The sequence below is a fragment of the Mustela erminea genome, chromosome 3 (genome assembly GCF_009829155.1).
Source record: "Mustela erminea isolate mMusErm1 chromosome 3, mMusErm1.Pri, whole genome shotgun sequence".
In the NCBI taxonomy this organism is placed as follows: Eukaryota; Metazoa; Chordata; class Mammalia; order Carnivora; family Mustelidae; genus Mustela; species Mustela erminea.
Window position 1 is genome coordinate 44,537,603 of NC_045616.1, and position 129,933 is coordinate 44,667,535.

The following is a 129,933-nucleotide window of genomic DNA, read 5'->3' on the forward strand; positions in this document are numbered from 1 at the left end:
TGCATCCTCAAAGCAGAGAAATTTTTATTTCTTTTTTTGGATGTCAAGGAAGAGGAAAGGATGGGTACATAGCACCACTCCCACAGGGCCAGGTGGAAATTATACCGCTGTCTCATCTCACACACAAGAGCTAGAAGTACTTGGCTTTGCCACAGAACCCAGGTTCTGGGAACAGCCAGGCTAGGTATCAACTGGTCCTTACAGGTCCTTAGAGCAAGAGGCCATGAAGGGATCAGGTGAGTTGGTAAGTGCCCCACACACCATGGACTGTGCTGTGAATGACAAAGCAGAATAATTTTAAGTGTACAGTTCAGTACCTTTTAGCATATTTTCAAAGTTGTACAATGGTCACCTCTAATTCTACAACATTTTCACCATCCCAAAAAGAAATGTGAGTCTTCTGATACTTCTTTTTTTTTTTTTTTTAAGATTTTATTTATTTGACAGAGAGAGATACAAGTAGGCAGAGAGGCAGGGAGAGAGGAGGAAACAGGCCCCCCGCTAAGCAAAGAGCCTGAAGTGGGGGTCCATCCCAGCACACTGGGATCATGAACTGAGCTGAAGGCAGAGACTTAACCTACTGAGCCACCCAGGCGCCCCTCTTCTGACACTTCTGCCTAGCCAACTACAAATTCAGAAGTTCCCACACCTATCAAGTTCAAGAATTCACTAAAGAATTCATAGAACTCAAAAAACCACTTTACTTATATTTTCTGATTTATTATAAGGGATACAACTCAGTCCAGCCAAATGGAATACATAGAACAGGGTATGGGGAAGAGGACTGGCACAAAGCTTCCATGCACTCTCAGGGACGCCACATTCCCAGCACATCGATGTGTTTACCAGCCCAGAAACTCTCTCAGAACTCTTATCTATTTAGCAATTTTTAATGGAGATTTCATATTGTAGGCAGTGCTGATTGACTGACTGGCCATTGTTGACTGAATTCAGTCTCTAGCCCCCCTCCTTTCCCTGGAAAGTCAGTGGGTGTGGCTGAAAGTTCTAACCCTTTGGCAACCAAATCCCATCCTAAAGCCATCTAGGATTCCTCTAGGTATTATTTTATTACCATACAAAAGACAGTGTCAAAATAAAATAAAATGGAGACCAGGTTTGAAGAATCCCTCAGGCAGCACATAAAACCATGCAAGCAAAACTTAAACTAGCTTACTTCATGAATGTAAGCACAACTTAATTTAGATTATTTCTTATAAATGCCTCAAATAATCATAAATAAAACTTAAGCCATCTTCCTGAAAGAGTATAAGATAATCACTTTTAACCAATCCCTGCCATCTGGAAATCTCCTTTGTAATAAGCAATGATTGTAAAGTTTACAACATCCTCATTTTCACTTTATAAGCCACCCTGTAATGTCCTGCCTCTCAGCTTCATACCACTTTTAAGTTTGACGTCTCCCTGTTTATAGAGTTTGTTTCTCACCCAATATAATATTCATATCAAGTAAAGCTCTGAATTTTCTTTCAATAAGAGTACATTCCAAGTCCTTTAGGAGCCCTGTGCTAGGAACACAGGACAAACACCAAATACTTATTTTTTATTATACCACAAAACCCCATTTCAATTAGAAGTCATTCCATATTCCCCCTCCTCTGGCAACCACTAATCTATATTTTGTTTTCATGGACTTACATATTTTGGACATCTCTGACAAAAGGATTCATGTAGTATGTTCTCTATTATGTCTTTTTCGTTAATTTATTACAATGTTTTCAAGTAGGCAGAGAACTTCATTCCTTTTTTGGCAAAATATTATTCCATAGGATGGATATAAGACATTTTTTTAATCCAATCATCAGTTGATGAACATTTGAATGGTGTCCACCTTTTGGCTACTATACACACACACACACACACATATGTATATAAAATAATGTCCCATTTTTCACTATGTGTATATAGATATATATATACATTTAAAAAAATGAATATATAAACTTTTATGTATATATATATGGAATCACCAAACACCTATTAATAAAATTAAATTCACTAAATTTAGTATACTTAAATCACATATAAGATTATATATAAATCTAGAAATATTGCTTTGTTCCACTTAGAGCTTGATTAAACAATTTTATTCAAACTCATCACATATATCTTCAACATTTGGTTCTTCACCATTAGCACAGCCATTCATACCATAAGGACATTTCAAAATAGGTGGCTAAGAAATGGATAGACAATTCACCTTTACCAAGTCTATAAAGCCTTGACCTCTAGAGTCTTCTTTGAAACTCCAAGTCATCAGAAAAATATTTACTTAAAATCTTGTTTGTATTATTAGGTTAAGAACAAATCTTTTGTAACAAAAGACCCCCAAATACAGTAGCTCAAAGAAAGTAGAAGTATGATGCTCTTCCATGTAACATTCAGAGCCACGTAAGTGGAGTAGAATCGGAAGGCAGACTGCTCCTTGATGTCACCCAAGGATCAGGGCACTTCCACATTATTTTTTAGATATCCCCTCAGAGTATTGCCTTTATCAGCATGGTTGAAGATAACTCACTACCATAAAAGTTAAGGTCCAGTCTATAGAAAAATGGAATAAAATATGGATCTACACGGGTGCCTGCGTGGCTCAGTGAGTTAAAGCCTCTGCCTTCGGCTCAGGTCATGATCCCAGGGTCCTGGGATCGAGCCTCGAATTGGGCTCTCTGCTTGGCAGGTGGGCCTGCTTCCTCCTCTTTCTCTCCCTGCCTGCCTCTCTGCCTACTTGTGATCTCTGTCTGTCAAATAAATAAATAAAATCTTAAAAAAAAAAAAAAGACAGATCTATGTAGATCTATCTATAGATGGATGCTATATACTCAGTTTTTTAAAGGCAAGACTTAAAAGGTGCATTTATAATTTCTACTGACACACCATAGATAAAAATTAAGACATGTAACCACATCTAGTTCTAACAAGGCTGGGAAATATCATCTCCAGCTTAGGGCCCATGTGCCCAACTGGAAATCAGAAGCTTCTCTTGCTAAAACAAAAAAGGGAAGAATGGGCATTGGGGATAATTACCAGACTCTGTTAACAAGCCTTATAAGTAAATTCAAAATTAAAAATTAATATTGAAAAAGAAATTACTGAGGAAGTTTAACATGAAATGCTATATTCAGAATATAGTTTTAAAAATAAAAATGTGTTTCTTTAAAAATTTAGTCCTAAAATACCTCAAACATGCATAAATTATAATCTATCTTGACATTTAAGAAACTAATGTTGAGATCTTTGGGATCTACTTTCAGTGACCTAGAGAAATAGTGGAAAATAGTGGGGGAAAAAATCCTTAGATAAGCCAGGACCCTCAAAGTAATCCCGTCAAACTCTCAAATATTTTATCTGAGCTAATAAAATAAAAACAACAATAAAAATAGCATAGTTTTTGTTTCATCTACTTTTATCCACCTATCCTGAGTTAAACAGGTAAGAAAATGCCTAGAGCAGGAACTAAAAGAAAAAAAACAAGAGAGGAGTACAAACTAAATAATTCCTCCATGACTGTAAAGAGGCCACATATTACATACTAGAAGACATCACTTCTTTTATAGAAATAGTGAAAGTTCTAAAAATTACCAGCCAATGGGTTATTTTTGGCTAAACTACACTGTGTGAGCTTTATTCCATGCAGGCTTAATATATGTTAGGTATGTTCAAAAAATAAATCAGTTCAGCATGAACTAATAATCAGGTGGCAACCAGATCAGTTAAAGCCAAGTTCTGACTTCCTTGATGAAAACTCCCTAGTAGGTTAATAAATGAGTTTGGAGTATCAGAGTATTAGGGACTATGATAACTCCAGTCACTTTTTAAAACCTAATTCCAACATTTCCAGATGTCCTCTGACTATAGGTGGCAGCTTAACGAAGATGAGAATTCTAAAAGAACTAAACAATCTTATCCTTAGAAGTCCTGTTTGAAAGAGGACACCTGCAGTAATAAAGGTAGAACCATCTGAACATGTCTTAAGAACAATGATTTCCCAAAATGAGAATGAAAGAGCCCATATATGAACTGCTCTGTTCAGGGTGGACTTTCAGCAAGTATTTATATAAATTTACCTATGGAAAAGAATTTGCAGCATTTGGGGGTCTGGCATGAGTACTACCTTTCATTAAGCCTAACTAGAACCATTTTCACAATTTGGATCTTAGAGAATGTGTATTTTTGGAATATCACATATATTTTATATAGAAATAAAAGTGTTTTCATTGATTATTATTTAAAATAAAGTTTCAACTGATAAACAGAAGTGACTAAATAACTACATTTTCATACATTTATTAATGTCAACAGACTTTTTAAGTATTCTTCAGCTAATTAAACCACCATTCCACTTTTGAACCTCATTTTTAATATTTTCTATTTATTTGGTCATTTCCTACTATAAGTTTAATACCACATTTTATATAAAGTCTACTTTAATGAGAATTCCTTGTGAGCAAATAATGTTTTCACATTGAAGCATAGCATATTAAACTATGTTAAAAGGGGCATAGTAAGAATGTTTAACAAAGTTTGGAATTCAAGCAGTAGCTTAGCCTAAAAAAGGCTATTCTGACAGAAGTGCTCCACTGTCAGAAAAATGTTTTTAAAACCCAAACTCACAATTCAAAGAAAAAAATGATAAAACTAAGTAAAATTTAGTGTGTGGAAACTTAAAATTTGGAAGAGTAACTTGGAATAATAGGTCAAGTGCTTAACTTGTATTCAAAACAATTACACTATTTTTAGGGAACCCAAGAGCCCTTATTTATTAAAAGTATGTAACAGAATAATGAGATGACTTTTGATTCTTGTAAACAATAAAATAACAAGAACAACAACGGACTAAAATTGATACATCCATTAACTCAAGTAAAGCAATAAAGTAGAAGAACAAAAATCTGAAACAAGTTACTTATTCTCTAAATCAAGGTACATAAAAAGAAAACACACCAAAAAAAGACAAACTATAAAAATCTCACTTGATAATTACTCAGTGCAGGTCTATAAGGCAGACAAGTAGAATATTAAATCTCAAAAATCTTTTAGAGATTGTGCCAGTTATTAAGCTATTGTCTCTAAGTTTCAAAACCCAGACCTCTAACCCTATTTTCTGGTACAAGAGCTGGAACCTTGTAAGCCTCATTTCTGCTTTGCCAGCTAGCTCCACACTGCACTCTTCCGAAAAGCAATCCTAAAGGAGGAAGAATTAATTTGTTCCTCTCTCTGCTTCCTGTTTGCTTCCTCCAGGCTTCCTAGGTATTTCATTTTTGTTAGCATTGTCCCAACACTTATTCAACCCAGCAGCATCGCTTTCCATCTAGTTTGCAGTTGTTCCAAACTTGCCAAACTAGTCTTATCAAGTCTTCCTGCTCCTGAACTATTATCATCAACCTGGCAATGCCCCTCCTCAGAGGTCTGGGTCTCAGGTCGATGGTGCCTTTCCCCTAAGCTTCCAAGTCATTTCAGTTTTATTTTAGTTGCTCTAGCCTTAGTAGTGGCAGCTATGGTGCCTCAGTATTCTCCTTTCCCATTATTCAGTTTTCTATTTAGCTTTATGACAAATTCATGAGTCTTAATATTAACATCTATGTTTAAATAACAAATATGGTTTCTGTCCTGACTGAACTCAAAGTGATTGTTCAGTAGTTCCTTAGGTGCTATCAAAATCATTAAGGCTTGGGAGATACAAGGCATATCTATTTTCACGTTACATAATTTTCTATTTGCAAAATAAAAGAATCTTATTTTCATAAAATAAATCGTAACCAAATATTCTTGGTTCCTAGGGATATACAGAAGAGAGTGATTCTCAACTTGAGTGGAATGGAGATTATGGAGCTTGAGATGGAGACTTAAATTAACAAAAGGTTTAGAAACACAATTCAAGTTGAGTCCTTTCATAATATAAATAAACAACCTAAGCATTATTAGACCTATAAGCTCCTTGAGGAAAGGAACTGAGTTTTGTTTACCAAAATATGTTGTATAATAAACATTCAAAATAAAAACTTGTATGAATAAGAAAAGTTAAAGAGAGTACCTAAGATCAAAAAGCTAGTTAGTGGCAGAATTAAGCCTCAGTTGGCTGGTCTTATTCTGCCTGTACCATTTTTGTAACAGTGCCCTATTAACACTGCACTGAGGGCCCAAGAAAGCAATGGTAAAGGCTGAGTTCCTCAGGAACCAGACCTGTACTGTATTAGGGGTATTAATTATGATCAACCCCTGGAGGAGAACGGGGAAAGACAAGGCATAAACAAAGGAAGAGGTTGGACTACAGTGCAGTACCAAGAGAGGTTGCAGTTGACTCTACAAGAAATTTGAAAGATCCCATGATCCTTTGGATTATACTGAGTTATGCTGAGCTGGCAAAGAATTTGAGCCTTTAGACGTCTGTGTCAATCAGCCATTGGATCCAGGCAAACCCAGAAAGGAGTATGACTTTCAGTGAGGTAGTTCCATCAACCTAGGCAATCCCAGTGGAGGCTGACTACTCAGCATTTTCTGCTGGCAGTACTTCCAGGAGCTGGGGGTCGGGGGAGTAAGTCCTTCATTCCTGGAGGGGGACAGCTGGGTGGTATATCACAGTGTCCACTACAGTCCAATCCTTGTGCTACTAAATGCAAAGACATGCATTTTTATAAGACAGAAAAAGAGAGAGACACACATAGAAATGGAGAAGGCAATGTGACTCCAGAGGCAGAGATGGAGGGATACAACCACAAGCCAAGAAATGTCAGTAGTCATCAAATGCTGATAGAAGCTGAAAGAGGAAAGAAACTAATTGTCTCTTGGAGCCTCCGGAGGAAGCATGGGCCAGAACTGTAAAAGACTAAATTTCTATGGTTTTAAACCACCAAATTTGTGGTTATTCATTACAGCAACCCTAGGAAAATAACATAAGGATAATAAAGAAAAATGTTATGGGATGCATAGTGTTTTATGAACAGTAGGTAAGACTTAGATATGTGGTGACTAGAAAGAAGGAAAAAAATGGTGGGAAGGTAAGCATTACAGATGAAGGGAAATGGCAGTAAGACAGGAAATCAAGGGAACAGTACTTGACTGAACTGTTAAAAAAAAAAAAAGGAGCTGTTCAATTAGGCAAGAGCATATGTTATTTGAAAGTAAGCAGTGATACAGATTATTGGAGATCCTGAATGTCAGCCTAAGAAGTTTAATTTAATCTCAGAAAAGAAGTTTGAACTTCCATCTACGGATGGTCAAGATCCTCTTCCAACTTGTGAGAACAAACTGTGTGTGTGTGTGTGTGTGTGTGAGAGAGAGAGAGAGAGAGAGAGAGAGAGAGAGATGGGAGTCTGGGAGTGGGTAATAATAATATGCTAAATCCTTTGCACACCTCTATCTTATTATTCTCCTATTTTCTATTCATCTTCTTCTACCTCAAGACTTAAGGGTTAGGTTTCTTTCCCCAGGACCAAGCAAAAAATCTGGCATGTATTTTTGATAAATAGTAAATAAGTGAATAAAAATACTGTGTAATTTTTTATTGTCATTACTAAGCACGATAGGACAAAGTAAATCAGGATACTAAATAATACCTGAATCACTTTTACTCTTCATGGGTCTGATTAAGATAACTATTAAAAATAAATATAAATATTGAAAGTAGAAGAGATTTGGGCTCAGTGTGATTCTCGATTCTGGAATGCTCCAGAAACAGGACAACAACTGGAGCCAAATCCCATCAATAAGCGGTGGTTGTCTGGAGCACAGTTTAGAAGTAACATAAGGTTTGTGCCTTAATAGATGAGCGATGTCTGCTAGAATGTTGGATTAGTAATTGACAGCCAAACTACTTATGTTTCCCATTTCACTCTCGCTCCATAAAAAACCTTTCATTTTTATGTCTTACGTGAAGTACAGAAAGAAAAAGTCCATTTCAGTGTAGGTTTCCAATAGTTAAGCATGGTTAATCAAAGGCTTACTGCATTCAGGAGTGAAAAAGAAGCCAAAGGTGGTAGTGTAAAGGGGATAGAAGATGGTTCTGCTGCTTGTATTCTACGGTTTCAGAGTATTAACTATTCTGACTTGGAAAGAAAGGGCATGTTCAGTTGCTTGCCTTGGAACTGCAGTCAGGTTTTATGATAAAGCTAACTGTTTTGGACAAAGCAAGATACTCAGTGGGGCCTTTGGAGTGTTGGAATATGGGAACCACCGGTCAGTAGAAGCCCAGCAGGAAAAAATTGACTGTGTAAATAATGAACTCCAAAGTTTACACTTAAAGTTTTGAGACTCAACCCAGAGAGAGGCTAAACAGCAGTCGCTGGAAGTGAAGTCAAGGCTGAAGTAGGCCACCATCTTCCGTGAGCGTATATAGCACCCACACCCAACGTGTGAGGGGTGTACCAAAACAGGTAACTGTCTTTTAAAGGTTTAAAACGTAGTTCACGAAACAAGACAAAAACACAAACATTATCACACAAGTTTTGTTACCCTTGTTGCTTTTGTAGGGAAGGTAGAGTATCCACCCTCTGAGGAGCAAGTTGTTGAAGGGTTGCCCCAGTTATCATTTTTTTGACGTGGAGAGGAGTTCAGGTTCAGTGTGGGTAGCTCTCATCACGGCTTGGTCTTTGATAAACAGCCCTCGCACATCCTTTCCAACTCGTCAAACTCGCCGGCTTTTCTCTGGAAATGCGCGGGAGAAGCAACCACGCCAGCACTCTTTCCACGCTGGCTCTGTGGAACCTCACACCGCTGCCCACGCCCCCCTCCCGCCGCCACGCCCCCACACCCCCACCGCCACGCCCCCTCCTGCCGCCTGGCGCAAGCGCATTCCGAGTCTGGAGAACTAAAGCCGGTACTGAAGCCAGGAGAGCTCTCTTTAGCCACGCCTTCCTCTTTTCTAAACTGGCGTGGTTAGGGAAGGGACTAGCTATATGATTAGCTTTTATTTATTTATTTTAAAGATTTTATTTATTTAGTTGACAGAGATCACAAGTAGGCAGAAAGGCAAGCAAAGAGAGAGGGGGAAGCAGGGTCCCTGCTGAGCAGAGAGCCCGATGGGGGGGGCTCCATCCCGGGACCCTGAGATCATGAGTTGAGCCAAAGGCAGAGGCTTAACCCACTGAGCCACCGAGGCGCCCCTTTATTTTTTAATCGCCTTGTGTATCTGGACGCTCTTGGGTTCATTTTACCCCCGACTCTTGTTGGAACTCACTTTGCCTAAAGTAGGAGTTGCTGGTTGGGGATGAAATTTGCTCCTCCCATTTGTTACGGTTCTGCTCTCCCAGGCGGAATGCGTCCTTTACGCAGCCAGTCCTGACAGATATGAAAAACTAAATAACTTATCATAGACACTCAAAATCCGCTCACTTACATGACAAAAATCCCCTTACAAAAAAAATTTTTGCGTTGTTCCATTCTACATACATCATAAACCCAGACTTTCATTTTCCCCAGCCAGACAAAAAAGTTCTTCTGTTTATTAACAAGGACCTGCCGGGAGGAGCGGCGCACGCGCAAGCCACCAGCCGGCAGTGAGGCACCGGAGAGGCCAGTGTACACGCTTACCTTGTGGGCTCCAGCTGTAGTGAAGGAGTTTCCTGGCTTGGTCTCGGGCCGCCATGGGGAAAGTGAATGTGGCCAAGTTACGTTATATGAGCCGGGATGACTTCAGGGTCCTGACCGCGGTAAGAAGTTCGCTGTTTTTCCCTGCCCCCAGTCCTTTCCCACCGCGCGTTTTTCTTTTCTGCGACTCGGCTGAGAGCTGAGCGCGCTGTAGGCCCTCTGAGGAGACTCCGGCTGGGAATGAGGAAGCGAGGACCCCGACGGTCAGATTTCTCAGAGCCGTTGTTCGGAAGCTTTTGTCTTCCCCCAAACTGAGCAAAGTCCTCTCTTATCATTTCCATCCTTTTCTGCTCCCCGACTTGTGCTCCAGAACTTCACTGGCATCTCAGTGGCCTGGAACGCTTCTCTTGACCCTGGGCCTCCGACACCCACCCCCGCCGCCCCCGCCCCGGGAAGAGTGGAAGAAGGCTCCTGAGAATTGATAGCACTGAGTTCCTCCCTCACAGATTCCCTCACATAACTTTTATTCAATTTCATTCTGTCAACACTTACTTGTCCGGATTTTAGTAACAATTTTGGGATACAAGACGTGGGTAATAGATCATCGAGTGAAGGAGTCCATAAATGAGGAAGACAGTATCTGATAATAAGTGTTGTGAAGGTGATAAAGAGGAGAATACAACAGAAACTCTTTGCACCTTTGGGCTGGGGAGCATGAATGCCATCTTTAAATTGTGTAGTCAGAGAAGATTGCCAGAGTGAAAGAATCTTGTCTGTTAAGTGTTGTAGCTAAAGTGTTAAGGCCTTTTGTAAAAGTTCCTGTCGTTTGGTAGGTACTGAATAAATATTTGCCAAATGAAAGAAAGACGGCAGGGGAGAGGGGGAAATAATAGGAGCTGAATGAGAAGGAGGTAATCCAGTGGGCTTGGAAACAGCTGTAGTAAGTGAACAGCTGAGCTAGAAACCGTTTTTGAAGAATGGAAAGGCCAGTGTGGCTGGAGCATAGTGAGCAAGAAGTTGACTGGTTGGAGATGAAATTGGACAAGGTGAGACAGATCATGTGCTGTAGAGCCTCACAGGCTTGGTAAAGAATTTGGAATATATTCTAAATACAGGGGAGCCACTGAAGGTTTTAAGCGGGGAAGTGACAAAAACTGATTTTTTTTTTTTTTTTTGACAGAGAGAAATCACAAGTAGGCAGAGAGACAGGCAGAGAGAGACCAGAGGAAGCAGGCTCCCTGCGGAGCAGAGCACCCAACGTGGGGCTTGATCCCAGGACCCTGGGATCACGACCTGAGCCAAAGTCAGAGGCTTTAACCCACTGAGCCACCCAGGCGTCCCGACAAAAACTGATTTTAATAGTGGTAGTCTTATGGCACAAAGATCAACAACATGTAGATTAGTCATCTCAAGAATAAAACAATGAGGGGCACCTGGGTGGCTCAGTGGGTTAAAGCCTCTGCCTTCAGCTCAGGTCATGATCCCAGCGTCCTGGGATCGAGCCCCTCATCGGGCTCTCTGCTCAGCAGGGCGCCTGCTTCCTCCTCTCTCTCTGCCTGCCTCTCTGCCTACTTGTGATCTCTCTCTGTCAAATAAACAAAATCTTAAAAAAAGAAAACAATGAATTTTTTAGAAGCTGATATCTTTTGCGTAAATAGGCAATACTTAAAATATTAAATTCAAATTCAGTATGAAATTTAGAAGGCACTCAATTCATCTGCACGTTCTCTAAACACCTACTGTCACTTCTGAAAGATACCTTCCTTCTCTGCTTCCTCACCACATTTATTTATTCCTAATGTGGGACAGAAACAGGGGAGTCAAGAAAGAGTATTAGAGGCTAACAAGGGAATGAGTTAAGGTGTGAGATTTTGGTTGGGACATCATAACAGTTCCAGTTTTATCTTTCAAACCTTTATCTCTGCAATATTTAACTTTTTTATTCGAAGCTCACCAATAAATGACCTACTTGTTAAATATATTTCGGTCTCTGTTGAATCTTAACCATCCTTGTTATCAGCAGTCATCTTTCCTTGACTCTCTCTTTACTTCTCAGGCACTCCTATATCAATAATCATACTTTGACTGGCTGCCCTTACCTTTTAATGTGAACTTCCCCCAAAATTCTGTCCCTCAGCCCTCCTTTGTCTTCCATTTATCTCTTGTTTGATGATCACATCCACTTTACAGCTTTATCTGTCACCTCTATCAAATAATTGACAACTTTACCCTTTAATTATGACTTCATTACTGAGTATAGATACATCTTTCCAAATTACCTTAAACATCCTCGTTTGAAAGACCTTCCAGAACTTTGAGTTGTGATTAATGTCCTTAGAATATCTCTGTTCATGTATCTCCCTTGTGTAAACACCTTCAGGGGTTTTCAGTTTTCCTCAACAAGAAATCTAAAACTCCTTGATCTACATTTCAAGGCCTTCCATACCTTTCTCAAAAGCATTTTCAAGCACCTTTTCACGAATTCTGTTTGCCATCGCATCTGAGGTAGCACTATCCTAGCTGTTGCTGTGCTTTATATTTTCTTGCCTGTGTGTCATGTCCGAATCTTTTGTCTTTCTCTGATATTCTCTGATGTTGTGTGTTTTTTTGGTTTTCCTGCATCTAAAAGTCAATCTCAAGTGCCGCTTCTTTGAAACTGATCCCTCAGCTAGAATTATTTTTGTTAAGCCCTGAGTCACTTCTTTTTTAGCTCTTTCCATTTCTTGTCTTCTAATAAAGTTAGATGTCTAGGTTCTTATTTCCACAATCAGATAATAAATTCTCCAGGGGTAGGGATTATTTTTATATATTTTTAAATCTTCCATCATGGCTGCATATGATACTTTCATAGTAAATAACTTCTTAATAAATATCTGAAATATGTATAGTTTTTAAAGATAAGTATTTAGATGTCAACAAATATCTTAGTATTTACCACATCAGTAACTGTTAAGTACTTGCAATTTTTACTCTTAGAGTTTAGTAGAGAGGCAGAATATGAATATCTGTGATTATATAATCAGATTGTGATTAGAAATATGTCTAGAATTACATCTCAGAGTTGGCTGGGTAAGTGCATGGTTAGAGAAATTTGAAGAAGTTAATTACTTAGCAAAGTTTTGGTAGACAACAGCTCTATGTTGATTATGATTACATATGATTCTTTTAATTTCAGGTTGAAATGGGCATGAAGAACCATGAAATAGTTCCATGCAGTTTAGTTGCTTCTATAGCCAGCCTTAAACATGGTGGCTGTAATAAAGTTTTAAGAGAATTAGTGAAACATAAACTCATAGCTTGGGAGCGTACCAAAAGTAAGTATTTATGGCACCATTTGTGATTTTTCGTGTATCTGGGTTCCCCCAGAGCAGGCATTTCAAAAGGTGGAAAGTGAAAGTTGCCAAACCAGCAAAGTACTCTTTGTAGACCTGAAAGTGGCATACATTTACCATATTCTATTAGAGCATTGACAGGGCCCACCCAGATCAAAGAGAGTAGAGAAATAGCCTCCATCTCCTGTTGGGAGATTAACAAGTTCTAATTGGCAGAAGAGCAAGTAGGAGAGAATTAATGCCACCATCTTAGGCAAATACATTGTACTGTACTACTCTAAAGCATTAATTCTCAAACCGTCTGCAATGAGGGTTGTTTCTTTTTTTCAACCCATCAGGCATCCATACTTCAGTAAAATAACAATAAAAAAATAATTACTAGAAAAGTGAAATTTAAAAACTGATAAAATATAGGCACAAATTCCTTACTAGAGTTGAAGACAAAATAACTTGGTCTAAGTGATATAAAAATTTCTTAAAGGTAACCATTTCATTCCAGTTTCTGTGTCTTATCACAGACTGGTAACAAATATTTAGAGACTGGTCTCAGTCTGGGAGTTACACTTTGAGTAACACTGCTCTAGAGAAAAAAATACAAATCATAGGAAGAAATGCCACACTCTAAAGACTGGGTAAGCTAATCATTCCAACTAAGATATCTTGTGTTTAAATTCTTCTCTTGACTTGAACTAATGTGACTTTATTGTACAATGTAAGTAATACACAGTCTTTTTTGTTTTATTTTGTCTAGCTGTCCAGGGCTACCGATTGACAAATGCAGGCTATGATTACCTAGCTTTGAAAACACTTTCTTCTAGACAGGTAGTTGAGTCTGTTGGAAACCAGATGGGTGTTGGCAAAGAATCTGGTAAGTGCTAACAGTACTACTGAACTCATTTTCTTCGCTCTAGTTTCTATTTATATTTCCCCCTGAGAAAGCATTATTTTTTAAGTTTTCCATCTTTTCCAACTGAGCAGTGAATTGAAAAGTTGGTTGGAAACAATATAGATGATGAAATTACCCTTAGGTTAGGTTATTGTTTTTCATAAGTTTGTCACTGAAAATTCAGTTGTAGCAGGAATTAATTTTCTTCTAATGACTGACATCTTTGGCAAATTTTTTTTTTGCTTTTGTTTTATATATGGTAAATGGATATTTGTAATAGTTAAAATGTGTAACACAAAGGAGTATTAGAAGACAGTGAATATTTAAAAGCCACAAGCACATTTTTCATCATAGAAATATGGTAAACTTAGATATTTGTAAAACACAGAGAAAAGCATTCTAAAGTAGCATTGAGCAAATAAGTATTGCAGGAGTGCTATTTAGCACTGTTATATTTATAACACTGTGTGCGTGTGTGTGAGAAATTTATTATGTGAAATGTATAAAATGAGGTAATGAACACCTTTTCTTAGATATGCTGCCTCTTTTTTATGTCCAATTTTTTTATTTTTAAAAAATGGCTTTTTTTTTTTTTTAAGAACTTCACTACATGGGAATGATAAATAGTACAAAAGAAAGTACAATAAAAAGTAAATCTTACTCTTAACCCAGGTCTCAATCTGCTGTTATTTCTTCCCAAAGTTGTTACTGTTGAATAATATCTTATATGTCCTTCTAGATATATTTTGTTAATACTAGTACATAAGGTACTGACGATATATGTATATGCTTTCACATATTTTTTAATCACAGGTGAAACCAAATATTACTTAACTATTTTACACCTAGATTTTTTCCACTTGATGCCATATATATATATGTATATATGTATATATATATATTATTTTTGAGTAATCTCTACACCCAACCTGGGGCTCTAACTTACAACCCCAAGGTCAGGAGTCCTGTGCTGTACTGACTGAGCCAGCCAGATGCTTCTTGATGCACTTCTGATACCATTTCATGTTAACAGATGGGTCTTTTTCATAGTTGCAGAGTTTTACCTAGTAAATCAGTAATTGATTTACCAGTCCCAGTTGTTAGGGCATTTATGTTACTTCATCTTGTGCTTTGTAAGTAATGATGTGGTATACATCCTTTTGCACATATCTCTATCCAAATGTGCAAATAAATTCATAAATACAGTCTTAGAAATTTAATTATTAGAGCAAAAGTTATGTACATTTGCAACTTGTAGTACCAAATTTCCCTTCAAAAGTTTACACTAATTTATAATCCTGCCAATGTGAAAGACAGTTTCTTGATGTGTGATAATTAAAATTTCTCATGAATAATTAGGACGTGTTTTAAATATCAGGATTTCAAATAGCAACTATTTTTTGATAATTGCAATACTTATGGGAAGATCTCCATTCTGATTACTATAGGATTATATATATTTTTTTATTTTTAAGATTTTTATTTATTTATTTAACGGAGAGCACAAGCAGGGGGAGCAGCAAAGGGAGAGAGAGAAGCAGGCTTTCCACCAAGTAGAGAGTCCAATGCAGGGCTCAATCCCAGGACCCTAGGGATCATGACCCAAGCTAAAGGCTGACACCTAACTGACTGAGCCATCTAGGCCCCCTACGGGATTATCTTCTAACAATTGAATATTATTCACTGAAGCAGTAGAAAGATTGAGCTTCATATTGTTGAAAAAAGGTATTAAATCACTTCTCATATATGTAGGACACTAAGGGACAATGAGATTTTTGCCACTAAATTGAACTGAGTATTGAGCACCTTTGGGAGCAGTAACCTTTGACACACCACATCTCTGTTTTCTTTTGTATCAGATATTAATATATGTCATCTTATTTTGCATTGTATTTAAGAGAAAGAATTTTGCTGAGTAGTAAATGTTCCTGGTTATTAGGAAAGAAAATTTGATAAAAATAAAATCAAAGTTTGGAAATTACAAATGAACTTTTTGGAATGATATTATAATAATGTTCTTTTCTAAATCTTGGTTCTAGATATTTACATTGTTGCAAATGAAGAGGGGCAGCAATTTGCATTAAAGCTTCACAGATTGGGAAGAACCTCCTTTCGAAATCTGAAAAACAAACGTGATTATCATAAACACAGACATAACATGTCTTGGCTTTATTTATCTCGACTCTCTGCCATGAAAGAATTTGCCTATATGAAGGTATTTGGTCAATAAATTTATATTTCTTAACCAAATAATACATGTAGTTGAAAAGATGTAATGACAGTTATCAGTCTGCTGCCCCTACATCTCTCTACCCCCAGTCCCAATTCTTTCACTTACTTTTAATTATTGCTTTTTTCTGTTATTTGTGCTTCTGGTGACTTTTTTTCTGATGTGAAGGCATTTTTCATTGTTACTAATGCAAATCAAGGCAAAATGTGTTCTACAATATTAATAAAGTATTATCTTGTAATATGAGATAATATTCTACAATATTAACAATATTTAATAATTAATATTTAATTATTAAATATTTAATAATAAACTTAATAATGATGTAATTGCCTCACAGATGTTTGTGTGAATGTATATCTATTCAGTATATATAAATACGCATACGTTTGTCTCTAATTGAAAATCCCAGGGAATTACCTATAGTAGTTATCTGTAGAAACCTTAGTGTCTCGGGTAAGTTGACTAGTGTTTTTCCTTCATGTAATAGAAAAGAAATGTTGATTTACAAATATGCAAGCATATTAGGAATGGTAAAAATCTTTAGCCTTTAACCTTTCACCTTCAAAATTAAGTTCAGGAAAGATTTGTTAAATATCTCTTTTTATTTTATTTTATTTTATTTTTAATTTTATTGATTTGAGAGAGAGAGAGTGAGAGAGCACAAGCAGGGGGACTGGCAAAGGGAGAGGGAGAGGGAGAAGTAGGCTCTCACTGAGCAGAGCCTGACCTGCGGCTCCATCCCAGGACCCAGGGATGATGACCTGATCTGAAGGCAGATGCTTAACCGACTGAGTCACCCAAATGCCCCAAGATTTGTTAAATATCTTTAATAACTAAATTAAATATCTTCAATAACATTTAATTAAACAGAAAATAGTATCATATTGCTATTATTCTCCAAAATAATAGTGTTTATTTATTACTACTTATCTTCACTTTTTAAAATTTTGATTTACTAAAAGTCACTCTAGGGGCACCAGGCTAGCTAAGTTGAAAGAGCATGCAACTCTTGATCTCAGGGTTGTGAGTTTGAGTCCCATGTTAGATAAAGAGATTACTAAGAATACATACATATATACATACATACATTAAAAAAAAAAAAAGGGGGGAGTCACTCTAGTATATGACCAGTATATGAAACTCTTAGCAGTGTTCTTTGAGTAGGTTATTTTAATTCATGTGCTTAAATTTTTAGTAATCATGGGAGAATTCTCAAGACAATATAAGTGATGCTGATACCGTACGTACATGATAGATGTTTCTTGTCTTATACTAATGGTTTGTAACAAATGATAAACAATCAGTAAGTAGGCAGTTTGGTAGGGATTGTTACACATTTTCCCAAAACTGCACTAGGTGTTTTCTCAGATGTTTATTTGAAGGTACTAGAATAGAACGAGGTTGTGCATAAATGTGCTTCTTAAATTTATTCTCTTTTTTTCCTAGAGTGTAAAATAAGATTAGGTGATACCTTAAACGATTAAGCCATAGTGCAAGGGTTAGACCACTATGACAATAGTTAAGATTAATTATATGCTATTGAGCTGCCAAGGCATGTTCAAAAGAATTTGCATCGGGACAAAAAAAAATTGTTTAAAGCCAAACAAACAAAAACCTTTGGGGAATGAGAAGTAATTCAGTTCCTCTCACAAAAAAGATAGGAAGTAAACAGCTTTCTAAAACTAACCCTGTTAATAGATAATATATTAAATACCAGTTGTATGCCTACCACTGTATTAAGTAGTTGGCATGCAGTGGGGTGAAGGTGTGTATACCGAAGAAATAAGTAATGCAGTCAGTGTCTTAAAATTAGGAACACAACACAAATATGTTATATATATATATATAGAGAGAGAGAGAGAATAGTTTAAAAATTAAATTACATCTTATATTTAGAGAAACTTCTGTAGACTAGAATAGTTGATAATGAGGTTTCATAAAGTGAGTAGAAGTTGAGTAGAGTCATGAAGCATGCATATAATTTGTATCTAAGGAGAAGATAGTAAGACTGTACTTTGCAGAGGAGTCACTATGGGCAAAGACATGAATGTACTCCATTCTGTGTGTACTCCAGAGTGCTTATTAAAAAGAGTACTGGAAAAACTAGGACTGGATAAGTAGATTAAAGAGAGTTTTGACAACCAGGAAAAGTTTTCCAGACTGAAATCAATACTTACAACATTGTAGGTTTTCTTCAATGGACCATTGACATAACTATTTAAGTTTGGTATTGGTACACAGAGTAAAGGTTAGATATCGTGGCAAAAGCTAGAACCACTGTTGGAGCAAATAGGTGTAAGTAACAAAGGCCTACATTGAAATAGTAGCATTCCAAATTGTAGAGGGCATAAATTTCCCAGTTACAACTTATTTCCATGTAAATTTTTAAAGATTATATGTTTATTTGAGAGAGAGTACAAAGGGAGAATGAAAGGGAGAAACAGACTCCCCACCAAGCAGAGGCAAGCCCGATATGGGACTTGACCCCAGGACCCTGAGATCACAAACTGAGCCAAAGGCAGACACCTAACCAATTGAGGCACCCAGGCACCCTCCACGTGAATTTTTAAGTACACTCCCAATTAGTGACAAAAATTTAACAAAATAAGAAGATATATCCTAAGAGACTGTAGGCTTCTTGGGGACAGACTTTTTAACACTGAATTTTGTAACCCTAACACCATGTATAATATTCAGTAAATGTTAAGTAAATTAATGCTTGGTGAAAAAGTGAATTAAGTAAACTGGTTTAAAATTTTGTTTTATGTATAGTTCATTTTTGCTGTGAATAAGCCATACATAAATAAGCGTGTGTTAACTGTAATTTTGTAAAGACTTGTGTGTTTTTTCTGTTTGTGAGCCAGTATTTTTGCTTCTATTTTTCCCTAAAAATTAATGACGTCTTCATTAGTTTATACTTGTTTTGGTATGTTTCAGGCATTGTATGAGAGGAAATTCCCAGTCCCAAAACCAATTGACTATAATCGCCATGCTGTGGTCATGGAACTCATAAATGGCTATCCTCTGTAAGTACTTATTATTCTGGAAACTATGGATCCTAATAAATAAATGTAAGGTTTAGTTTTCAAAATGTCTATTAATTAAATGGAATATTTAATAGAGATAAATTAATAGAAAGCTGTAGTCTCATGCAAATTAAAAACTCAGTTTCATTCTAACAGTATGGATTTTGTAATCTCTGTGATTCATTCAACAAGTATTTAGTAACAATCTAGTATATACCAAGCACTATTCTAGGATATACCAAGGCTCAGCAGGGAACAAAACAAAATCTCTGCCTTCATAGAGCTTATATTCTGTTGGAAGGAGACATGCAATAAATAGCTAATTAAGGAAATGTATGATTATCAGATGGTAGAAAATGCAGTGGATAAAAATAAAGCAGGTAAGGAGGACAGAAAGTACTGATGTAGGTGGAGGAAGCTGCTATTTTCACATAAATGGGCAGGAAGAGTCTCATTGATGAGGTGTTTTTTGAGCACAGTCCTAAAGAAAGGAGAGAGAAAACCATACAGCTATCTAAGAGATAGCTTAGAGAGGGGACAGCAACTACATAAATCCTGAGATGGGAGCATGACTAAATGTTGAGGGACCAGTTGAGAGGCTGGTGTGGCTGCAGTTAAGTGAGTGAGGGCAAAGAATACAAGTGATAAGATCAGAGAGGCTGCTGGGAACTAGATCATTTAGGCTTTAAAGGCCATTGCAAGGAATTTTTAATTTCTTTTTTAATACATTTGATATATAAATATAAACTGCGCAACATGTTGATTTTATACATTTATATATTGCAGTGTCATTGCCAATGTAGTAATAGTTAGGACAAGGGCTTTTTTATTTTGATTGGGATAGGAGGCTATGGATGATTTTGGAGAAGAGACATGGTGTGACTATTTTAATAGAATTACTGTGGCTGTTGTTTTGAGAATAGACTGAAATGAGATAAGGACAATTAGGAAGACAAATTAGGTGATTATTGTAATAATCCAGGCAAGAGATAATGGTTGTTTAGATCAGAATTGTAGATTTTAAGGTGATAAAAAGTGTTCAGATTCTGGATATATTTTTTGGGTAGAGACAACATGATTTGTTTGGGATTGGATATTGATATGAAGGAAGAGGAATGTCAAGGGTAATACCAAGGATTTGGGCCTGAATAACAAATTAATTGGAGGTACAAAGTTTTCATTTACAGAAATGGGAAAGATTATAGAAATAGCAGCTTGGAGTTAGAGGGTGAATTAGAATCAGAGGTTCAGTGTGGGACTGAGATGTTAAGTTTGAGAAGCCTTAGAGTTCAGAGATGTCTAGATTGAGGTCAGTTTATATATAGTATTGTAAAGCCATGAGCCTGAATGAGATCACCAAAAATGATTGTAAATAAAAGCTCCTGGGGCGCCTGGGTGGCTCAGTGGGTTGAGCCGCTGCCTTCGGCTCAGGTCATGATCTCAGGGTCCTGGGATCGAGTCCCGCGTCGGGCTCTCTGCTCAGTGGGGAGCCTGCTTCCTTCTCTCTCTCTCTCTCTCTGCCTGCCTCTCAGTGTACTTGTGATTTCTCTCTGTCAAATAAATAAATAAAATCTTTTAAAAAAATAAATAAATAAAAGCTCCTAACAATAACCTTTGAGGAGTGCTAAAATTTAAAGGTCAAGGAAAGATGAAGAACTAGTCAAACAAAAGACTAAGCCAGAGTAATAAATATGGAAAGAGGATAGCCTGAAGAGTTGGTATACTAAGGGTAAAGTGAAGGAAGTATTTCAACAAGGGTGAAGAGTTTAACTGACAGACCAAATAATGACTACTGCACTTAGCAACATGGAAGTGATTTGTAGCTTTGACCAGACTTATTTCTTTGGAACAAGGTGGATGAAAATGTTTGAAATGGTTTCATTAGAATGGGAGGGAAGAATGAGGAGAAGTTTGGCTGTAATTATCAGAGAAAGTCTATAGTGGACAGAGGATACAGAATTGAGGCAGTGATGACTTCTTTTAAAGAAAAAACATAATAAGTGGGAGCTGTTATGTCTGTATGCTGATAGAAATGAAGAAAAAGTTGTTAGGGAATTAAAGAATGGAAATATTAATACACATACATGCTTGCTTTCATGAAAATTGTAAATAAATACAAAGAACCTATTTTCATACTTTGAGATGTCAGATACACCATGTTGAAGATCCTGCATCAGTATATGATGAAGCTATGGAACTGATCGTCAAACTTGCAAATCATGGACTAATTCATGGAGATTTCAATGAATTTAATCTCATTTTGGATAAAGATGACCACATCACCATGATTGACTTTCCACAGATGGTTTCAACTTCTCATCCCAATGCTGAATGGTATATGCCAAAACTGATTCTGGATATGGGTGTGTTTATGTGTGATGTAATAATTTTTTTCTTAATTTTTCAATGTTGTAATACTCTCATTTGGGTCAGTAACTGGTTTGAAACAGCTGATGTTAACGGTCTAAAAAATTGCTTTTCTTAAGATTTATTTATCTGAGGGCGCCTGGGTGGCTCAGTGGGTTAAGCCGCTGCCTTCGGCTCAGGTCATGATCTCAGGGTCCTGGGATCGAGTCCCGCATCGGGCTCTCTGCTCAGCAGGGAGCCAGCTTCCTCCTCTCTCTCTCTGCCTGCCTCTCTGCCTACTTGTAATCTCTCTCTCTGTCAAATAAATAAATAAAATCTTTAAAAAAAAAAAAAAAAAGGATTTATTTATCTGAGAGAGCGTGCATGTGTGGAGGGAGGGGCAGTAGAAGAGGGAGACAGTCCTAGAGCAGATTCCCTGCTGAGCACAGAACCTGACATGGTGTTCAATCCCAGGACCCTGAGATCATGACCTGAGCTAAAATCAAGAGTCAGACACTTAACTGACTGAGCCATCCAGGTACCCATAAAATTTAGTTTTTTATTAAAGGATGTCAGACTAGGATAATCCCCCCTATAAGAGAATCTTTCTTATTCAATGTTTTTAGAAGGGGAAAAAAATGCACTTTGATCCTGTTTTTAAAACCAGTGGTCATTAAGTATATACTGTAAATGGGAAATCTGAAGAAACTGCCCGCTTTATAACCCATCAAAAGAATTTGAATTATTTGTGTAATCTGACAGACTTTTGAAAGTCAAACTTTCTTAGTCCAAGGACCCTTTATTCATACCTTTAGGTGAAAGCCCAGTTTTTAAAACAGGCCTGCTCAGAAAAAGTAGGGACATAGAGAAGGAAACTGTAGAACCCCATCTTCTCTGCCTTTCCCCTTTTCTCTCTGCTCCGTGATTGCCTCCAAGAGTGTTTCACCAAGCATAATTTGATAATTATGATGGTCTTAATAAAAATTGTGATTTTGGAGTGGACTCGGTTGCCAAAACAAGAATATCTCTCCTCTTTTTTAGTTTTTATTTTATTACTAGGAAAGAATTCATGTAAAACCTCATCCCTGACACAGGACAGAATCACTTTATATACTGTGATAATCTCATTCCTCACATTACTTAACATGTAAGCTAGCCAAGCTGCAAAATATGACAGAATATTTTCCCTTATATTTTATGATGAAACTGATGGTAATCAAGTTAAAGTTGAATATTTTTTTCCTCCTGTTCAAAGTTATAATATGAGAAACTTCTCTTTATTCCTGAAGATAACACTGCTATCACTTAGATAATAGAGATAATGAATTCTTGGAAAGTTGGAGTTCAAACCAGTTTGTGTTCAGTCAAGGTTTTCTTCCTCCTGATCTTCATTAGAAAATGTCTATACTTATTCTAGAAAAAGAAATGTTCATTTAAATATAAACTTAAAGAGTATTTCCAACCAAACAATTACTAATAGATTGTTAGGTGCTTGGGTGGTTAAAATATTTTTGGATGTTGACTAATCACCATTTTTATTATATGGGGTAACATAGTCACAATGAAGGAACGTCCAGGAACCACCAGAATTATAGGAAGAAACGATGACAAATCATGGCATTTGAAATGTAGGCTGCATTATTCTATAGGGAAACTGTGATTTAACTTGATTTTTTTTTTTAAGATTTTATTTATTTATTTGCCAGAGAGAGAGAGCGAGAGAGAGAGCACAGGCAGACAGAATGGCAGGCAGAGGCAGAGGGAGAAGCAGGCTCCCTGCTGAGCAAGGAGCCCAATGTGGGACTCGATCCCAGGACGCTAGGATCATGACCTGAGCTGAAGGCAGCTGCTTAACCAACTGAGCCACCCAGGTTTCCCTTAACTTGATATTTAATGGGCAAGTACTGGGGTATAGAAGTTGTGCTAACACCAGAAATTAAGAAGATATAAATTAATAAATAATTAAAATATAAATAACACCTATCTCTGCTTTTGAAGACTTTGAGATTTTATCTAGTTAGATGAGACATAGACATATATAAAAATATAATTTTAAAATAATTGTATTAAGGTTTTTCCCTCTGGTGTCCTAAAAGGAAAGAAGAGTGGCATTATCTCTGTTTCCAGACTTCATATTTTTCTAAAATATTAATTAATTAATATTCAAGCAGGTAGTCAATTCCACAGTACCCTGTTTCTTTATTCTCCCTTGTCTAGGAACCTAGAGAATTTAATCTGTTCTTACTACTTTACCGTGGCCTAAAAAGCAATGTGATATTCACAGGTCCTTCTACACTTGGACCAGATTAACATGTCTTCAGATCATTATTTATAAGCCACAGTATTATTTATCTCTCTTGGCTGTTGTTGCAAATTAGCTAACAGATAATAAAGGTATATAAACATACCATAATTAATAGTCCCCAAAGTTTTTCTTAGGTGTCACTAACCTATTTTATCTTTAGCTTTTGCAGTTGACTAGGTTCTCTTGGTATAGTTGATGAGAAGTATAACCAGACAGACTAGAAATTAAAAAGGAAAAGTGGAAATCTACCCCCACACCACAGATCCAGAATCTTCGTTCCTGAAATTCATATACATCTTATCTTCTCTTAGTATGTCTGTTACAGTATGGGAAGACCTTGAATTTTCTAACTGTAGGGACTTAATCCCTTTGACAGCTTTTATTTCCTCTTCATTTCTCTGCTTTTAGTTTTGATTTTTCAAACACACTGGCAACTGAGTTGTTTCTTTTATTTTCTTCTCATGAGTAACTCCTTTTTCATACGGTGATTAAGAGTGTCATTATTAACGATATTGTCATTGACTAATAAGGAAAAACATGAGCAACACAGGCTATATGTAAAAAAATAATTCTTGCCTTTACAGGTATTTTGACAGAGATGTTAAATGCATTAGAGATTTCTTCATGAAACGTTTCAGCTATGAAAGTGAGCTTTATCCAACTTTTAGTGATATCAGGTTTGTACTCCTCTTTGTTTAAAATGATAAAACTTTAAATAACCTGATTTATTTAGTTCTAAGAGTTTTAACAGTTAGTTTCATTTTAAAAATTTCCAAATAGTGACCTCCAGCACATTATAATAATTGTGGGGTATCATCTCGTTGTTGAGTATCATTGCTGTCTAATGTATAAATGAAACTTAAACACTAGAAAATTTCTACCTTTGGTCTACTAAGGCAATGTTACTGGATTTAGGGGAGGAACATCCCTAGTTTCTTACAAATTCTCAAACTTTTACTGCAAGGTGCAGCTTAATAGTGAATAACCCATTTTTAAGGAAGCAAGTCAAGTGTTCATTGGGGTTTATGTTTTCCTTTGTTCAGAAGAGAAACTGTATTTAATTGATTTATGGAAAATAATTATATATAAATTCTCAAAGCAAAATTTCCCCATTTATTTTATATACTTAATATACAGTTTTCTGATTTGGGATGATTGACATAACTTAAAAGAAGAAATCTTTAGCCCCTTTTGAAAGTGAGTTTATTAAATAAATATCAACTGATGTTAATACTTTCTACTAGTATTTATTGCTTTCCATAGTCACTTTATTCTTACATGAAAATAAGCCTGTATCTTTTACATTTGAATACCTAACTAAGTATTAGATTTTAGGGAAAGAATAATCTTTAAAGCATACAAACTACTAAACTCATTTGAGGATTATAATTTGTCAGAATAATAAATACCCATGTCAGGTACATTTTTTTTCCTATTACTTAAGCAGTCATTCCTTTTTCCTAGGAGGGAAGACTCTCTTGATGTAGAGGTTTCTGCCAGTGGCTACACAAAGGAAATGCAAGCAGATGATGAACTGCTTCATCCAGTAGGTCCAGATGATAAAAATACTGAAACAAAAGACGAGTCTGAATTCTCACATTCTGATGAAGAGATGTTAGAAAAAGCAAAGGTTTATAGTTTAGAAAATCATAGTGATCCAAACTCTACAGATGAAACAGCTGACTGCTGTTGCAAATCATCTGGAGATCTTGAGCAAATAAAGGAAGATGATTTGTCAGATGAGAGTGCTGATGCACACAATTTTGAAATACCTGAATTTAGTCAAGCTTTAGAAGAAATAGAAGAGCAGGTTGTTAACAGTTCTGTAACTGAGTGTTCTGAGGAGAAAAACAAAACTGAAAATGACACCAGGCAAAATGGTAAAGCAGGTCAAGGAGGAATCTGCATGGGCTATGAAGAATATGAAGATGTATGCCCTCATCTGATTGCCTTGTCGTCATTAAACAAAGAAATCAGGACTTTCAGGTATAGATGTCTGTGGATTGATTTTTTTTTTTTTTTTAAACACTTTAATGTGGAGACCTATACTTTGTTCAGGGCTGGTAGATGAGTGGGTGTGTGTGTTTGTTTGTTTGTTTGGTTTTTGATGATGTAACAGAGTTATAGTCTTCTCCATTACGTGTAAATAATGAAAGCAAATAACCTTTTGTTAAAGTTCACGTTACCCTTTACAACCTATTATGTCAGTTTTAAGCAGTTCTGCCTTAAAAATGCAAACCAATTACATAAAAAGAATTATTTACAAACATTTGATAAATTGATCTTTTTTAAAAGATTTTATTTAATTCTTCCCCATTACATGTAAATAATGAAAGCAAATAACCTTTTGTTGTTAAAATTCACATTACCCTTTGCAACCTATTATGTCAGTTTTAAGCAGTTCTGCCTTAAAATTCAAACCAATTACATTAAAAGAATTATTTACAAATAGTTGATAAATTGATCTTTTTTTTTAAAGATTTTATTTATTTGACAGAGCAAGATCACAAGTAGGCAGAGAGGCAGGCAGAGAGAAGGGGGTAAGCAGGCCCCCCGCCAAGCAGAGAGCCCAATACGGGAGTCAATCTCAGGACCCCAAGATCATACCTGAGCCAAAGGCAGAGGCTTAACCCACCAAGCCACCCAGGCTCCTCAAATTGATCTTGATAAATAGAACAAGTTGTAGATGGATGAATGTTCAGATATTTTTGTGATTTTACATCTAATGTATGTTTGATTTATGTGTCATCCAATAAATATGCAGTAAATATGCTCTCTTCCTAAAATACCTACTTATAGTGAATTTTCTCTGGTACTTTGAATCCTGTATCCCTATTTGCTCATTTACAGTTAAGATTATATAATGTTACTATATTATTTTTCTTGTAAGAGTTTTTTTCTTGTAAATATTAATACTAGCAAAAGATATAAAAAATTTAATTTCTAGACTTGGAATAGTTTATCCAGAATCAAATAACTATAGTTCAATGAAATGGAGGTTTTTTTAATTATTTTTGTTAACATATAATGTATTATTTGCTCAAGAGCTACAGGTCTGTGAATTGTCAGGCTTACACACTTCACAGCACTCACCTATCACATACCCTCCCCAATGTCTATAACCCAACCACCCTCTCCACACCCCACTCCCTCCAGCAACCCTCAGTTTGTTTTGTGAGATTAAGAGTCTCTTATGGTTTGTTTCCCTCTTGATCCCATCTTGTTTCATTTTATCCTTACCTATTCCCCAGACCCCCTACTCTGCCTTTCAGATTCCTCATATCGTATGATATGAGGGAGAGTGTATGATAATTGTCTTTCTCTGATTGACTTATTTCACTCAGCATAATACCCTCTAGTTCCATCCATGACATTGCAAATGGCAAGATTTCATTTCTTTTGATGGCTGCATAGTATTCCAGTGTGTGTGTGTGTGTGTGTGTGGGTGTGTGTGGGTGTGTGTATCTGTATATATCACATCTTCTTTATCCTGAAATGGGAGTTTTATTCAAAATAGTAATATGACAAAACTAAATTAATAGTATTTATTAGGCATTTCTCAGTACATGTTCAGGCTTACATGCTAAGGCTGTCTTAACTTTAGTTTTATTGTGAAGCAAAACACAAAAATTTTGTGCCTTTTTTGTATAACCATATCCAGAATCTCAGGGCTATTACCACTCAAATAGTAAGCTTGTAAAATTAAATTCAAATCAAGGGTGGCAGTGGCTGAGGAGTTTGAGTAAGTAATAAAAGAAAATCTACATAGGTTTAATAGTTTTAGTATGGAGTAATTTGTTCTCTTTAAACACATGTTGGGCAAAATTTTTGTTATTCAGAATGGAAACAAGATAACATTTTGATGAAAAATACTGTTAGGGGTTAATGTTGTCTGAATTTCTTATACCTTGTATACATAAAAACTTTGAGCATGTGTAAAACAAGTTATTTTCCGTCATGTTTTCTGCCTTAACAGAGCAGACTACGAGAGTGTCCTCAGTTGTTGTCTGGGAGATGGCAGGAAAGTTTTACAAGGATTTATGTTGTAAGAGGCAGACATTGGTAAAGTTCAGTGAAAGAAAAGGAGATGATTAGTGGGAAAGATATGAATTGTGGGGACGTGATAACAAATTTTGTGGCTAAAACATTCTACCATTTTGCAATTTTGATAGTGACTATTTGAATGCTGAAAAATGAAGTGTTAATAAATTGGGCTGAATTGTGGATAGTTTTACCTACACAGAAATTTTAAATATTATGACCTTTCTGGCATGTGTGTTTTTTAGGTTTTACTGTAATGTAGGAATAATATAAGTTAATTGCCATAATTAAATAAAAAATTAACTGGATAATTTGTGACTTTCTTTTAATTTTAGAGATGAAGAAAATACAGAAGATATTAAACAGAGCAGAACAAGAACTCTGAGTGTTACTTCTGCGGGCAGTGTTTTAAGCTGTTCAACAATTCCTCAGGTAACTATTCAGCATTTTCCAAGTGTTGATTAGGTCATAACCTAACCTAATGGACAGATTGTAGACACTCATATATATGGTCTAGTCTTTGCAGTTTAATAATGAGGAATTTGAGGCCCAGTTGGTTACATGACTTTGCTCAGGGTTACCCAGTGGCAGCAGTGCAGCTGAAGTGCAAAGATGCACCAGTTTCACTAGCTAGTTCTTTAATTTTGAAGGAGAAAAATAGGTGATTTTAAAATGTTGGGTATCATAACTTTTCGTTACATAATTAGCAGCTGTGTTCAAAACAATTTCTTAAGGGGCATTTTCTGTGCAGGAGAGTGAACACAAATAGTCCAGCTTCTGAGGAGCTTTACTGCCTGCCATCCTTCTCCGCAGGGAACCCTCTAGGAAGTTTTATTTCCTTAGTCAAATTTTTTTTTTTAAGATTTTATTTATTTATTTGACAGAGATCACAAGTAGGCAGAGAGGCAGGCAGAGAGAGAGGGGGAAGCAGGCTCCCTGATGAGCAGAGAGCCCGATGCAGAGCTCGATCCCAGGACCCTGGGATCATGACCTGAGCTGAAGGCAGAGACTTTAACCCCCTGAGCCACCCAGGCGCCCCTCCTTAGTCAATTTTTAGGGAAAGAAATAAAATTACATCGTTGGTGTATTTTCCTAATGCTTAAAGGCATGAAGTTAAATACCATTGAAACCAGTTTTTAGTGATAACTTAAAATGAACAAAAGAAAATCAGTTTAGAAGTTAGAAAGGGGGCGGCCTATATATATATATATTTATATATTTATATATATATAAATCAATACATATATATATAATATATATATGCATATAAATGTATTTACTCTTTATTGTTGGCCTTATAATTTACCTGATATTCTGGATATAAAATTTAAATCTATGAAATTTTTGAAACACCTATTAATTATATTAAAAAACAAAAGTCTTCCTTTAAGTATTAGCAACCTGTATTTATTAAGAATTCTCACACTTTTTAGGGGTGCCTGAGTGGCACCATCAGTTGAGTGTCTAACCTTTCGTTTCAGCTCAGGTGTTGATCTGAGTCCTGAGATCAAGTCCCAGGCCCCAGTCAGGCTCTTACTCAGTCTTATGTTTAAGGCTCTCCCACTCTCTCTACCCCTCCACTCTCTCTTTCAAGTAAATAAATAAATCTTTTAAAAAGGAAAAGAATTTCTCATACTCTTTGATTGTTCACCCTTGGCTTTGATATTTTCTATACTTAATGAGTTTTATTTACCCTTTTTTCTTTGATTTCTCAGATCAAAAACAAATGCTTTTATGTAATTACAGTGGTGTAAAACCAGCAATTGCATATAAAGCTTAGATTATTAATTAATGCTACTTTCTTAAATTCTAAGTTATGCTGTCTTCTGTATACAAAGATGATGACACTAACATTATCTTTAGGTTGTTTTGACTTTATCCCATTTCCCTTATAGCTAACAGGAACTTAAAGGTTAAAATGGGGTCAAACCAGAATGAATTGCATTATAAAATACAGATTTGCCTTCTAATGAGAAAAAAGATATCTTAAGCCTAGTTTGATCAAAAAGTTACCCTGTAGTCTTTGGAAACAAATTGATCATCTTAATTCTTCTTTCTTTTGGAAGTTTGGTCACACTGTTTTCCTTGAGGTCACATTTTATTTTGTTAAAAGATCAGGAGAAAACAATTTTTGTTACCTCTCTCTCTCTCTCTCTTTTAAGATTTTATTTATTTACTTGACAAGGAGAGAGAAAGCAAGAGTGGAAACAGAAGCAGGGGGTATGGGAGAGGGAGAGGCAGGCCTCCTGCCGAGCAGGGAGCTGGATGCGGGACTTGATGCCAGGCTCTATCCCAGACCCTGCGATCATGACTTGAGCTAAAGGCAGACACTTAATGACTGAGCCACCCAGCCTCAGTAACCCCTTTTGTTACCTCTCTTAATTTGATGATTATTGTTTCACTATCTGGTAAAAGATTTTCTCTGTGCTCTTTGAAACTGTAATTGTAAGATCTGTTTTCTTCATATAAATACTTTTATAGTTCTCTGTTTATTGGCAGTTGCCACGTCTCAACCCTCTTCTTCCTAATATGTAACAAATTCTAATTAAACATTAAGGTATATAGCTTTTTAATAAATATATATGGCCAATAATAACAAAACAAACAATGGAATCAACAAAGTGCATGATTTTTGTTAATTTTTTAATGTACTCTAATAATACACAAGTATTTTATTTTGTGTTTCTTCATTTTAAAAAAATATGTAGTAAGCGAGATTTTTCTCTCCCTTTTTTAACATGAAAAATTAACCTTGTAGGATTCATAAATTATTCCGGATCAGGAGTAGGTGCATGCATAGTAATCTGTTATCTCCTTATTTTCTTCAGTTTCTTGGTATGATTATCCAATGGTCTCATCAAAGTGAAAAACCAAGGGAAAATTCAAGCAGAACATTTAGAAAAGAAATTGATTTTTCTTTCTTGGCAATATTCTAGAGACATTTGTGAACTCTTGTAGTTTTTTAGATGTGGTTCATGTTCTACTGTTGTCTTCCTGGGACTCTTAGTTTCCTATTATTGGTTGCCTTTCCTGTTCCATGTCTTTCTCTTACCTAGTGTAATTCTTTATTTGGCAGTACAGATTCCAGTAATTACATGAGTGAATGGGAGGGTCAGTACTTTTTATTACTTAAAATGTCTTACCCTGTTCTAACACTTGATTGGGAGCTTAAGTGTTTGAGTTGTGGTTTGGGAATAATTTTCCTTCAGAATTCTGAAGGTATTGCTGTTTTGTCCTTGTTGTAGTTAAGAAGATGCTTTTCTAATTCAGGATTCTGGTCTCCTGTTGGGGTGAGGAGGTTATGATAGTTTGTTAATCTTCCTAGGGTATCGAAGAATCCTGGGGGCCAGTCACACTTATTCTAAACTTTCAGCCAATCCTACAGCTTTCAGTTCTGAAACTTTGGGATACCAGTTCCTTCTAAATCTCCTCCCTTACTGGTTTGGGTGACTGCATCTCAAGGGGTTTTCTGCAGGGACTTGAATTCTGATTCTTCCATCTGTTTCTATCCTTTATTCTCTTGCCTTTTTTCCCATTGAGAATCATTAAGACTAAAATTAAGAAGGATAACTTGTTTAAAGCCTGTTGACTGAGTGTAGTGTCCTTAACTGTGTTAAATAATGCAAAGTCTCCATTTAACTAACCTGGTCCAAAGTTTTATAGTACACATATACAACCCAAGAAACAGTCTATTAGGTAGACTAATTCTTCTAGCCCCTTTTTACCTGTTATGCTTTAATTTTTTAACTTGACAGATGTTTAATAAATGGTTTTTTGTGCCTAGCCTAGGGTGAGGCATATTAAAAAGAGACTCTTGCTTCAACCATTGCAGTATCTCTTTTATAGGAAATAAGTTGGATGATACAAGGTTATATACAATTAAAAAACAGGCAGTAGTGCTACAGATGAAGAAAAGGTTATTGGGAACAGAATATTCAAACTTTTTATTCATATTGTAAGTGACACTAGGAGCCTGAGTCTTAACAAGAAATCATTTAAATTTATATTGAGAAATTATTCTACATTTCCCAAGAATTGTATAAAGACTTTTTCATGTAAATGCTGCCATCAGGTCATCCCTATACCTGAAGTTAGAAAGACTCTTGGATACATTTTGACCAGTTGTGAATGCTTTCCAACACACTTTTCTACAGCAGCGCCATTTCTACTTTTATCTTGAACACAGAGAAACAGTATCTTGAGTTTTTTGGTTTTCCATTTTTGGTTTCAGTTTTCCTGATGGACACTAGGTGGCACTATGGAGATTTGTTATTCAAAGAATTGCGTATTACTTTTTGCTATAATCTGTATTTCTGTTAGTAATTTAATTTCTCCTATTTTGTAACCATTAGTTTGTGTTTATTTTATTGTTGGTTCATATAGGACTGTCAGTATTTGGAATTCAAGAAATTCATGCTCTTAATAAATTTTAAAAAATATTAGCAATGTAAATCTTTGTTTTATTGAATATTTACTCCTTATCAGAGTGGTCAGTTATCAGTAATACTAACTCATGAACTCTTTCCAGGAAGTGGTGAAACAGAAGGTGAAACGTCAGTTGACGAAACAGCAAAAATCAGCTATCAGACGTCGATTGCAAAAAGGAGAAGCAAATATATTTACAAAACAACGAAGAGAAAACATGCAAAATATTAAGTCAAGCTTAGAAGCAGCCAACTTTTGGGGAGAGTAATATATTTAAGATCTTAAATATTTTTCAGAAAGTTATTAGGATCCCTTTTTAAGCCCCCTGTAGTCTTTTCTAGACCAAGACAGATATATAAATAGATAAATAAACTCTCTTTCTCCTATTTATTTGATTCATTTAGTACGTGTCTTCCAAAGAATAATTATCGTAATTCTGCTAAAGCAATCTAATTCTTCCAAGTATTTTAGGTGACTGGTAAATCTGCCAAAATTTGTTTTTCAAAATAATCTTTATTAGGAATATCTGGGTATTTAAAAAAAAAAAAAAAAACACTATTTTTGTTGTTTTTTGTTCTAACTACTTTGTGGGTTGTTTTGAGGACTACATAAGGTAACACACAGAAAGCACTTAGAACAATGCCTGGCACTTTATAAACATTCCTTAAAGTGTAATGAATTTGTATTAGAATGAAATTATAACGATGTTTATCTTTCTGCTGTTCTAATGATTTGGTTGCATTCCATCTAACCACTAGAAGAATTTACTGTAATCTATTTTTTTTAGTTTCCAGTATTAAGAATCAGCCACATAATGCATAATTTTATTTTCTGCATTTTACATTGGTAATGCAGTCATGAGAACAAAAAGTTGCCATGGTCTCACCACAGTTTCCACATTTGCCAGTTTTTATGCAGGCCTAAGCAGAAGAGTTAGGTGTGTGAGGAGGTAGACAGGATGAGGAATGAAAACTTAGTTGGGTGGGTCCTAAACTTAAAGAAATATTTGACAGTAGCAAATACTTAGCACAGGAAAGAAAGAAAATACATAAGACATGGTTCCTCCCTCAAAGACTTCATGATCCACTGAGATATGAAGATGGGTGCTAAAGTGCGTGTACCTGATGATGAATTCAAGTCTCCTCAACATTGCCCAGTGGGCCAAAAGGGGCATCGCCTATGGTGAAAAATGGCCACTAGATGGCAGTGTCACTCCACAGTCACCTGGCGATCTTAAAATTACTTGGATCTGTGATAAAAATAACGGATTTATTTCCAAGAATGATAAAGACAGCAGATGCCCTTTCACCTTTGTAAAATTCATTCTACTATTTGCAAGACCTATCATCTAATAAATTACCTTTAATAATGGAGATGCAAGAAAATGTCTAATTCAATTCTTCTAAAAATTAACTAATTTTGTAGTGTAAAAATACACTAATTTTGAAGTGTTTATCTAGCTTTGAATTTTAGGTGTGCCTTTAAAGCATTTACTAAATAAATCTATTTTAAAGCATTTTAATAGAATAAAATGGTGTGGAAGACAGCTTAATAGAACCATAGAATATTTATCTTGTAATACTGTAGTTAGAATGTCAAAGGTAAACTGGGAATAAAACTATATGACTTCACCCTCAGTTTTACTGAGTTGATGGAGTCTACTTTTGGGTACCTACTACATAAAAAACATGCTGCTACTTAAGAAACATCGAAGGCAAGTAAACATAGCTCTTAATAGCCTGAGATTTCCTGTGGTTTTCAGAACAAATTAGTCAAATGCACAAATCTAAACAAATGACCCAGTGTGTAATCACGACAATTTCTAAAAGATGTTTTTGAGTAGCTATCAATTAGAAGTCAGTTTGCCTTATCGGCATGTAACCCTCATGTTTTAAAACACCCGTACTGAATAATGAGCAAAAATAAAATAGAAGTGCACTGCTAATACAGTCAAGACATGAACTGTGATTGCTATTAAAACACTTTCGAGTCTGGGAGTTCCAAATTTTTTTTTTTTTAAGATTTTATTTATTTATTCAACAGAGAGAGAGAGCACAAGTAGGCAGAGAGGCAGACAGAGAGAGAGGAGGAAGCAGACTCCCTGCTGTGCAGAGAGCCTGATGTGGGGCTTGATCCCAGGACCCTGAGATCATGACCTGAGCGGAAGGCAGAGGCTTAACCCACTGAGCCACCCAGGCATCCCATGGGAGTTCCAAATTTAAATACTGGTTCTACCATTTCCCAAACTTAAAGTACCTTCTAACCTCACTTTTTTGATTTGTGAAATAAGGACATTTAATAATGCCTCTATTAGAGTTATTGTAAAAATTAAATAACACCTGTAAGGAGCGTAGCACAGTGCCTGATAACGTGCTGTATGTTGGAAAGTACTGCTCAAATGATTTCAAGTTACCAAAAGAAGGATTCCTGAGGAACCTTCCCTATTTCCAAGGTCATTGAATTTTGACCATGAACCTTTCAGTGTTGTTTTATCTAGATGCACAAATGCATTGCTTGTAGGCTTTCATCCTCTACTTGTTACTCCTATTAAGTAAGTTTTTCCTATATGATAATGCCGTTTATACTTGTTTTAAGTAACAGACATTGTTAGCCATTGGTCTGTTCTTCGGTGCGTAGCTGGCTGGCTGTCTTTAAAAAGCTTTCAAGAGAACCCTGTAGATCTTTACAGGGTACTAAACAGAAGATAATCCGTCTTTTAGTCATGTACGCAATAAATTTTAAGAAAAAGACGAAGAGTTACCTAATTAAAGAACTTTCCACGTAAACCTGCTGCCTTAGAAGTGTATCAGACACTTCCACAATGTGGAGGGATGAGTTCATCAGGTTCTCAGGGAAAGCACTACCCTGAGGTATAGATATTTTCAAGTCACATGCAATATTCTGGGTGGTTAAGGTTCACCATCTCCACTGTTCTTCATCTTTCTTCAGAATATCTCCATAGAGAGCATCAGATCATATCTTAGTTTGACCTTGATTTGCTGTATGAAGGTCTCAACCATCCTATGCAACTGTAGAAGGCTGGGAATGAGGTAAAGTTCATAATGTGACTTACACAGTTATTTTATAACTGGGAGTGTGGAAATAACTCCAAAGTCTACAACACTTGGACTGAGTGACTAATACTGTTATTTTTTAAGTATAATTTTTCTTTTACCTTAATATAAATAATGACATTAAAATTAGCATTCTATATACCATTTACAATCAGATTATTGTAGCTTAACTCATAAATAAGAGTATACCTTGTAACACAAAAATATATTACTTGGAATATTTGTTATGATATTATATGCTTCCATTAAAAAAAGTAACCACTTGGGGTGCCTAGGTGGCTCAGTGGGTTAAGCCTCTGCCTTCGGCCCAGGTCAGGGTCTCAGTGTCCTGGGATGGAGTCCCACATCGGGCTCTCTGCTCAGCAGGGAGCCTGCTTCCTCCTCTCTCTCTCTGCTTGCCTCTCTGCCTTACTTGTGACCTCTGTCAAATAAATAAATAAAATCTTTAAAAAAAAAAAAAAAAAGTAACCACTTGAATGAGTCAAAAAAAAAAAATCCTTACTCTAACTGCTGTGGATAGAGGTTTGGCTTACATAAAGAAAAAAAATACAGTGTTCAGATAAGTTTTGCAAATGCTTGATGTTGTCTAAAGATATTAGATTAAATTTAGATTAGATTAAATTTTTTAAAATAAAATTTTTGTTGACTGAAGGCCTCTGCTGTGTTTGGGGAGACAAAAATAAATATGCAACAATTACATGATGGTACAAAGTAGACTGTACTAAAGAGCCTGGTATCATTGATCTCATGCTGAGGAACTTCAAAGACAGTGGATAAGTGAAAGGCTAGAGTAATTTGGAGAGTTGTGGGGAAGACGGATTTATTTGAATAAGTAGACTGAAAAATACCTTACAAATAGGAAGTCATGCAAAAGAGGAATATAATATGCTATAGTTGGGAAAGGGATATTAGGCAGCAAAGGACCAAATTAAAGATGATTTTGAAAATTTTTATGGAATTAACTCGATATATTGCAAAAGGAGCATTTGTAGATTTTGAGCCCTGTAGTGATTTGATTTTAAAGGTGTTAGGAGGGTGCTTCACTGGCTCAGTTGGCAGATATGCAAGTTTTATTTTTTTACAGATTGATTTATTTGAGAGAGAGAGAGAAAGCATGCACACACATGCATACGTGAGGGCAGGCAGAGTGGGGGTGGCGGAACAGTGGGGGAAAGAGAAGCAGCCTCCCCACTGAGCAGGGAGCCTTACAAGGCACAGGATCTATCCCAGGACCCTGACATCAAGATCCTAAGCTGAAGGCAGACATTTAACTGAGGTATCCCAATCATGTGACTCTTGATCTTAGGGTCATGAATTCAAGCCCCGTGTTGGGGTTGATGATATTTTAAAAGTTAAGAATTTTTTTAAATTTTAAAAAATAATAAAGGGGAAGGGAGAACTAAGGGAACTTTGTCAATGTTAGACAGTTTTTTGGAAGAAATCTAACAGAAGCTAAAATATTGCACAATCAGCTTAAGTATTAAGGTTAAGAAAATCTGGGATAGAATGCTATTATACTAGAAGTATAGAGATTCTTGATTACCTTATTTTTATTTTAGGGGTGAGAAAGCATTTTTATATGTAAAATTACTTGCCCAAAGTCACTTGGAGTAAATAGGGTTGGGAATTAGGGGGAGGAAAAGATGGAATTGATACATAACCAGAAAAGCAAAAGGTAGAAGAAGCAGAGTACTCAAGTGGTTTAGAACTGCAAGGTCACCAAAGTCCACAAGCTTTAACTCATCTTTCTGGTATGGAGGTTTGAGAAGAGACAGTCCCATACAACCAGAACAAGGTTTTGAGTTCTATCCCCCACAAAATTTCCTCCCTTTTTAGAAAATGGTTTTTATTTGTTTTTTCCATGATAAACCTTTCATTTTTCTCACAGGTCCAAGAAAACCCATCTCAATAGACTGAAGCCCTGAGTGGAACACTTCTAGTTTTTCATGGCGGGGTGGGAAGGGAGTGGGCTAGTAGGGTAGGGAGCAGTACTTTTTTCTTTGATCTCAAGGCTACTGAGGTACCTGAAGAAGATGAGAAGAATATATTATTCTCTAAATTGGTCTTGCTGTAGTTTTCATTTTGTGGAAAAATGGGGCCCTTTCTATACAGTTTTCTATTTCCTTTAAACAAATTTTTGAAAATAAATATTTCTTTTGTGTCAACAGGATGCATGCTAAGTGCAGTACTCTGGTAGTTAACTGTATAGGAAGTGAAGTGGAAATTATAGTTTACAGTGTGAAGTGGATGGGCGCAAGGCTTTTATCTTAATGTAAGCTATCCATAAATATAGCCTGAATTGAATTAAGAGTATACTAATGATGCAATCTTTACAGAAACCTTCATCTAAAATATATGGAGCTATGAAATTACTGGCTTGCTTGAACCTAACATATCCATCAACGAATCTCAGGTTTAAGTCGTTTATTTACAACCAGTAAACATTCTTCCCAGGTTTGTTTTAATCTAATATTATTAATTTTTTTCATAGTCTAGGTTTTCATTTGCTTATTACTTTTGCTTATTACTGTTGCAAAGACTTAAACATTCCAAAGAACTCATACCCCCAGAAATATAACTACCAAAAGAAAGGGAAAAAGAAGGTAGCTTTAGTTAGCCTGTCCCACCCTCAGCATGCCCTTCCTTTATACAACAAAGACTCAGCTGAAGTTCAGACACCTCTTTTAGAATCAATCTGATCACATAAAGTCACAACTTGTATAAAGTTGGTTTTTGTTTTTTTGTTTTTGTTTTTGTTTTAGCACCCAGCAAAATAAACTTCTGTCCCACACAGAAGTCTGTCCCAGGCAGAAGGTGAGGGTTGGGGGGCATGGGAGATGGTTCCTGTGAGGAAATGTAAGGAGAGGGAGAAGAACCAATAATTGATAACCCTATATAAGAGAAAATATTATTATAAAGTCCACTAGAAAAATTCACTCCATAAACAAAACATTAAGCTATTCTTTCCAAAATATATATTATGCTGGATGTCAGCCAGCCACAGTTAAGGTAATGAGTTCAGTTTTCACAGAACACGTATCTAATGACCTAAGGGCTTGGCGCCATTGTCTCCAATCTTGTAAATGAATATTCAAATTCTCTCACCTTTAAGTATCTCTTGAGTTTATCCTGAAATTTAATCTGTCAACTAGTAAAACCTCCTCTGGTGAGATCTTTGGCCTCTAAAGTATTTCTTAAAGAATCAATTCTGACTTTTCTTCCAAGGCCAAATACCAAGACAGGGCTGCATAATTGCTTACTTTAAACAGTCAAGAAGGGGAGCCTGGATGGCTCAGTCAAGCCTTCAGCTCAGGTCATGATCTCATGGTCCTGGGATCGAGCCCCAAATTGGGCTCCTTGGTCTGCTGGGTGCCTCCTTTCTTCTCTCCCTCTGCTGCTCCCCTTGCTTGTGCTCTTTCTCTCTCTCTCTCTCTCTCTCTCTCTCTCTGTAAAATAAAATCTTAAAAAAAAAAAAAAAAATGTCATGAAGGCCTGGGAAGTTTCAAAAAAACAGGTATATTTTCATTGTGCTTTCTGGTTAAGAGTTTTGATTCTGAATGCCCAGACAACCTTAAAGAGCAGTTCACTAGCAGTTTTACCGGGGGGCGGGGGGGGGGGGGGGATATTATTTTAAGAAAGCATTTTTTGTAATATTGTATGAAAATGAGGAGATGTACGTTTTTCTAACCTGTAAATGGGATATTAATTCTTTAATTATCTGTTCATGTAGTTAATTAAACAGATTAATACTTACTGATGATTTCCTAAATGTAGTGAAATATCAAGGTTAAAAATGAGATAAAGTTATTTTATATTACCTGTGTTTTTGAATTTTGTCTGAGGTTGCTTTACTAACTGACCTTCTCATAAATACCTTGAATCAAACATCTCATTGGTCCTTTCCCAGTTGAGAGTTTAAAAAGTTGGGGCTAACCAGACATTCATTCTTCCTACTAGTCTCTTCGGCTTTGTTTAGCTGACACTAAACCTTTAGTTATTGCCTCTGCAAAGTAAGTTTCTTCCTGGCCTTGCCCCTCTTCACCCTCCAACATACCCCTAGAAACAATCTTGCTCACAGCCCTGACCCTCTTTTGCCAATCCAGCTCTTAGGCCCTTCCAGCTCCCTTCACCCAACTCCCATTGGAATCTGGAAGGAGCTGCTATCAGTCATTTCCCATTGTTTTGTAGAGGATATACTCCCTCTAACTTTAATTCTTTTTCATTTTATTTGCTTTATCTTAAATTGTAAATTTTTAAGAATCAAAACATTAGCAAGTAAGTGAAGAAATTATTGCAGGAAAGATAGTCTTCCTAAGTTTCAATCCATGTTTTCTCCGCCCCTCAGTCACTTCATTTCCTACAGATGAGTAGCTATGATTTGGCTCAGGCTCAGTTACTGCAGGCCTCTTCTTTGTGGAGTCTGCATGCCTGCCCACCTGGAATTTCACCCTCTTCACTACAGCCACACCTGCAGGCCCAGTGTCCTGGTTTACTGATTCCAGCCTCCTCCTCCAGGACAGAGCAGATCTTAAAGTGGGGAGGCAAGGAGAAGAGTAGAGGTTCTTTCCTTTTTTTAACTAAAGATGATACTTTGATACATTTATTATGTGTTTTAACATGATGGATGTTATTTCAATTGGTGACCCCCCACTTCCTTACCCCTTTTGTGCCTATAATGAGCCACTTAACAACAAAAATATTACTGGAATGATAAGAATGAATTTTCTTTTCCTGTTTCCATAGACTTTTTTGTTGCATTGTGCATGAAATGGTGCAAAATATACCACCTTGATTTCTTACATTCTCAGAGTTCTGTACTCTGAGAATGTAAGTATGCTGTTGCCCTGAGCCTTCCTCTTTTACCATAGGGTAAAAGTTTTGAATACTAAATATGTCCGTTGGATGCCATTTCTCACTCTTCTGAGTAATACAGAATTTGTAAAGACATCATTTTGGTTTTCACTGTAGTCATCTACCCTTGTTTTAATACTTGAGTTTTTTTTATGGCCTATGACTACAGGTAGTTGAGGTTGACAGTGAAATCTAGCATGTGAACCATAGAGTCTATATGAAATAGATATATAGCATAGGGGTTTCTTAAGCTTTTCCAATTCCATCAGGTACTTTCTACATCAAAGACAGAGAACTGGGAGAAGCCACTGAGTTGGTTTTTTATGACTTACCTCAGAACTCTAGGGTGAGAAGTCTTTATGGGTGGACAAGGAAAAATGTTTATCAGAGGATTTGGAAAACTTCTGCTGAAGCTTTGGACCTGAACTGAAAGAAGAAACTATGCTATCCAACTGGAATGTTGTACAGTCCCCTTTCTATAATTCTTTTTTCATTTCTTAAAATATAACTCAGTAAAGATCATGATATTTTTATAGAATTATCTTTGCAAAGCTGTTTTGTGGTTCTCTAAGCAGACTCTTACAGTTTGCCTTCTTCTTTTTTTTTTTAATTTTATTTATTTGACAGACAGAGATCACAAGTAGGCAGAGAGGTAGGCAGAGAGGCAGGCAGAGAGAGAGAGAGAGAGGAGGAAGCAGGCTCCATGCAGAGCAGAGAGCCCAGTGTGGGACTCGATCCCAGGACCCTGAGATCATGACCTGAGCCAAAGGCAGAGGCTTTAACCCACTGAGCCACCCAGGCCCCCTACAGTTTGCCGCCTTTAGAAAAATCTTGGGGAAGTTGAAAATTAATTTTCTTAACAAACTCCTAATTGGCATTGGTGATGAGTATCTTTGAATTGACCCTATTAATTTGTTTCTCTCATTTGTTGAAGGGATTTCAGGTTTACTGTGGAATTATAAGTGTTCTATTTGAAAACCAGTCCAGCTTTTAGGAAATAAGTGTATTTTCAGAAGGCTAGAAAATGTGTGATAATATTTGTGGTCATTTGTAATATAGCCACAGTATCATAGATGTTAAATCTGAATGAAAGCATCCAACTCAGCTCCTTAATTTTCTAGGGGGGGCCAATGGTGAGGACACTGAGCCCAGAGATGAGTAACTTCTTCAAAGTCATAGAGGTAACAAAAATCAAATCCTAGATCTTACTAATATAAAATTCAGTGTTCTTTCCACCATACAACACAACCAAAATATTTTTATATACTGCTAGAATTAAATTTATGCCCATTAAAAAGTCCATTATTGATTGAAATCTGAGTATCAAACAATTTTTATATTATCAGTCTCATTCTTTTGAGAATTTTTTTCTCTAATGGGAACCTTAAATATCCTGGTTTCCAATTTAGCATGACACTGAAAGTACTTACTTCATTTATATGTTGTGTCCAATCACTGTATAATAATAGGCATTTATCTAGTTTCTCTCTTAAATTTATAAACTCATGAATGGCAAGGATACTGATGATTTCTTATTTGGCTCAGCCCACATAAAGTACACTTTGGGACCCTAAATAAGTGTCTTAACATGAAGTGCTACTTCTTTCAAGTTCTTTCTTTAATAGTATCTGCACAATGGGGCAGCCCCATGTCTCTGTTGTGCATAACATATACTCCTGGGGGCATTTACTAAGTAATAGTCATTATGATAAGAATTATTATTACAGCCCCATTTCTTCTGTTTCCTTTTATCAAGCGCACCCTTCTACCAACTAACTGAAGAAGCCTATCACATGCAAAACATTTAACTTTTATATTATCTTTAAAGAACTGTTTTCAGTTAATCATATACCACATAATTATGGAATCTGAAAATTGGAAAGAACATTGGAGGACACTCTCTTGTGCCTACTCTGGAAAAATATTTTAAGTAAAAGAGTGGTCCTCAGCAAGTTTTCAGTAACTAACATAGGTCACAGCCATTAAAAGTCAGTTCTGGTATAAATCCTAATTACTGCAGTGGAATCCCATGACTTATATTTATGTCTCCTGTGGAAAAACTATTTAACCTTGTTGTGAGTGGTACGGGAATTAGAGAAAGGTACTATAATCTGTTAAGATATTTTAGTAACTATATTCTTTAGAAGAAGACATATTTTGCTTCTCCTGAAATTTTTAATAGAAGGAGTTATCATGAACTAAAAGGAAGTGAGTGATAGCAGATTTCACTGAACTCAATCCTAGGAATGATTGCCTTGAAGAATAAATAGGAAAACAAACATTCTCAGGCAAGCCAAAAGACAGTGCAAAGGTTTTACTTACTACTACCCTCAGAAGCTACTATAACTTGGGTGGAGAGGGGTATTTTAAACTTGGTTCCCATAGAGACTCTCCGAATTCAAATAGAAAGCATAATCTGGTCCCTGGCAATATCCATAATCTTTATAGCATTTCTTTACCAAAGAATTTAGATTGTACTAATTCTTAACTAGAAATTCTGAGCTGGAAATTCCTTTGTTACTAAAGTAATTTCCTTGAGAAATAACCTTGATTTTATACTGGGGACAGCACATTTGAAGGTGGGGGACCAAAAGAAATACCCAAGTCAGAAAGCCGTACACCATTCAGGCAGAATCTGGTTGGAGAGGAAATCTGGTCCCATGATTATCGAGCTTCCCCTGCTAGCCTGTAGGTGGGTGTGTTTAACAGAAGGAAGCAATGGGAACCAGCCTGTCAGCCAGCCTTTAGAGCTAATTAGCTCAGCCTACAACAAAGATAAGTGAGCCTGGGAGGAGGGCCCCCTGAGGGGTCTTTAGATTCTGGGAAATGTCTGATTGGCAGATGTTAAAAGGGATTCTTTGGTAATCCTGTGCATCAATGAGCTGCACAAATTCAGTCCAGGACTGCAAGAATTCAGGCATGAGGACACTGTGCAGCAGGCTCACACAGGCAGACCCAAGATGGACAGAACCTTGGAATCCCTGAGACACATCATTGCCCAAGTCTTGCCTCACAGAGACCCAGCTCTAGTCTTCAAAGACTGTAAGTACTGAAGGGGAAAAAGTTTTCTGAAAATAGTCCTAAACGTCTAGTCACATCCTATTTAAGTATGATTTCTCCTAAATCTCTGTAGTCGTGTGCTGTGGTCTAAGTGATATTTAACTTGTTCCTGACTTCAGTCAGGAGAATGATTTCATTTCACCTACGTGTATTAGTTGCTGGGTTATTTTGTCAGTGATACATCTTACTAACTGTTTGGAAGTCTTTCCTAAAATAAAGACTGTCCAGAGACTTAATGAACTCTTCCAGATGCTTTTATAAATAAAGAAAGGCTGATTACTGCTGAGATTAAAGCTAAAAATAACTTAGATATGATAATAAATATTCTGTATTTGTTAGCCTGTTTAATCCTCAAAACATATTAACTGTTTAAATTAAATATTGTGTTTGAAAATTTTTTTTTGCAAACAAACAACAATAAATAAATCACCAGTGCACTTTTGAATTTTGGTAACAAATAATAACACTTTAATTAAAAGGCCAATAAAATTAGAATCTTCCCACCTCTGCAACACTTCCTCCTAAAAAAAAAAAAAAAAAAAAATCTGAACAGCTATGGCAAAATTATTTCAAAAATTTTTTTTAATGATTATGAAAAATAATTCAATCAAGCTCTCCAATCCTAGCAATACTATTAAACCATTTGTCATGTAACTTAGTTTCTGGAACCAATTTGATTTCCTACTGCTGCAAAACAGACTATCTTCGTGTTGTATCTTATCTACAGTGAGTTTCATATTACAAAGGGCTTCTGAAATAGAATTTTGCTATGAAACTGCCCAAAAGGTAAAATGCATATGGAATTTTTTTTTTCTTCAATAAGTTACAGCTTTCTTTGTGAATCTTGTTATGTTTGTCTTCATCAAAACATCAGTGCTTTGGATTTTTGCTCTCTGATTGCTGAATAATGTTAGTTTCCAGATGTCCTTTTAGTTTATATTTCTGTTACGTGTGATGAAGACAAAAATGTTAGGCCATTTTTTTCTATAAAATTTTCTTCTTAGAAATTAAATTGTTACCAGTGTGCCCTTCAATACCATATTTAAGTGCTTTATTTCCTTCCTTTCTTCCTTCCTATCTTCCTTTTTTCTGTCTTTTAAAATATTCTCTTCAAGAATATGTCAATAGCTATGCTAGACAAATAAAAATCACTCCTCCCCCAATCTAACCTGGAGTCTATTCAGGTTTAGTGTGTTCCTTTAAGTAAAAAGGGAAGGAAAGAACGTCTTTCTCCTACAATGGCACTGAATTCACTAGTTAAGGGTGAAAGGGCTCTTGACCTGCTCAAAGCTTTGAATAAGTTGTATAGAACCAGGGGTCTTATGCTGCGGGTTTGGAGAGTGGAAGCAGTAAAAAGAAACAGAGGAGCAACTTTTCACTGAGTTTCTTGTGAAAAAGAAGTTTAGTCTGTAATTATATGGTCACTTTTTAAGCTTAACTAAACCCCACCAATTGTTTACAGTTTAGCAGCGAGAATAAAATAGAAAAGGGGTTAAAATAAAACATACCTTATATTCTATCATCCAGACCTTTGCGGGAACTCTCTTATATGGAAAGATAAAGAAGTCTCCTATTTCATGTATCTCATTCATTAACATAGAACCTAAATTTGATCAGATAGCATTGCCTGCTTACCCTCAAACGGATTGTACTCTGCAACTGCTTGCATGGCTTAAATAGGTATGAGTATTAAACTGCTGATCCTCTCCACTCAGGTGTTTCTAATCTGAAAAATGACTAAGTGAAAGTAAGCCAAATGGCAAATTTCTGTACCAGCACTTTTTATAACATTGAAACATCCAGCCACTCACCATCCTCATGGAATAAATGGGAACAGGCTTACTCATTTTCTGGGGCAAGACATCAAAAGTCTGCCGGAGGATTATGCCATGCCTTGGCAGCCTATCATGCACATGCCAGAGTTTAGCACGTGGACTCATTTTCTTTGGCACACCCATAAGCTGCTGCCACCACACTCATCTTTTAACACAGCTTGTAAAAAGCTGCCATCAGCCCTGAATGGCAGGTTCTGAACAGCCTCCTCTCCTCCTAGTTGCTTGTGGCCCTTTTTCCCCCACCCCAGTCCAGTGTCTTCCTGCCAGAAGGACAGAGCTAAGCACTTGAGTACATCACTGCCAAATCCTTAAGAAAAATTGCTACCTTGCTTTCTTGCAAGGTGAAAAGCCAGTCCAAGAATTTTTAAAACCCAGCTCAGTTGAACAAAGGAGCATTAACACATACACACACACACACACACACACACACTCTCTCTCTCTCTCTCTCTCTCAAAATGTTTTTCTTAATTTTCTATAAATGCAGGGACAGGTTTTTTTTTCCCCCTCTCTTCATTCTTTGGAAACACATAATACAAGAGATATAAATGATCATTTGATTTTTTTTTTTTTTTTTTTGGCCTTCAGTGGCTTTTGATTTATTTAAAAACAAGCAATTGTAAATTGAATTTTCTCTTCAAGTTGGTCAGGAAAAGTACCCAGAGAGTTTTCTGGTCTGAGACTGATACACATGGGGATAGTTACATTCATTTAAGGAAATATTATTTAGCTGCTTTTCTCAGCCAAGGAGGCCCTCCAAGTGGCATTTTACAATGCATTAAATATCTCATTTGTTATAGACAAGGTGTTCATCTGGCAATAGTTGTGCTTTGTGGTTTTGTTTTGTTTTGTTTTGTTTTTTTAATGTTCTTTCCTGGAAGGAAATGAATTCCATTAACAATTTTTTGCTTTTTTTCCAGAACTATTTCACATTTCAAATAAAAAATAATGGAAAGACATTTTAAATAAAATGGGCTCTCAATTTGAAATTTACTCATCTAAGCTGATACTGGATTGTTCTCCACTGTGTAACTGTCTCAAATTTGTAACAAGTAGCGCTAGGAGTCTCCAAACCACCAGCCAGAATCTCTTTGCAGGGAAATTAAGGCATATCTCCATGTTGCCTTACATTCCTGGCTTTGTTCAACATCCAATTTCTTTTTGTTTGTCATATGTCACAACCAAAGATGAGCTATCCTAAAAGCAGCCCTTGTCAGCTCTTTTAAAATGTGTGTCTGAGCTTACTATTTGTTTGCCACTACTTGACAGTTCCTAGTGTGCTTGCTTTCTCAAAGGAAATCTACATGATTTCAAGATGGCTGCACTTTCAGATTCTACTCTGAATGTTAACTCTTCATATAACAAGAGTATAATATGCTTATCTGCCATCTTTGGGCTTGCTCCTTATCCATTCATAGTAATGCTAGGATATCAAGTCCTCATCATGTGATGACCTGCACTATGCTAGGAACATTTATTCACAACAAACCAGTAATGTAGGCACTATTGTTGTTTGTAGGTGAGGGAACTGAGTCTCCTGGAGATTAAAGTGCCTTGCCCAAGTCCACACAGTTAATGAGTGATAGAGCCAGAATTCAAATGCTATTCCAACTCCTCACCTTTAGCCACTAGATGATATTGCCTCTCAGAAGTATTATATTACCTTGTCATTTGTGCTGTCATGGGAAAATGGGGGGTTGGGAGGGAGGGCATTGAAATGAACTCTTCTGGGAATATGGAGGAAACTCATTAAATAGGCCCATCTGAACAGGTATGTGACAGGAGAGTCAGAGGGGAAGGGCATTTTTGAGGAGAAAGAAGAGCTTGTCCAAAGACATATCAGGCAATACAAAAACAGTGCATTGGGGAAGGTGGCAACAAGGCTATAAAATCAGGTGGAATCACACAGAAGTGTAGGCAACAGGGAGCCACTGGAGTTAATGGTGTTGTTAGATTATTTCTGCAAGCTTATGGCCTTATGTTGCATTGGGGGAAATATTAGACTGCTATGTGTTGGAGGTACACTTCCTGATACTAAGGAAGAATCACAGCTTTTTCAACAGCAGAAATTCCCTTGCCCTCTTGCCCAGCCACACAAGATGCAAAATCTACAAATGTATACAGGCCTGTAGTGAGAAATCACTTTGACTAACTGAAAGCCAAAATCAAGGCAAACTTTCTTAAAACAGATTGTTAAAAAACAAACTTCAGGGTGCCTGGGTGGCTCAGTGGGTTAAAGCCTCTGCCTTCGGCTCAGTTCATGATCCCAGATCCTGGGATCGAGCCCCACATCAGGCTCTCTGCTCAGCCAGAAGCCTGCTTCCTCCTCTCTGCCTGCCTCTCTGCCTGCTTGTGATCTCTGTCTTTCGGATAAATAAATAAAATCTTAAAAAAAAAAAAAACCTCATTGTCGTTGAAGCCTTGAGATCTTTTGGTTTCCAACATTGACTGACAAAGTGATGTTAGATTTCATAAATATGTTTTCCCAAATTTCATAATAAAAAAGTGAGAAGAAAACTTTACTAAACATTGCACAATTAGAAGCAAATTTCTCACATATTTGAGGTGCATTAACTTCCATTTGGGAAACATTTTTCTCATGAAAGGTTTTATTTATATCAGATAGGTAAATACTTCAAAAGGTACACTTTTACCCTTTGGAAAAATTGGACCAGACTATAAAGCTATTAAAAACACCTTAGTAATCATGAATCTGGCTGTATGCAACCCAAGAGAGCAAAAATCCTCAAGAGTAAAGTGTTTTCTCCATCCCATGCTTTTTAGTGTAGTTATCTGAAATCTATAAATTTGATGATACATTTATGGTTTTTGCATTTCACAAAAAGGAATGGAGTAGGATGTAAGGGATGAAGGTACTTGTGCAGTAAAATCTCTACACATATTGCATTACATTCCACCACATAAAGTATGCCTGAAAGAATATGGTTAAGGAAAAAAAAAAAAAAAAACCCTCCTCTGCTCACTAGCTTATTTTGCTAACAACATCATCTTAATTACAATAATTTGAATTCTGATAATTTTAGCATCTAAAGTGTGAGCTGAAGCCTACTCACATGCTGGCTTTACTTTATTACAGGATACAACTAGTTTTATTTTAATTATACCAAGAGGAAAAAGCAGATTTTGGTTTCAGCCATTAGTGCCATAAGCACTGTTCTCTAATCCTTTATTTAGTATATATACATTTGGTAGATTTAAATACTGAAAGTCTCAGCCCCAGAGGAAAATTTTTCAAAATGGAGGAAAAAAAAATTTTAGTGGCCTCTTGATCGTTTAATGGCCATCTGTCCTAATACGTTTATTTTTTAATACATAAATAAGATTTAACAAATAAACAAATAAACTACGATCGACATTCAACCTGTGATCACATCTAGTCCTTCTTCATGGTCTGCCATCTCATCTCACTATAGGCTTTTTTTTTTAACAGTTAAGATTTGTTAGCCTGATCTCAACTTTAACAACTTCTGAAACTCATGTGTTAAGTTACAGCCATAATAGGATACAGCTGCACAAGGGTGAGTTTCTAAGTCATGATTTTTCTGTTTAAATGATATGGTTTTACTGATTATGTGCTACAGATTGATTTAAGAAATGTAAGACAACTTTAGAAGCCTTTCATAAAAGAATCTTCTGTATTTAATACATTTCATATTGAAGTTTTAACCCCAAAGGCTCTTACTTCTTTTCCTCCATGTTCAAATGCTCATGTAAGTTTAGTCTGTCACAGTAGTTAAAACCATCTTATTTTAAAAGAAAAAGAAAAAAAAAAGATTCTTATTGGAAGCTTAATATTGACGAAATAGTCAATTATTACACTCCCTGTAGTTCTCTGTATTCTATATTCTTTCTCTGGTGTCTGTGGAATGCTGTCTGAATTATGGTCTTCCCCCCCCCCCCACTGCGATGATAATCAGTTGATCCCTATTTTGACCTCATCCACTTAGGCAGCTGTGGGAACCCGTCATTTTGTCACCACTCCTTTGGCACTCATGGCCTATACTATGTAGTTTACATTTCTCTTGTGCATTATGAGTTACAGCTTTGCTGGCATGTTTTTGTCTACACCTAAGTTGGAAGTCCCAGGAGGGCAAAGCCATATCTTGCACTTCCATGTGCCCTCCCACAGGTCAGGCACCTAGCAGGTGCACAAAAGACATTTTTTGGTTCCTGAATGGTTGGTTTTCTCCCTCACAAAAAGGGAGAAAGATTTTTACTATTGTCAGATATTCTCCTTTACTGTAAAATAAACTGTACCTTCTAAAACATCATCACTGACCCCTTAATCACAGCTTAATTGCATGCAAGGTTAAACTGACAGCCAGATGAAACAGGATGGAGGAAGAAGGGGCTCTGGAAATAAACACAGCCACCTCAGACAACTTCCCCAGAGCACTGTCTTGGGTTGCCCATGGTAGAGGACCCTAAATCATTCCATACACCACAGTGGCACAGTAATTTAGATTGCCAGTCCTTATATTCATCTTCAGGGTCTAACCTCAACTGTGGATAACTCAAAAGCCATGTACCATGCTCTTTAGAGCAAAACTCTATCTATCTTTGAACTTGTACATAAACCCTAGTTAGATAGCTATTGCAGAGTCGTGAAGGGTTTTCTTATGACTTTTCCTAGGGAGAGTACATTGTATGCTTAAAGCCACATTTGCACAGACTTGACCATTTTAGCTAAACAGAATTTGTCAGCAAAGCAACCATGTTTGCTTTTATTTTTTAAATCTTGGATTAGTTACCTACAATCAGCAGTCCTACAAAGTCTCCTAAATACAGTGTAATGTCAGTGCCTGACGGAAAATGGGAGAGATATATTCTTTCTGATTGGTTAAATAGATTACATCAGGTTTTTATTTTATGTAGCTTTTGTGATTGGATGACATCATCTCAACATGGTGCATGTGTAAACCACACATGGGAACTTAGGCATACTGATGCTGTTTTATTCTGGTATACTTAATGATCTTTTATTTTATTTTCATTTGTCTTTGTGATTCCTTCTTGCTCCTTCATATTCTCTCCCATTTGCCCTCTTTAAAAAAATTACGCAGTACTTCCAAAGATATAAAAAAAAATGTCACTTTAATTTCCCCCAAAATGACTCAAAGTTCAGCAATTTTACACTCTGAAGGTGAAAATTAAACGAAAAAGAATGGGATACTTTTTACACATTTTGGACAGTCTCCCAAGAGGTTAACTTTGTAGAACAACCCAAAGGATCATAATTCCCTCAAGAAAAGTATTCAGGGAAGCACATGGGACCAGAGCAGAAGAAAAGAAAAAGCAAACAAAAGGAGAAACACACCAGCTTTCCAGCTGCTCAAAGAGCTAGGTGCTGACTCTGAAACATTTATAGTAAAGGAAATTTCCTCTCCTGGGAGTATAGCAAGACTCCAAGCTGTCTCAGTCCTGCAGTGTAGCTGTAGCTATCTTTGAAAGAGTATCTACACGTAATAAAAAGAGGCCCAAAATTCCTACAAGTTGTACCAGACCTGATACACAAGCTATGTCAGCAAGATTCCATTAGCCTGATCAAAATCTCGCAGGACGTGAAGATAGTTATAAATGATTAGACAATTAGGTTTTTTGGTCAGTGTCCTGGAGTTTACCAAGCCAACCACAAGACCCAAAGATACTCTGTTTTACAACCCATTTGGCACAAATCATAAATTGACATCACATCTTGAGCTTGCCCTTAAATTATTTGGGGGTCCTTTTTCTATTTTTCCTCAAAAAAAAACCGAAACAAACAAACAAAAAGCTAGGAGGTCACATTTGGCAAGTTGTACATGATCAAATTGCTAGAATAGAAAATACTCATTAAGCTTATTTTAAAATGTCACCTGCTAAAGCTAATTTAATTAAAGATTTAATCTTTAATTAAATTAAAGATTATATTAAAATATTGCATAACATAAATCTATCTGGTTGGAGACAGAGAATCAATTTGAAAATATGTTAATCATCTTGAAAGCCTTTTAATGATTTATCCTTAAATTGTAGCCTTTCCAATTTGTCTTTAACTGTTTGGCAAGGGGTATTTTACCCAGCTAGAATTTTTTCTCTGTAAGGCAAAAAGAAAATGGTTCCTTTTTTCTGATAGATTTATAACATACTTTTAAGAGCTTTTTTTGCTGACAAATGACTGTCTCTCACACAGGACTTACCACATATTAAGTAATTGAACTGGGCAATGGACTGTAATGTTTCTATTTTCCTGAAGCATACGCAGTCATTTAAACAATTTTAAATAGAAGTTAGCTCCTCTCATTGTTTCTGCTAAGAGCAGTTCTATTGCCTTTAGCATCCATTAGAAAGTGAGTAATTTGGACAAACATCCCTATTTTCAGATTTTGAGATGTACCATTTCATCCATTATTTTCTGGCTAGTTTGAAGTTTTGACTTTACTAGTGAATAATATAAAAAGAGCCTTCTCTTTCCCATCTCTGAATTCTTTACATATTTTGGAAATAAATAGCACAATATGTACAATTAGAGAATTTTCAGATGCGCAGACTTTTTTAGAATGTTTAATGATATGGTTTCTAATTCAGGAATAGTAATTTTCAAAGATGCATTATGCAAGCATATAATCATGCCATTTCCTTTCCTCCTTCACCTTCTTTAACCACAAATAATAGCTAACATTCTCGTGCTTACTATGTGTGAAGCTCTATTCTGAGCATTTTCCATTTAAACCTTACAGAAACTTTGTGTAGGAAATACTGCATTTTACAGATAGAACTGGGGTAGTTAGGTAGGTATCTTAGAGTGGTACAGACAGAATTCAAACACAGGCATTCTGGCTCCAGATTCCATGCTTTAAACTACTAAATAAATTGCCTGCTGGTTGATAAAATGTAGAGAGACAAGATCCAGTACACACGTTGCTGTGTTTGAAACAGTGACTATATTTGAGGACTCTTCTATAACATATTCTGTAATCCATGGGGCATTTACTTTCTATACATCTCAGATTGTCCATATGAAAACATAGATCATGTGTCCTTATTGGCATCTTTATAGCACCCAATCCATGAAAATGACAAGTTCTGAATTTGTAGGATAAAAGCCCTCTGAGCATCCAGTTATTGATGATCTTGTCTTAAGGGGCTTTGTGCTCCTACCAGGCTGCAAAATGAACCTTCTCTTGCTTGTCTCATCCCCTACCCACTTCTCATAGATTTTTATGCCCAAACCCCTCCCAGAAACTTTCTCCTTGGGGTCACCCAGATCTACAAAAGCAGCCAAGCATTCTCTCCACATGTCTGGGCCCTGCTTCTTGAATGGAGCCACTATGAGCAGAAGAGCATCTTAGGCAAAGACAAAGGGCAAGGGACTCTGTGCTCCTGCCATTCTTACCCACTCAGGTAAAGCTAGGGCACTAGAACAGTAGGCTTGATTTCCAGTTCTTAGAAGAAACTAACTCCCCTTACCCTGTCTTCTATCCAAATCATACCCCTTTCCTATGCCCCCTTACAAAATTCCTTGGCTGAGGCATTTTAGTTTTCTTACTCTTCTTGTCAAGTCATCCTTACTCCTTTGAGAGCACAACTTCTCTCTCATCATGGCTAGATCTCTTCTCAAGTGGCTCAGCTTAGCTTCTTCCAGGGCAGATTTTACCTGAACTTTTCAGCCCACATTCATTTACTTTCCCCCCTGTGTTGGTTTAATTATTGTGCAATAAATTTTTAGGTTTTAAATATTACTTTAAAATCATATCTGTTGGGGGATGCCTGGGTGGCTCAGTTGGTTAAGCCGATGCCTTTGGCTCAGGTCATGATCCCAGGCTCCTTGCTTGGTGGGGAGCCTGCTTCTCTCTCTGCCTCTGCCTGCCTGCCACTCTGCCTGCTTGTGCACTCACTGGCTCACGGGCTTTTTCTCTCTCTCTCTCTCTCTCTCTCACTCTGACAAATAAATAAATAAAATCTTTAAGAAAATAAAATAAAATCATATCATATCATATCTGTTGGGGTGCCTGGGTGGCTCAGTGGGTTAAAACCTCTGCCTTAGGCTCAGGTCATGATCCCAGGGGCCTGGGATCAAGCCCTGCATCGGGCTCTCAGCAAGGAGCTTGCTTCCCCTCCTCTCTCTGCCTGCCTCTCTGCCTGCTTGTGATCTCTGTCAAATAAATAAAATCTTTGAAAATAAATAAAATCATATCTGCTCCACAATGTAACACTCTTAACATTTTCTTCTCTAATTATATTACACATTTATTATTTCTTCAATCAATTTTAATGGGAAGAAGCCTGTTTTGAACTTTTTTTTTTTTTTTAACTCCGTATCACCAAGGTCAGTGTTGTCAAATAAACCATGCCAGTGCCACAATGTTGGTTAATTCTGGTGTTCTTTTCTGCTTATCCCAGAAGCTACTTTCAAATCCTTTTCAACATGATGTTCCAGGCAGTCAACATAAAAGGATTAGGGTTGGCACTCCAATATAAAATTACTCACCATCTCCATTCAGGATTTTTTAAAGCTTAAGCTATTATGAAAGTAAAGACCTAGCCAGAAAGTGACGAAAAAAATCATGTGTCTACTCTGACCAGGCATGATCTATCTGTACCTGCTCCAATCTCTGGCTGAAGCGTGGCTGCCACCATCACATCCATGCTGTATGAGCATCATAGTGGTTCATACATGAAATCTCCTGTTCAAGGAAGAAGCCTCAAACTCTCCAGGAATCATAGTGACTTCACTTACTTTCTACACATTCATTCAGTTGCATTCAAATGGCTCAGAAGTGTAAAGTCTTCTTATATTCCAAGTGAATTCAACAGTTGCTTCATGTGTTGGGTACCAAGGAGGCTAGAGAGAAGAAAGAACCAGAGTCACTGCCCTCCAGATTCTCACAGTCTGCTGTGAGTTAAGTAACAAAACTGTATGATATAAGATGAATTCTTATCATAAGGCATTTCATTCCTGCGGCCAGAAAGAAGTTCAGCCAAGTCTGACTTGATCAATTTAGCCTGGAACACCACATCCATTTCATTAGCATGGTTTAGAGGAGATTAAGTGCTAAGACACAGGACCACTAATGGAATAAGAGCTCAGAAAAGGAGATTCATGTGGGCCAGAACCAGTGAGTAAGGCATGATGGAATAGGTGGTATTTCCTCTGAAGTTTGGGAGTAAGTGGGGTAGATAGAGGGGAGCGACAGAAACAATACTCCTGGGAGAACTTGAACCAAGGCACAGGTGAAAAAAACAAAAAACAAACAAACAAAATACCACTCTACGTTCAGAGACAATAAAGGCACTGCTTTTCTGAAGCTGACTGAGGATATCTATAGAGCAGGTCAAAGGTTGGATGGTCAATGTATTCCACATTGTTGGATGTCTTCTCTGTTCAACTGCCTTTTGTGAAAGCCTTAATACTCACCTTTTTATAATCAAAAAGAAAGCCTGAGGTAGGGAAAAACAAAAACCTCATTCAAGAGAGATTTGCTTGGGGATTGAATTACCACTCTCAAAACTCTGTCACATTTCAAATTTCAAAACACTGTGACAAAGAAGTTAACTATATTAATGCCTATAAACTACTTTGCAAATTATCTTGTTGATACACAAAATATTCAAAACTGCTAAAGAGGTTTGTGTTAGTCAGCTCAGGCTATTGCAAAAAAAAAAAAAAAAATGCCTTAGACTGGGTGGCTTACATAACAGGAATTTGTTTTCTCACAGTTCTGAAGGCAGGGAAGTCCAAGTTCAAGTTGTCAGCACATTTGCTTCCTGGTGATAGACCTTTTCCTGACTTGCAGATGGCTACCTTATAGTCACATGGCCAAGGAAGGCAGCTCTAGTGTCTCTGTCTATTCTTAAAAAGGCACTAATCCCATCATGGGACCCCCAGCCCCATGACCTCCTCTGAACCTAATTATTTCCAAAAGGCGCCACTATCCTGTGGGTTAGGACTTCAGCGAATGAACTGGGGAGAGGGGAGGTACAGGGGAGAGAGGTAGAAGGTACAAATATTTAGTCCATATCAGGGTCAATCACTTGTGTCTGAGAAAGCGATTTGGGGTGATGCAATGGATTTAAAAGTTTGATGTGCAAAGTATATTCAGAGGCTAAATTGCTTTCTTTACTCTCAGATGTTATAAACTGAGAGAAGTCACAAAAATGAACTGAATTTCATGCAGTTATTCTAGGATAGCCCCAACAATTCTCTCTCCTCCTACTTCCTCCCACATCTCTTTTCTCAGCCATTTGATATTCTACTTCTTCATAGTAATTTTACCCATTTAATATCAGTGACCTTGATAAAGGTACCTCCAGTAGAGTAGACACACATGAAAACAACTTAAATTCTGTCATATTAGAGAGTGTCTTGGAATGAACAAAGAGCATGGACTATGTACTCAAGACAGCAATAGGTTGAAAATCCCAGGTCTAAGACTTTGTAGCTGTGTGATTATATCTTAAGCATCTTTAATTTCTAACCTGTAAATTGTGGATGATAATACCTGTTTCTAGCGGATGTTGTAAAGATTAGATGAGAAAATGCATGGAGCCTGGAATGTAATAGATACATAATAAAGGAGATGAGAATAACAACTTCTTCCTACAAAAAGACTTCTCAAACTTCAGTGCACATCAGATTGACTGAGAATCGTATTAAAATGCAGATTATGGTTCAATAGCCCTGGGGTGGGGCCTGAAATCCTGCATTTCTAACAAGACCCCTGGTGATATCTAGGCTGCTTCTTAGAGGACTGCAATTTCTGTACAAAGGTTTAGTGATTATTTTGTTTTTGTTTTTATTTTTAAGTAGCTGATGGTTGAGGGGAATGAGTAGATGAGTAGACCATATAGGAAGACAATAGTCAGTAGAAAAAAGGGCATTCCACATGTGGGAATGGAAGTAAAGTGTTTGCCAGTAGCATAGAAAGCATGGGAGTATGTGAAGCCTGGAAGGTGACTTGAGGAGGAGAGAAGTATGGAATGAGAAACCATATCAAGACAGAGGGTCTTCTATGCATTGCCAAGGAGTTATTTATCTTTAGGTAATGAAGAACTCACAGAAGGAATTTAAGTTGTGAATGATTTGATGAGCTATGAGATTTAGATTACCTGGGAAACAATTGGAGGATAGGAGAATAATGGAAATCAGGAGGATATTGTATATTTGGTGAGATAAGAACCAATGCAGCAATGGCAGTACAAATTGAGAGGAAGTGAGGGCTATAGGAGGCATCAGGATATAGAATCAATAAAACTTGGAGATTTATTAGGAAGGAAAGAGGACATAAAGTTTAAGGTGCCTGCCAGGTTTCTGATTAGGTTATTGGGTAGGTGATAATATTACTTTCTAAGTAATTCAGGAGAAAGAGAAGAGTTTGTGGGAAAGAAAATGAGTTGAGCTTGGGAAATGTTGAATTTGTGTCACATCTGACAAGGAGGTATCTGTAAACAAAGTTGGAGTTATAGAAGTTTGTGGAAACTGTCAGCTTATATTATTTTGGATGGATGGAGTAATGGAGATAGGTTCTGTCATTTAAGGAGAATGGTAGAAAGAGAGCAAGAAAAGACAAGGACAAGACTTTTATTCAAATCAACATGAAGGGTGAGCAGAGGAAGATAAACCCACAAAAGAATTTGAGAGGAAACAATTAGAAATAGAAAAGCAGAATCAGGACAATACTATCAGAAAAGCCTAGGGATATGAGAGTTTCTAGAAGAAACTAATCAGCTGTGTGAAAATGCAGTTAGACGTCAAATACATAAAGACTGAAAATTGGGAATTGGTGGTGTTTGCTAGAGCAGTTTCTGTGGAATAAATTGTGGAAGAAAGTCAGATTGTGGAGGGTTAAAAATAAATGGAAGATAAGGAAGTGGAGATAGTCATATAAAATAGTCCTTCTAGCAGCTTCTTTACAATCGAAAAATATTAATAATTAGTAGTCTGATAAAGTCTCGAGGTTGAGTGTTTCATTTAATTAATGGATTGATTCATGTATTCATTCTCTAAAGCATACTTTTAGCTGCTGAAAAGGTGTGAATAAAGTGGAAACATTTAAAACTAAGAGGTGACGAGAATTACTACTAGAACAAGGCCATTTAAGACTGGAATAAAATCTTATGGAGCTGGGCACTTGTGCAGATGGGTCACTAGATGTGGGGATGGATATCACATGCTTGGTAGCCCAAATCTGTTCTGAAATAAGGAAAGCGGGTTCATCGCCTGAGCACTGAAGTACAACTGAAGCTAGGGACTAAACTGTGTCATGTGGCCTCTCTTCAAACTTGTGCTTTTCCTCAGCAGAACTTGAGCTTCTGCTTGCATTATCTTTGACATTGTCCATGAACCTTGTTGTTGCTACTTCAAAAAAAATAAAGAAGCATGTGTTTCTTAAATAGAGCATCCTCTGATATACTGCTCTTTGGAATTCCAAATAGCAAGCTGGCCCTCTTCTCTCTGCACTCCATTCATCTGGTTTTCCAGTCGACAAGAGGAGATAGAGATAGAAAGATGGATTGTGTGTGTGCAAGTACATACATTGTACTCTTCAGAGGTGATGACATACATAGGACTTTAAAAGAAGCCTTCTAAGGTTTGCAGAATGAAAAATTTGAAAACTGCTACTTTTATTCATGTAGAATTCTACTTAGTACCTACCTTTGAACTCTTTAATCCACATAGCTTTACATGCCAAAAGTCTCGTGTTCATTATACCTGGACAGTCATGAGGCTTCATCTTCCTGCTCCAGTACTCAGCTCACATCCACTCAACAACAAACTAACTTAAAATAGCAGGCTAATATGCCTTGTTGACTATCAAAGCAACGGGCCGGTTTTTGTTTCAGCCTTCAATCTTTAAGACATCCTGCTGAATTCCAGAGGTCACCTGCAGTAGAAATGCAAGTCAACCAACTCAAAAATCCTTGTTTTCTTGGAGTTGGGAGGCAGGAGAAGATGGGAGATAGAAAATATTATTAGGTATTTTGAATAAATGAAAAACTCTGTAATGACCAATGTCACCTTTACCACTTCAAAATGTACCTTTTTGTTAAGTCAGTTGTTCCCTATGATAGTCTTACCTTTTCCCAGTTTTTTTTTTCCAAAACACTTCTTAAATACTGAACACTGCAGTTTTAAAATATGCACAGCCATCTAATTCCTTAGGCATCTTGAGAATTTGCCTGAACTACACACGGTGAAGCTAATCCATGTCCTAGGGATGAGGTAAAGGAGCCAGGTGCTCTAGTAAACAGCTTAGAAAGTGGTTGTGCATTATTTTTGCCTCCAGGTCAAACTCTGTGACTTTCTTGACACCTGAAAAATATCAAAGCCCACATTTTGAAGCACAGTTAGCAATGTGTTTAAGAGGGTACCCAAGGGCATAGACAACATGTTATACAAAGACTGGAAGAAAAAAAAAAGATTTAATTGAGAACTTGAGGCAGCCTGGGAGTTCTCTGTTTTGGTATACTTTCATATACAAGTGAGAGACACCAGTTCAAAATGATTTAAGAAAAAGGTAGATGTGTTGCCTCGGGCTCAAAGTGTGTCAGCAGAACTTAAATCTTTCTTTCTAGAAAGATTTCTTTCTAGAACTTAATCTTTCTTTCTCCCTTGGTTCTACCCTTCTCTCTGTTGGCTTTCTTCTCAACCAAGTTTTCCCCCTGCTTCGGCTGTGTCACACTTAATCTCCTATTACCCCAGCAACCCTAGTGAAAAAGGAGAATCTCTTCTTCCAACATTTCCAGCAGAAGTCCTGGACTCATTCATTGGTTCTAAATGATTTGTCTTTGGTCAAATCCCTATCTGTCAACCCCAGAGAAGACATGGTTGAAGGAAAGACTATTGTTTAAGGAAAGCCTTTGTGCTCCTAGGCAGGAAAAAACACAGATGTCCTTATATTGCCTTTGTGCATGCAGTGGACTCTCATGTGGATAAGGGTATAAACTTCTGTGAGACCCCAGAAATGAAAAATGGACCTCTTGATGAACTTCACAGGAAAGCAGATTTCAGCTTACTCCCAAGAAGGATCTTTTCACAACAAGTAGAACCATTAGGAGTTGAAAGGGGCTGCCTCAAGGTGTGCCAAGTACCAGGTCCTTCCATTTGTTCAGGCACAAACCAGATAGGCAGCTGTCAATAGTGTTGTGTAAGGAATTCCTACGTTAGGCAGAGCTTTGCCTAAATGACCTGAAAGGTCTCTTTTGACGCTACAATTCTATTATCCTTGTTAATTTCCACAATTCAATTTGCAGTACAGGATAAACAAACCAACCAAATTTGATCTGAAACTTCTGCAGGCTATCACAGGTCATTTAATCTAAACCACATGGCTATAGCCATTACTCTGTTTTCCGAAGTCATCTAACAGACGTGGTCCTTAACAAGGTCTCCATGTTATTAGTTTCACTTACGGCTTTTTCCAGCCTCCTGCTTATTACACAATTGCCTTTCATTCTCCTTTAGATTGGCATGGAGAGGAGCATGAGAGTTTTCTTCTTTCTGCCTTTCGCCTCTTAAACCTTATAATAGGTGGGCCACGATTAAAATTACATTGTTTATACCTTTACCTCCAAATTTGGCTTTCACTTGGCAGGTTCAAGAATTGATGAGAAACAGGAGCAGGAGCCATGGATAACCATAGCTCTAAACTTTACTGAGGCAAATTTTCAAAAAAGGAAGAGTGAGATTTTTAAACTCTTGATATTAAAAATTAATCTATAAAGTAAGTTTAACACATTACAATATTGTTAGAATTAGCGTACCAAACCACTTGAGCCATAACTCAAGAAGAAATAAACACATTTGTGTTAAACAGGATTTGCTCCTTTCACAACTGAAAGCACTCCCTCCCCCCCATATACATATATACTCTGTTCTGCTTAAACTGGAAATGACATGTCACACAATCCAGGCTGTAAATAAAATTTTGCTTTTGCCAGAATACAATCCTTAATAACTGATTATGTCTTTTTATGTTTTTCAGTGAATGTTGTGTCAATGTTACAGGAATTTTGGGAAAGTAAGCAGCAGCAGAGAGCTGCATTCCCAAGTGAAGGCGTGGTAGTCTATGAGTCACTGCCGTCTCCAGGACCTCCCTTTGTGAGTTATGTGACCCTCCCAGGGGGAAGCTGTTTTGGCAACTTTCAGGTAAGAAACAACCATAAATTGGTCAGTAAAAGTTAATTGGGTTAAAATAGAGTAAGTCCTTTAATAAAATGGTAACATTATCAGCTTTCTTGGTTGTAGTGAAAAGAAAGTTGTGTTGTATTCCATTATATACCCAGGAAGGTTGGCCAGGTGTTCCAATTTTTTAAAAATGCAAGTGTTTTATATTAGAGTGTCCCCTGATATTTCTTTATGGAAAATTAATTTTATATCATTTTATTTGCCTGATAGCTGCTGCCTTCCTCCAAAATATTTTGAAATAAACCATAAAGAACAAGGAAACTTCTATAAAGTCCTTCCATCAGGGCCCTTCCATCACTAGGAAGTCTCCACTTTCATGAATTTTGAATCAAGTCCTAATCAATCTACTATGCAAAGTATGAACCAACAGCAAAGGTTGAGACTTACCAGTTTTGGGTTCAGGCACTTGTGCTAAGCCCAAGTTCTGCCTCTGAATAACTGTATATTCTTGGGACACTTATTTAACTTCTTGATTTCCCAGACTTTGAAATGGGGTATAATATCCATGGTGTTGGTTGAGAGTCATGAGATATACATATAATGTATTTATCTGACACATGCTAGGTATTCCAGTTATTTTTTATGATTATTATAAAGACCCTTCTTGTTGGTGAAAGCTTTATTATGTCTATGATAAGGATAATGATGACCATCAACACCTGATTGTCCAGTGTATATGACAAATATTTGTTCAGTGACTAGGAAATATCAAGCATTGGGCCAAGTAATGAGGATATAGTCCATACCTTGAGGAAATCAGTGTGCAAAAAAATTATAGTAATTAAATAGGGTTATATTTGGGGTTTGATGAAAGCATAATGAAGAAACCTCTCAGTTTATGAGTACTCCTTTAGTGTAGTAAACTCTCAGTTTTCAATAACTTTCAATATGGACAATATGCTCAACAAGCATTCAAGTGTCCCTCAAAACTTTGACAATAAGAGGCAATTTTTCAGTGTATCTCTTGGTAGTATTAAGTCTACAAAACTTAAAGTCATGTAATTTTTTGGACTAATGTCATACTTGATATTATTTATATTTCTACCTTTACTCTCCCTTTGAACCTAGCTGTGCCTCACTCATTTATTTCATCCTGTTACTGTGTATCTATTACATGTTATTTCAAACCTTTATGAAGTGAAGGGAGAATATAGTTTAATAAATAGACCCACCAACCTATGTCTGAGCCAGATAAGTCAAAGGATTCATGGGGAATGCAAACACAAGCTGAAATATGCAGTTGAGGGTATCTTCGCCAGTCACTACATGACATTCCTAGCATAGGGAGCAGTATGTGAAAAGGCCCGCCAGGAGCAAGAGAAAAACCACAAGCACTTTCAGAATTTGGGAAGCCTGAGTGCGTCTGTGGCAGGGAAGTGGTAGGAGATGATGAGTTAGGCACTCATATCAAACCATAATGGGTCTTTATGCTCTGCAAGGAAGGAATGCAAGGAAGAACAGGTTTTACTCCATATAAAATCAGGACCCCTGAAGAGTTCTGAGTGGGAGACTAATATATTCAAATATGTTTCGGAAAGATTATTCTGGCAGTAGCATGGGGGTTATCTTAAGGCTAATTAAAGAACTATTTTCAAAATTTCTGGCCCAAATAGCCTCCAAAGTCTTGCTTTCTCCTGCCCTGAACATTGGTCAACATTAAACCTGTTTCCCCTCTGTCTAGTGACAGTGAATTGCCTGATGAGGGTGATTTGAAAGTGGGTCTAGAAGCCTCAAAACAGAGCTTAATAGGTGCTCCTGGGTAGCTCAGTTAATTAAGCATGTCCAGCTTAGTTTCGGCTCAAGTCATGATCTCAAGGTTGTGAGATTAAGCCCTGCATCCAGCAGAGAGTCTGCTTGAGATTCTCTTCCTCTCTTCCTCTCCCTCTGTCCCTCCCACTACCCATGACCCCCTCCCGCTCTTAAATAAATAAATAAATAAATATATATATATATATATATATATATACACACACACGCATATATACATATATATATATATACTATATATATATATATATTGATTATACTAAGCTCTGTGTTTTTGTGGGGTTTTTTGGCTTTTTGTAAAAGACTGTGTGTATATATATACACACAGTCTTTTACATATATATATGTATATATGCGTGTGTATATATATATATATACACACACAGTCTTTTACATATATATATGTATGTATGCGTGTGTATATATATATATACACACACAGTCTTTTACATATATATATGTATATATGCGTATATATATATATATATATATATATACACACACACAGTCTTTTACAAAAAGCCAAAAAACCCCACAAAAACACAGAGCTTAGTATAACCACAGACAGACAAGGATGAGGGGCTGGAGAAGGAGAAGAAAGCAGCAACTGAGGAAGGGATTTCCTAACCCATGTGAGCCTGCAGGTCCATCATCAAACATTCTAAGGTGAAATCAACCTACTCATACAGAGCTTCCATCAGATTTCCCATTCAAGGTAGACCTTCTAGGGAAACACACCTACTCAGACACAGAGCAAGGTCTTGCCAGCCAACTGAATGAATCTCTTTGTTCATGAATGTTAATGGACTAAAGACCACCAAACATTTGAAGAAAACCAAAAACAAAAGAGAAAGGCCAAGTTAAACAAACAAAAGGATATAAATAATTCAAGCCATAGATGACATAAGAGAAGATTCCAGTGAGTATCCTCAGAAAATTGTGGTAAGATATTTATCCCTAAAACAGCTATGAAAAAAGGAGCAATCAGGGAACAAGAAATCTAAAATATGATTGCCAAAATAGAACAATAAAAATAAAAAAGAGTGAGTAGATGAGTGGACATAGGTCACAGCCAAATTAGTGAAGGATGACAAAATAAAACATAAATAGTAAAGTAAATCTTTTAGAACATAGAGCAAAAAGACAGAGAGATGGGGGAAAAAATAATGCAGGAGACATGAAGATAAATCTTGGAGGTAAACATTAACAAGTGTTCCAGAAAGAGACAAAGGAAATAGAGGGGTGGAAATAAGTAATGGAAGCAATTTTCTTTTCTCCCCCCAGATTCTCTCTCTTTCTTTCTTTCTTTCTTTCTTTCTTTCTTTCTTTCTTTCTTTCTTTCTTTCTTTCTTTCTTTCCTTCCTACCTACCTTCCTTCCTTCTTCCTTTCTTTATCTGTTTGAGGTGGGGTAAGGGAGAGAGAGCATGAGTCTGGGGAGGGTCAGAGAGGGAGGGAGAGAATCTCAAGCAGACTCCCCACTGAGCTCAGAGACCCAGGGAGGGCTCAGTCTCACAAACTGGAGATCATGGTCTGAGCCAAAATCAAGAGTTGGACACTTAACTGACTGAGCAACCAAGGCAGCCCAACAGAAACAATTTTCTTGAGTTAAAGAAAAGCACAAATTTTCATATTGAACTGGCCCACTGTGTTCCAAACAAGATCATGAAGAAAGAATCACAGGACTCCATGTCTATTTGGAACTTAGGGACAACTCTCTGCATAAAAGATGGATCAAGGTGCTTTTTTTTGATACTGGATTTATAATTGATCTCTGGTTTGGTTTTTAGTTTTTAATTTTATTTTAATGTAGATTGAGTGTATACATAAGATATGGAAGATCTAATGTAATAGGGCAAAAACTGCCAAACCCAGTCAACAAAACCAAACTATTTTTTTAAAAAGATGAGTAAGAAAGAAAAATCTTTGGCATTTCTGAGTAAGAAAAAATGCAAAGCATATACTACACTAAGCATGATAAGAGGAATGCAATCATGGGTGTATGATGTAAGAATACTACATAAATAATTACATTAAACAACAAAGATGATATTGAATGCTTTTGGGGAAGTCTTTATATTATCTGTGAAACTCTTCCATAAGTCTAAAAAATTAAAAGTTAAAAAAAACTTCAGTGTCTCCCTATTACCTTCTTATTAAAGTCTGAATCTGAATTCTTTACTCTGAAAATAAAAGCTCTACAGCTGATCCCAGCTTTCCCTTTCAGCTTTATCTCCCTGAATTCCTCTTCTGACACTCAGTGCTTCATCCTAACTGTTCTTCATTCATGCCTTCACTTCTTCTAGCTGCTATTTATGTGCATGTTCTGTCTCTATAATAAAACATAAATGCCTCAGGGACAGGGTCTGTATCTTCATATCCCTATGACTCCAAGCACTGTGCTTTGCATATAGTAAGTGCCCAATAAATTTTGTTGAATGAATAGCTAAGTGAGTGGACAAAAAATCTCAAATATCAATGGAGTTTATATTTGTCCACTATTGTATATAATCACTATTGATTGATACACAAAATAGTGAGTACTATTATATACAATATAACTATTATATACAATACAATATATCAAACAAGATATTTTACCTAATAAGATATTTTACCTAATATTTTACCTAATAAGATGGTGGGCTGGCAAAGAAAAGTCAGGAACATTAAAGTTAAGTAATATTATTATGTTCATATTTGTGGTTTTAAGTTTTGAAGGTGGGTTAGCTTAAAAATATTGATGTAAAAAAAATCCAGTTCTCTCTGAATTTAATTTGTGCATAGTAACTTCCCTTCTACGAAATACCCATGACCAAAAATAAGCAAGATTTGGCCATTTCCTTACGCAGGTGTGCATTATGTTTATTTATATGTAATAAATGCACTCATTATAATCTTTTAGAATGTGACATATTTGACAGATCAGTGAATGGATCTAGAGGATATAAATTTTAGAAATTCAAATTTCCTTATTTTTGTTTTTGCTTTCACTACCTTGAGAATTATGAATTTCCCAAGCATCTCATAAATTTCTCCTCAAAATGATAGGACTTCCCCTTGATAGTACATTCAACATCCTCCTTGTGGTCTTTAAAAAATAGAAGACAAAATGAAAAAACTGAACTCTTCAACAGGGAGGCCTCTTGGTGATTTCTCTAATCATTTCAGGGCTCCTTTACCTTATGTTTAAATCATTATATTTTAAAGTTCTCAGGAGGATTGTTAACATCCTTGCTTTAAAAGATGCAGAATTTCCTGAACCAAATGTTTTGAAAATGTGTTTTGTTGATTGGCTGACAAATCTGGCCCCTTAACCCCTTTGGCCCCCCAAAATATGATTTGAGAAAGGAAAACCAGGAAGTAAAAAAAAGAAAGAAAATTTCTCCTAAAGCAGCGTCCTTACACTTTTCTTTGACTGTTCAAAAGCCATCTTAAATGCTATTTTCACCATATAACATTTCATCATGTTTTTGCCAGCGATTGGCCAGTAAGAGCCTACATGCTCATTCCTGCAATGCCTTTCACATAATCAAATGTCACCCTTGTGCATTGCAAATCATTTCACGATAGATTATTAATGCCAAGACCATGTGCTGAGACATGGAGAAACCATTATGCCAGCAGTAGCCTTCTTACTGAGCCATGGACGTCACCTCCAATGGTGCCAAGTAATTGAAAATACTTGAAGTGGAGTTTGGGACTGGATTGAAGGATTAATCCTTCTGGTTTTATGAAAGCTGTAAGAGATTATGCCCATTCATTCTTTAGAAAAATGGTATTCAGACTGAGCTTTAGTTTTCTGATTAATCAAAGGAAAGCAGTCAAAGGCTCTGATGGACATAAACCACTGGTTTTATGCAAAGAAACCTCCCACTGAAGTAAATGGGAGGCTTGTGTCCAAGAAGACTAATTAAGGAATTTTCAGTTAGTCTTGACACCACAACCCACAAAAAACAGAGAGCCAGAGGGAAAGAAAGCAGTCATAATCTTGTTTAAACTATGCCTTCATAAGCTACTACAGTATTAGAAAAAGAGAAGTGAAAATGATTCATTTTTGAATTTCAAAATAATAAATAAAATGATCTATTCATATTAAATTATTTTTCTTTTAGAAAGTTATATTGAAACACTTTAGTTCTTATTGTGTCTTTTATAAAAGAAACCATCCTCTAATATTACAGGCATTCAGTAGGAATTCATGCATTTTGGACATATTTTCTTTATGCCATTCTCGTCTAGGCAGTTAATCCTTCCTAGCCACATATCATGACCATGAAAACTTGCAGTAATTTCCATTTTTTACAATAAGAGCAACACAAGGGCCATCAGATCAACGTCTGGCTCCCCTCTTGATGAACTCAGAAGGAAAGCCACTCACTGCTTCAGCAGCTGTTTTTGTTTTCAAGTGCAAAAGGAGAACTTATTTGAGTATTTTATCTTATTTTATATTTTGATTAAAAGGTTTGTGATTCAAGTTTTTTTTCCAACCAATGACGTGACCTTCCATGTCATCTGCTAGGGTTATTTGGATTAATGAATTTCCTTCTTCTTTGGAATAAAAACCAAAAATTCCTTTGAGTGTAGTACAAGACCATATGATTATTTGTGTGCATAAGTTAGGATTGATAAAAAAAATGTGTCCTCTGGCTAAAACACGGATGTGATAACTTGATTTATTTGAAGTGTAGGACACTAATTCATTTGGGTATCATATATTTTTCACCTTATTATTTTTTGTTGTTAAAATTTCTTCATGGAAAATAAATATAGGTGTTAAACGCGGTTTAGGTATTTAGGCTCTTTGTGTATTGCCAAGCAACCCATGGAACCGAGACATTTAATATTACCATAGGCAAACTGTTACTGGTTTTTGTTTTTGTTTTTGTTTTCATTTTCAACCAAAGCTTGGTGTCGCATAATTGGGTGACATGAGACATGAGAGGACAAAGCAGATAAGCTCCTGGCAAAGCTCTGTCTCTGAAAGTTCTCTTTATTTTTATGCCTCTTAGTTTTCAAACCAAAACCTTTGCATATGAAGATACCTGGAAAAATTACTTTTCCAAGATGCGTACTGTCTAAGAGAAGATAGAACTGTTTGATTTTGTTGTGTTTAGTTTCTTGAGGCAGTAAGCGTACTTCACCTATATTATCAGATATAAAACACATGTTTTACACTTCCATGCATTGAATGATTCTTCTCAAGTTCCAGGGAATTGAAAGTATATTTAAAGCACAATAAACTCAGTTTATGAAATTAAGTTTTTACCAGGAAAGAAGGACTAAGAGAAATTTTTATTAATTCATAGACTTGGCTAATTCTAATCGTAAGGCTCTTTTCACTGCTTATTAAATGAGGCTTAACCTTAACAGTCTATGTCTCAAATAGAGATCTAGCTCCTGCCATAAAATTGAGACTATTGCCCTGCACTGAAGCTGTTTTAATGCCAAGCATTTCTATTTAAAATCATCCATGACCTCTTCTTTGTCTCTAGACTTGTATACCTTGACTCAAATGCACAACCCACTATGCACTGTAACTTAACTTCTAAAGGAGGCATTTCCTGGTAGAAATCTCCACAGGAAAGCATCCTGTTTTGTAACTAATGAGACCCAAAGATAGGAAGGTTAGTTATAACCCCTTCCCATTTGAAAGTCATATGTCAAGACTTTAATGACTTGCCCATGAAACTGGGAGAGCATATTGTTTTAATGAGATGTTGTATTTATTCCCCAGTCCCATTCCCTAACTTTAATCTGTGTCTCTTCTTAGCAAGTAAAGTGAATAGAGATGCTTGGCCTCCAAACAGAACAGGAGAGTGCAGTGAAAGAAATGCTTAGGAAGAGAATCTGAGTGGTAAATAAAGACTTGGGACTATCTTCACAGAAGTGTACAAGCCCCTCGTTGATGAGCTTTAGGAAGATGCTAACTATCTCAGGAGTTGCTGAGTGAGAAAGAAAAGCTGACTCCCTTCTTTCCCCATCCCCCCTCCATCCCTCTCAGTGCAATCAGAGCCAAGTCCTTTCACATCAAAGCAACTATAAAAATAAACCAAAACTTTGAGCCTGATCAATTCATCTTGTCTTCACCTTAACTTGAAAAAAAGAAAAAGAAGAAAAGAAAAAAGGGAAAAGAAAAAAACCTCAAGGAGCAAAACACAACATGGTTTTGTAATAGTTACCAGGGACCTTGCTCTAGGTATGTGTGTAGAATACCATTTGTGGCAGAGGTAAACGAGGAGGAGGCCAGGTGGTTTATATTATAAAAATAACATTCTGACCTACCATGTGCATGAAACGTTTCTTTCAGTTGACAGGAACTGGTGAGTTTTCTCTGAAAATTGGACTCCCAGACCACTCCCCTCCCCCATACCTAGCAAAGACCCCCATTCCCAGCACACACAGAGCTCCAAATTGTTCCCAACATATTTGCAGGCAGCCTGACCTAGGGAGAAAGAGACACAATATTAACTTGGGTGACTGAGTTTCAACGGTTGCCCTTTTTCACATCACCATCTGGAAGGGGGGAAATGCTAATATATCCACAATTAGATAAATTGGAACACATGCAAATGTTCATGCTTAGACCGGGGCAGTCAAGGTCTTAAGGAACTGAAAAGGGGACAATTAACAGCAAGGCCTGGCTTGCGGCACTCTTTGTGCCCATGCCTTGCTGTCAGGATGAAACAGAGGTGTTGGTGACACTGACCAGAGCTGACAGACCGTACACACAAACTCTGCAAGACACTTGCTGAGACTTGAATTCTGATTCACAAAAGCAAAACATTCCCAGCCACCTGAATGACAGACTTGACAGCCTAAAAGATTTGGGCAAGAATTCTCACCTCTCACAGGGTCAGTTTATTTGGTTTTGCCACCTGCAAAGCCCCAGCTCAAGAGATCCCTTGGGTAAATGTGCTATTGAGTGAATGTCACCTAAATAACATTGACCTGCCCTTGACCTCCCCCTCTCCACCCCCCCCCAAGGGGGAGTGGGAACAACATCTTCAGCTTTGAGTTCATATGTACATTTAATCTGTCACATTTGTGACTATATTATTGTTCTTATTCAGAAACCTCATTCCTTACAGACTATTTTTCAACTCCTTGGCCACCATTGGTAGTGGCTGAGTAAAGTGTACCTAACTTGGTTTTATACATTTTGGATCTACAAACCTTTTTATTCCTTGATATCTTTAGAATAAAAATACAAAAAATCTTTAGAAGTCAGTTAAGATGGAGAAAAGTTACTTAAATTGATGTCTTTCTACTTGCTTTCCAGTAGGAAACACTGTAGTTGAGATGCATGTGCAATTAAATCTTGGCATCTAGAAACAGCTTTCAACATGTGTATCCTGCCTGTTTTCTAATACTAAACCTGGGGAAAATTATTAATCAAATGAAGGCTACCAGGAAAGTAACTGTTCAGAGAATGTCAGCCTTGTTAGAAACGGTTTTTACAAACAAGTAACACAGTTGTCAATAATTTTTAAATATTTAATAAATATTAACAATGAAACTAGTTTCTTAGTAGGCATTTATATTTTTATACACATACATGACTACCAAAATTTTATTTCACTTAATTTAAGAACCATACATCTTGGGGCACCTGGGTGGCTCAGTCATTAAGCCTCTGCCTTCAGTTCAGGTCACAGTCTCAGGGTCCTGGGATCCAGACCTACATTGGGCTCTCTGCTCAGCAGGGAACCTGCTTCCCCCCACTCTGCCTGCTGCTCTGCCTACTTGTGATCTCTCTCTCTCTGTCAAATAAATAAATAAATTCTTAAAAAAAAAACAACTGTACATCTTAAAAGTTGATAAATCTCTATTTTATTTCAGGACAATCTACTTGGCCCATGAATTAATCTTGGTTGATTAATTTGCCGTTGTATAGTGTCACATTTTGGAAAATTATCATGGTAGAAATAAAAACTGCTCAGCAGAAAAGGAAAATTGAGACCTCACTTACTTAAGTCAGCAGTGCTTATATACTTCCTAAGGGCCTAATTTTAGAACTGTCATAAAGAACTTTTTTTTTTCAACTTGAACACTGCTTTCCTTGATTCTTGGGTAGAGGCAATTTCACTAGTGAGAAATAAACATTTTGATGTTAGCAAAGGTGGACTTACCATTGTGATATTGTTATTTATAAAAAGAAATATATATTTGGTCTTTATCCTGGTCCCTGGCACAGAGCTCCTAAAACCCTTAGAATTTCCTAAGTGGTAAGAATGAAAAAGGTATCTTTTATTATTTATAACAAAACCCTTTCTACCATACTTAAGTTTATGTTAATGAGGTGGTTTCTGAAAAGCCCCTAATGATGGTGACTGGTTGCCTAGCTAACAAATCACATGATTAGAAGGTTGAAAGTTTCAGCCCTAGCATCTGACCTTCTTGGAAATGAGAAGGACTAAAGAATAATTTAGTCACTGGTGGCCAAAGATTTAATCAATCATGTCTATGTTATGAAACCTCCATAAAAATCATAAGTGTTGGAACTTGGAGAGATTCTAGATTGGTGTTCAAATGGAAGTTCTGGGAGGGTGGTGCACCTGGGAAGGGCATGGTGCTCTGGGCCTCTTCTCACACTTGTGCTCTATGCATCTTTTCCTCTGGCTGTTCCTGAGTTCTATCCCTATATAATAAACCAGTAAGCTCTTAAGTGAGCCATCTTCCTGACTTCTGTGAATTGTTCCAGCCACTGATAGAACCAGAGGAAGGGGTCATGGGAGTTACTCATTTTTACCTGGTTGATCAGAAACCCAGATGACAACCTGGAATTCCTATTCATGTCTGAACTGGGGGTAGTCATGTAGAACAGAACCATTAAAAGGTGGGATGTGATGCTATCTCCAGGTAACTAGTTTGAGAATTATGTTAAATTGTAGAACACCCAGCTGGTGTCATGGAATTCATTTGTGTGATGTAATAGTTGTGTTGGGGAACAGAGTATAGAAGTATAGAATGATACAGTGTAGTAGAGGAGAGACTTACCCTTTTCATGAAGCCAGTGAAGCTTCTGCTCAGACTTCTTCTAAATCCAATGTCAGTTTTTTAAATTTCTTATTCTTCTTCTTAAACAAGATCCCCCAAATTATGTAAACTTCATGCCCCACAAAACCTGGTTCTGCTGCTGACATTTAGAAACGGGACATGGAAGAGATAGAAGTTAGAGCAGTGTTCCTCTGAAAATAGTCATGGGCTCACTTGCCTCAGAATCACCTGGAAGCTTGATAAAATGCAGACAACCTCCCCCGCCCCACCCGCCCCAGTACAATCCAACTAAAGAAACTGATTAAGTAGGTCAGATTGGGGCCTGGGAATCTTCTTGTTTAACAGTTTCCCCCAGGTGATCTTACTATCAACACTAGAGTTTTTGAACTCTTGGTTCAGATTCCTGGCCTAGGTTTATCATTGGTCTTCATAGTGTACTCTGTGGGCTTCTAGCATCCTATTGGTGGTCTAACGTGCAAAATAAAATATAAGGCAAGAATGAGTTGATCTTGGGATGATTTCTTATCCAATAGAGCTGGAAAAGTATAATTTAAATGATTTTTTCTCTTGAAGAATTAACCAACACTTCTTAAAATTATTGAGCAATCTTATGTGGCAGAATTCCAAATTCTCTTGGCCCCATACTTAATCAAGGGGTCACTTTCAGGAGAACCCTCCTACACCATTGGTGGGAATGCAAGCTGGTGCATCCACTCTGGAAAAAAGTATGGAAGTTCCTCAAAAAGTTGAAAACAGAGCTACCCTAGGATGCAGCAATTACACTGCTTGGTATTTACAACAAAGATAAAAATGTAGTGATCTAAAGGGGCACCTGCCCACCAGTGTTTATAGCAGCAATGTCCACAATAGCCCAACTATAGGAAGAGCCCAGATATCCATTGACAGGTGAATGTATAAAGAAGACGTGGTGCATATATCTACAATGGAATATTATGCAGCCATCAAAAATGAAATCTTACCATTTGCAATGATGTGGTTGGAACTAGAGGTTATTATGCTAAGTGAATAAGTCAATCACAGAAAGATAATTATATGATCTCACTCATATGTGAAATTTAAGAAACAAAACAGAAAACCAGAGGGGAAGAAAGGAAACAAATAAAACAAGACAAAACCAGAAAGGGAGACAAACAATAAGAGATTCTTAATCTTGGGAAACAAACTGAGGGTTGCAGGATGGGAGGGGAGAGAGGGTTGGGGTAACTGCGTAATGGACATTAAGGAGGCCTGTGATGTAATGAGCACTGGGTGTTATATAAGACTGATGAATCATAGACCTGTACCTCTGAAACCAATAATACATTATATATTAATTGAATTTTTTAAAAAGGGGGGGTCACTTTGAGCCAGCATGAGAAACTTCCTATAGGACATTTGATCTTCTCATCTAATCAAGCTGAAGCCTCTCTCCATTTTCCTTCTCCCTGTAGTACAGGTAGAGGAAAGCATTGAAAAGACAGTAGAAGGAAAGCAGATACTAAAATAATTGTCAGCACATTGCCCTCCTCATTGAGCACTTTTGCTTGCCACAGTGTGCTGCTTCCACTTTTGGCCTTTTGTTCTGAATGAAGTTGAGTTTGTTATGCAATGGGTGGCGATAAGCTTGAAGTCTTTTGTCAAAATGACCCACAGAATATCAAAGTAGAAGGTTTGGCTAAAAAACTATATTGATTTGTAGAGTGTTGTGAGATTTTAGCCAAATTATATATTCTATTTCAAGGTGAGTGATCATTTCTGTGATAAGCAGAATAGTGTAGTAGTTAAAAATTTGGACTCTCAAGTCAGGCAGACCTGGAGATGGATTTTTTTTTTTTTTTAATCACCTTTTTTTGCAGTGGGGCGGCAGGTGGGGCAGGGGGCTTGCTGTGCGAGAAAGAGAGAGAGAGAGAGAATCTTAAGCAGGCTCCACGCTCAGCATGGAGGCCAACTTGGGGCTCAGTCTCACAACCCTGGGATCATGACCTGATCTGAAATCAAGAATCAGAGGCTTAACTGACAGAGCCACCCACGTGCCTCTTTTTCATCACTTCTTAAGTTGTATGACTTTGGGATATGACTTGTTTTCTCATCTGCAAATTAAGGATAACAATGAAGAGAAATGCCTTTATATTAGTGATCTTTGGCTGGGTAACAAATTGCCTCAAATCTTTTTTTTTTTTTTTTTAAGATTTTATTTATTTATTTGACAGAGAAAGATTACAAGTAGGCAGAGAGGCAGGCAGAGAGAGAGAGGAGGAAGCAGGCTCCCCGCTGAGCAGAGAGCCCGATGCGGGACTTGATCCCAGGACCCTGAGATCATGACCTGAGCCGAAGGCAGCGGCTTAACCCACTGAGCCACCCAGGCTCCCCACAAATTGCCTCAAATCTTAATATTCATTGTCTCATATTGTTTCTGGGCATCAGGAATCTGGAAACAGCTTAGTTGGGTAGTTCTGGCACAGGGTCTCCTGGACATTGTAGTCAAGCTGTTGGTTGAAGCTGAAGTCATCTGAAGTCTTGATTGGTTCCGGAGGATCAGCTTCAATCTCATTCAGATGTCTGTTGGCAGAAGGCATTAGTTGCCTACCACGTGTGTCTTTCTGTAGGGCTGCTTACAACATGGGAACAGAGTCTTCCCAGAGCAAGCCATCTAAGAGAGAAAGCAAGTGTTACCAAGGCAGATGGTCACAGTGTCTTTTATAACCTAATATTGAAAGTGACATACCATAACTTCTGTCATATTCTATTGGTTACATAGACCAACCACAGTATAGTGTAGGAGGGGACTGCATAAGGGTGTGAATGCCAGGAGCAGAGATCACAGGGAGCTGTCTCACGGCTGGTTACCCCTCAAATAGTTTTCCTCAGCAACGAGGCACTCTTTTATTTTTCTATTTTTTTTTTTTTTGCCTTAATTTTAGATGAGAGCCAGGAGGCTTTGAAATGATCATAGTGGTTTATAATGTAGCAGCAAATGAAAGGCATCTGAGCATCAAGATAAATGTCTGAGTGGGGTCTACTAGCCACTTGAAAAGCATGTGGCTCCACATGCCTAAGAAATACACAGCTGACTTTAGTAAAATCTCAGATATTAAATATTGCAGCTCTGCACTCTAACAAAGTGCAAAGGACAGAAGTTGTCTCTCTATATTAACAAGTAAGAATGGTGAGCGGATAAGGCATGGTTTACAAATCTGTATTTATGATTGGGGTCTGGCTGAAAAACAGCAAGAATAAACCATACAATCTGGGAAGTCTAATTCTAGCAGGAAGTTGTTTTGAAATAACATCATACTTCATTCACTCCCCAAGTATGTCTTTGATGACCGGTTTGGACACATCAATAAGATGTCCTGTCACTTACCATATTTTATTTTCTTGCAGCATTTCCTACTGATGGTAATTCTAACGGTGCCTATTCTTACAGTGGAATCCACACTCTGATTTAGATTTGCCAAGCAGATTGCTCTTGGCTAAATTTCTTGCCCAAGTGCAGGCCCTTATGCTTGGAGAGATCTCATTGAAAGATCCCTAAAGAAAAATATGCAGCCTTTACTGGCTTGGATTTGTAGCTCCAAATTTTAGAAGAAAGCGACTGGTTAACATTATAGACATTTTGAAGTACTTGTCTTTCAGAAATGCGAAGAACACTAGCAAGAAAAACCTTTTGATCGTTCAGAATTTATTTTATTTTATGTACTTATTAATTGGTACACTTTCTCCCCCCATTTTAACCAAAGATTCTGTACATTGAAACAATAAGTAAAGACATGTGTCTGCTTTAAAATCTTGATATTGGTTAAGTCTCCGTAGTCCCTTTTCATGCTTTCTGGGAAAAGGCTCTTCTGTTCTCTCAGCCCAGCAGTACTTTGATCTCAGAAGCAGTGCCATTTGGTTGTAAATGTACGTGGTGCCTTTGATCTACTATTTAGCTGGCCTTTCTTAAAATAGATAGCTTCTTTTATCTAAGTAGTGTTTACTAGGTCTCTCTCTATGAAAGATGGCTTAAATTGCTATTATTTAGATAGAAAGTTATATAAAGTTTCTTAGGATTACCCAGATCTGAATCTAGTTCTCTAAACTCTAAAACCCCAATGGCTCTATTATAGATTTTGTAAAGCAGATTCCTATTAAAATGGGCTACTCCTACAGATGTCAGGTAATATTTGCAAAGACTTTGCTTGCTTTTTGATAGGAAACTGATTTTCCAAAGAATAATAAACATATCCTATACTCGGGCAAAATGGTAATTTTAGAGTGTCTGAACTTAACCAATTACCCCCTGAAATTCAAATATTTATATATATATTTTTATCTTTTTAAAAAAATATTTTTATTTATTTATTTGACAGAGATCACAAGTAGAGGCAGAGAGAGAGAGAGGAGGGAGCAGGCTCCCTGCTGAGCAGAGAGCCTGATGCAGGGCTCGATCCCAGGACCCGGGATCATGACCTGAGCCGAAGGCAGAGGCTTCAACCCACTGAGCCACCCAGGCGTCCCTATTTATATATTTTTGTATTACATCCCTCATAGGGTTTATTGAGATGGGATTTTTTTTAAAATAATGAGTATATATATTTAATTATCTTCTTTATATGAGGATTTCTTGAACATTTTGTCAGGTGCCTTAATGAGTTGTGTTTGACTTTTCTAGGCCTCAATCAGTTATTCATTCAACAAACTGTCTATTTCAAGTACAGACACACAAAGATGATTTAGTGACAGACTCCACCTTTAGATCGCTCACAGCCAAGGGTTGTGGGGCAGAGCACTTGCAGACAATTTCATGGCAGTGTGGTGAATGCCTCTCATGGACGGTGATCCTCCCACCCTGGTCTTGGGAATGGTCATGGAAAACTTTCTAGAAGATGTGGCATCTGAACTTCTTTGCAAGCCTGTAATGAAGAACTCAATGTCCTATAAATTCCTGGCCAAGTCCATAAGTCAGAATCGACCTATCTGTCCAGACCTCCCTAGTATAATAGAAGTGTCCTAAACCATAGGAAAGGTCTAAAGCTTCGATGGCTTTTGCTGCCTGAAGCTACCCCAAAGCCTTCTTACTTGTCATTCAACTCTAAGGAGGAAATCCCCAAACCACTTTCACATACATTTTAGAACTTTTGCACCATTCTTTATTTAAAAGGAAGTATTGGAATTCTCTTTGTGTTGTAAACAAAAATAACTGTGTACATTGCTACTTTGTTGGACTACCAACACGTGGTTTGTTTTCTTTTCCCCCCATCCTCCTTGGTTTCATGTTCCTATTTCAGAAGTCTTGTCATTACTTCATCTGAATACTAACCATGTGTGAGCACTTCCAAATGCTGACCCTGAGAGCAGGCACTCCGGAGGACTCTCAAGAAATATATAAGTGACCCTTCCCAGGCCTGAAGGTTGGGAGAGGGACAGAAGGAAGCACTCTGTAGTCATTTTTGGGATCATTACAGTAGCAGTCACAACTGTCCAAAGAGGGAGGTCAAATCAAAGGGACCTGGGGCCTGACCTCAGGGGACCCCTACAGAGTTCATGGAGAGGAGAGGTCAGCCTCTAGAGGATACAAGAACATGAGTTTGGAGCATTCTTCGGTCAGTGCAAGCATGGTCAGTGTGGGACAGATGAGGTAGAGGCGGGAATGTGTGGAAAGCAAACTGAAGGGGTTTGGCTTTTTCCCAGGGGAGTTACTGAGTCCTTGAGGCTGCAAAATGGGAAAATAAAATGGAATCTTTGGTACTTGTCCTGTTCTTTCACATTAGTCACCAAACACTACTGATTCTGAGAATTATGCATTTTAGGTGGTAGAGTCCTAGAGATCAGAGAGACTGGCCTTCCCATTTGTCCAGTGAGAAAATAAGTCTCAAAGTTGCAGAGGCCTGGGTCTCACAATCACTAAGTAGCAGAGCCAGGGGTACTGGTCCACCCTATTCACCAGGACCTGAGCCTGAGCTTCTCTTCCTAGGGCTTGTTTCCCACCAGGAGTTTTAAAGTAGGGTCTAGTACCTTTGATGGTTCCCGGGAACCTATAGGAGAAATGGCAACCCACCCTCCAGTAAGAGTGGGCTCCAGTGCACTTCTCATAGGGCTTCATCCCTTTATATGGACCCCCAGGGTCCACACCAAACAAGAATTTGAATGGGAGCTGTGGTTGGTAACCAAAGAGACAGAGAGAATAGAAAAGAATCAGGATACATTGAGCAGGCCCAAATGAGCCACAGGAAAGCCAGGTTATAGAGAATAGAGAGCCATATTACTTTTAGGAGAATTTTTTAATGAGTTGCTAATCATAGTCTTTCTATGGTTCCTAACTTCAGAAAAGCCTAATGGAGCATGTCCCACCCAAACTGTGGCCTGAGAGCAAGGTGGACATGGTAGTCCTCAAGAAAATCAAGGATCTATTAATAGAAGGAAAGTGGGAGGATAAATGCTGGAAAAACCCAAACAATAGATTTTGACAGCAGTTCCCTTGTCCTCACCTGGACATGTGAGTACATAAAAGACTGGGATAGTCCCATAGAATATTAACTTACACCAGGTATCTTCATGTATATTTAGTAATTGTTTCAATCCTCAGCTCGATGACATAAGCATTGCTATTATTCCCATTTACAGAGGAGGAATTGAGGCACAGAAATGCTAACTTGTCTACAGTCATTCAGCTAATAAGTACCATAGCTGGGATCTGAATCTAAGCAGTCTGACTCCAGAACCTATGTTATTAATTATTGCATTAAAAATAGACCATTTTCTTTCTTTCCTTACATTTTTTCCCTCTGAAACAAGAATTCGAGGAAGGTCCTGAAAGTGAATGTAATCCCTAATTATACCATGGTAGCTATTATTACTTTTATTACTATTTATTAATAGTATGAAAAGTCTCTGATGCAGAGTAGACATTCAAAGACTGCAAAATAAGGCAAAAATCATTTGAAGACCAACCAAGACATTTGCATGGACTCTAGGGCAGAAAGAAGATCTGCATGATCTTCAGGGGATTAGCAATGGGTAAGAAAGAATAGGAGCAGAGTAATGTACAAATGAAAATGTCCAGAAATCCACTGAGGCAGTGACAAAAATGGTGAGATGCCAAATCCTGTCATAATTTCCTTTCTCCTTCCCTTCTCAAGTGCTGCTTAAGTAGAGCTGAGGCCAGACGGGATGCAGCGAAAGTGGCCCTAATCAACTCCCTCTTCAATGAGCTGCCCTCTCGAAGGATCACTAAGGAATTCATTGTGGAAAGTGTGCAGGAAGCAGTCGCCTCCACCAGTGTGAGTACCCAGCAGGGTAGAGAGCTGGATGCACTGAGACATCAAGGCCCTTGAATCTAGGGAAATACTAAAGTGAGCAAATTCATTGAGAACTGAGCAAGTTTAGGAAGACTGGCTGGCTTGGTCATGAGTTTCAGCCTCACACTGGGCAGAGAGTTTACTTAAAAAAAAAAAAAAAGAGAGAGAGAGTGAAAGAATTGTGCAGGCTTCATTTTGACCCATGAAATCATTGATCTTCAACAAAATGAACACTTGGATTGAAAATCAAGAAATTGGAGCTGGTTCCCTATGCCACATCTCAGAAATATTTTTTAGCTGCCCTGGATGACCATTAATCAAATTTTAAATCAAAGTAGATAGTTTGATCCATCCTGATTTATTTATTTGAATGTTTGCTGTTTGAAAAGTATTGATTTTTTTTAGGGCCCGGGAATGCATGCAATTGAATACTGCTTTAATCTAGAGATAAACTAGCTTATTTTTTCCCCAAACTTGACTAATCATAAAAATTATCCTAAGTGCTTATTAAAAGTGCCAATTCCCCAGTCACTGTGGGGATCCTGCAACCTGTATTTTTAAGGAAAGGCTGACTGCTTAGAAATGGAAAAAGCATATGTCCAGTTTTTTAGCTCTTAAATTATTATGCTTACTATTAATTCTTTCAGAGAGCTGAATTTTTTTTTTTTCAGAGAAAATTTCTGTTAATGGCCATAATTAATGCAAAATGCTTTAAGAGCAAAAACTCTTTGTCTTGGAAATTTAGGTAGAATATATACTCAGCAATCCAGGAGTAGATGATTTGCACTATGAATTATTTAGAACTCCTGATACTTGATACCTACCAGTTACAAACAATGGAGGAGGCCTGGGCTTCCCACTGTGGCAGGTGTCTCCTTGTGAGTCCACCAAAGGCAGAAACTTGGCATTACTGAGGGAATTAGCCACCTCCTGGCTTTGCCACCTCTTGGCTTTGCCTTTAGCATGGACAAACCCCATCTAAGATGCACATTCTCTGATCACCTTAATCTCATTATAAAGGTTCTGTCATTTTGGAGAAGCTGCTGAAAATGAAGGACACATTATCACTCTAGCAGTGACCCTTCTGTTTCTTTTTCCCTCATAAAAGCTCTTGTCACTCACAGAAGAGATAAGAGAATGGGCAGGGGACAGAGAGTGGTTGACCTGGCAAGGAGACATCAGGGAGATCTGTTCTGGATCTGCTGTCAGGATGAAAGGAAGCTTTTATTTCCTTGACTTGTAAATTTCAAGGGCCTTTGAGGAAGAGAAGTTAGGAAAATGATGCCTGATTCATATGTGTGGAATTTACTCAGGAGCACGGAGGGGCCCTCAGTGTAAATGTAATTTATCATTTTTTCATGGAAATTTCTAAGGAAAGAGAATATATAAAGTTTGCAGGCTTCTGGATGGATTTCCTCTGGGATATTTAAAAAGCCAACATAAATATTTCAACAGCAGCATGTTAATGTTATTGCATCCAGAAGCTGTAAATTTGCTGCTATCTGATGCTGGCAGTTGTTTGTTCAGCCTCACAAAGGCATTGCCCACCTTCCCAGAAATCCGAGGCCCTGGGATCCTGTAGGATAGACCTCACTGCCACTCCAGCACTTGCGTTAGCTTTTTTTTCTGCCACTACCCCTAACCAAACTGAAGGGCAATTTCATTTCTACTCGTCACCCCCACCCACTTTGTTTCCTAAAGATTAAGGAGTCCAGATGTGAAAAAAATACATACCAAGATCCGTGTCTCTAGCTCAAACACCAGCGTATTATAAAAAGCTCCCATTAAGAATCATGGCAATAAAATATGAATGGTCCAAACAATCAGAGAATTCTTTCCCAGTCAGTTATACAATCTCGCCTGGTTACCATCAAATCAGAACAAGGTCAGCATTTCAAGATTTCAAACAGACGAAGGCAGCCTTCCAGAGGGCAACCACTCTAACATTACCACCATCAACAACAAAAACTTTGTGCAAAGATACAGGAATTTCTACTTTGGGAAAATTATTCTTTTAGCAAATATATAATCAGTTAACATTTGAATGAATGTTCAGATTGGTTACAAAAATCTTTACTCTGAGTCATGGTGAGATTAAGAACTTTATCCCAAATCAGCTGGAGACCTAGTTGTAGGATGCACACCTGAAGGCTCAATATAATAGAAGTTTCACTGTAGGGCCACAGCATCAGCTCATGACCACAAAAGAAGAAGAGTGGAAAATCCATAATATTTTCCTTTTCTGGTTTCTTCCCAAGGGCACTTTGGATGATGCAGATGACCCCAGCACCAGTATTGGAGCCTACCACTACATGTTGGAGTCAAACATGGGGAAGACCATGCTGGAGTTCCAGGTACCTGACTTCCTGCTTCATGTTTATTTAGCTACTCAATCCAGAAAACCTGGAGAATGCCACTCTTATCATTAACATCTCCTGTCCCAAAAATCTAGTCTTTTTGTTGTTGTTGTTGTTTGGGTCACTTTAATTTAACCCTCTTTGACTTCAGCATGGTAGCTCTGTCTTAGCCACACCCAAAGGAGGCTAAAACAAACAAGCAAGCAAGGCAAAGTCTTTGCTTTCTTGAAGCAGAGTAAAGCACTTACATCTACGAAACAGCTGGGGAACCCCACCATCTAACCTGCAACATTTCACCAGCTTTTCAGTACAAAGTTCCCTTTTAAGCCAGTTGAACAGTTTGAAGTGTTGGTTGTGACCATTTGGTTTTTAATTTTCCGAAGTCATAGAGGTAGTTGTCTGTACTGTACATTAAACAATGCCCCCCTCAGTTCTGGTATTTCCATTAAACAAGATCAGCCACCACCCGTTGTTAACTAGATCAAAACATTCAGCAAACTGTAATCCTGTTTCATCCACTGCTGACAAGCAGTAAAGAGCTGAGGAACAATACTACCTATTATTTGCAAATTAAATAACTGCCTGAATAACATTAGCATAAGAATAATAGTAGCCAACAGTGATTGGATGCTTACTTTCTCTGACACTGTGCTCACTGTACTAAGCATTTAACAAATGTAGTTTAACACTCATGACAAACATGAGTATTTACTATCCCCAAGTCATCCTTGTAGGAAGGAGTGCTGTATAGCTCAGTCAATTGCAGAACAAGGACCCACAGTCTGATTTCTCAGCTCACACCCCCAACTCTTATCTTTTATGGGCTGGGCAGATGAAAATTCAGCAGTGATTGGGCATGAAATGTGTGCCCTCTAAAAAAACTAACTTTGAATGTTGAATAGCCGCATTTATATAATGCTAGTAGGAATCAATACACGTTATGATGAAGAGATTGTGCCCCCAGTATTTCTGTTGCTTTAGGTTAGAGTCTCAGAAGCAATCAGAGATACAAGTTTTATGGAACAAAAAATTCATCATAGTGTAAATTACAACAGTGTTTCATCTGCGCCCTGAAACCACTAGCTTTCAAATACCTTTCAGACTGTTTCTGGACTACAGTGGCATAGTCACTTTGCAGGTAGATACGTACCTCCTGCCCATTTATTAAAAAATCAGTATTTTTTGTCATTAGTCCCCATGTTTAGCTGAAGCAAAAATACTCCCTCTTCATTTGGTCATCCAGGTTTTTTTTAAGTGGCAGTGGTTTCACTGAATTTTGATGTTGATTGCCTTGGGTTTGAAGACACCAGGTATCCCTAAATCCTACCCTCTGGAATAGACAGACATTGATTCTGAGTTCAGCCGCTGAAGCGGGCTGGTCCGGTTTAGCTTGGCTCAAGTCAACTTTTCACCTCTCAATCTGTTTCCTCATTATATGTCTATTAGGGAGACTAATAGTACTAGTGTTACCTCCCAGTGCCCATGTGAGCATTAAATGGGACAATAATTTAAAGAGTCCAGAACAGTTCCTGGCATATGGTAAACACTCAGTGAAGACCGACAACTGTTACCATACATACTTCTGAAGAAGGACCACTTCACTTGAAATGCCATACTACCGGATGGATTCCCTTGACAACTTGATCTAACTTAAAGGTTTCAAATGAAGACAAGGCAACTCCCTGCAAACATTTCAGGCCTCTTGTTATAGAATAAAAGGGTGGAACTATAAAGGGCCCATGCTTTTTCCCCCATAATGATCTAAGGTCGAGGAGAGTAAAAAACAAAAGAGAGGAGCATAACACAAGAGAATTTTTACAAACTGAACAGAACTGTGTGTGCAACCTGCTCTACCACTTCCTGCCTGTGCACATTAATTATCTGAGACTCAGTTTTCTCATCTATAATATAAGAATCATAATGCCCATTGTGTAGGATTTTTGTGGAATTGACATAACATGTAAAACATAGCATCTAGTATAGTAGTTTCCCCAAGGAAGAACCCCATTTATCTTAATTTCTCTCCTCTCAATCCCAACGAAAGAATATTTTACATCTCTTATTATAAAATGAATGTTGCCTGCCCTGGTACGTAGTAACTTATATGTGATTTAGTAGCTCTTTTCAGAAAATTAAGAATGAGTTTTGAATGCAATCAAATTAGTATCCCCAAATATGGAGAAGGTAAGATTTTTTAAAAATTATTGAAATTTTGTCCAAGTACTATGAATGGCTATATTCAACCACCTTTTAGTAATTCTTAATCACCCCGCAATGGGCTGTATGTTTTCTGTGTGGTCTATGGTAGTAAGTTACTTAAATATGTGAAATAAGAACTTGAAGCAAACTGTGGAAATGCTTCATAAATTCTCATAAAAGAGGCTGGGAGCAGGATGGGGGACACAGGAAGAGGAAGATGTGAGGGCAGGAAAAATCCAAACTCGGTCCCCCAGTAGGGATGCTGGCAACCCACTAGGAGGGCCATGGAACACATCCCTTTTCCTTCCGCCAGTCTGAGGTTGCCTGCTGGGTCCCGCACATTCCTTGGTGGCCTGGGTTAAATACATCAGCTTGTTTCTGCACATAATGGAAATTGACCACAGACCCAGGCTGTTTGTAGCCAACACAGCACTTCAGTGCCCTGGTGGGTAATGGATGTGTGTCTGTATCTAGCTACGGAAGACTATCCTGTGTAAAAACAAGGCTGGTGTCTCCTGACTGCCTGCAGGCTTTCCAGGGAGGCTGTCAAGGAGGCAGCACTCAGAGGAAACATGATAGGCTTCTGCTTACCTTTACTTCGTGGGAGGGAAGCGGAATAGCTTTGCCATACAGAAAACTGCCTGGTATTTGGGGGGAGGATGGCGACAGCACTAGCCACTGGGTCTTGTCAAGGTCAGATTTGAGACGGACTTTGACTGAAGCTGGTTAATATATTTATTCTGAAGCCTAATGCAGTCCAAGAACGAGTTGTTTATTTACGTCTTTGCTAAATGCTCCAGGTCGCCTTTTAAAACCTCATCCCATAAACAAATTTCCTCTTAAATCCATTCTCTTGGTGGGGGGGGGGAGATGGTGCCCACCTGTTTTTCAAGTTCTCCATTTACAGTGTTTGTTTTTCTTATTTCTGATGAATCACAGAACCAAGCGAGTCTCCCAGACAAAGTTCCAGAGAGAAGCATAGTGCATTTTCTCCCCACGAAGTAGCTGAAAAGGCAAACATTGCTCCTGATAGGAGAAACACCAGGAAGCACTGTGAGGACAGAGCCCAGCTGTTGGTGGTTTAAACGGAATGAATGACAAATAGAACCAGGAAAGCTGTAGAATGAAAGCTGCAACTTGCAGAAATCACAGAGCTTTCTTCTCCATTTGATTTCAAATTTACCTTACTGGTCGGGACTGGCCACATCATTGTTGGGGCCCAAACAAAGTGAAAATCCAGTGCCTTTTGTGAAAAAATTACTAAGAATTTCAAGTCAGCGGAGCATGAAATCAAGCTTGGGGTCCTGTGTGACTGCCCACACAGGGCCTGTGTGACTGCCACCCCAAGCTCATGAGGCCGGCATTGTCCCTGAGACAGACTGATCAGAAGGGACCAGACTAGGGTAAGGAGAGTTAGGCCTTCACCTCAGGCAAAAAATTTAAAGGAGTGTCAAAAAACTCAGTGATCAAGACAATATTATAATGCACTATTTTAAAAACTTAAAATGAATGTGTAAAAATTCATAACAAAATATCAAAATTTTAAATAAAGACAGAATGTTTTAAAAAAGATTTTATTTCCTTAAGCGCACGCGCGAGAGAGAGTAGGGTGTAGGGGCAGAGGGAGAGAGAGAAGCAGGCTCCCCACTGAGCAGGGAGCCTGACATGGGGCTTGATCCCAGGACCCCAAGATCATGACCTGAGTCGAAAGCAGATGTTTAACGGACTGAGACACCCATGTGCTCCTAAAGACAGAATTTTAAATAAAAGACCCTGAACTTTCATGATTCAGCTTTAATCTTGCTTCACTCTCCTCAAAGTAGTCCCAACCCAACTTATATGCCAGCTTCTTGTTTGTCTGTCAGCCTACCCTAATTCCTCGGGGTTCTAGATCAGCCACATAACAAATAGCACAGCCCAAAGACTTGCATGAGGAGCAGGACAGATAGCTCACCAAACAGATTTCCTTTAAAGTGATAGGCTTTGACAGAAAAACAGTGAAAAACTATGAAAACCAGGCAACAAGGAATCCTGGTGAAACTAGGAAGTCCTTACTGAAGTCCACAGCTCTCTCCTTGCCAGTCTATTATAATGCAAGGATTTCTGATGGAATCCGTGAATCCGTGAGAGGCATACAAGGATTTCCTGGGCTCATACAGCTTCAGGAAGATCTGAGGATAGTGAATTTGGTCTTATGAGGGGGAAATAAAGAGGTGAGACACGAAGAATGTGGCAATATTTCCATATATGTTACATAGTGATGGTAAGAGTAGTATCTCTACAGAGGAGGGTAAGAACTAGACTGGGACATCATGTACAAAGGCAGAAAGAAGGTGATTTTCCCTGTGGGATTTTAGGAATGAGAACAACACTGAGAAAGAGGCAGTTATGTTACAACAAAAACTCCTTGGGGATGGAATAGAAATTTAGACAAACCAGAAGGGGTGTGGGGATGACTCTCCTGCAGTCAAAAACAGTTCAAGTCTCTGTGGGGAAGTTTTTGAGAGATGTACATTGCCAAGGGACAAGAGAATGGCTTCTGGCTCATTCACAGCAGAATTGTGTGTCTTAAAGTCTTAGGAGCCTTGCTGGGTGGAATGATGGGAGTTTATCTGGAAGAGGGGCAATGGTTAGTATATAGATAAGAATGAGACCTTAGAAGACGTTGGAGGAAGACTATGTTACTAAGGCATATGTTGCAAATGTTACCGTGTTTCTGGGTTATACAGAGTTTAATCATTATAAACTTGGGTTGGGGGGAAGGTGGAGGACTGGAGGTGGAATTTATTATTCTAAAAAATGGACATATACAATGGAAAATTCAAATGGAGTCTTAAAACATTAAACCAAAAGAACTGTCTTATTTGGAAATAGTGGCCATTCTGTAACACCACAGAGACTGTCCCCTATAAGGACATAAAAAGTGTTCCTTTTCATATTTATGGCTACAAAGTCTTTAGTGAGAAGATTAAAGATAGAGTAGGAAAGGCAGCACAGATTTACCCTCCTCAGTCACTGGGGTTACTTTGTTAAGAAGCACAGGGTGATAAGCAGATTATGTGAGATTTGGCCATAGAACTAACCCCACTCACGATTCCAGGTTATCATTGTGAAGTGACAGAGTGCAAATCTGGATGGGGCAGGGAGAGGTGGAGGAGAGAGGGCCCGAGAGAGGCGGCTTCCCTCGGCAGTGGGCCCTGGACCCTCGGCAGATGGTGGCCTCTCTGTTTGGGGCGGGAGGAGTAATTCCCCTGGTATCCATGTCGCATTTTAATTAATGGAAACACATGGTTTTGCTTTTACTGAAGTCTCTATGAGCTCTTCGAGTGCTTACTGTATAGTAAAATATAGACAAAGTCCCCAACTGAAAAGAAGACAAAAAACCCATTACATTATACTGGCAATTTCAACATAAGAATGGTGATATTTGCTCTTCTGAATACCTTATAGTTTTAAAATTTACCTAATAATTTTAAGATGTCTCAAATCTTAGAATGCCTTCAGTCTCCTCATTTTCATAATTTAAGATTTTTGGTAAGCAAGCAGAGGTAAAGACAATAAAAATCAGCTTTTTTGAATGGTCAGTAGGACAACTGTCTAAATGTTAAGTTTTCATAACTAGTGTCATAACCAAAAATTGCCTTAATTTCCTGAATTGTGTTGAGTGTATGTGGTTTGTGCGGTCAATACACAATATATGTCTCTTCACCAAAAAAGAAAAAATGCAGATAGCTTTCAATTGAAGACTGCTACTTTTAATCACATTAGGAAAATAAAGTCTTCAGAGTTTACATTGTTTAGGTTGCCCTTGATTTCATGAAGGAAAAGGATGCTGACAGAATCTTAATGCTGTGCTCAACAGCGGCCATTGGGTATGGAAACTAGGGATTGGTTTTAATGTCAATTCTGCTTGATTATCCATATTTTCAGGCATTTTCTTGACTGAATTTATACACATAGGAGTATTTTACAGTTTCTTTCGTTTGTCCATTATATGTTATCTATATTCTTGACCGAAATTTTTAAAACTTTAAGTGGTTTTCTTTAATATATATTGTCACGTGATTCAAAACTCAAAAGGTACAAAAGAATGTCAGTCAGTGGTCTCCCTTGTACTTCTGCCCCACAGGCATTCCTGTTTCTACCCCAGAAACAACTATGTTATCCAGTTCTTTTGTATCTTGCAGGAACTCTCATAGGTATTTACAAGCAAATATTCATAGGCATTTTCTACTCTTTTTTAATCAAATACTAGTACACAGTATATATGGTGTGCACCTTGCTTTTCTTTTAACACCACATCATAGAAATTCTTTATATTAGATCCTAGAGGGGGACGCCTGGGTGGCTCAGTTGGTTAAGCATCTGCCTTCAGCTCAAGTCATGATCCCAGGGTCTTGGGATCAAGTCCTGCATCAGGATCAGCCACTTCTCCCACTGCCTGCCACACCCTCTGCTTGTACTCTTTCTCTGACAAATAAATAAATCAATCTTTAAAAAAAAAAAAAAAAGAACTAGGAGGGCCTTCTCATCCATTCTCTATGAATGAAAGTATTCAGTGGTATGACTTCATTGTAGGGGAGGAAAAATAATTTTTTCTCTACCCTTCTGAGTTCTTAGGTGAGACCCCTGTAATAAAAGATTAATAAGAGAAAAACAGAAGTTTTTTTTTTTTTTTTTTTTAACACATATACTGCATGTATACATGAGAGATGCTCAGGGAAAAATAGTATCTTCCTGAGGTAGCTTGGAATTTAGGATCAAATACCATCTTAATAAGGAAAGAGGAGGGGGATGTAGGCCTCTTAGGAGATAGTAAATGATTCTTAAGAAAGATGAATGGCCCCTTAGAAGAATAGCTGGGAGGTATGTTAGTCTGTGTCTTCTTTTGTGATAAGAATCAATCTTCCCCAGTTGATGAAATTGCTCAGGAGGGGATTTATCATAATTGGGTTCCTTCTGGAGGATGTGTCTTTAGGCAGATAAGGGGAGTTCAGAGAAAGCCTTTCTTTCCATTTGCTGTTTTTCAAGTGCTTGCCGCTTAAAACGAATGTAACAAAGCAGCGTGTTTTGGGGTGGCATGTCCTGAACTCATATTTTGGTGGCAATAAATTCTGCTACTCTTCAGTATCGTCCTTTTTAAAACTGTTCCTTTAAAAATGAGCATTTAAAGGTGCCTGGGTGGCTCAGTGGGTTGAGCTTCTGCCTTCGGCTCAGGTCATGATCTCAGGGTCCTGGGATCGAGCCCTGCATCGGGCTCTCTGCTGGGTGGGGAGCCTGCTTCCCCATCTCTCTCTGCCTGCCTCTCTGCATACTTGTGATCTCTCTCTCTCTCTGTGTCAAATAAATAAATAAAATCTTAAAAAAAAAAAAATGAGCATGTGAGGAGTGCCTGGATGACTCAGTCAGCTAAGCATCTGAGTCAGTTTGGGGTCAGTTAATGATCTCTTGGGTGGTGAGATGGAAACCTATTTTGGGCTCTGTGCTCACCCAGCTGTCAGCTTGAAGATTCTCTCCCTCTGCCCCTCCCCCCACTCACACACACAATGAATAAATCTTTAAAAATTTTCTTTAAGATTATATTTATTTGAGAGAGAGAGCATGAGCAAGGAAGGGGGTAGACTCCCCACTGAGAAAGTAGCCTGATGTGGGGCTTGATCCCAGGACTCTGAGATCAAGACCTGAGCTGAAGGCAGATGCTTAACCAACTGAGCAACCTAGGCGCTCCTAAAAAAAAATGTTTTGATGATGTCCACCTCAAATGACACCATCTAATTAGGTGTAGGAACTGAAATCAGCTGGGAAAATAGTAAATTTATTCTCTGCCCTACAATCAGAAAACTGTACCATTCTGTAAACTAAAAGCAGAGGTTCTTGCCCCTTGGCCAATGGCAGTTTTTCTCAGCCAGTGAAAACTGCCCACTCTTCCTGGAATGGCATGAAACCTATAGCAAAAGAAACAGAAGTCAGAATCTTTGCCATTGCTGAGCCCTTTGATGCTCATTTAGAGCAAATTAATGTCAGCTAAGACACAAGGTACATCAATCAGTACCTGTCAGTACATTATTCACACATTCATAATTCCAGACTCCAGAAGAGCCAGGTTGAAAAGCAAAGTCAATTATTACGACTTTTCCTTTTCTGTATCTTGTTCTCAGTGATACCCTGTGCTGAGGAGGATCACAGTGGAGGATTCGCTATTTAAATAAATCCTTAAAAAATAAAAATAAGCACTTAAAATATTTTCCATTTTCAACCTCAGGCAATTTTAAAAACAGTACAATGAAAAATTTTACCTACATATTATTCTGAGATGTGCTGATATATTTAGATAACTTCTTGGGGGTAGAATTGTTAGAGCATATGTATTGTTATTTTATTTTTTATTTTTATTTTTGGAGAGTTGGTGGGGAGAGGCAGAGGAGAAGAAAGAAGAGAGAGAATCTTAAGCAGGCTCCATGCCCAGGCTAAGGTTGATGCAGGGCTCCCATCTCACAACCATGAGATCAAGACCTGAGCTAAAATCAAGAGCCCGACGCTTAACCAACTGAACCACCCAGGGACCCCAAGCATATGTACTTTTCATGTTGAAAGATATTTGTCAACGACTTAGTCATTTTATAGTGCAAATATGGATAGAACAGAGGAAGGAAGGAAGAATGCTCCAGAGGCTTGGGGACTCTGGTGTTTGAAAGGTCTTTAAGCATTCCAATGATATTGTATATTCTGTTTCCCTGAGATAACTGGGAATCAGAGTTATGCCCTACCCAGCTTTCACACTTTCTTTTTTTAAATTTAATTTAATTTTTTTTTCAGTAATCCATAATTCATGCACCACACCCAGTGCCCCATGCACTCCGTGCCTTCCTTAATACCCACCACTGGGCTCACCCAACCCCCCACCTCTCTCCCCTCCAAAACCCTCAGTTTGTTTCTCAGAGTCCACAGTCTTTCATAGTTTGTCTCCCCCTCCCCCCGCCAACTCACTTCTCTGCATCTCCCAATGTCTTCTGTGTTATTCTTTATGCTCCACAAGGAAGGGAAACCACACTTTCACATTTCTGCTTTGAGAGTAATGACAGGTGTTTGTGTTTTGTAGGAGCTGATGACCATTTTCCAACTATTGCACTGGAATGGAAGCTTAAAAGCCCTTCGTGAAACAAAGTGTTCCCGACAGGTGAGGTTTTCCAGTCAAGAATGGGTTTGTCATCTTCCTAGATTTCCCTTATTTGGATTTTTCTCTGTTTAAATTTGATACTTTATCTATTAAGAGCAGAAGATATATGAAAAGATATATATATAACAGTCCATTTGAGTCAGGGACTGGTCAAATATGCACACGAAGGAGAATGTTGCCTACACATAGGACTGATTTAGATACCCATACTAAATGCCTAATAGAGGGATCATTAAGACAGACTTGGTTTCCAAGTCAAATGCTCAATCTCTCTATGCACCTGTTCTGCCTTAGAAGAAGGCAGGTATGTACTCTCCAAGGCAGGTATGTGCTATGGTGAGTGCTGTGAATTGCGTAAGACTGATGATTCACAGACCTGTACCCTTGAAGCAAATAATATATTATATGTAAGTAAATAAATAAATATATTATACAGTAAAAAAGAAAAAGAAATTTGAGAATGTACTACTTCTGAACCGCCTCACTAAAGAGTACTAAAGTTGATTGTAGCAGGAAGATTTTTCTCACCCCCACCAAAAGTCCCCAGAAGACAATAAAAATGATTATAAAGTTGGGCAAGCTGGCATTCAGTCACCTCAATTTTTTGGTCTGGAAGTTTCTTCTTTATTTTTCAGAAACAAAGTGTCACTATTTCTTCATTACCTATGAGAGGCACCCTTCCCCCCTTTTTTTAATGGCAAAGGCAAATCCCCCCCTATGTCTTTGACAGTTTTCACCTTCTATCCTGCAAAATTCATCTTTCCTTTTTGCACCAGTGGAGTTTGAAAGATAGCCATTTATTTTTGAGAATTTGCTAACAGGAATTTGTATGAGGATTAAAGCCTCTACCAGTCAGCTAGATGTGGGTGGATATAAGTTTTCCATGCACTGCAGCCCCAGGAGTTTTTTAGTTGTTCTTTGGTTAGAAAGTCTGGCTTTCAAAATGTCAAAGATGGAAAAGAAATGAGTAGTTGACAATGGCTAGGGCTATTTTTTTCTTTTCCTTTGATTTTATAAAAGGTCTTTGAAATTCGCTGGGTTGGTTATAAACACTTTTCCATGGTTGTTTTTAATTTGTTAAGGTCATAAATAAATACCATATGCTCTTGAAAATAAAAGTAAGCAATGCATCCACTCTAGGAGATCTTCTTAAAGTGTATCCATTAAACCTATACATGATGTTACAATGTATTGGCAGATTTCTCACATGAGAATTGACAAGTAGTGATTCATTTCGACTAATATACAGAACAGACAATGTACATTATTATGATTATCATTATTGATAATGCCTACATTCCACAGTACATTCTTAAAGTTCTTTCTGTAGTTTCTGTGAACCATTTGGACTGCCATCTATCTTCCTTATGCTAACAAAACAGCAGTTAGGAAATTGACCCTCCTTGGTTTCTAAGCCTTGTCCTGACTCAAAGCCTCCTGCTCTCTGCAATGGGTGTGACTAAACCGAATTCTGCCCTAACCCTTCCATATAATTGTTCTGTCTCTCTACATTGCTGACAGAGATAATGTTGGGTAAAAGAGTTCAAGGAATCAATGAAGTAGTAATATTCATGCATAAAGGAATGCATTTTCAAAGGAAGACATTTTCTAGCAAGGTCAGAGTTCTGTTTGTGGACATTATTGAGTCATTCTTGGTGGTAGTGTTCTGACACAACCTGCAGTAACTCTGTTTTACCTTATCAGCTTAGCTCTTTATTTGCTTAAGAAGTGTATCTTGAGATTTGGCCTCCATTTGTGAACATCAAAGAGGTTCGGTTGTTGGCAAAACTCCTATGGATGTGGATGTAGGGGGGTGGCAGAGATAAAGGAAATTGAGGTGTTGGAAAGCCATGAGCCCAGGTGACTTTATTGCTCTTCACTGACACTCTGGACTTTGTCTCTTGGCTCCCAGGAAGTCATCTCCTACTATTCCCAGTATTCCCTAGATGAAAAGATGCGCAGTCACATGGCCCTGGACTGGATCATGAAGGAGAAGGAGTCGCCAGGAATCCTCTCTCAAGAGCTACGGATGGCCCTGAGGGAGTTGGAGGAAGCCAGGAAAGCGGGACAAGAACTGCGATTTTACAAAGAAAAGAAAGAAATCCTTAGTTTAGCCCTGACTCAGATCTACAGTGATCTTGACACCTCCTCACCCAGTGATGATCAGCTGAGCCTAACGGCCCTTTGTGGTTACCACTAGCAAGGCCAAGTCCCGGCTGCCCGGAGGTTGGCAGAGGCCAGACTAACATTAGGAAGCTCAGTGAAGGAGGTCCATCCCAGGCTTTAGCAGCTACAGCCACTACCTGGAGGCTGTACTAATTCTTCCCATCCATTCCATTCGCAGAATTTGAGAGTAGTAGGACCCTTACAGGACCCAACATCCCACTTGATGCAATTTTCCCATTATGCTTTCAAGAGTTCCGCCTCTTACTGAAAGGATGGAGGAAAGATTGTTGGAAAAATATTTTCCCAGTTTGGCTTCAGCCTAAAGCCCTGTTAACATGTGCCTTGCTAGATTCTATGTGTTGTTGTAAACAATGGGCCAGTGTAGCATCCCCCAAAAGAACATCAGCCAGCATTGGGGAAAAAGGAGCATGATAGCAATTTTTTAAAATACTTGGGATTAAATAAACAATATATAAAAAAATATACCAGTTGGAGTTTCTTCCTGAGCTTTAGAAGCTAAGAGATACTTATACTCTACTAGGTGTAATCCAAAATTACAGTGGGGATTTTATCTGGACATCCCACTACCAAAGATCTTAAAGTGGTAAAAGTATGAAAATACTTGATAAATTTAATTTGGCTTAAAATGCCAGTAATAATCATTTTTAAAAATCTACACTCTTCCATATGGGGATGACACCTAAAGTAGTACCGTTACTTGTATTCCTCAAGAAGAATTAATATCTAACGTTTACAAGTCCTGGAGCTAGTCATGTTTATTTTTAATTTGCAGATAGATTACTTGAATTGATTAGTTTTTCTTTTTGCCACCATAGTCATATGTCCATAATGGAGAAAATTACTGGCATTTTAAAGGTTAAAGCTTTTTAAAAAATCATTAGCTTTTAACAGTGCTTGCTTTTGATTAGTTTCTCATGCATTAGAGAGGAGTCTTTAACTGTCTTTTTGTTGTTGTTCAAGAACATGAGCCATGAGTTGCTCAAATGGAGTGTCATTTTTAGGTTTTAATTAGACATCTCTCTTTGAAAATGGCTTGGGTCAATTAATTGATTAGAAAACCAAAAGCAAATACAGACCAATTTTTGGATAGTTTCTGGTCACTCAAATTTAAGAATGGCAGCGGCAAAATTTAAACATTTGTAGTAATTTCCATATTTATAACATGAAAACTATTATCTTACATTTAGTTCCAAATTTCAAAATAAAGAACACGGTTTTTTCAATATTAAACAGGTTTCTTTTTCTTCATCTTTAGGCAAATGCAAACTAACTCTCCTGAAGGCTAAAACCACTGTATTAAAATTTACAGAAACATGATAGTTCAACTTCATATCTAAATACGAGCAGATGTAATTGTCCCTCCTTAAGTCCCCATGAAAACTATGTATACTGATCGTGTATTTTATGATAATAATAATAAATGATAATAAATTGATAATCAAGATAATAAATCTTGATAATAAAAAAATAATTTCATATATCCTATTTCTCATACCAGGGGAGAATTTAGCTTCATGTCTGTCCTACTCTAATGTGGGAAGGTAATACTATATAATATTAAATAAATTTAATTTTAAAATATTATTTTAACAAATGTTACATTCTTCCCCATAATGAGGCTAAATGTCACCTAGAATATAACTGCATTCCCTTATAATTCCAAAAAGGAATTAGGATTAAGATTTGTAAGTTGAATATTTGTAAGTTGTAAATTTTAAAATTAAGGACACTTTCTATTTAAAGGAATTTTTTCATAAAGTAATTACTCTTTAACATTTCAAAAAGCCATAATTTCCCATGTCAGGTGTATGCAAAGCTAGGTATATCTTTGCTAGCATTTGCAGACTTTGACAATGACTACTTCAAGCTGACACCATCTAATTAGATGCAGGAACTGAAATCAGCTGGGAAAATAGTAAATTTATTCTCTGCCCTACAATCAGAAAACTGCACCATTCTGTAAACTAAAAGCAGAGGTTCTCACCCCCTGGCCAATAGTAGTTTTTCTCAGTCGGTCAAAACTGCCCACTCTTCCTGGAATGGCATGGAACCTATAGCAAAAGAAACAGAAGTCAGAATCTTTGCCATTGCTGAGCCTTTTGATGCTCATTTAGAGCAAATTAATGTCAGCTAAGACACAAGGTACATCAATCAGTACATCACTCAAACATTCATAATTCCAGACGCCAGAAGAGCCAGGTTGAAAAGCAAAGTCTATTATTACTACTTTTCCTTTTCTGTATCTTGTTCTCAGTAATACACTGTGCTGAGGAGGATTACGGTAGAGGATTCGCTATTTAAATATATGGAGCTCTGGGTCCTAAACTTTTGTCGTGACAGCCCCTTTGAGAATCCAGAGAAAGACATGGACCTCTTCCTAGGAAAACAGAGTGCAGTATATACATTCAAATTTGCATAAACAGTTTCAGAGAGTTTGTGGACTTTTCCAAAGTCCATGGATTACTTGGTCCAAGAACCTTCAGTTCAGAACTCTTAGTTTTCAGCACAGACTTACCATCTCTTAAACCTTTCAGCAGGGATCCGAGCTAGTTTAGACATAGCCCCATGTAGCCTACTTCTAAGATAAATGTCATTATTCTTACATACAGAATCATATTGTGTCTTGACAAGAGATAGTTTAATTTTCACAAAATCCGAAACACCAAATTGTTATGAAAAAGCAGTTGAAAGCAAACTAGTCACTAAATGTGTGTGAACCTATCAGAATATCACTGATTTAATGAAGTCATTGTTCCTCTAATGATCAAAATCTGGTTGTCCATTTGTTTAAAAGCTATATAGTCCACTGATATGTTTTCTGTTAAATTCATTCACTTACCTCTACAAAAGAAGAAGAAGAAAATCACAAATATTCTTGAAATGCTGTACCCACATCAACTTTGAATCTGATCATTTATGTCTCAGGGAAAAGAGGAAAAAGCATATAAAGATTTAACACTTCCCTGGTTCTTTAGAGGAAAATTTTGAAGCTAGCAGTATTGGTGTAGTTGACTTTATCTCTGAAATGCTTTAGAGAATTTTGAGTTGTATCATGCCATGCCTTTCGTTCTTGCCAAAGGACGGAAGAAGCCAGCAGAAGAATATTTTCATTATACTTGACTATGTTTACAAGTAAACACTACTCAAGATATTATCACTTACATATTATTGATACTTTTTCATTTTGCCTTGTAGAAAGGCAAATATTAAGTTTTCTTCTATGGTGTCTATGGTGTTAAAGTGTGAATATTATTTTTAGCCAGGACTCTTAGGAACATGAAAATCACTTTCTCTGCCACAGTGGTTCTCAAATTTGGCTGCACATCAGAAATAATTAAGGAGCTTTAAAAAATCCTAAATGTCTAGACTATACTCAGACCAATGAAATCAAACTCTCTGGAAGCATGGCCCAGGCATCAGTGTTTTTTAAAACTCTCCAGGTTGTTTCAATGTGCAATAAGATTTGAGAATGACTTCTACCCAGGAAGGTCCTTGGCCTAGCTAGTGGGAGCTATTACTCCATTTGGCCTTGGCCCCCATTCAAATGTTGAGCTCCTTTGAGCGAGGTATGACCTGTGTAAGCAACAAGCTTTCCTGGAGCCCAGAGCTAAAGGAGGGTAAGCACATGCATACACGTGCACACACACACACACACACACACACACACACACACTGCATCTTACCAGTACAGCCAGGTTCTGCCCCAGGATCTAGGCTTTCTTTCCCAAATATGATACATAAAATATCCATACCAGAAGCATCTGGCTTGCTCATTAAAAAAAAAAAAAAAAAAAAAAAAAAAGTTCCTGGGCCACACCCAGACCTGCTGACCAAATTACAGGAGAAGATCTGGATAATTCACCACTTTACCAGGTGTTTCTGATCAGACTTAAATTTGAGCTCTTGGCCTAAAGCTACCTAACACATTCTTTAGTGGGCAGCACAGCCCTGCCCTTTCGGACGTAACCAGCCTCTTGGGGCAGAGTGCAGAAAGGAATAAAGGAGAGAAGGGAATGTTGCCCCTCTACCTTTTCTGGAAGCTGGAGAAAAACAGAAGGGGCAAAGAGATATGGCTGCCTTTCTTCTACCGAAAGAGCAGCTCCCAGTGTTTTATCACTTAGGCCTTAACAACATTTGGACTTAGTTTTAATCCCTTTACCAGAGACCATGCAAATCTCTTTTAGCTCCTGTTAAAGTCACTTCTCTAAACCTGACTAAAGCCTGGTAGCACTTTGTACCTTGGAACAAAGTAGGCTGTGGGAAAGGCAAGCAGAAGCCGCTTCTCAAGAAGCACGGATTCTTGAGTGGTTTGCAAGTGAAAACCCCAGATTGCTAACTATAGCAGTTCTCACTTGGTAGGGGCAATGATGCACCACAAATACATTGTAAGTCAGCTGTTCAACCCTGAGGGTGCATTTTTCTATAAAAGCGAGGTCATAAATGGGGGGCAAGTTTCCCGAACTAGCCTTCTCCTACTAGCCTAGCAGTAGGACACCCCAAATATTGATCTATGGGATCTAACACATCCCTAGGTTGTGAGTAGGCAGGAGAAGGTAGAACAAGGGTAGTCTGGGTCTAGTGCATAGTATTGAAATCCTCCCGGGGTGTATTTCTCAGCCCCAAACTGGTTCTCCAGTCTCTTTATTTTCTCTTTGTCCCCCCAGATTACTTTGCCAACCCCCCACCCACTGCTATTACTTGTTGCTTCTTCTGATCATGCTTTCTTCCACTTGCTGACTTACTGAAGAAAAGGTACCTTTTTCCTGCCTTCTTACAAAGTCTTTGAAAATTTTTAAGAGTTGGTATCACCAGAGAAATAGGAATATTTGTGTGACCTACAAATGACAGCTACTAAGCTTCTCTGCAGACTTGTTTTCACCAGGGCTGGTGAGGAAAGCCACAGACACACAAAGGAGGACTACACTGAACAGGGTAGTAGCCATGGAACCTGTCCCATGCACCCACAGTCCCAAGGCTTCCTGCTTCTTGGGTGTTCTCATTAGGCTCCACATGACACTGCCCCATCCTGACCACAGCTGCCCCATGATTCGCCAGTGATTCTGGGTAACCTGGCTCGAAACTCCAAACTGGACTGATCAGTCTGTCCCCCCAGGAATGTGAACTAAGAAACACGAAAGGATTTTGCCAGGTTGAGTTGGGAGGGGAAGTTGGAAGAGTCACCTTCACGAGAGCTGTGGTCTGTGCAAGCACAAGTGAGGAGGAAGAAGAAACCATCAGTCAGTATAGGAAGCTGCTGAGTAGAAAGAGGAGATGCCGAATGGTGCAGAGAACAGATGCAGAGAAAGGCAGAGAAGAAAGGAGAAGCTAAAGGTATGAAGTCCACGCAAGGAAGACAAGAGCTGCTGGCCCAAGTGCCCTGCACTAAATTCTTACTTTTTATCTGAGTGGATCACATACCTTGCAACCAAAGAAATCGGACCTTTCTCATTTCAGAGCAAAATCACACTATATTATTCTGTTTTTTTTTTTTAATCCTCCGAGTAGACAAAAAACAAAAACAAAAACAAAAAAACCCACCAAACTGATGTAAGGAAGAGCCTCTTCAAGTGAAAAAATGCTGCTGAAAAATGTAGATCTAAAACTGGTGACAGAGTTGACTTCTTCCCCACTCACTGCCTCTCTCACTCCAATGTCAGGTCTCACAGAGTTCAGGAGTTCTTCCAACTCTGAAATAAATTTATGTATTATGTGCTAATCATCCTCCTGCTCCCCTACATAGAAATTCTTGTGTTCTCATGTTCTGTAGGAGGTATGACCACAGAAGGAAAATGGGACTCTATTTTTAAAAAGATAGAACTCAAAACCTCAAATGACTGTTGTCTTCTTAAGAAATTAGCCACCTCAGGAAACTAGTAACATGCTCTGACAGTGCTCAAGAATGCCATCTTTGGCAAAGACATTCCAGCCATGAACTCCTGAATTCATTTGAGTAAAGGAAGAAGAAAAGCAGTGTCTATTGTGGGCTGAAAACTCCTTCCCCTGAACCAACTAGTTTACTTTAGCATCTGGACTATTAGATCACATACTTAGCAGGTGCTCAATGAACGTTTCTTGAGTAGAAATGTATTATCAGTGTATTGGTGTCTTCCTTACTCCTTGATGATGAGTTAATTCATTGACTAGACCTGGCTTTGTTCTACTGGACTAATCAGGGCTCATTTGGTTGTAAGGTAGAACCCCAAATCAAACTTAGTAGGCAAAGGGGGAATTTATTGGCTTGTGACACAAGAGTTTTTGTTCCAGATACATCTGTATCTAGGAGCACAAAACAAGACTTGATCTCTCTCATGATATTGATGTGCACATATGTGCATACATGTGCATTGTTGCTCACTTCTCAAATCAGCTTTCTTTTGTACTGACTTCATTTTTAGGCAGGCTGTCCCTGTGGAGCAGCAAGATGATGACCTGTGCTTTCATGCTCCCCTCATAGCAGCAGAAGAAATTCTTTGCCACCAGTTCAAATCCAAATTCCAGAACAGGGTGCTATACTGGTATTTTAGTTCGATGAATCACTGTACCATTCCCAAGTCACATGCCTGTCCCCCCAGAACTAGTGGTCAATTTGTCCAATCTAAACAACATAGATCTTGTGGAGAAGGAGTCACCTGAGGTAAATATGGGTTCAGTTACCAAAGTGAGAAAATGTGGCCATTTCCCAAGATATTTTAAAAAACATTTGTCCTCAGCCTTCAGAGACAGAATGAACAATAGAAGAAATGCAGTCTCCAACCATTAATTGGAGAAAAGGATTCTGGGTAGACAAAAAAATAACAGATGTCCACTGTGAATACATTGTACCATTTCCAAAAATCAAATCCAATCTCAAAGACAAATTTTGTCACCGTTAAAGATGTTCAAAAGAACATTCTCCCCTGAGGGGAAGTCTAAAAGTGTTTCCAGACCAATCACATCACTGGAATAAGCATACAAGTTCTCTGAGGACTCGCCTGAAGGGGCCAGTGCTCATTTATATGTAAGAGTTCTGTCATGTGGAGAAGCCTAATCACTCACATTAATCTACAGTCACACTTCATACATCTTTCGTGCTGATGAATCATTGCTATGCAAGTGAGTCAGGAAATTTCCTCCGGTCTATTTCTGGTGGGCCCTGGCTTTCATTATCAGTGGCTGCTAACACTGCTTAATAGAAAAAAACAAAACAAAACAAAACAATTTACACCACCAATTGAAAACAGTTGTGGCAAAACTGGACAGTTCATAGCCTGGGTACTTTATTTTCCCCTACTTAGGGCTGAGCACCTTACAACCTCAAGAATGGCTCCACTCTGACCCATAAGTTGTGACATAAAATGATTTTGGAAACAGTTTATTCTGAGGCAGTCCATGGTATTTCTTCCAGATAGTTCCATGTTTCCATGTAGCAATTTGTTAGTTTATGTCTGGAAATGAACAGGCTGTACATAGTGCAAGCAGGTTTTTGTAGGGAAATCTTGAAAACACTGGTGACCCAGTGAAACTCCAGATCACCAAGAGAGTTAAAAAGTCAACCTGAAGACATAATGAACTAAAACTAAAAAATGGAAGTGATTTTTTTACCCTTTCAGTTAATCTCTCAAATGACCTGGGAATTTTATTTATTTATTCACTTGTGGCTACTTTGATTTTTTTTTTTAATTTTTTTTCACAAGGCCACCAAAGCAAATAAATCCAAATAATGGGAGAGGATGGTTCAACTCTCCTGAAGGCTGAAATGGATTCTTTTATCTTAAATGATAAGTCACATCAATACGTTTGTTAAAGATGGGGTCACTAACGTCATGACTTAGAGTGAGACAATCATACAGACTTTCCTCCAGACCACTCTAACTGGGAATGTGTTCAGCGTCCTTTTTATTTTCTTCATGGAAATCCAAGGATAGTAGCTCTTTGTCTAGTTTACCAGTCGTCTGTGAAAAGCCAAGGGGGCTCAGCTCTCACTCCGCTGAAAAGAGGTTTCAGTAGGCTATGTCTTGCCACAAGGGCAACTTCATCCCAGGCATTGCACGTGTCACAAACGTTGACAGTAGGATTGGCAGGGTCTAAAATGAATGGCCTAAAACAAAACAAAACAAAACAAAACACAAAACTATCCATGTCTGACCTCAGTTTTGATTGCTGTATAGTGAGAAAAGGGGATGTCAGAGTTAAAGAAGGAACGTGGTTAAGAAAAGGGCCCTTGGAAGGATGGAAGCAAGCCCATGGAGGGCTAATACCCATCAGGAAGCAGCATCTTGCTTTTGCCTCCCCACCGCACCCCCCCAACACAGACGCCTTCTCATTTTTCCTCTTCACTTCAGGAGGCATTTCCTCTCTGCTTTCCTGTCTTCAATTTCCTCCCCGTTTGCCATGTGTATCCACATTTGATTCATTCCACTCAAATTACTCATAATTCACACTTGAGAATTAAAGTTCTGTGAGAAGTAATCAAAGGGAATTGACTCTGTGCTAATTAAGGACTTCTCATTTACAGTGAATCACAATAAAGCTATCTTTGCTCCAGACTTTCTTTGTAGATGACAAATATGCTGCTTCTTTCCTAAGGGCACAGAAAAAGATAGTTACCTTGTGTGTTTCTGCTTCACCTTTACAAAAATGGGGAACTTGGGACAGTAGTGTCTGTGCCAAACAACCTCGATTTCTGCGTATCGAACCAGAAGCTTGAGGACTGCCCTCATTCCCTGCACCAGGCTGAAGAGCAGCGGCTTTCCCGCCAGTTCCCAGATGTGAATGGTGAGGAGCTCCACGGTGTAAGAGGAGGGAAGTTTCCGGAACCTAGACACACAGATGGAAGGGTTGTCTACTTCCCTGGGTTGTCTATTTCCCAGAATATGAAGACAGATTTATTCAGTTATGAGAAAAATTTAAGCCCAACAGGCAATTTACAGAAGAAGAAATTCTATTTTCAATCTCACTGTTTATCAAACAATAATTTTCCACCCAATAGATTGACAAAATATAAAGAATGATAATATCCAACGTGGGTGAGTTTGTGAGAAAACAGACACACTCTATTGGTAAGAATGTAAATCAATACAGTCTTTTTTGTAAATTAATACAATCAACTCTATACAAATTTGACATATGCTTCCCTTTATCAGCATTTTCCACTCTATTCCTTCTGTAGAGAATGTGGCTCATCTGACTTGAACACACTCTGGATTTTGAAGACTTAAATTTTTAAAAAAGGAAAATATTAATTAATAAGTTTTATATTGATTGCATGTTGAAATGGTAACATTTTTGATATAGTGGACTAAATATATTATTAAAATTAATTTCATCTATTACTTTTTACCTTTCTATATATTGCTACCAGAATATCTAATATTGCATATGTGGTTTGTATTTGAACCTTACATTCTATTTGTCTTAGCAGTGATCTGTGCTGTACACTCATTAAAAGAAGGTAGATCTCTAAGATCTCTAGGTACATATATAAAAAAATATAATATAGATTAAACGAAAAACAATTTTTAAGTGACACATAAACTGCAAAACCCATTTGTCCTTTGTTTTTAAAAAACTAAGCATACATAAAAAACAAATTTGGCAAAATATGTCCTAAATATTCTTAGGGAGGTGGGAATTTGGGGTCAAGAAGGAAAATTTTTTTTACAGTAATCTTTTAAGTTGCAGTTTATGTTACACCAGGGAAAAATGAAATAGAAATTAAAGCTGAGGGTTAAAAACAAACTCATGGGAGAAAATAAAACAGGTGGTTTCAGGATTTTGTGTTGATTGATATCCAAATATGTATTTTTGTTGCCTTGGCATTCATTAGCCATAACAATCTCTTTTGAGGATATGTTGCAAAATCAAGCAGTTTTTTTCCCCAAGCAGAATGGAAATATTTTCATACTATCACTATTGGTCGTTTGTTTTTACTTCAGTAAAGGAAATAAGAAAAACCAGAAGTAAACAACATTTTTTATCCTGGTCATGAAATAACAAACCAGATTTCAGCTGATCAATAATTCAGTTCCTGCAGTACTCCCTTAGGGACTGACAACAACAAACACCAGACTCCAAATCCATCTCCACTGGAACCAGCTAATATTCCCATGCGCCAAAAGGAAACCATGGTTGAAAACCACTCAAGCAGGAGACGCTCTTCATATTCGATGAGAGTAAATGTAGGGGGGAGAAAGACATTTTACGGCATGTTCTCGTGGGTAGTTACATACCTCTAACACTTGTTCTTATTATCCTGTGTTCTATTTGGGCCATTTAACACTGTTTCATTTAACTCTTTCCAGTTGTGTGCAAGTTTATTTGTTCTTCAGGAGCATGTCTGTTGTTCCCAGCTTTCCTTATCATGGGAAGCACAATTCTGAATATATTTATATGAATTCCTTTTAAAAATAGGATTTATTTTCCCCAAGGTTGGTTCCCCAGGTATTTCTAAACTCTTTTTTTAAACGTTTATTTTTAGTACTTTTTTTATAACATATTTTTAATAAATGGCCTCAACCTTTTTTTTGAAACCAAGTAATAAATAAACAATTTTTATGTTTTCTTATCACTTTTTTTATATAAGAGAATTACCTCAAAAAATGGTTGAGTATTTTAAAATCCTTAACACATAATAAATATTTAATACAACCTTACCAGATTACTTTCCCAAAATAGAAAACCAATTACCATATTATAATATATGTGGTCCAATTTCCCCACAATACCACCTTTTTTAAGTCTTAGAATTATTGTTCTGCTATAGCGATAGATAAGTTTCTTCTTCCAGACCTGTAAATGCTCTCCATTAAAAAAAAAGTGTTAGATTTCAAAACCAGTGCTTGTTATCTGACCAAGAATCTTACTTAGGCAGAAGCTTTATTTCTTTGTTATTCTGTCCTTCTATCTTTAATAATAAATTTTTACCCAACCAAATGAGAAAAAACATATAGGACGTTTAAAGACTTTTAGAAATAGGAGGAAATTATACAGAAGTAATACATGTTTTTGCAAAGTGACTAATGTTTTCAATAGTAAACAGAAAAATACACAAAAGAGTAGAGTGAGTGATTAAGATGAACAAATCAAGATATTAGCAACTTTATACAAAGACAAAGAAGACATAGTCCTTGTAGAAAGTGCCATATATAAATATGTTATAGTAAATACCTTGTCTCTGCTATTTCTGCCGAATGGAAAATTCATTTCTACATCTTTATGAAAAGTTTATCTTAAAATACTCAGATGAGTCACGGAATCTCCCTCACATCCCTTCATCATAAGTGAGAGCACATTTCTACCAAAGGCAAGGAAAGATACAAGAACACGCACATGTCAGCTTTTGAGGACCCCCTTCTCTGAAAGACAGCTCTGCCCCTGATAAAACTGGCGAAAGAGGAAGGAACAATTGAGGCTTCCAAGAGTAAACATCCCACTCACATTGTCCTAGTAGTTTCCCTTTTCTTCTTCCTGTGCCTTCCTTCTTTGCCCCAATCCACCTGGTTATGCCAGTGAATATTTTTGTTTCTGTTCTTTGGTTCCTACCAAACCATTATGTTGTTCTAGAATAATGTGATACAGATGTCCCATATCCTAGACAGCCCTTTCTCCTTCTCTCTCTCACTCTCTCCATATATTCCCTCTTCTCTGCCTACCAAGGGAAGAGGTGGGGCCTGGAAGTGTGAAGGAAAGGGATATGAAAAGAGGAAGGCTCCCATGGTGTCCCTGTGCTGGTACATACTTATTTTCCTCTGTGGAGTTGGCAAATGATGTCTTGAACCAATGTATCATTAAACGAGTGAGCTCCTTCACCCTTGCCACAGATGCCTTGACAAAATCCACTTGGTATGGCAAGAGGGCCAAGGCACACAGCTGCGCCATGTCACTGTCGTCACAGAGGTACAGTCTGCGATAAAGGTGAAGTTTTAAATCTGTTGACACCAAGGAACAAAGACCATTGTGAGTATGTGCTCCCTCCTCTCCTTTCTTGGTTTCCCCTGATACAAGGTTACCCTGATTAATGAGACCTTGGTCATTTAAAACAAAACTGTTCTTTTTTTCTTCTTAGGAAAGTTGTTCGAGTTTGCCCAAGTCATTAAAAGAGAAAGCTTCAACATCATGATCCCAGAGCAGTTCAAATTGAGCAAACTCTGCTAGGAGCAACTCTGATGAGGCAGATTTTCTGTCTATTCTCAGAGGAAGTTTATTTCCAGAAGCAGATTTCATTACCTTACTTCAAATATCATCTACATATAAGTTAAATGTCATCAGGCTCTCTCAACAATAACCTATATAAACCCCCTTGTTCCGTATCTAAATTGTTCCTGTTTGTACACATACTTGCAGAAGAGATTCTACCACCCGGACTCTTGAGGGAATTTATTCTATTTATAAGGGTAGAGAAGATTTAAAGATGTGTTAAGGTCAAATTTAAAACAAATAATCCACTTCAGTTAACTGTAAACCAAAGAGGGAGGAAAACTAGATTAAATGGCAAGAATGATCAAATAATCATCTGTAGACTTACTACTACAATCTTATAAAACATCAACTCAGGTTGTGCTTACTCTACTTGTAGGAAATATAAATGTTTAGTATCTTTGATCATAATCTATTTAAATTTTTCCAATTCAACATAATTTGGATTTCTTTTTTTTTTAAGATTTTATTTATTTTTTTGATAGAGAGAGATCACAAGTAGATGGAGAGGCATGCAGAGAGAGAGAGAGAGAGATGGAAGCAGGCTCCCTGCTGAGCAGAGAGCCCGATGCGGGACTCGATCCCAGGACCCTGAGATCATGACCTGAGCTGAAGGCAGTGGCTTAACCCACTTAGCCACCCAGGCGCCCTAATTTGAATTTCTAATATGATTTTATTTTGGATTCATACCTATATGCTACCTATCCTTCTTATACATACCTATCCTTCTGTCCAACTAAATTGTCCCACAATGACCCCCTTGTTAATTGTGGCAAATTTTGAATCTACAATACATATTTTAAAGTTAACTGGCCAGGAACTTATTTAACTTATAAAATATATTTTATAATAAATAACATATATGACTTGATCTAGAATCCTAATTTCAAGCGTATCTATACAGCCTTTTCATACTGGTCCAGTTGTTCAGGTCAAATCAGAGTTCTAAAGTAGGTTGATTATCAACAGATTAGAGAGTAAAATCAAATTCCAATGATAAACATAAGCGAATAGAGTTACATATGGCAAATATTCTTACCAAGACATATTATAACACACATATTTTAGCTTCAAACTTTCTAAGCCACAATCGTTAGAACAACTTCCAAAAGACATTTCGGTTCTATGGGGAGGCTCTCTGCCTTTCTTAGCAATCAGACTGGCACAGAAACTCAAGATTTATGATGATAAAGAGGAAAAAAAACCAATAATTTAACTCAAATTTTGGTATTCAATAGGTATGTCAGGTATTTGATGACCTACTCTAGCTGATAGGATGTCTTGGCTGACCCAGAGATTATCTACTCAAAGCTACTACTGTATCAACATTTACTCTCCTTCAAAGTTCCTCGCTGGCAGGAACCCAAGTTAAAGGTCTCTAACTTATTTTTGAGACTTATGATTTTTTGTTTTTCTGTGTGACTTAGGTGGGTTTATTAAGCCTTATTTTATCATCATCCTATCATAGCCACCACTTGTAAAGCAGGAATACTTGGCTCCCTTGCTTTAAATCAAATACTATTCTAAGTGCTTAATAATTATTAACACATTTACTCTTCGACATCCCAGAGATGCAGGAACTATGATTCTCGCCAGCGTGTAAGGGAGGAAGTAGAGTCTGAGAGGTTAAGTAGGTTCCACAAAGTCAGCATGGCTGGGAAGTTAAGCCATCTGTTGTCACCTTACTGCCCTCTATTGCAGGTTGGATCTTAGCCCAAATGCTTCCTAACTGGTGGCTAATTCAGGTGTTCTCAGACTTTAATGAGTCCAGGAATCATGTGGGAATCTTTTGAAAGGCAGTTTCTCATTTAGTAGGTCTGGGATGGAGCCCAAGATTCTGTATTTCTGGCATGTTCCCAAGGGACGCTGGTAGAGATGGTCTGAGTATCCTATCTGGAGCAGAAATGTTATCAATCAGATCTCGTCAGATATCCGGCTCTGGGCTGCATTGTGGCACATGGGCTGTGCTGTTCATTGTTCAGCGCGTAGGTAAGATGTGCAGGGAATAACAACAAGATGCCTATGAAGATTTGAGGTGATCATCGGAGTCTTGATCTGACAATTATTAGTAACATAGAGCTGCCCACTAAAATTCCTTGAAATCCTAGGACTTGTTGGAGTTGCTGGACTCTTGTTGTTCTATAAAACCCACTCCCCAACCTCAGTGGAGAGAAGCGGGGCTACATAATAATTTCAGGCTTTTTCAATTCATTTCACAAGGCTGTGCTCAAGAACTTAGGGGACTTAGAAGCCAGTGTAAAAACATGCTTCTGCTCCTCTGGGGGACATTTTCACCTGAGAGCTACTGATATAGCCTCAAATCCTCAAGACAATTACCCAGGAGCTGCTGTTAGCTAACCACTGTGCTTTTGAAGTCTGCACCAAAGAGAAAGAAAGCAATTTGCACAAATATGAGAGCATGGTGAGCCTATGGTAAGACTTAAAGGGATAGAATTACCTTTTTAAAAAAAATATTCATTGTACTAAGTATTCTGCTACATGATTTGAAATTAAATCTCATTATTATAATTCTTGCAACTATCTCTGTTTTATAGATGAAAAAAATGAGGCTTGAGAGTTTTATAGGACTTACTTAGGGTCTCATAGGTAGTATGAAATAGATCTGGGATTTGGCCTCAAGCCCAGGGTGTTCTCTCCATTACAGAACTTGGAGGTTGTATCAGTCTCCATGGGTCCTAGACAGTCTGAAGGCCCTGGATTGACAACCCAGCCCCTTTATGTTTAGGTGACCTAACTGTGGGTAAGTTGCTTACATTTTCTAAGGCTCGATTTTTTTAAATATTGAAACTGGAGATAGTATCTTTCTTTTAGGCTTTTAGTGAAAGTCAAATGGGATCATTTATTCAGATTTTAACTTTAGCAATGAGAATTATATATGGCATATAATGGGTGCTGGATACATTACAGCATTTCAAAAAATCTGACAGGATCAGCAAGATTATCAGAGCCAAGAGGACTTAATAAAACTGCAGGATAGCCTAAGAGTCCACACTCCCTTTCCCAGCACTTTCTTATTTCAGATTTCCCCATACTTTTGTCTTATTATAGCTGATGTTATAGTAAAATGACCTATGTATGTATCTGTTTTCCCCTCCAGACTATAAACCTTATTGGGTCTTATTCATGTTTGCAACCCCAGTGCTAATAGCTTCTAGAAGGTGGCAAGCATGCAATATATGTAATTTTAACATGAGCAGCACACTGTCCAACAGGATTGGTAAGTATAAGAACTAGATCAAGAAAGTCAACATGTTCCTCTAGAGTGTGGCTGAGAGGGTAGGACCAATGTTATATGTATTCATTCTGTTTATTCCATAAGCAGTTATTGAATAAAACAGTGCCAGAGGGGCGCCTGGGTGCAGTGGGTTAAGCCTTTGCCGTCGGCTCAGGTCATGGTCTCAGGGTCCTGGGATCGAGTCCCGCATCGGACTCTGCTCAGCAGGGAGCCTGCTTCCCCTCCTCTGTCTGTCTGCCTCTCTGCCTACTTGTGATCTCTCTCAGTCAAATAAATAGATAAAATCTTAAAAAAAAATAAAGAAAAATGTATCAATGGAAACAGTGTGCAAAGACATAGAGATGGGAGAGAGCATGGAGCTTTAGGAAAAACAGATACTTCAGGGCTACAGATACTTCATGAATCTCTCGCCTACAAAATGCGAGCTCCAAAAGAACAAAAATCTTGATCTCCTATCTAATCCATTAGAAGTATTTAAGAGCATGTGGTAGATATTGCACAAATAATAGTCCAAAGGGATAAATAACAGTGAAAATGTTTAATACGTCCTGATAAACTGCAGAAGAATCACTGACCATGTATTGGCTCATGGCAATTTGGCAATTTGTTTCCACCTGTTGCCTCAAAGAGAATACACACACACACACACACACACACACACACACGTACTTATATATGTATATATATGTATACAAGAATATACATATTCTTCACACAGAAGCCTAGATTCAAGTCCCAAGTTCTCTGGAGAATGTATTTACATCTATATAAATCACTTAGTCATCTGGGCCTCTTCTTGGGCTACTATATAACCAAATACCACAGACCAGATGTCTTAAACAACAGAAATGTATTTTTCCACATTTCTGGAGGCTGAGAAGTGGTTAAGGTGCTGGTAGATTTGGTTCCTGGTGATAGACCTCTTCCTGGTATGCAGTGGGCTGCCTTCTTACTGTCACATCGCCCAGAGAGGAAGCTCGGAGGTCTCCTTCTCTTCTTCTCAGGACGCTAATCCCATCAAGGGGTCCCTAGTCCCTGACCTCATCTAAATCTGATTACCTCCTAAGGGCCTCTCATCACAATACCATCACACTGGGGTTAGGGCTTCAATAAGTGGATTCTGAGGGGCCCATAACAGGGCCTTCATCTTCTTGCCTAATGGAGATACTTTATCCTCCCTTTTTATACATCTGACTAAATTTTATATTTCATATCTCATTCCAGATACCACAACTACTTAGGGATAAATGTAACATCACAATGGGCATAACAATGTCATACTATGACTCTGTCCTTCTCATTTCCCATTTCCTGAAGGAGTCCCCTCAGATTCCTCCCCTATCTAAGATGACCCCATCGACTAGCTCACTTGTGTTTGTAGACTCTTCCTTTCCATACCACATGCTATCTGTCATTACCATCTTCTCTGGATCTTTTGCATGGTCCAGTGTCTTCTATGGCTGCTGTTACCAGAAGTATTAAGGGTCCTACCAAAAACAGTAATGTCATCAGGGTGGTCGTGCTTGCCAAAGGCACAACCATTTCTGCCAGTACCAAGAAAGTAGGAGCATCAAGGAGAGAGGCCTGTTCTTGCCTCTTCTCAAGGCAGAGTGAGGGTGCCTCTTGACTACTCAGGCCCTCTGGACGCCTTCCTCACTCCACAATAGCCCCAGAGCTACACTCTACCACTCAGGCTGCAAAGCTGGGCTGACTTGAGCTCTGGCTACCACAGTAGATAGCCAGAAAACAGCTCTTTCAATTTTCCCTCGAAATTTTTTGAAATCTTCCTCCAAGAGACAGGGAGGGGGCATGTATCCACTGGTGCTAAGTATTAAGCCCCTCTCTCTTCAACAATGATCTGTTGAGTTTGGGCTAAAGTTGTGTTTCTAACCCATCTCTCCCCCTGGAGGAGACTCATTCATCCTCCTGAGTTTGCCTGATGGTGAGTGAATCCTGGTGCAAATTCAACGTAGGCTCAAAAAGGGATTCTTGCCCTCTTTCTCTACTCCATGATACCAGACAAATAGTCAAACCTTGATCACCTTCTTAAATTAGAAACTGGTGGCATACAGATACATGGTGTTCATGTGCTGTAGAAAAGTGCCTCCTAAGAACACTCTGTGTTCCAGTTCTACTATAAGCAGTCTGGTTCCCTATGCCTCAATCAATATGGTGTCCAGAGTGGTCAGCCCTCCTAAATACAATCTGAAAAGGCACCCATTTTAAGGCTTCCTGTGAAACAAAGCAAATATATCTTACCTGTGGAGGGGACAGGCCCCAGGATGTCCCAGTAGGCCATGATCTCAAAGGAATGACTGTGGAGACCTTCCGTACATACAAAATTGAATCTTAAAGACAATGGTGCTCTCTTTCCCATTAGGATCCTTAAAAAAGGAATATGACATGGCATGAGAAAGAATAGAGAAAGAATGAAACACAAGATGATTTTCAACCATCCTTCCCCTTACTCTACCGCTGCTACTCTCTTGACTATTTCTTGAACATTCCAGAAATGTTCCCTCCTCAGGGTCTTTGCAGTTGTTGTTCCTATACCTATAATACACTCACTGAAGATGATCCACGTGGTTTCAGCACTGGCTTTATTCAGGTCTCTGCTGTACCAGTTGGCCTTTCTTGGCCACCCTTTAAAACAAGAGCTCCCTCCCTGTTTCCTGCCCCCTTACCCTGCTTGATGGTTCTTTACAACATTTAGCTACCACTTGGATTTATTATTTGCTTATTTCTCTCACACTTGGGTATTAGTTGAACAAAGGCAGGAGCTGTGTATATTTTCTTCACTTCCCTGTCCCTAGTAACTGGCAAGTAATAGGTGATTAACAAGTAACTTAAATGAATTAGCATCTGAATATGGACTGGGGCATAGATATAGTCAATCATGAACATGATGAAGTAAAATATTTTAAAAGAAAGCTGGCTTCTACTTCTGGGTATAATGGAGTAGTTTATAAAAGACTGATGCTCAATAAGAACAACCAGAAAATTAGATTTTAAAAACCATGTGTATGGGCGCCTGGGTGGCTCAGGGGGTTAAAGCCTCTGCCTTTGGCTCAGGTCCTGATCCCAGGGTCCTGGGATCAATCCCCATGTCAGGCTCTCTGCTCGGTGGGGAGCTTGCTTCCTCTTCTCCTCTCTCTCTCTCTCTGCCTACTTGTGGTATCTGTCAAATAAATAAATAAAATCTTTTAAAAAATAAAAAATAAAAATAAATAAATAAATAACCATGTTTAGGCATATTTGAGAGGCACCAGGTAGTTGAAGCTAGAGAGGCTGAGGTCCGGTGAGGGTCAGGACAGCAGATCATGAACAGATGGGCGTATACTCTGCTGCTTTCTTTCTGGGGACATACACTGATTTGGGGAATAGGTTAGAGGATGAAAACATGGATTTTGTTTGGGTAAAGAGAAGCTGCTGGAGTTAAAGAAACCAGCAGAACCCTGCCAAGCTCCTGGGGCTAACACAATGTGGAGAGACTTGGAGGCCACAATCCTGATGAAAAGGGAATGGTGGATAGTTGAACCTGAAATATGACCTTTTCTTCTCCCTCCAAACATCTGCTGAATTCTAAAGATGCTTGAGACACGTATGGTTAAAGAAACAAAGCAGGACGTCTTGAAGAGTTGAATGGGATTGTTGACAGTCTTAATGGGTTGAGACAACATGGATTAGGGTTCAGTCTCCAGGGCTGAGGTGACAAGGACTAGTAGGGAGTTCCTGACAAACATACCAAGCTGTAACAGTGATCCATTAACTTGGCCACATGGTAGAGTCACCTGGGGATCCTTAAAATACACCAATGCTTTTGCCTCCACACATGTTTTTTTTGATGGGTATGAGGTGTGACACAGACAATCAGTTCTTACTCTATTTGGTGAAGAAAGAAACAGTAAACCCTCATTGGAAAAAGAACATACCTGAGGCAACTAAGATTTTTTATGCACGTGGTCCTGGGTTTAATCTTTAAAAATCACTAGAAATTCCAAGAGATAGGGCTATGGGGGACATGGCCATAGGTGTGTGAAGCTTATTCTTGTGGATACCAGAGAGTCTGAATGAAGTATTAGATCTACTGAGGAATTCAGAGTTCTAGAATGGGTCAAGATTAGAGAGAATGCCAGTACTCTCTTATGCTACCCTGCAAGTATCTTACTCTCCAATGAGTATCCCAAAAGATTTTTGCTAATATTATTAGTAGAAATGAGGCATGGGACATAGCAGGGCCTGCTCATAAACCCTCAGGTGATATTATTTCCCCTTCTGTTCTTGTCAGCCCAGTCCCTGAACAGGTCTTGTCTTGTCCGTGTCTTATTAAGACAATGCCTGCGATGTCCTGCGATGTGGCTCGGAGGAGAGCCTTAAGATGCTCTGACTGGATAATACAATGAAACAGAGATTCTTGTTTTCAAAACCTCTAAATCAAAGCCATAAGAGATAATGGCGAGAACTCCCCATTATAACCATAACCACTATAGGCATGACGCATATTTTATAGCTGTGTCTCCTTAAAAGCAGAGAGTATGTTTTCCCATTGTGGTATTTTAATAATAAACACACTGACATGTAAAGAGAGGAGCACAGTTCCTCTGGCGTGTAAATGATTTCCAGTACCTTGGGCTTAATGGGAAAGTCTCCTGAGATTTCATTCACAAGCAGGGCCCAGCAAATGACTGACACAGAACAGTTGCTGTTACTGGTAGGTTAAGACATAGAACAGTTTCAAAAGAAAAGAAAGAGGTTTTTTGTTTTTTGGTTTTTTTTTTTTTCTCTCACACCCATCTCTCAAAATAAAGTAACTGAATAGCTTTAAAAATAACAGCAACAAACAATATATCACCAAAAACCAGGCATCAACTGAAACAATAAACTCTATACTCTCAGTGGGTGGGAGTCTAAACCAACTGTCAGACCCACATATCTGCTTCTTTTCCATGCTTAATTCAATTTTCCCTTCAAATGAATTGCAATATGGTCTCTATTGCTCTGAGTTGTGGAGAAGAAAACCCCAAAAAACACCTGCTGCGCACAGATCTCAGCATAGGCCAACACCTTCGACAACCTGCTTCCTTCCCTGCCTCCAGGGTGCTTCCTCAGTTTGCCTTGGAGCCTCATTCCTCAGCAAATACGCTCCTATTCAGCCACGGGAACCATTCAGCAAAATAAAACGTGGGCTAAAATGGATTCGGGGCTGAATTAAAACAATTCAGTCCCTGGAAAAGTCACTTGGGGGAAGAGGAAATGAACAGGCACTTAGCAGGTGCAAAGGAAAGACGTGGTTACCTGGGAATGCGGTTCAACCTTAAAGGGTTTCAATTAAATTATTTAATGAGTTGAAAGAATAGAAGGAACACAGATGAGAAAATGAGTTTGCGTGTTCTTAGTCAGGAACAATTAGAGTAAATGAACCAAGGTTTTCAGGGCTGTTATTTTTCATGGGTTTTACTTCAAAACTCATTCTGGAAATCTAAAAAGTAAAGACCTTCAAGGACTGGTTTTGGGGGTTTTGTTTGTTTGTTTGTTTTACTTTGGGTTTGTTTTGTTTTTCCAGGAAAAGGGCACCTGAGTTGTGGAGGAGGGGAAAAAGGTTTAGGGAGAGTGTGTCCATAAGGTTCTTTGAAGTTGGGTGGGCGAGGAGTATAGAAAAAGAACCTAACAATGAAAAACAAATATTTTGATTCCACATAAGGTCACCCTGGGAAGCGTATAGCCTAACTCTTATTTTTAATGTGCCTTTAGAGTACATTAACATTCTGTTTTGATAAATAATAATAACAATGGTATAATGTACCATAGAGTTTACAAATTTAATGGGGAAAACTTGGAAGAAGCAATGGGTAAAATGAAAAACACATTCTCCCATTTCTCTTTTTTGTTTTCTTTTGTCTTAAAGGTGGTCTTTCTCCATTCAAAGCGTAATCGTATATGAAACTCCATCATTTCTCTTTCTGCCTTTCCAACCCAATGGACTTCATTACAGCTACCATTGTGCCATTCATCTGACATCTTTTGCTAACTGCCACAATTTAGTAGGTGTTTGGTATTCCTGAAGGTAGTGTTTTTCAATAAAAGGCACATTCAAGCTACTTCTCTATACTCAGTTGAAACAAGGACTTGGTAACGAATCTATTATTTAAATTAAGAAACAGTTCTGAGACACTGTTTTAAAACGCTGATCTTATTTTCACATTCAGGCGGCACCTAGCTTGGTCTGTTTTATGCAGGAGAACTGTTTTCTTCATTTTATAACACAGATATTTGCATTTTTCTTCAACCACAATTCACTAGACTGGAAAAAGTAACAGGTGATATAAAAATAAAATAGAAAAATAAATAACAAGTCAAGCCTTTTTCATTTCTTTCTTTTTCTCTTTTTGGAACTTACCAACACACACACACGCACACACACACACACACACACACAATCCAGGCCTGATTAGTTCAACATTTGGAGCAAAGAGGAGACATTGTGCGTAATGTCAGCAAAGCCACATCAGCAAGAGACCCCAGGATACCGCTGAAGGGAATGTTTATCAGACAAATGTGTCTCAAAGATTCTTGGTACTTGGAGGCACCTTTCCCACCCCTTCCTGTTTGCATTCCTCAGAGTCAGATTTCAGCTAAGGGGATGGAAATTAAATAAAGGTGCGTTGGAGAAGACATAATTAGTCCTTAAATCATAAGATCTCAAATTCATGAACTTTCATTGGAAGTTTATCTAGAAGTCTTAAAAAAAAAATGCCTCCGAGGCAATCTCTCCAAATTTCCTCCTAGGAATTTAATGTTAGCATACACAAGTAATTATTATTTAATAATGCCCTTTTGTGCCAAGCTAAGAGTTTTCCTTAGCTGACTTTTCTACCTATGGAACAAGAGAATTCACAGTAACACCTTCACCCAGACCTGTTTCCATGTGAAGTTTGCTTCAAGTTTTCTCTCAGAGCATCCAACCCTTCTGTCAGTTGTTTCTTGCAATGGTTCACATCGGCAAACACATCACTGAACAGCACGATGTCAATCTCAGAGCATCCTTGAGTATCAGTCCCCTTTATGTAAGAACCACCCTGTGAAGACAAACGATACAATGTAGGTAAAACCAAACTAACCCTGAGAGAAGCACAGATTTCAAGTTGTAGCATTTTAGGGTCAATTAACATTGTGGAATAGCTCAAATATGTGCAGTTGAGCCCCACTCACCCTGAAAGAAGAAAAAGAAAAGGAGGAAGCAATGTATCATGGTCTACTGAGAACGGAGCCTCGCCTATGAAAAAGAAAGTATTCTTTGCGGAAAAAAGCCTGAAAATCCTTGGGAAGACTTAGCACCACAAGTTCTTAGACTCTTTCTGCTTGGGAGCCACTGGCCTGGGGCAGGAATCAAATTTGCCACTGTATAGTCAGTCCAAAGCTCACAACGGCAGCCCTCAGTGAACACCCAGACAGGCAGCCCCAGCCCTAAGTGTCCTAACAAACCTGACCCGTGAGAGTTGTAACCGGAAGTGACTACCATTCCTGGTAGATGTTCGTTTGCTCTGCTTCTAAATAGATCTTGAATGATTTTTAATAAAAAGTTCTGTAGTAATAATACATTATATGTTAATAAAAAAATTTTAAATGTCCTATAATTATAATTAATGAGATTTTTACTTCGGATCTCTTACTAAATATAACTTTATAAAAGTTAAAATGTTAAGTAATTAACAGTACACTGTTGCCTTCTTTAGCACTCAAGGAAAATGTAGGTTGCCAGTTCCCAAAGGAATCTCTCTGTCAGTAAAAGAAGCCTGTTACCTATGATTTGGGAACCATAATGTCCCAAATAAGGCAAAAGCAAAGGAGGACCGTGACACACAAAGGGACAACGCACTTTCCCGTGACATTGGAAAGCGTTCCAGGGTTTGACTCCGGCGTCGTTCTCTATCTGCTAGTCATGAGGACTAGCTCAAATGGGTGCCTTGTGTCCCCCTGTCTCTCCCGTCCCAACTGTTCTTAACACAGTTCTCACTAGTGCAATTAATTTATGAAACCTATTTCCCATTAGAAATTATAGTGACAAAGGAATATGAGAAATGGCGTTTTGAGCAGTATTAACCCGAGAGTTCTCAATACACTAATGTGTACTGTCAGGCTCCAAGAATGGAATAAATGGCACAACAATTCTGCAACTTAATCGAACAGTGGCCCTTGTTTTGAGCGAGTGTCGTACAGGACCAGAATTGAACACTGGCTCCCAATATCCAGCTCTGTGTCCACACCTCGTCTCTGTAGAAGAAAATACAACCTTCGTATGCCGGCTTTTGTCATAACTATCTTCAGGAAGAATTTAATCATACTTAAGTCATATTTGCTATTGAGTTACATTTAAAAAATCACTTTTTATTTCAAAAGAATGCATGGCTTAAGGATGATTTTATAACAGTTACATGTGCACTTGGGGACACCTTTTAAAATTCTTTTTTATTTTTTTTTTAAGTGATGTCTACACTCTTCCGCAGGCTCAAACTCATGACCCCAAGATTAAGAGTATCCTACTCTACCTACTGAGCCAGGCAGGAACCCCTATCTGTGCATTTTTAAATGAAGGGGCAGAAAAATTATTGGAATGAAAGGCCCTCAGAACTGCCCTATATTGTTTCTCTACAAAGATTCAAAAGTATGTGCTGATGGTGTTAATGTTAACAGTAATAACAACAATAGGGAGAAAACCATATCATCCTTGTCATTGGGATCCCTTTTTTGTCCAGGAAATGTTCTGTGCTCTGCGGACAGCCATTCCTGGACACACCGAGCTGTCTTCAGGCTGACAGGGAGCCCATCAGTGCAGCACCTAATTACTTCCACAGGCAGACTGCTCAGCCATGAAACAGGGCCCTGGGGGACAGGCTCACCTCCTTTGCCTCAAAGTCCCTTAAGCATTTACAAACATCGGTCAAGTGTGAGCCAGTTGCCTGGTCCTGCCAATGTAAAGGTACTTTCATCCCTTGGGCAGAAACTGCCAACCCTAATGGGCTCCAGATGTCGCGTGGTTGCGTGCCTGCTCCACCAGCCTGAAGCCTGCCCTGGCATTTCAAAGGGCTCCTTGCAGGCTGTGTCGCCCCACGCAGGAGGCAACACTGGCCTTTGAACACACGTGACCTTGCCTTTGAACACACGTGACCTTGCCCGGTTGATGTGCGTTACCTCCACGGGAGAAGAATGGCTTCCGTAGGGCTGTGTGGCCTGGCCAGAGGGCTGGGGGCTCAGATTACCTGGATCACCCGGGAGGTCGGCACCGGAAAGCAAGCCTGGATCCGCGTGAGCAGGGCCGCGATCTCAGCCACACAGGCAGCGCTCTGAGGACCTGAGGCTGGGCGGATATTTTCATCTGCAAATCTCTGTAGCTCTTGGGGACTCTTACACTCCAACATATGATGAGGTGAAAATCCTATAGACATTTGGGCTATATAGAGAAATAACCAGGATTTCATATTCGCTGCACAGAAATAGATGTGTGTCAAAGGCAAGAATCTAATTTTACATGCAAATTCTGTCTAGTTAATCCCAGGACTACCTAGCTGTGATAATGGGCAGACTGACTCTGCTGGCTGGTAAAGCATCAGATGAACAGCAAACGTCACCCCCTCTAGACTTAGCTGACATTTAACCCTAGGTCTTTATAGAAGAATGGCTGAATTTCTTAGAAAACAGATATTCCAACCGTTCTATGTGAGAGGAAAAAAAAAATCTTTTGTTCCAGTCGATGAAATCATTTAAAGTTTCTAAATGAAAAACATGTATGTTAACAAGTTTCAACAAAATGATCCCAGGGTACAGAATTCCAAGTTAAACCATCTATTAAAAGTCTGAAACTAGCAGCCCACAGGCCATATTCTGCCTCCAGAATGTTTGGTTTGGCCTGCACGGTGCTTTCAAAAAGAAAAAACTAAGCCAACATGTAGAAATCTGGAGACAGTGCATTGTTTTTAAAGGGGGACATCGTAGGTGTGTGGGGTTTTTGTTTGTTTTGAGCCAGAAATGCTGACAAGACTGACCCCACCTTCAGGAGAAGGAAGTGAACACTGAATCGCTAGGTTCAGTGAAAGGGACATGTGAACTAAACTGACAACAGACAGAGTCACAGGAGAAGAGGTATACACATTTTATCACTGTTAACATTTTTTTTTTAATATGCACAGAATTCTTTACAGAAAAGAACTCAAAGTAGCTATGAGACCTGGGGGCTCGTACACCACTTATACAAAGTACAATAAATTGGAGACAAGTGACTAGATAAAGGGAAGAGGGTTTGGGCTTCTAAGGCCAATAAATTGTGGGAAAGTGACTAGGAAATATAAAAGGGGAGCTAATGGCAGATAAAGGATATAAAGGGTTGTTTGTTTATGAAGACTCATATGCCATCCATCTCTAGGTTTCCAGTGATAAAGGCTACTCTCCTGGTCGTGGTCCAGGGGAGGGGGTGATTACTGGCTTGTTTTTAGGTAGGGAAAGCAGAGTGCGCTTGTTTTTCCTGTTTCCCAACTGCCTCACCTCCAAATAATCAATACAACAAATTGGCATAATTTGGGGTGGCATATCCTGAGCCCCTTCAACATCAAAGAAACTTTCATAATTTCTGCATTGGATGGACCAGGGGGAAAAAAAAATCCCTGTGTATCTGCAATCACAAAGTGTCCCTTAATCAGGGTCATACAACCAATTCATATTAGCACTGAGAATTCATTTTAGATTGGCCGCTGGCTAGAAGAGAGCTCAAGTGCCTTAAAGCATTCACTAATGCTCTCTGGGAATGAACTTCCTCCTCAAGCATGCATGGAACATTCACAAGAATTGAATATATACTCAGCTACCAATAAAACCCAGCACGTGCCAGAGAACTAACGTCCCACAGATTACATTCTCTGGCCACTGTGCAATTAAATGAGAAGCCAGTAATAAAATAACTAAAAATACTTCAAGCTTTAAGGAATTTTAAGAACCACAGACTTTAAATAAATCATGGATCCCAGGAAAAAAATCATAATGGAAATCAGAACATACTCAGAACTAATCAGTAACAAGAAACTTTGTATCAGCACTCAAGGGATACAGAGCCCCTTGGTTAGGCTTTGTCAATTAAGCCAAGTTAACAGATTGTTAACTTAACAAAGATTGTTGGTTTTGTTTTTGTTGTTGTTTTGACACTTTGATTCTTCAGCTTGAAACATCATATCCAATTTATATACTACTCTCTTTAGGGAAAGTTCATCAAAAAATGATTACTTTTCAGTGACACCTGCGTATCCAGAATCAATGACTACTTCCTGGAAAAAGTTTTATTTATTAAGAGCCTTTCAGAGAGCAGCTGTCACCAGTTAGTTTAGAGGACAGACCGCACATATGAGAGCAAAATGTGTTAAGATCTTAGTTCTGTGGTTTATCTGGTCTTTGACATGGATAAACCATAACCTGACTCCCACTTGAATTCCTGACATGGTTCCACTTTTGACTGTAAGCCCACAGAATTGTGCTGTATTGTCTCTCTGAATGATACCTTGGCTTTCCAGCTTCTTCTTCAAATTTGGCTTGGCAAAATTATTCTTCATCCCTGCCACCCCAAAAGCGTGTAGTTCCAAGCCACACCCTGGTCCCATCTTCCATTCTCTATTTCCTGTTCCTGGAAGCAACCCTAAAGCCTTGCGCTGAGGGAAAACCAAAATATGGTTTCTCGGTTGCATAAATATATACAGAGGGAAAGAGCGAGGCTTTTTTTTTTTTTTTTTTTTTTTTTTTTTTTTTTTTACCTCTTTTACTGGCTGTGAATCGATGCTCCTGTAGTTCATGGTTCTCCCGACTAAGGATTGTTCCAAAGCGCCTCGAACACATCCTACAGGTTTTTGATATTTCTGTAGCCATATGCTTTATATTCCTTTCTTCTAGATTTTCCCAGCTGAGCTTGTGCGTCTGCATGGTTGACCTCTCCTGTACAGGCTGAGAGAAAGTAAACACGTAACATAAGAATTACAAGAGCTGTTTGAAAGGTCTCCTCGTCTTCATTTGGCTTCTGACTAAATGTTCTCAGTCACGAGCAGAGAGATTCTCATTCCGTTTCCTAAACACAGCAAAGCCCATTCGTTCTTTAGATATAGATGGAACACTGCTGTAGTTTTTATTTTTTTTAAGATTTTATTTATTTATTTGACAGAGAAAGCACAAACAGGCAGAGAAGGCAGAGGGAGAAGAAGAGAGCCCAACATGGTGCTTGATCCCAGGAACCTGGGACCATGACCGGAGCGGACGGCAGACACTTAACAGACTGAGCCACCCAGACGCCCCTGAATACTGCTATAGATTAATAAATGAACCATGAAAACCACAGTGCTGAAAAAAGGGTACTTTTTTTTTTTTTTTTTTAAGCACTAGGTTTTGTTTTATAAAATCAGAAGAATGACATACTGGCTCTTTTTCTGACATTTACTGTTTGGAGACTTTGGGCAAATCATTTTCCCTAATTGGGTCTCTGATCCCTTATTTGGGAGAAGGGAGAAGAGGAAGGTGGGAAGTATATAAATGTACCTCTAAGGTTACACTGAAAGTAAAAATTCTAGAACTGTGAGAATCCCGACACATCACAAGCATTTTGGAATAATAATTACAACCACGGCAGCTGCTCTGAATACAACACTTGTGTCCAGTGAATTCTGCTGAGCATCCTTAACAAAGGGAAGCCCCAGGAGGTGGATATTTCCTAGCTGACACTGAAAAGTGTGCTTTCCTGCTGCATCCCACCACCTGGCCTATGGCCACGAGCTCTGTTCTAATTTTTAGTCTCCTGTCAACAAATCTCCATGAAGAGAATTAAAAACCAAATAAAAAGCAGGGTTGCTTTCCCCACGTGTACCTCACTGTGATGCTGCAGTCTTTCCCTTGGGACTTCGTGCCCACATTCTTCGCAGTGAACTTTTCCAAAATGCTTCTGTCGAAAGTGATACTTCAGAGCCTTGTAGCTGACAAAATCACTCCCACAGCACTCACACTTATAGCATTTAAGAGCCCACATCCTCTCCCAGTGAAGTAGAAGGTGTGGATCCTGCTGATGACAAAAACAAAAAGCATCAGCCCTTTGAAGAAAATCTAGCCCCTTACAGTTAACAAGAACACAGATGTTACTTCTAGTGCACTAATTTGTGCTCAGCCCCAGAAGTGTCTTCTAAGAAGTTTCTCCTTCACTAAAATCAAACACCATACTTATTTAGATGAGCTGTTTGTAAACGTGGGCATGTAAACAGGAAGGAAGCTGTAACATCAGTAAAACCAAAGGCAAAATCGTGTCTAGGTATATATGCACAGTCTTCTAAAAAACGATCTCAAGTGAGTCTGTGACCCAAAAGACGTTAGCATCTACTCCTTTAGACACGCTCTTTACTCAAGGATTCTCCAAGAGCCATCGTCTCTTCAATTTTTACCACCCCTTGAATCCCATATTTGAGAAAATTATCATGAGTAATGATTTACACATGTCTTTTGAATCACTCCCTGGACTTTTAAAAGTAGTTAGAAACAGACAAAAAATAAAAGTTTGTACCAAGAGACACAGTAAGGTAGATGTCCGGGATTCCGGTCTCCAGCAGGCTGCTCCTGAAATGGTTTGTTTTTCTGGTTGCCAAGTAACTCTGCTTGCATTGGTAAAGCTGGTCCTGAAGCTTAGACTTCCTCAGAGGTTAGGAGTCCGCGATTTATAGTTAACCAGTGTCTTGGCAATTGATTAGATCCAACTTCTATTTTGATTTTTTAAAAAGATTTATTTATTTTATTATTATTATTTTTTAAGATTTTGTTTATTTGACAGAGATCACAAGTAGGCAGAGAGGCAGGCAGAGAGAAAGGGGGAAGCAGGCTCCCTGCTGAGCAGAGAGCCCAATGCGGGGCTTGATCCCGGGACCCTGAGATCATGACCTGAGCCGAAGGCAGAGGCTTTAACCCACTGAAACACCCAGGCGCCCCATGATTTATTTATTTATTTTAAAGAGTTAGAGAAAGGGAGAGAGAGAGAAAGAGTGTTAAGCAGACTTCCTTCTGAGCCTGGAGTCTAACACAGGGCTCGATCCTGCGACCCTGAGATTAGAACCTGAGCCAAAATCCAAGGTGGGCTGCTCAAATGAGTGAGCCACCCCAGCATCCCAAGGTGCAACTTTTCTAACTGTTTGCATAAATTATCTTGCATCTGCAAGGTAACAAATTATTGCAAACTTTAGCGGCTTAAACACACAAAATTATTACCTGACAGTTCTGTAGGGCAGGAGTTTAATAGGGGTCTCATAGGCTAAAATGTAAGCATTGGCAAGGCTGAGTTCCTTTCTGTAGGCTCTGGGTAAGATCCACTCCCTTGCCTTTTTTCAGCTTCTAGAGTCAATGCATATTCCTAGGCTGGTAGTTCCCTTTCTCCATCTTCAAATGCCACAAAAATGAGTGGAGACCCGCTCACATTGCATCATTCTGCTCGGTCTTCTTTTTCCACTTTTAAGGACCCTTGTGACTCCATCGGGCCCAACTAGATAATCCAGAATAGTCTCCCAGTTTTAACGTCAGCTACTGACAACCTTAGTGCTACCTGCAAACTTAATTCTCCTTTTTTTTCCATAAGGTAACAAAAGCTTCCTACAGTTAGGACATGGACTTTGGGGGACCATTTTTTGCCTACTACATTGTACTTCTGAACTTCAATCAGAGGCAGAAATGAATCCAAAATGTATCTGTATAAAATGAAAGAGAGGCGGGATGCCTGGGTGGCTCAGTGGGTAAAAGCCTCTGCCTTCAGCTCAGGTCGTGATCTCAGGGTCCTGGGATCGAGCCCTGTGTTGGGAATCTCTGCTCAGCAGGGAGCCTGCTTTCTCTCTCTCTCTCTGCCTACTTGTGATCTCTGTCTGTCAAATAAATAAATAAAATCTTTTTTAAAAAAATGAAAGAGAGGCAAACTGTTTCCTCCCCTTGCAAAAATGCCCATGCTTAAATGGCTTTGGAGTCTGTCCCATAAATAGAGAGCTGCCGAGCATGTGTACTTCTCACCGAAGTCTGGTGCAGCTTGCCAGCTACAGGTCCTATTGCATTAGAAAGATGGGAAAACAATTTAGTAGGTTGTGACTCATGTTTTAAAAAGTCACATAAGACAAAACGAGAGCATACTGAACATAGTGAAGGTAAATAATGATTTGTGAAACATTTGTTACAGCTAAACATAGGTTGCAGGGTAAAATGCATTTTAAAAAATCACGTTTACTCTAATTAGTTCATGTCATATCTTCTCATTGGTCTGCAGAAGTTCCATCTCTTGTTTTATTTCCCTTAACCCCCCATCCTCCACTTTCACTTACCTCCTTGTCCCCCATAGGCAACCATTATCATGTGTTAAATGTGTTAACTTTTTTTGTTATACATGTATGTTTTTGTAAAATATTCCTTCTTCTGGGCTCATGCTTTTTATAAGTTACATGGAATGAAACTAAAAAGACACTATCTATACTCTGGTCCATTGCTTTCATTGCTGCAGAGCCTTTCATGGTGATATCTACCCTATTTGCTGTATGTCTTTCTCAGGGTAGAAGTAAAAAACATCTGAAAGCCACTGGTCTAGCGAGAACACCCAGGATTCATTGGAGACCTTTTAGAAAGGAAGGAACTGGAAGTTTTCTTCATCCAAGTTGCATGTCTAAAATGTCTGTTTAGTCTTCTTGTTCCCAACCGTTAAGACCTATGGATGTCACTGTTCCCAAACTCGGTCCTGTAGGAGGATACAGGTGGACATATACCATAAACAGAGAATCCTTTATCCACTGATGTGAAGAGTTGTGGAATTTTTTTTTTTTTTTTTTAAAGAATAGGTATTAACTCCTTTATTCAAATAAGTAGGCTCTATATCCCACATGGAGTTTGAAGTCACAACTCTGAGATTAGGAACTACATGCTCTCTCTCTCTCTTTTTTTTTAAATTTTTTTGTTTGACAGAGATCACAAGTAAGCAGAGAAGCAGGCAGAGAGAGAGAGGTGGAAGCAGGCTCCCTGCCGAGCAGAGAGCCCGACGCGGGGCTCGATCCCAGGACTCCAGGATCACGACCCGAGCTGAAGGCAGAGGCCCCAACCCACTGAGCCACCCAGGTGCCCCGAGTTGTGGAATTTTTAAGCGGAAACACCCTCTTCCTGCCCTCTTCCCTGGGCCCTCCATCATTTTAACAGACAAGTATTTAAAGATAGTTTGATTTCAAGGAATAGAGACTCACTGAACATAAAATAGAATTTCTTGAAAGGGTTTTGGGTATCTTGGAAAACCCAAGAATGGGAAGAAATCCAGGCCTCAAGACCATCTTTATCTCTACCAAATTGCCTAAAACAAGGTGAATGGTCAATAAACTTTGGTCCAGTATTAGATGAATAGGTGAGAAGAGGAAGGAACTGGAAAATCATCAGGAGAAGAGGCAGCAGCTCTCGCTGATTTTAGGGCTAGCCCTGTAATTCTGGATCTCTGCTCACATACGTCTGCTTCCCTTGCCTACTTCTGCACCAATATGTATACTGGCTCCACAGTATACATATCAGCACCCTTCTAGGGTGACAAGCTACCCAGTTTGCCTGAACTGTGGGGGGTTCTTGTGATGCAAGATTTTCAGTGTTAAAACCAGGAAAGTTCAGGCAAACCAGGAATTGGTCACCTTACCATTGCATCAGGGTAAGCTTTAAAAATCAGCTTCATAAATGCAACCAGTCCCTGTGAATTGATGGATTGAGTTCCTCCAAGCCCCAGTGTTGTGAAGTTTGGAGCACTTGATTGGATCTACCCAAAATGTGATTTATTTCCCCTACACCAGGTGTTCATTCCTGGGTCAATCAATCTTGACTGAGCTACAGTGAAGAGGCTAGGCAGGTACCTAACTCATCCATAAGCCAATGGACCAGCTTCACCAAGAAAGGGTGTTGAGGCAATGTTGGGCCTTTGTAGTTCACAGATAGGACCTAGTACATCACTCAGAGATTTCCAGCATGGGCTCTCTGTCCAGGATCAGAAGAGTGAAGGAATGATAACAGTGAAATTATTAGACTTTCTAAATGAGATGTACCTCATCCCACCTTTCACTTAGTATGATATTTCCAAGATTCATCCATGTTGGAGCATGTTATCATTACTTCATTCATTTTTACAGCTGAATACTATTCTGTTGAATGGATATACCACTTCTGTTATTAATCGATGAATTAACTAATGACACTTGGATTGTTTTTGCTTTTAGTTAATATGAATAATGCAGCAATGAACATCCACACATACATCTACAATTTTTTGTATAAGCTTTGTTTTTAATTCTTGGGTACCCGAATGTGGGTCTTACAGTAACTCTCTTTAACCCTTTGAGGAATTTTTTTTTATATGCCCACCAGCCAATGTATGAGGGTTTCAATTTCTCTATTTCCTCACCAACACTGACTATTTTCCAGTTTTAAGTTATAATTGTGAATTGGACCTCATGAGTTTTGATTTGCATTTTTTGATGACTAATGATGTTAAGTATATTTTCATGTGCTTGCTGACTATTTTTACATCTTCTTTGGGAAAAGAAGATCAGATCCTTTGCCTATTTTTTAAGTGGGTTGTCTTTTTACTGTTAAGTTATATGAATACTTTATATATTCTGAATACTAAACTCTCACCAGACATATTATTTGAAAATATTTTGTGCCATTCTGTGGTGTATCAATTCATTTTCTTCATAGTGTCCTTTGATGCACAAAAGTTTTTAATTCTAATGACCTCGGGTTCATTTCACTTTTGTTGCTTGTTGGCAGTTAGGCTATTGCCTAACTGAAGGTCATGAAGATTTACAGCTGTTTTTCTTCTAAGAGTTTAATATCTTTAGCCCTTACATTTAGGCCTTTGATCCATTTTGATTAATTGTTGATTTTTGTATGTGTTATGAAGTAGTGGTTCATATTCATTCTTTTATATGTTGATATCTAGCTGTTCCAGCACCATTTGTTGAAGACATTGTTTTTTCCCCATTGTATTGCTTTGGCACCCTTGTCAAAAATCAATTAACCACGGGAGCCTGGTTGCCTCAGTCTCTGGGACATGCAACTCTTGATCTCAGGGTTCTGAGTTTGAGCCCCATAGTAAGTGTAGAGATTACTTTAAAAAATAAATCTTTAAATAAAAAAATCTTTAAATCTTTAAATAAAACAAGTCAATTGTCTGTAGCTGTATGGGTTTATTTCTGGACTTTCAATTCTATTCCATTGATCTGTATGTCTGTCCTTATGGCTCTACCATACCTGTCTTGACTGCTGTAGTATATAGTAGGTTGTGAAATTGCGTAGCGTGAGTCCTCCAACTTTGTTCTCCTTTCAACATTGTTTTGGCTATTCTGGGTTCCTTGAGTTTTCCTGGAATTTTAGGATGTGGTCATCGGCTCCTACAAAGAAGCCAGCTGGGATTCTGATAGAAATTGTGTTGAATCTCTAAGTAAGTTTGAGGAGTACTGACTTAACAATACAAAGTGTTCCATGGGATCTTTCTATTTATTAAGATCTTCTTTATTTTCTTTAAGCAATGTTTTATAGTTTAGAGCATACATATCTTGAACTTCTTTGGTTAAATTTATTCCTAAGTCTTTTAATTTTGGGGGGTGCTATAACACATGGAATTGATATCTTAATTTCATTTTTGGCTTATTCATTGTTAGTGTTTAGACACACAACTGACTTGTACATTGATCTTGTCTTCTATAATCTTATATACTCATTTCTTAGCTCTCATATATATATATATATATTTTATACTTTAGGGTTTTCTATGTGTAAGATCATGCCAACTACAAATAGAGATGGTTTTTACTTATTCCTGCCTAATCAAGATGCCTTTTATTTCTGGGTTTTTGTTGTTATTGATGTTGTTTTTGTTTGTTTGCCAAATTGCTCTGGCTAGAAACTCCAGTATGATGTTGCATAGATGTATTGAAAATTGGCCTCATCATCCTGTTTGTGATCTTGGAGAAAATCTTTCAATCTTTTACCATTAAATGTGATATTAGCAATTGTTATTCACAGATGCCCATTAGCAGATTGAAGAAGTTCTCCTTTATTCCTACTTCATTGTATCTTTTTTCATGAAAGTACATTGGTTTTGGTCAAGTGTTTCTGTATCTGGTGAGATGGTCGTGTCATTTGATGTTTTATTCTATGATGTGTTACTGATACGAAGGGCTAAACTAGTTTTGGGGTATCAAACCAACCTTGCATTCCTGGACTAAATCTCATTTGGCCATGATGCATAATCCTTTATATATATATTGTTGGATTCATATAGTTGAGCTCTATTTGCATCTATATTTATATATATATTATACTATATTTGCATCTATATTTATAAAGAATGTTGATTTGTAGTTTTCTTTTCTTGTGATATCTTCTGCTTCTACTACCTTTCTTGGGCCAGAAATGATTTCTTATCCACAATAGGAAAAGAGATACAAATGATATACAAGGATACGAGGAAATAAGTACCACTATACACCTCAGAGGTTAAAAGCCTTAATCTACCTGCTTATCTCGGCCCCCTCCCCAGTCATTGGCTGGCCTTCATGAAAAAAGGGAGAGGCTTCCTGGCTCCAGGGATGCTTCTTAGTCTGCTAGGCAAGTCTGCAAAAGTGGACTGTTAGTGTGTATGGTGCATCAGTAAGCTTGGAATTCCAAATCATGAATCATCTGCCTCAAAGCATCATCACCTTGAACAAACCCTGTGGAGAGTAGAGCCATAGAAGTTACAAGGTCATGTTTGCTAGACTGCCTTCCCCAAGTCCAGGACCCAATACCTGCAATACCCAACCTTCCTGTTAGTCTGGTCTCAATGTATCTTCTGTGTTTTTCTACCAACTATTTACAGAGCTGGCCTGGTAACAAGTGAAAGAGGACATTTCCTTGGATCAGCTGGAGGCTGAGGACCCTGAGCTGCTGTTCTCTTCTGTATACTCAGTGTGATGCCCTTTGGAAGCACATTTCATGGCAAATAGTCAGTACTTTGGCCTCCATATGGATGGCACATGCTCCTGGGCTAACTCAGGACAACCATCTGCAAGGTAACCAAGGAACAGCTCTGAGGACCACACTCTTCTTGCCTAACCCTCAGAAACCCTTATGTCACAGATCCTAGGGAAGATCCCTTGCCTGCAAGGACCTGGCAGCACATTCCCACCTCTGGGAGTTGGTAACCTCCATCCAAGACCATGGCCTGACTCCTCCCAGATGGGATCTGGCTGTCCTGGGAAAGTACCACCTTCCCAGTCTCTTGCTGCAGCAAGTCCTGCTTAGGACAGCTCAACTCATTTCTTGGTCACTGGAGATTTCTGGGCTGCCTAAGTCAGATCAGAGCTCTGGCCACTTTGTAGGAAGGTATGGGATGTCTATTAGAGCTGGCTAGCCATCTCTTTTAAACTAGAGAGAAGTACTTCTGTTTTTGTCCAGTCTTCACAGACTTGTTTTTTTTAGTGTCCTCTCACAGGAGCACATTTTCCAGGATTCCTTCCATTTCGCTCAAATTTCCCTATCTCTATATGAGTCTGGGATTCCTTCTGCATGGACTGTATGGACCCTCAGCCATCTCAGGACAAACAAGTCTTCCCACCTGCTCTTGATCACTCCTGGGGAGCACTGGCAAGGACAGAAGCCATTAGAGGTTTTTGGTTTTTATTTAATCCACTGGCTGCTGCTGATGCATCCCAAGCATGTTCTAAAAGGTCTCTGCAGACTGCTCTTAATTTAAAGCAGGGAACTTCAAGAGATCAAGCCTCCTTGCTGAGGCTCAGGGGCAGTCATTGAAATAAAAGAGGCACAGTGCCTATCCTCTAGAAGCCTTTCAGACAAGCAGTGCATTTCCCATATTGCGCATTTAACTCATCGTACTCTGGGACATCACCTATTGGTTTTTCCACGTCAGGTAAGCCCTCTACCTTTTATTGAACGTTGTTGTAAATCAAGACTCCCTCATTTATGAGTCCACCTTGAAACACTCTTCTTATTCTTGTTTGGCTACACGGAGCAACTCAGACAAGAAAGCACTCTTACAACTTGGGTTGAGGTGAGCCAAGCTCATTTATGGCTAATTAGAACTTGGGGGGAACCTGGAGTAAAACTGCAACAGGCAATTAACTTCCAGTCTCTTGTCATTCACTTGGAACACCCTTAGGAATGAATACCTGCGTGGTCACTCAGAGCCCAGCCAAAGTGCCTGTGGTTCCCAGTCAGTGACACAAGGCATTACATGTGGCCACTTATGCAGTCCCTGCGGTGAGGCCTCCGTTTTTCCCTGGCGCTGCACACCCAAATGAGCAGAGGGGAATTCTGGTGGAGGACACGAGAGTCCCCCCAGCCCCACCCCACTCAGGGCGGTGCTGTTACTGGAGTGGTTGTAAGCACTCCGGGCCTCAGAGTTAGAACCTCCCATGGGACGCCCTTCACTTCTGTTCCTCAGGAACGCAAATGTCCTCGTCGGTCTACCACCCACTGAGCAGGCAGTGTTTATAAAACCCAGGTGGCATTCTCCCAGCTGGAGCCAGCTGCTCCCATTAGAGCCGAGCCTCATGTACCCACCTCTCACAAGGCCTGGTGCAGAGTAGATGATTACAAATATTTATTGAATGAATGAGCCATGAAAAACTTTGAAAACGACGGCCTGGTTTCCGTCTTCTACCAGATCAATTTAGGGCTGCTTTCTCTCACCCAGAGTCAGGATGTGCTCAGATATTATAAGCTCATTCTCATGTTAACCTAGAAAAAAACAGGAAATAATTGGTTGCCAGTCAAATGAGGTGGATAAAGTTTCCTTTTATGAGAACAATGTGCTTGTTTGAAACATAGTGGAGAAGGTGCTGGGAGTAAGATTACAAGGAATATAGCAAAATAAATAGCAAAAGGCCACAGAGGGGTCCTCTAAATCACGGGGCCAGCTGTTCACCACAGGCCATTAGCTGCCCAGAGCTCCTGATGCACTTGGCCGTGTGCATCTGGGTGTGGCTGCTGATGTGCAGTGCCACAGAGGAGAGACATTTCAAGTTCAAGGAGATGTCTAGGAGGAAGAATGAGCAGTCAGTGAGGCGTGTGTGTGTTTGCGTGTCCCGGTGTCCATGTGTATGCACACTTTGGTGGAGTACAGTGAGTGAAAAGATCCCACAGAAACAACAAGGTGAGGGAGGAGCTCCGGAGAAGAGAAATATTAAGTGAGGATGAAGCTGTTTGTTGTGGCACGAGAGAGATTCTCCCCTATGTAATCCCCGGGGAAAATTTGCAATGCTCAGTAATGCTTTGGCAGCAGTGGGTTTGTAGGAAGGAATTGTAAGAGGCAATAGGCTCTAAGTTCAGGTTTGCTCAGGACAGAAAAG

At 38.3% G+C, this 129,933-nt stretch overlaps 3 protein-coding genes across 8 annotated transcripts; 2 read left to right on the top strand and 1 right to left on the bottom strand.

Moving 5' to 3' along the window:
- The first annotated feature begins 9,497 nt into the window (after positions 1-9,497).
- Positions 9,498-32,686, top strand: RIOK2 (RIO kinase 2). 2 transcript variants are annotated; one of them, XM_032335675.1, is made up of 10 exons: positions 9,498-9,662; positions 12,716-12,854; positions 13,624-13,740; positions 15,798-15,973; positions 18,929-19,017; positions 21,160-21,351; positions 24,253-24,345; positions 25,133-25,654; positions 28,045-28,141; positions 32,238-32,686. In XM_032335675.1, the coding sequence occupies exons 1-10, from the start codon at positions 9,597-9,599 to the stop codon at positions 32,400-32,402; spliced, it is 1,656 nt and encodes a 551-aa protein (XP_032191566.1). In that variant the 5' UTR covers positions 9,498-9,596; the 3' UTR covers positions 32,403-32,686. The 2 variants fall into 2 exon arrangements, with proteins under 2 accessions (XP_032191566.1, XP_032191567.1); XM_032335676.1 differs by lacking the exon at positions 9,498-9,662 and adding an exon at positions 13,391-13,504 and having other exon boundaries at positions 12,773-12,854.
- A 9,945-nt stretch (positions 32,687-42,631) lies between these two features.
- On the top strand, positions 42,632-92,565 carry LIX1 (limb and CNS expressed 1). The gene is made up of 6 exons (XM_032335680.1): positions 42,632-43,101; positions 59,936-60,099; positions 78,025-78,165; positions 80,442-80,537; positions 89,839-89,916; positions 91,829-92,565. Exons 1-6 carry the CDS (start codon positions 43,020-43,022, stop codon positions 92,114-92,116), a joined length of 849 nt encoding a protein of 282 aa, XP_032191571.1. The 5' UTR covers positions 42,632-43,019; the 3' UTR covers positions 92,117-92,565.
- On the bottom strand, positions 73,257-121,218 carry LOC116586104 (2'-5'-oligoadenylate synthase 3-like). Of its 5 annotated transcripts, none has more exons than XM_032335677.1 (11): positions 121,104-121,218; positions 120,420-120,611; positions 119,323-119,509; positions 116,791-116,981; positions 114,449-114,609; positions 109,793-109,917; positions 103,820-104,009; positions 100,690-100,899; positions 100,028-100,180; positions 94,088-94,154; positions 73,257-73,553 (listed from the first exon to the last, which is right to left on the bottom strand). In XM_032335677.1, exons 2-11 carry the CDS (start codon positions 120,576-120,578, stop codon positions 73,479-73,481), a joined length of 1,518 nt encoding a protein of 505 aa, XP_032191568.1. In that variant the 5' UTR covers positions 120,579-120,611; positions 121,104-121,218; the 3' UTR covers positions 73,257-73,478. The 5 variants fall into 5 exon arrangements, 3 of the variants coding, with proteins under 3 accessions (XP_032191568.1, XP_032191570.1, XP_032191569.1); XR_004283894.1 differs by lacking the exons at positions 73,257-73,553; positions 94,088-94,154 and adding exons at positions 88,660-88,684; positions 99,139-99,267; XR_004283895.1 differs by lacking the exon at positions 73,257-73,553 and adding an exon at positions 99,139-99,267 and having other exon boundaries at positions 94,092-94,154.
- Positions 121,219-129,933: the final 8,715 nt, after the last annotated feature.

Excerpts from the sequence above, each read along its gene's own strand:
- RIOK2 (XM_032335675.1), top strand. The coding sequence starts at position 9,597 with ATGGGGAAAGTGAATGTGGCCAAGTTACGTTATATGAGCCGGGATGAC. Across the intron at positions 12,855-13,623 it reads AGCTTGGGAGCGTACCAAAA|CTGTCCAGGGCTACCGATTG; the intron begins GTAAGTATTTAT and ends TATTTTGTCTAG. Across the intron at positions 21,352-24,252 it reads TCTCATCCCAATGCTGAATG|GTATTTTGACAGAGATGTTA; the intron begins GTATATGCCAAA and ends TTGCCTTTACAG.
- LIX1 (XM_032335680.1), top strand. The coding sequence starts at position 43,020 with ATGGACAGAACCTTGGAATCCCTGAGACACATCATTGCCCAAGTCTTG. Across the intron at positions 80,538-89,838 it reads AGACCATGCTGGAGTTCCAG|GAGCTGATGACCATTTTCCA; the intron begins GTACCTGACTTC and ends TGTGTTTTGTAG. Across the intron at positions 89,917-91,828 it reads AAACAAAGTGTTCCCGACAG|GAAGTCATCTCCTACTATTC; the intron begins GTGAGGTTTTCC and ends CTTGGCTCCCAG.
- LOC116586104 (XM_032335677.1), bottom strand. The coding sequence starts at position 120,578 with ATGTGGGCTCTTAAATGCTATAAGTGTGAGTGCTGTGGGAGTGATTTT. Across the intron at positions 116,982-119,322 it reads ATTCACAGCCAGTAAAAGAG|CCCAAATGTCTATAGGATTT; the intron begins GTAAAAAAAAAA and ends TTCTCTATATAG. Across the intron at positions 100,181-100,689 it reads GTGAAGCAGAAACACACAAG|GCCATTCATTTTAGACCCTG; the intron begins GTAACTATCTTT and ends GTTTTGTTTTAG.